Consider the following 144,179-nt stretch of genomic DNA (forward strand, 5'->3'; position numbering starts at 1 on the left):
CTTGTGGATTCGATTCCCTGTTCGCCATGATTATGTTTCTGGGTTTGTCAGCACCATAGCCGTGCTGGTGGGTTTCACCAAAGTGGTAAATATCTAAGATCTGCATCACTTCCGGCTTTCACCCCACACACCAAGACGACATGTGCTCTGATATATAGCTGAGCTTCTGTTGAAATCGGCGTTGTTACCAAACCCACTCATGTGATGTTTATCAAATTCGATTGAAATATTAATATAATTCAGGTAAAAAGATAAGTTATTTATATAGTTTTAAAAGTTAAGCTGCATGTAAGTGGATTTGTAGAGGATTTATCTTCTGTGTCGTCCCAGTTTTATGGGACTATTTCACCTAAACATGTGTTATTTCCGTACAATTGATTGGGGTGAACCCAAGTGTAACAATAATTCAGATACATTAATACACTGTAACTATATAGTTTGTTAAATGAACTGATTGTGATACTGTTGTTATTAATTGTATATCTGTATTACTCTGCTTACCTTTAATGTGTCGGTACACGGCGATACTGTTTGTGTTATACATTAGACATCTAAGCCGGCAATAACAGCAGAATACACATTGTCCAGAAACCAATAGCGGATAAAATTAATCAATTGTTAGTTAGTTAATGAAGCAACAACGAATTGGTTATTTACGTGACGAATGGTCGCTTTCTGTTATGAAACTTCTAGAAATCATGGTGATATGAGACTACAGTAGGATAACATTAGTCAACACCTCAAATGAAAGGATGACCTCATTTCTTTGTGAGGCTATTGGAGCCCATATATTGTGACGTCACGCTATTGTTGATCGTGTACATCAAATGTATATATATATATGTTGGCATCTAAGCCGGTATATATATAAATAAATTGCAAGTGATTCCTTGGGATTTGATTGGCCAAATTTGTATTGCGTTAGGCCACGCCCACTAACGGACTGATGATAGCATCGACGGGGCTATTGTCTACAGATAGTGTGTGTTCATGATTAAATGAGCACGGAGGGAAGTTATTACTGTTGACTTTAATATGAGTTTGCGTTTATGTAGTTACAAACGTAAAAAACGGATAGAGCTAGGATACATTTTCATAGAATTATCATTCGACTGTTTATATGTCAGTATATTGGATGTGCTGCAAATTTGAAAAGGCTTCACACAAGTAGTTTCTTTTTGTGGATATAGCAAAATAAAATCGTCAACACTTTGTTGCAAACTCCATTTAGTTTAGACTGAATCTTTATCCTTCCACTCACTTCATATTTAAACAGACAGGCAATGATACAAACATATGAAATGATGGAAGTCTGCACTATTTTAGAGTTCAAGATGTGACATACTAGTATTTGAAAAGTAAACAACTTACAATACCCTGGTTGGGTTTACACTGCATCCAACAGAAATAGCAAAGTATAGTTGAAGATGAGCATGGTCCTTCTTTATGTTCCTAAAAGAAACTCATTTCATAGTGTACCTGTTTACGGAACCTATACAGATTGGAGGGCAGATTACACCCCTGTTGTTGCTGCTACAAGTACACTAGAAACAGTTGTGTGTGACTATCGTCATCAGCAGAGGCATTTTAACACAATAAACTAATCATGTACCGAGAAAGTTCTGTATTATCCACAACGACCCTTGGCAATTTTGTACACAAAATTTAAATCATGAAAGTTCATAATGATCTAAAATACATCATGAACACAGGGGTAGAAGCATAGTCTCTCTGTGATCATCACTTCAGTTCAGATCAGCCTTGTGTGATGGATGCTGTATGTGATGATACCTTCAGTTCAGATCAGCCTTGTGTGATGGATGCTGTATGTGATGATCACGCCAGTTCACAGATCAGCCTTGTGTGTTTGATGCATTCTATGTGATGATCACGTCAGTTCACAGATCAGCCTTGTCTGTATGATGCTGTATGTGATGATCACGCCAGTTCACAGATCAGCCTTGTGTGTTTGATGCATTTTATGTGATGATCACGCCAGTTCACAGATCAGCCTTGTGTGTTTGATGCTGTATGTGATGATCACGCCAGTTCACAAATCAGCCTTGCGCGTTTGATGCTGTATGTGATGATCACGCCAGTTCACAGATCAGCCTTGTGTGTTTGATGCTGTATGTGATGATCACGCCAGTTCACAGATCAGCCTTGTGTGTTTGATGCATTTAATGTGATGATCACGCCAGTTCACAGATCAGCCTTGTGTGTTTGATGCTGTATGTGATGATCACGCCAGTTCACAAATCAGCCTTGCGTGTTTGATGCATTTTATATGATGATCACGCCAGTTCACAGATCAGCCTTGTGTGATTGATGCTGTATGTGATGATCACGCCAGTTCACATATCAGCCTTGTGTGTTTGATGCATTTAATGTGATGATCACGCCAGTTCACAGATCAGCCTTGTGTGTTTGATGCTGTATGTGATGATCACGCCAGTTCACAAATCAGCCTTGCGTGTTTGATGCATTTTATATGATGATCACGCCAGTTCACAGATCAGCCTTGTGTGATTGATGCTGTATGTGATGATCACGCCAGTTCACAGATCAGCCTTGTGTGACTGATGCTGTGTGTGATGATCACACCAGTTCACAGATCAGCCTTGTGTGTTGGATGCTGTATATGTGATGATCACGTCAGTTCACAGATCAGCCTTGTGTGATTGATGCATTTTATGTGATGATCACACCAGTTCACGGATCAGCCTTGTGTGATTGATGCATTTTATGTGATGATCACGCCAGTTCACAGATAAGCCTGGTGTGTTTGATGCTGTATATGTGATCATCACGTCAGTTCACAGATCAGCCTTGTGTGTTTGATGCATTCTATGTGATGATCACGCCAGTTCACAGATCAGCCTTGTGTGTTTGATGCATTTTATGTGATGATCACGCCAGTTCACAGATCAGCCTTGTGTGATTGATGCTGTATATCATGATCACGCCAGTTCACAGATCAGCCTTGTGTGGCTGATGCTGTATATGATGATCACGCCAGTTCACAGATCAGCCTTGTGTGTTGGATGCAGTATATGTGATGATCACATCAGTTCACAGATCAGCCTTGTGTGTTTGATGCTGTATATGTGCTGATCAGGTCAGTTCACAGATCAGCCTTGTGTGATTGATGCATTCTATGTGCTGATCACGTCAGTTCACAGATCAGCCTTGTGTGATTGATGCTGTATATGTGATGATCACGCCAGTTCACAGATCAGCCTTGTGTGATTGATGCAGTATATGTGATGATCACGTCAGTTCACAGATCAGCCTTGTGTGATTGATGCATTCTATGTGATGATCACGCCAGTTCACGGATCAGCCTTGTGTGATTGATGCTGTATATGTTATGATCACGTCAGTTCACAGATCAGCCTTGTGTGTTTGATGCATTCTATGTGATGATCACGCCAGTTCACAGATCAGCCTTGTTTGATTGATGCTGTATGTGATGATCACGCCAGTTCACAGATCAGCCTTTTGTGATTGATGCTGTATGTGATGATCACGCCAGTTCACAGATCAGCCTTGTGTGATTGATGCTGTATATGTGATGATCACGCCAGTTCACAGATCAGCCGTGTGTGTTTCATGCATTCAATGTGATGATCACGTCAGTTCACAGATCAGCCGTGTGTGTTTGATGCATTTTATGTGATGATCACGCCAGTTCACAGATCAGCCTTGTGTGTTTGATGCATTTTATGTGATGATCACGCCAGTTCACAGATCAGCCCAGTGTGATTGATGCTGTATGTGATGATCACGCCAGTTCACAGATCAGCCTTGTGTGTTTCATGCATTCTATGTGATGATCACGCAAGTTCACAGATCAGCCTTGTGTGATTGATGCTGTATATGTGATGATCACGTCAGTTCACAGATAAGCATTGTGTGATTGATCCTGTAAATGTGATGATCACGTCAGTTCACAGATCAGCCTTGTGTGACTGATGTTGTATGTGATGATCACGTCAGTTCACAGATCAGCCTTGTGTGTTTGATGCTGTATATGTGATGATCACGTCAGTTCACAGATCAGCCTGGTGTGATTAATGCATTCTATGTGCTGATCACGCCAGTTCACGGATCAGCCTTGTGTGATTGATGCTGTATATCTGATGATCACGTCAGTTCACAGATTAGCCTTGTGTGTTTGATGCTGTATATGTGATGAACACGCCAGTTCACAGATCAGCCTTGTGTGATTGATGCTGTATATGTGATGATCACGTCAGTTCACAGATCACCCTTGTGTGATTGATGCTATGTATATGATGATCAAGCCAGTTCACAGATCAGCATTGTGTGATTGATGCTGTATATGTGATGATCACGTCAGTTCACAGATCAGCCTTGTGTGTTTGATGCATTCTATGTGATGATCACACCAGTTCACAGATCAGAAGTGTGTGATTGATGCTGTATATGTGATGATCACGCCAGGTCACAGATCAGCCTTGTGTGATTGATGCTGTATATGTGATGATCACGTCAGTTCACAGATCAGCCTTGTGTTTTTGATGCATTCTATGTGATGATCACGTCAGTTCACAGATCAGCCTTGTTTGATTGATGATGTATGTGATGATCACGTCAGTTCACAGATCAGCCTTTTGTGATTGATGCTGTATGTGATGATCACGCCAGTTCACAGATCAGCCTTGTGAGATTCATGCTGTATATGTGATGATCACGCCAGTTCACAGATCAGCCTTGTGTGATTGATGCTGTATATGTGATGATCACGTCAGTTCACAGATCAGCCTTGTGTGATTGATGCATTCTATAAGATGATCACGCCAGTTCACAGATCAGCCTTGTGTGATTGATTCTGTATATGTGATGATCACGCCAGTTCACAGATCAGCCTTGTGTGATTGATGCATTCTTTGTGATGATCACGCCAGTTCACAGATCAGCCTTGTTTGATTGATGCTGTATGTGATGATCACGTCAGTTCACAGATCAGCCTTGTGTGATTGATTCTGTATATGTGATGATCACGCCAGTTCACAGATCAGCCTTGTGTGATTGATGCTGTATGTGATGATCACGTCAGTTCACAGATCAGCCTTGTGTAATTGATGCATTCTCTGTGATGATCACGTCAGTTCACAGATCAGCATTGTGTGATTGATGTTCTATGTGATGATCACGTCAGTTCACAGATCAGCCTTGTGTGTTTGATGCTGTATATGTGATGATCACGTCAGTTCACAGATCAGCCTGGTGTGATTAATGCATTCTATGTGCTGATCACGCCAGTTCACAGATCAGCCTTGTGTGATTGATGCATTTTATGTGATGATCACGCCAGTTCACAGATCAGCCTTGTGTGATTAATGCATTCTATGTGATGATCACGTCAGTTCACAGATCAGCCTTGTGTGTTTGATGCATTCTATGTGATGATCACGTCAGTTCACAGATCAGCCTTGTGCGATTGATGCTGTATATGTGATGATCACGCCAGTTCACAGATCAGCCCAGTGTGATTGATGCTGTATATGTGATGATCACGCCAGTTGACAGATCAGCATTGTGTGATTGATGCTGTGTATGTGATGATCACGTCAGTTCGCAGATCAGCCTTGTGTGATTGATGCATTCTATGTGATGATCACGCCAGTTCACAGATCAGCCTTGTGTGATTGATGCTGTATGTGATGATCATGTCAGTTTGCAGATCAGCCTTGTGTGATTGATGCATTCTATGTGATGATCACGTCAGTTCGCAGATCAGCCTTGTGTGATTGATGCTGTATATGTGATGATCACGCCAGTTCACAGATCAGCCTTGTGTGGTTGATGCATTCTATGTGATGATCAAGCCAGTTCACAGATCAGCCTTGTGTGATTGATGCTGTATATGTTATGATCACGTCAGTTCGCAGATCAGCCTTGTGTGATTGATGCATTCTATGTGATGATCACGCCAGTCCACAGATCAGCCTTGTGTGATTGATGCTGTATGTGATGATCACGTCAGTTCGCAGATCAGCCTTGTGTGATTGATGCTGTATATGTGATGATCACGTCAGTTCGCAGATCAGCCTTGTGTGATTGATGCATTCTATGTGATGATCACGTCAGTTCATAGATCAGCCTTGTGTGATTGATGCTGTATGTGATGATCACGTCAGTTCACAGATCAGCCTTGTGTGATTGATGCTGTTTATGTGATGATCACACCAGTTCACAGATCAGCCTTGTGTGTTTGATGCATTCTATGTGATGATCACACCAGTTCACAGATAAGCCTTGTGTGTTTGATGCATTCTATGTGATGATCACGCCAGTTCACAGATAAGCCTTGTGTGATTGATGCTGTATGTGATGACCACGCCAGTTCACAGATCAGCCTTGTGTGATTCATGCAGTTTAGTGATGATCACGTCAGTTCACAGATCAGCCTTGTGTGATTGATGCTGTATGTGATGATCTTGTCAGTTCGCAGATCAGCCCTGTGTGATTGTTGCAGTATATGTGATGATCACATGAATATGTCTCATTACTTCTGCAGGTATATTGCACTATTGCACTGTTGGAAACTGGAATAATGTTGCCCCTTCAATTAAATTATAAGATTCTACTTGGAGGTATTCAATGTTTGAAGAACCAAGTGATTAATATCAATTTACCCTAAAGAAACAAAAGGTTGTTTCAGTTGTTCTGCACCAACTAAAAGCATATCTGTTGTAAGTGTGATTGTTATATATTTGAAAAGGAAAACACTTTCAATTTATTTCAAACAATGATTTAATATCAAACAGGCTCCATTTGAAGAAGTCCTGCTTTGATCAATTTGTTGATCTTGACTTTCATGTCTGAACCGCCGTGGTGAACAAATCTGAAAGAAAATAGAGTTTCTTAGAAAGATCCAGGTATTTCAGTCTTGGCATGGCAGAAAAGACAGGGGCACTGAAGCTCACTAAGCTCTAAACTGAATAGTTAGGTTGTTTTGGAGAGATTAGAATGTTGAACGTAAGTTGAACCCTGTTGTATCAAACTTGAAAGTGTTGAAATGCTGGTTGTGTTGGACTCAAAGCAGTCCCGTCAAACTCTTACTATATTTACCACTATTTTAACTTTAAAATGTCAAACTGGATGATTCGTATTCCCAATTGTCTCCAAGTCAGTTTATAGTCCCAAGAGTTGAACAAAAGTTAAAATTACCCTGATAAATTGAATGAATTATTGAGTATGGTTTTACACTGCTTTTTGCAACATTCCAGCAATATCACTGCAGGGAATACCAGAATATGACTTCACACATTCTACACTTTTGGGGAATTGAACCTTTGGCTTTGGCATGATGAGCAAATGCTTTAACCACTAGGCTACCCCACCGCTCCCTGATAAATTGACCTGGAAGTTTTGAAAAGCACAAGTCATAATTTGTACAATTAAGAATTGATGCCAATTTTGTGTTTATAGGTGTATGGATGCAAAGTGTATAGATGCAGCTTCGTGCAAAGTGTGCACAATGGCTTTTACACAGGTTTCACAAAGAGTGTTCACATATTAAACTTAAGTGTGGTGTCTCGTGTGTAAAAACATGGCAGAGAGAGCGTGTTTCTGTATTTCAGTGAAACAATTAGTACACTATAATCTTTGCTCACCTTTGCGCTTGTTGTGGATCTGTTTTCAGGCATGTGAGAAGTGTTTGAATGTCGGTGTCCATGAGGATCTCTCGTACTTCGGCATCCGCCAGGATCTGCTGCATTCGCTGCATGTCCTCATCACAGGGCTGGGGCTGGGGAGACTGAGATGGTGCATCATGTTGCGATCCATCTCCACCAAACTCTGAGAGATGATTACCTGCAGATGACAATTAATATACTCATAAATTACATTACTATATGTATGTTGAAATGGGTCAGAAAATTCTCTCGCCAAAAAACTGTTATTTGCAGTCAACTTTATACCTCTGCTACAGACCAGACAACTTGTCACACCTTACAGAGTCCGTTCAACAACAAACATATCATGACACATTTCTCATCCATTTCCTTTCTGAAATGCCTACAGATTCATATAAATGTGTCAAGAAATGGTTCATTTCATTGGGAAATGACAAATCATTTGTGTATTTAGGCTTCCGATGAATTGGAGACGGAACGAAGGCGTGAGCTCTGATTTCCGCAGATTGATCATCCATCCCAATTGGAGGAGGAGATGTTGCATGAAGTCTGTGGCTGTGTCCTGGTGGTTCAGGAGGAGTCGTCTATGTACGCCTCAAACTGGACATTCCTCATTGAAATGGCTTGGTGATGTGTGTAAATAGCCACGAGGCCGAGGCAATTCCAAATGGGAGCACCACCCATATGTAGATTCACATGAAGATGAAACGGAGGAATTTCCTGTCGTGGGGATGGATGGGTTCATGTAGGTATGCATCCTGGATGTCCAGGCTGATAAGAGAGTCGTGAGCCTGTATCCTGGACAGGAGGAGCCTGTGTGTGGTCATCAGGAAGGACGGTGGACGAGCCAGGTAGCACTTGTTGAAGGTGGCCGGATTGTGGCTCATTCGGTCTCGGCAGGGCTGGTAGGATCCGGAGGTCTTCCCTTTTCCTCGGTTCTTGTCACAAAAGGAGGAGGAGTCCCAGACATGTGACTGAAGTGAGTTCCGCCTGGGCTGATAATTGCCCGAACTCAATGGCTTGAGAGAGGTTGAGAGTGAGACGTGAACCAGAGCCTAGGCTGAAACCCAAGCGTGGTGAGGCAGGCTCAGAAACAGAAGACATTTTTGTACATAATTTACTGGCCTGCTGGGAATTTCGTTTCCTAGAAGCATGTAGGTCCCTTACATTTAGAAGTCTGGGAGCAAAGGGACGTGCAATTTAGGTACAAGGGATGGGGATACCACCGAGACTAATTACGGCGACACCTTGTACAAGATGGCATATTATCTGCAATGAAGCAGAGTGTAATCACAATGCATCCCGCCCGATTATGTATGCCATGTGGGTTTATGAAGAACAAGTTTACGCAAACAATGCAAAACACCATCGCTTTAATAAACGATATCATTGCAAGAATACGTCAGTGATGAAGAACCAGGCAATACAAAGAATAGAGAATGCATGCCACGAAAAAGTGTGACAATGAACAATGTTCAAGATGGCTACTTTAAACAACACCTGAGATTACCGTGGTGAACACCACCACCAGGTGTAAAATCATTACGCTATGGCGTAAATCATATGTGAGAGTTCAACACTTGGGTCTTCCTTCTGTGGGTTGACAGCAGCAATGAGCTGATCCATGACATCATCACTTCCGTGGTCATGTTGGAGCTGCGTGATAGGGTTGGCCTCTTAGCTAGTTGAAACAACTTCTACTTCAGCAAGACCTCACACAGCCCTTTCCCTTTCAAGAACAAGCAGTAGATGCATTAAGGAGTAAGGCAGGATAAGTTAAAAAATATGCTTATATACAAACAAGAGGCATATCTGGTCAAATTAGCTTGTGACATGCTATATTGCTATGTGAATCCACTGGTCAGGCCACCTGAGCTGACAAATACCACACCACTGTAGCTCACCTGCTCCACACACCAGTTGCAACTTTGAAATCCATCTGTTATACTGCTGTGTGATGTTAGAGGGAGGTAAGCACGGCAACCACATGCTATATCCAAGTAACACAAACCAATGTGAAACAAATATCTATAGGGATGAACATTACCTGATTGACCAATCAGAATCAAGAAATTTTGAAAGATACCGAATTACATGTCTCAGTTACAAGTGTAAGCAGCTGTTACCTCATCAGATCTGAGTTCCATGCAGCATGTGTTCTGCCCTGACATATGCCTAGGTTCATAGCAACTCACCCATCAATTCACAGAATTCTTTGAAGACAAGCTGGATTTCCTGGTTATGTTGGTATTTGATGAGAGCTGCCTGGGGATTTGTCTGAAATTCTGTGATAGCTTGGGAGAACATGGGATCAGCGAGGTGCTTAGATAGGATTTTATTTCTTGAAACTTTCTCCAATAATGAATCTGTAACAAAATCTAAAAAGAAAGTATTCATATTAGCATATCAGCAAGTATGTAGGGTCAATAAAAAAAGCACAATTCTTTCAGGTTGTCGCTCAAGTGATTGAACATGATAAAGCCGGTTAAGCCACCGTCATTTAACAGACCACCTTGACTTTGGTTAATAATATTGACTTAAATCAAGGCCATAAATATTCAGGCAGGTATTGTCCAGCAAATAGTCCCTGTTCACTGCTAGTGGCTATAATTATTGTAATTACCCAGTACCTTTTAGTTGCTGAACCTAAAGATGTTTTTGGTGGTACTCCATTTGGTGCAAAATCCAAGGCATGCATGAATATATATGCCAAACACAGCCGAAGTGTATTAGTTCTCCCACACAGTTACAGCCAAGCCCTACCTATCTACCCTTCTTTCACATAATTTGCACCATGACATTATTTTGCAAGATCTTGCAATGATTAGGCTTTGTTGAAATCTAGATGAGGTATGAACGCTTATGATATTTGACAGCCATTGTGCCAAGGTGGACAGTAAACCACTCCAATCTGAACTGCTCCCGGTCGTGCGGAGAAACCCATTTCCACATCACATAACAAACATAGTACTTATATATATTATACACACGAGGGGTGTTCACTAAAGATTTCCCCTAAACCACTTAGGGTTATCATATTTGGTTGAAATTTCACATGTGTAATGATACATGTATCTATGGGTTATGTCTGAATTTGCAGCACCGAACTATTAATCTTACCACTTTTACAGGTGTTATGATCGAGTAGGGTGTGACAATGGAGCCAGTAGAATACCGAGCAGTGATTAGGTTTTATATTTGAAAGGTCGCACACCAAAAGAAACTTTCGATGAAATGAAAGCAACTTATGGGGAAGATGCCCCATCATATGACGTTGTTAAACACTGGCATCGCCAGTTCAAGTGTGGTCAGACATCTGTGGAAACAGCTGCCATTAATTGTCGCCCCCATTCAGCCATTGATGAGGACACTATCCATCAAGTGGAGACCGCCATTTTGGCAGACCGACGTATAACTGTTCGCCAGTTGGCACAAGATGTCAGTGTAGGATCTGTGGAAAAAATCATCCATGACAATTTGAACATGCATAAGGTGTCTGCACGATGGATTCCCAGGTTGCTCACACCTTTCCAAAAGCAGGAATGAGTCAATTGCTCAAAGGATCTTTTGGACATGTGCCAAAAAAAACAGGCAAACTTTTTTGACAGACTTATCACAGAGGATGAAACATGGGTCCATCACTATGATCCTGAGACTAAAGTTCATTCGATGCAATGGAAGCATGTGGAGTCACCACCCCCAAAGAAGGCACGTGTCCAACCCTCTGCAGGGAAGGTCATGCTCACGGTGTTTTGGGACCAGCATGGAGTAGTGATGATGGATTTCTTGGCAAAGGGTACCACAATTACAGGAGCTTATTAGTCTTCACTGCTGTGGAAATTGCGGGACGCTATCAAGCTTAAGAGGCGTGGCATGCTGACCAAGGGTGTCCGTCTCCTGCAAGACAATGCTCCAGTACACAACTCTCATGTTGCCCAGACAGAAGCGTGATCCTGTGGCTATGAAATCCTTCCACATCCTCCCTACTCTCCTGACCTTGCACCATCTGACTTCCACCTCTTTCCAACCATGAAGTCATTTTTGAAGGGAAAACGTTTCACAGATGATGAAACACTGATTTCTGAAGTCAAGTCCTGGTTTCAGACGCAAAATGAGGGCTTTTACAAGCGAGGTCTCCATAGTTGCATAAAACGATGGGAGAAGTGTGTAACTCTTGGTGGTTCCTATGTGGAGAAAGACTAATACCTATGCCAAGTTTCATTCCACTAGGTCCATCGGAAGTGGGTCAGGGGAAATCTTTAATGAACACCCCTCGTAGATGTTCCCAAAAAAGAAAATCATACCAAAACATTACTTTCATTCATTTGGCACAAGACTCTCAAATTTTCATTACAGAATATGCTTTCATGATCACTACAGGAGATCTCATGCATTTACGAAAAAGAGAATATTCTAACTGTATGATATTTAACCTCTTGATGTCTTATTACATATAAGTAAAGTGAAAGGTTTATGATCACATCAGTCTTAGTGTTGGCCATTCTTTGGATGTCAAACAAGACATCATGCGGTATCGGGCAATGTGAAACACATGGTCAGTGATGTAAACCATTTGTAGTATTTTCATTTAACCCTGCAGATGTCTGGAGTAACATTTGCAGTATTTTCATTTAACCCTGCAGATGTCTGGAGTAACATTTGTAGTATTTTCATTTAACCCTGCAGATGTCTGGAGTAACATTTGTAGTATTTTCATTTAACCCTGCAGATGTCTGGAGTAACATTTGTAGTATTTTCATTTAACCCTGCAGATGTCTGGAGTAACATTTGTAGTATTTTCATTTAACCCTGCAGATGTCTGGAGTAACAATTCTTGTACTGAAGAAAGTTATCTGCGTATAAATACATCATGACTGGTACTTCAGCTTTTGTCATTATTGTCCACACATCTCTGTTCAGATCATTAGCAAGGAACATATGGAAAAATTTGACCAGTCACTGTCAAGGCTTCCGCAATTATGACCATGTAAACATTATGTTGACATATCAAAATACAACAAATATGACTCTTAACGAGACAAAGTATGGGATTTATGATACATGTATAGACTATCTGACCATGGTTATGATGGTTGCTGTAAATAACAGTGGTGCATCTACCAATCACTTCACACATGATTTTGCCAATATCAATGTGAACAATATTGAATGACATTTTGATAAAATTTAGTAATATCTAAATATTTGAATACTTATCCTGCATTACTCCTTAATGCATTCACTGCTTACCTTACGGTGATAGGAGGGACAGCATAACGGTGATGGTCCTGGGTGAAGAAATTAAAAACTGTTGTTTGTAGTCTCACTTTTGCCCACCACTGCTGCTGTCCTGTGACCTTGATGACCTGAGGTCACCCTCACATCACTGCCTGTCGCCCAAGCTCTTACAATAACATACTTTTGAGGTTTCTGAAGCCAAAGTGGGGAGGCAAGTTTGCGACAGGTGGGCCTTAAACGTAGTAATGCAGGATAAGTATACAAATGTAAAAAATATTTTACTAAATTTTTAACTTATCCTGCATTACTCCTTAATGCATCTGTATCGGACAGTTTGGAGGTGGGAAACCCTCAGAATACAGAAACCTCAATAATTCACACTCTGAAAATACGACACCAGTTGGTCATTAAACCGTGAAGTGGAAAAGTTCAGAAAAACACCATTATGGTCAGGTTGTTTCAATGTGAAAACAATTGAACATAGGAAAGAGTAGCTCCCTATACACCTTAGTAATAAAGACAAAACTAGCTCACCAGTAAATTCTTTCTCATAGAGCCCTTGTAGACAACCAATTGTCTAATATTCTTCCACTGGTAAAATCTGAGCAAATGCACAGGAAAATAGAATGGCTCTGTATAGGGCAAGTTCATTATTTGCGTTGGGGGTTGGAAACCTGTTGGGCTGCAACCAACGGCCCAAAGCCGAGCCACCTTTCACGTCCTTGAGGCACATAGTGAAGATAATAACTGGCAAAAACTGTGTCGGACCACCAAAAACATCCTTCTATGATTGTTTTAATTGAACAATTGCTGTTAAAGCCATGGTAGAGGCTAACGCCCAGATCTTGTGAGGATCCAGATTGGCAATCAAATAAACCTGAAGGATAACTGTGTGTAACCATAGAGATATGGTGTTGCGACCAACTTTGGTCATGGGCGTAGGAGAAACGGGTGTAAATAACCACTTCCTTGAACCAAGCCTAGTCTTGGAACGGCTGAAGAAAATTTGCAGTGCCCGCACCTGGCATAGAAGTTCACCCTCATCTTTGGTTCCCACAATAGTCGATATTGGTGAGATGGTGAAGGAACGATCGGGTTGTCCTGCAATAAAATACAAGCACAACCCGAGATGTACCGCTCCGGGTGATGCCTAAAGCGAACCAGGGTGATGTCGATCGCATGTAGTTCACTCATCCGTGCCACCGAGGCTAATGCCAAGAGAAACACTGTTTTCTTGGTGAGATCATAAAATGAGGATGCATAGAGGGGCTCGAAGGGGGCCCTCGCAAACCTCGAAGTACCATGTTCAAGTCCCAAGCAGGTGGGCGGAACTTGGCCTTCTGATCCTCAAAGCCTGAATGAGCGTAGAAGGGCCTGTAGTTCCAGGACCTTAGTCATCTTGCGATTTTCCAGAACGGCCAACACTGAGGTAAGTGCAACCAAGTACGTAGTAATGGTGCTATCTTTCAAGTGTCTTTGGGTACACAGATGTAGGAGATATTCAGCTAGGAATTGTGGTGACTTAGTTGTATGGTCTTGACTTTTTGTCTTGCAAAAAGTTTCAAATGATACCCACTTGTCATCGTAAAGACCTCTTCTGCAGTGACAGTAACATCCGTCATATTACCCGCCGAAGATAATGGTTGCACGGTAATGACCGAACCATATCATTGTGAGTGACCTGCCTATAAGTTGTAAAACTCGTTGGAGAGAGATTTACGCAAAAGACACATTTAGAGTTTGGTGCACAAATTTGTGTGCATGCCAGACAATGAGGATGAGGATCTTTGGAAGATTTTTACCACGACAATTAGTACAATGCGCAAGCATAAGTTATGCAATTAAAATTTTTTTGATGAAGCGGGACTGGAAGAAATAATCTATTGGCAAAAATATTGTAACAAGTTGAAAGTGTATTTAATAATTTGTATACGCATAAATATGTTATACATACATAGCTGAGAATTGTAAACAATTTGACTACCTTGGCAGGCAAACAATTGTAACACAATTCAAAATGGCAGAAAACAAACGTGGCAGGATAAAAGAGTCTTTTTACGCCTAAATAAATCACATAAAACTACACAACATGGTGCGAGTAATATGAAAAGAATGCATCACCCAACGCAGATCAATTTTAGGATTGTAGACGAAAACTGAAGGTCTAAATTAGTCCCAAACGAGAGCTCCGCTGGTACACAACCATGCTGTAGCGTGACAGGCAGTGATGTGAAGAAGGTGACCTCAGGTCATCAAGGTCACAGGACAGCGGCAGTGGTCGGCAAAAGTGGGACTACGAACAACAGTTTTTAATTTCTTCACCCAGGACCATCGCTGTTACGCTGTTCTTTCTATTGTCGTAAGGTAAGCAGTAAATGCATTAAGGAGTAATGCAGGATAAGTAAAAAATTAATAAAATAGATTACAAACATAAGTTCAAATATATACAATGAACACTTTTTATAACCAGACTATAATCACATGATTAAATTGTGTACTTCAGTATGGATCCAGGCTCCACTCATCATGGCGTGTTTTATGTGCACCCCAATCTATACAGCCGTTGGTTTCTTAAAAGGAAGTATGCACTATACTCAAGCAAATATGGTAATAATAAATAGAGTGCTCCAAAATATTGCTGAAAATGATCAGCCTCCTCACCAGGGACTTAACATGGGTTGCTGGCCCTACACTAAAACAGAATCTCACTCACTGAACCAGTTTGGGGTTTGCAGCTCTGGAAAGGGGCCTGAACTATCAGGGTATACAACAGAGGGTTAGGGAGCTCCAGGATTAGACTTCATTAGATTTGCTTTGCGGTTGGATTGTTTTGAGACGTCAGTGTCACAGAAACATTAACTGATTCTATTATGGAAGATGAATCACATGTAGTTTGGTCCCATGATGAACACAAAGAGGGTTATAATAAGGCCTTATTCCCATGATGAAGACTAGAGAGGGTTATAATAAGGCCTTATTCCCATCAGTAACAATAGAGAGGGTTATGATAAGGCCTTATTCCCATCAGTAACAAAAGAGAGGGTTATGATAAGGCCTTATTCCCATTAGGAACAATAGAGAGGGTTATGATAAGGCCTTATTCCCATTAGGAACAATAGAGAAGGTTATGTTAAGGCCTTATTCCCATTAGGAACAATAGAGAGGGTTATGATAAGGCCTTACATTGTTTGGCTTGGTTTACAGATAGGCTGATCTTAAAGGGGCACTGATCTAACGCAATTCCCCGGGACTGGTTGTTGCCTTTGTTATTGTTTTTTCCCAGTGAGTACCCGGATGTATAGCAGAAATCTAGACTAGTTCGCGACCTCTGCTGCGCCATTTGTAAGAGCATCAGTCACTTTTATGGGTATTAATAAGGGCCTATGGTCACATTGATCAACAAAATGAAATACAGTTTTCGAGATAGTAAGGAAATGTAGGTATCTTTGTGGGTAGCATCGGTAATGTTGACGAAGTTTTGATAAGTCACTTGCTTGGTAATTTTGCGATTTTCGTTTACACTATTTTGACTTGCAACACAAAGTAAATATTTCACCTGAGCATTGCTTTTTTTATAGTGTGTATAATTTTTTACTGTCAAAATGTGTAACATTTTCAAATTAATTTAAAGTCTAAATATTGAGTTATTTTACAAAGTGACTGAAAAACAATTCCATCTGTATTATTATGATAACGAATTCCAAACATTTTGATGTTTAATGTCATCAACAAGAGACTGAAAATGTTACGTTGAAAAGTACATGTCTATGTTGTTTGGCTTCTAATCCTACATAATAATCTGTTGTGATGTTTGTAGGCCTTTTGATCATCTTAATCAATCTGGACAGATTTTTTAGTCAAAATGACTGAAATATTTACACATTTTATAAATTGCCTGAGAGAATCACATTTTACAAATTGACGGTAATATATACACGCTTACAAAGGAAAAGACCTGTGAAAACAACATCTATCGCACATTAAAGAATTTCCCAACCAAGACGTAGAGAAACAAGACCGAATCGGTTCAAATGAAGGAAAACAAAATGCAAATACCATAATTGCAACCTACCAAATTTATGTGTATAAATTTTAGGAGCTTCCTTGTTCGAGGAATGTATCCGTGAATATCCACACAAAGGAACAATGTGCCACTCGTCTGCAGCTGTTCAAAGAAACTAATTTGATGTCACGTGTCTCTGTAACAATCAAATATTTTAAAAGATATATATCATTTCGGGATATTATAACCCGTGTTCGTTTCTCAACTGATCACTTGGATTGTTTCAGGTGTTTCACATAGGTGTCAAGTCTCAAGGGTCGGCTGAGAAAGCCCACGTGACAACTATTTTCATAACGTCCATGGTTCCTAAAAATTCCATTGAGTGATAGATAACAATGAGCAATCAATCAACGTATTATCAGTTAACCCTTTGAACAAAGTATGTTGTTTTTACATCGGCACTTCACGCCATGATATGAGTGTATTCCCTTTGTTTTAGTAAACCTAGACATGTAAACACTCACTTTTGACATATCCACTGTGCAAGATAACAGTGATTAATCAATCAACGTATTTTCTGTTAATCCTTTGATGACTAGGAACGATCTGTTTATTTACAAAAAAAAGTAAATCAACTGATCATTCACCTCTTGCTGGTCTGCCACGTGCATATTACATAACACACATTTCACCTCACTTCAAACCTGGATTTAGATTGAATAATTACCCCAGACACAATAAATGCCAAATGGGAACCTTTGTCCGGTAATCTAAGTGGCGCTACCACTAATTGTACCTGTAATAAATTCATTAACTGAGCATCAAGTGAATGACGACAAATACACGAGTGTAGGGTTATACGAGAAAACGTGGATGACAACAAGGGAGTAGTAATCGTATTATCGACGCAATCCGAAATCCGTAAATGCTTTCACTGCATAGATACTTTTTTTAGTATTAAACTATAACCATCTGGGATATTTCCAAATGAGGACATCCGATGAGCTCCGCTGTTCTTTTTTGTCTTTTTGTTTAGGCTGAAGAAATTAATTAACATGCGCCCTTTGTCGAAATCTTTATAGATCACAGTTAACCAATCAGTGTTTATGCAAAAATTCGTAAAACAAATATTGCCTCCAGCTTCCAAAGTTTATTTAACTGTCCTTGCAGACGGTAGCCCAGTCTCTGGTCACGCTCAGTTGCGTTGCGTATCATCCGGGTACTCACGGGGAAAAACCAATAACAAACGCAACAACCAGTCCCGGGAATTGCGTTAGATTAGTGCCCCTTTAAAAGCTGAAAACTATGAAGAAAAAAATCAGAATGACAAGGTTTTTCATACCGCCGACGGTCAGATTTTAGATTTGTAATATTTATAAAGACCAACACCAGGCCAAGATAATCTACCAATCCAAATCAAAGTTTAAGATGCTAAAAAGATCCTGAAAATCCAATTTTATCACATTCAAAATCTGTAAACAAAACCAAAATCATCTGGTCAAACCATCACTATATGATCATACAGTTTTAACTCCCCTTTAACCTATTCTGTCCCCACGACAGAAAGTGTTTGCATAAACATCAGTTGCAAATATCATGTCTAGTAAAATCCTAGATATTTTTCATATTTGTATACCCGGTACTTATCCTGCATTACTCCTTAATGCATATTACTGCTTGTTCTTGACAGAGAAAAGAGCTGTGTGAAGGCTTGGAGAAGTTGTTCCAACTAGCTGAGAGGCTAACCCTATCACACAGCTCCCACGTGTCCAAAGGAAGTGACGTCACAGATCTTCACATTACTCTGTAGTCCGGACATCGGAAGGCATCTTGAGGAGGTACATCTGCGATAGGTGGGTCCCTTTAGACGCAGTAATGCAAGATAAGTATACAAATATAAAAAATATCTAGGATTTTACTAGATTTTTTACTTATTCTGCATTACTCCTTAATGCATCTTTATCAGACGGAACCGGCGGTGGGCATACCTTCAGATGTGGACTTTCATCTTTTATTTCCAGACACTGTTCCCTAGCCAATCCTTGGCTGTGTGGTCGGCTTCGGGTGACCACTCCATGTGTATGGGAACCTCCAATTCCCTAAGCCCGTCCTTGGCTGTGTGGTCGGCATCAGGTGACCACTCCATGTATAGGAAACTCTGTTTCCCTCGGCCCGTCTTTGGCTGTATGGTCGACCTGGATGACCATTACATGGAAGGGAAGAGTCAGGTATGCGTTTTGGTACTGCGCAGCCTGACAATAACTCTCGGTTACGCCAGGGGAGGTCGAAAGGACGGTTCTGGACTTGGAGGCAAGGTCAGAGATGTGTAGTAGAGGAGCCTGTTGGGCACCACTAACGGACCAAGATGTGCATGCCTAGCACATCCTCCAATGTGACATCTCGCATATGGTGACTGGCGACGAATGTGTTTGATCGCCAGAACACCTCTCCATGATGGCAAGTAGAGCTCAGTTGCTGTGTAGCGCCATGGTAGAGGCGATCACCTTGGTCTCATGTGGGTTGTTGGGAGCCTTGGGGTCAAATCCCGCGGCCTTGTAGACCTGGAGAATGAAGGCTCGCAACCAGAGGCCGATCGTGTTGCGGCTACCTTCCGCTTGCGAGGTCGCAGCTGTATACCGGAATGAAGAGACGTCGTCGTTGTCTATGGCGTTCCTTGGATTGTCTGATATAGCAGCGGAGCGCTCTAACCGGATATAGACGGAGCTCTAGTTCATCTTCCGCGTTCACAATCGAAGCTAGGGATGGGGAACGATCTATCTGGCTGTCATGGGAATTGATTCTTGGCTAAGCAGTCCCAACACAGTCCAAGATGCACAGCTCCGTGTGCTCCATACTCAAAGCAGACAAGCGTCACGTCCAAGGTGTGTAGCTCACTGACATGGGCTGCTGTGGCGAGCGCCAGTAGGAAGACCATTTTTTCATCAGATTGTAGGATGACGTCGCTTCGAGTGGCTTGAAGGGCGCGTCCCTCAGCGAGGTGTGAATGACATTTAAGCCCCAAGCTGGTGTACGAGATTTCGCCTTTAGGTCTTCCAGCCTGAATGAGCGGAGCAGAGCCTGTAGTTCTGGAATTTACGTCATGCGCCGATCATCCAGAACTGCCAGGATGGAGTTGAGCACCACAAGGTAGGTCATGATGGTACTGCCCTTGAGCTTACGCTTGTGATGCTGATGGAGCATGAACTCGGCCAGGAATTAATGCGATGCAGATGCAGAGTCTTGTTGCTTGCCCCTTCAAAAGCTCTCGAAGGATTGCCACTAGTCATCATAGAGGCTCCTGGTGGTTGGGCGATGTGCCATCGTGATGGCCCAAGCTGCTCCATCCGAGTAGCCTTTGGCGTTCAGTGCTCCCTGTAAATGGATCAGATGTGAAGACATAGCTTGTCTGGTCCTGGGTATGGCTGTCTGCTGTGAGCGTGGATCAGCAGATTTGGCCAATCTGGAAGTGGCAGTGGGTTGGCGTCGGACAGCTTTCTGCGGTCGACGAACCAAGCCCTTGCTGGCCACCAAGGCGTGACCAAAGTCAGATCAAGGTTCTGTGTCGATCTGCTCTTCTGGACGACTTTTGGAAGGGGTACAGGTGGTGGAAAAGCGTATGCTTTTAGTCCTTCCCCTGGGAAGCTGAAAGCGTCGACTGCCCAAGCCAGTGGATCCGGGACCGGAGATATGTAGGTCAGGATCTGGTAGTTCTGGCTGGTGGCGAATAGGTCTATGTTGGGGAGACCGTGGTCTCGACAAACAAGAGCGAAGGCGTCTTGGTAAAGCTTCCACTCTGTGGGAGCGACTTTGCCAGGCCGAGATATAGCATACACTAGGATGTTTCGGCAGCCCGGAATGTGTTGACCCTGGAACTGAATCCCCAGATGATCCACCAAGTGAAACAGTCTGTTGAAGGAGCAAGGTCGAATGAGTTGTTCCTTGGTTCCGTAGGCACCATACGACGGTTATGTTGTCCATCGAGATGGAGAGCCCAGCGAGTCTGAGGGCCTGCTTCCAGTGAGCGATGGCTGCTTGAGATGATCCGGGAGGACGATGGAACATCTGAACTGGGCGCAGTCTGTAGGTCAAGTCCTGCGCTGAGGTTAGGAGGTCCAGGCCGACTTGCCATTGGCGCAAAGTGCGTGGTAGGTGGAGAGCTGGAGTCAGGTGCGCCTGCATGCGCTCCCACCGGTCTCTGGATACAGAGAAGAGATCAAGGTCCTAATGATTCAGGAGACAGTCGTCTATGTATGCCTCGAACTGAATGTCCCAGAGATGGAGGTATGAGGCTATCGGCCTGGTAAGCCGTGTGAGTAGCCACAGTGCCAACGAAAATCCAAATGGGGGAACCGCCCATTGGTAATGGACCCGGTCGTCGGGATGTATAGGGACATGTCGATAGGCGTCCTCCATATCCAGGCTGATGAATACATCCTGTGCCTGGATCCGGGATCGCAGCAGCCTGACTTGGTCATCCTGAAATAAGGTGGACTCACCAGGTAGCGCTTGTTAAAAGAGGCGAGGTTGTGGATCATCCTGTGTTTGAGTCCTTCTTGGGGACAAGGGAGACAGGTCAAAAGAAGCCCGGTGTTATGGCTGGGGCGTGTATAACCTCTATCGCTTTCTTGTCCAGCAGCGCCGAGATGTACTGGCTTAGTACTAGCTTGGTAGCTGCTGTTGAGTAGGGGGGTAGGTAGCGGCGGGTCGTCTATAAGCGCCAGCTTGTACCCATGTCGGATGATGTTGGTGACATATGGGTCCCCCGGGATCCCACAATTCTGCAAGAAACGACCCAGTCTCCCACGTAATGGAGTGTCGACAACTTGGACGGCTGGGGGTGGAAGTCCCAGTCGTGCCTGTCTGGCTATTCACTTGAAGTCCCTGCGGTCGACATTACCTCCCTTGGAGTGGCCGCGGTGGGACTGTTACGCGCCCGATGCCTTGCCTTTTTCTCTGCCCCTACCCCGAGAGGTTGAGGTGGTGCCGCGCCACTGGGTCTGGAGGGTGTTGCGTCGCGGCTGCTATGAGCCAGACTGGGACGCCTCAGCGAAGGCTGGCTGTGACACCCTAGCCTAGGTCTTGAGAGCTGTCTCGTCTCGGGCGAAGGCTGAGACTCGGGATTGAGTCATTGGTGTACAACGACAGGCGTCTGGTCGAGTGGTTGCAGTGTTACACATAAGCGATCATGCAAGCCAGTCTGTACAAATACACTGCACGGATCCCATGAGGTCAGTTGACCTGATTACGGTCGACGATGTTTACAGTCGTAGTTCTTGACACGGGACATGTATGTCGTCCTGCGCAGAAAACTGTAACCCTGTATGCTGAGTGGACTAGTTCAAGCTCCACACACGGCCAATCCCCTGTGAACCCTGTGGTTGACAGACCAGTGGTGTGTTCGAGTTCTGAGTAGGAACTGTGACGTTGCCGGTGTAGAGGCAAATTGATCCCCATAATAAAGAGTGACGACTGGTCCGGTGTTGTGAACGATGACCCAGTTGGGTACCCGTAAGCATATGACGATTCTGTTGAATACCGAATCGGTCATGGGGTTGTGATCATCAACTGTGGTGCAGATAATATCTACTAGACGCCGTAGGTAGGGAAATCTTGGAGAGTGTGTTCGCTTTCTCCGAGGAAACGTTCAACCAACGTTGATAGACGAGGAGAATTTCCACAAACCATCACCACGAGGTTAGGCGGTTCCAGGATCTTGGGAAATGTTGGAGCGCTGTTGTAAGGACGCCAATCAAGTGTCCGTGTTGGAGCGCCATTGTATGGACGCCAATCAAGTGTCCACAAGGATATCGTGGAATGGCTAATCGTAGGGCTGCACGGTTGTCCCGGGTGTGCGTCTGTAGAGGCATTTAGGAGAGGCACAAGGATAGGCGCAACCAGAGACGCTAGGATAGACACCGTTATGGACGCTGTAGACGGTGCTTTTGTAAAGGCGTCTGTATAGGCGTCCGACGAGGCACTGGCGTCTGTATCGGTGCTGTTCGTGGTCGTCAGGAAGCTCTGGGTAGAGACCATGGGGCCCGACATCATGGTAGTAATGGAGGTCGGTGAGTTGTCGTCCGAGATAGCCGATCTGGTTGTGGGCGAATACTCGGATAAGTCAGACATCTGGCGCCGGTGTGTTTTCCTGGCCTGTTGTGTTCTCCGTTTCCTGGACATACGGAGGTACCATCTGAAAGCTGTGGGGGAAAGCGGAGAGACAGTCTCTATATCTATGACCCTGGGGACATTTAGATGTACAATTAAGGCACAGGGGGTGGGGATTCCACGCCAACATATTACGCCGGCACTTTGAGCATAAGGGCATGATATCTGCAATGAAGCAGTGTCAAATCACAATGCGTCCCCTCCCGATTATGTATGCTATAATTTGTTTATCCCACTGCGTGGGTTTATAAAACAATTATTACGACAAACGTAAGACAACATACAAAACGAAGACAAAATACTTGCGAGGGAGAGCCAATGGTGGGGTACAAAGCAAGAAGAATATAGAACGCAAGCCAGTTAATAACTGGCCACGTAAAATATTCAAGATGGCTACTTGAAACAACAGGCACTTGGGTTTACCATTTATTATTTTCTTTCTTAAGAAAACGCCAGCAGGTGTACAAAAGTTATGCACATGTTAAAACATACAATGTTTCACAAGATACAAACCGTGTGCACAACACAAGCACAATGAACATTAACTCAAGAAGCAAAACACATAAGGGTTTGAACAAGTTTATGCTACAGATCAAAAACAGGTCTTCTCTCAGCAAGTGACAAGAGTAATGTGAGGATCTGTGACATCACTTCCTTTGGTCACGTGGGAGCTGCGTGATAGGGTTGGCCTCTCAGCTAGTTGGAACAACTTCTTCAAGCAAAGACCTTCACACAGCTCTTTTCTCTGTCAAGAACAAGCAGTAATATGCATTAAGGAGTAATGCAGGATAAGTAAAAAATCTACCTTTGTTATCAAATGATGAGTGTGTTTGTTTCATTGCTTGCTCCACCTCAGGAAGGTGTAAGGAGTTTGTTTGTGAGTTCTTTTGAAGAAATGGCATCTGATCTTCCTCTGACACTGTCCTGTGTGCTTTAGTGTGTGTTGAAGAGGGAGGGCTGGCAGACAGGAAGCCTTTCTTGAGCCCACCGAAACACCCACTGCTGGCTGAAGACACCTTTTTGCTGGTAGAGACTCTTGCTTTTGTTCTTGATTTCTCATCAGTCCTTGAAGGCTAGGGAGAAGATATTTATCAAATTTACTTCTTGTTTTCTAAATCTGACATGTGAATTAAGAGACCTGTCATTTATTGTAGGAATCAGCTGTTTGGGAATTGGGAAAGGAAAACCTAACTAATACTCATCTACATACTCAATATATAACTGAGATTTAAAGACCAACCAGAACTGTGTCCACAAGTTTATCATCATGTGAAGAGGGAGGTGGTGATGTGAGACGGCTGCCTGGGTGAAGCTGCTGCTGCTGCAACACATGGCTCATGTCCTCCAGGGGAGGAGGAGGTCCTGTGGAGGGACGCCAAGTAAAGGTCATTATTTCTCTCTCATCTAATGCAAAATAATGTTCACCAAAATCTGTCAATTTGGGGTCATATTTTAAAAATATTGAAGCAAACATTGTCAGTTCCTGAAAACAAATGTAACATACAACTAAAGCCTTGCCAAAACAGCATGCTTATGTAGAAACAACATTGAATCAATCATTTGAAGCACATTTAGAATTCGGCACCACGACTTCTTGTGAAGAAAATCTCTGCAGTAGGTCACATGTCAATAAGACGACCTTGTTGCTAGGCTGATATCACAGGGCATTGTTTCACTAAAATTCACTGCAGCAAAATTTCACAAATTATGTCATCTCATATTTTGATGTGTTTCTAAACTTTGTGGTGCTGAATACTAAAGGTAAATTATGATATCGAATAAAAAAATAATTTTCAAACGTACCCTGAAAACTTTCAATTTCAATATCTCCCAATGGAGCCTTTATCCTACATGATTATTTTGGGCAGACAGACAGACAGACCGACCAATGGACCGGAAGATTTCCCCTCTTCCCGTTAATGGCAGGAATAAAGTACCATACTGTGTGTCCTGGACATAGCACATGTACATGGTGATGTTGTAAACAGCCATGTCCTGGACATAGCACATGTACATGGTGATGTTATAAACTGCCATGTCCTGGACATAGCACATGTACATGGTGATGTTATAAACAGCCATGTCCTGGACATAGCACATGTACATGGTGATGTTATAAACAGCCATGTCCTGGACATAGCACATGTACATGGTGATGTTATAAACAGCCATGTCCTGGACATAGCACATGTACATGGTGATGTTATAAACAGCCATGTCCTGGACATAGCACATGTACATGGTGATGTTATAAACTGCCATGTCCTGGACATAGCACATGTACTTAAGAATTGACCTTCACTTTTTGTGAGTTCATTGGAGTATGAACCTTCATAGAGTGAGGGCCAAACTGTATGAACGTCGGAGCTTGCGACGACGTTCATACAATGTTTGGCCCTCACTCTATGAAGGTTCATACTCCAATGAACTCACACAAAGTGAAGGTCAATTCTTATAATTTTTTATCACAATTTCTTACCTCAAAGGATGTAGGCCAAGATCTAAACACAATTTTATTTAGTACGTGTGACCTCATGTTTACACTGACAGCCATACAACAACCAGCTAAATCGCGGAGTAAAATAGTTCCTCAAAAAGAGAGGTGACATGGGTGTATGGATGCACAACTTGCTCTTCAGAAACATCTTACGCAACACATGTGTTCAAATAATATCCTCATCAGATGAGAAAGGTCTGGAAAGAACTACCTCAGTAAGTCAGTCACAATGACAGCGCGTCGTAATACATTTACATCAAGTACAAGACGTCAAAATGGCCGACACGATAAACGTGACGGGAGAGATTTCTGAAGTTGTTAATGAACCTGTGGCGGTTACATGTGTTAGTCATCATTGATCAAATGGCCGATCATTGAAAGGTGAATAAAGATGCGTCAAACAGACACAAAGGTAAATTCATAGATTGATGGAGACGGACAATGTCAGCCTAGGCACGGATCGAGTCGATACTACGATAGTTTAGATGTGCATTTCTTCGTTTGTTCATTAGGATGGGCCGTAGCGAGGATATTCGTGAACAATCGTGCAGTCACGCTCTCTGACATTTCTCAATGTATACTGAAAGGCTGAGACCAAGAATAAAGGTTCTAAATGATCAGAAAGAACGCTTATGCATGTTTCGTGTTAGGGAATTCCCAGGGGTTTCCCCAGGAATGTGGAAGTAGTCCGTCAGTGTTTACGTCATTTCAAGAACACGGTCTCGTGAAAAACGTATGAACGTCAAATTGTGTCGTTCATACACTTATGAACGTCAATTTCGCGGTCATGTGACCGACCTCTCGTCCAATGGAAAAGCCGTATATCGTGTAAACTTCAAGTTAAAAAATTATATGGTGATATCATAAACTGCCATGTCCTGGACATAGCACATGTACATGATGATGTTATAAACAGCCATGTCCTGGACATAGCACATGTACATGGTGATGTCATAAACTGCCATGTCCTGGACATAGCACATGTACATGGTGATGTTATAAACTGCCATGTCCTGGACATAGCACATGTACATGGTGATGTTATAAACAGCCATGTCCTGGACATAGCACATGTACATGGTGATGTCATAAACAGCCATGTCCTGGACATAGCACATGTACATGGTGATGTTATAAACAGCCATGTCCTGGACATAGCACATGTACATGGTGATGTTATAAACTGCCATGTCCTGGACATAGCACATGTACATGGTGATGTTATAAACAGCCATGTCCTGGACATAGCACATGTACATGGTGATGTTATAAACAGCCATGTCCTGGACATAGCACATGTACATGGTGATGTTATAAACAGCCATGTCCTGGACATAGCACATGTACATGGTGATGTTATAAACTGCCATGTCCTGGACATAGCACATGTACATGGTGATGTTATAAACAGCCATGTCCTGGACATAGCACATGTACATGGTGATGTTATAAACAGCCATGTCCTGGACATAGCACATGTACATGATGATGTTATAAACAGCCATGTCCTGGACATAGCACATGTACATGGTGATGTTATAAACAGCCATGTCCTGGACATAGCACATGTACATGGTGATGTTATAAACAGCCATGTCCTGGACATAGCACATGTACATGGTGATGTTATAAACAGCCATGTCCTGGACATAGCACATGTACATGGTGATGTTACAAACTGCTGTCCTGGACATAGCACATGTACATGGTGATGTTATAAACAGCCATGTCCTGGACATAGCACATGTACATGGTGATGTTACAAACTGCTATGTCCTGGACATAGCACATGTACATGATGATGTTATAAACTGCCATGTCCTGGACATAGCACATGTACATGGTGATGTTACAAACAGCCATGTCCTGGACATAGCACATGTACATGGTGATGTTATAAACAGCCATGTCCTGGACATAGCACATGTACATGGTGATGTTATAAACAGCCATGTCCTGGACATAGCACATGTACATGGTGATGTTATAAACAGCCATGTCCTGGACATAGCACATGTACATGGTGATGTTATAAACAGCCATGTCCTGGACATAGCACATGTACATGGTGATGTTATAAACAGCCATGTCCTGGACATAGCACATGTACATGGTGATGTTATAAACAGCCATGTCCTGGACATAGCACATGTACATGGTGATGTTATAAACAGCCATGTCCTGGACATAGCACATGTACATGGTGATGTTACAAACTGCTGTCCTGGACATAGCACATGTACATGGTGATGTTATAAACTGCCATGTCCTGGACATAGCACATGTACATGGTGATGTTATAAACAGCCATGTCCTGGACATAGCACATGTACATGGTGATGTTATAAACTGCCATGTCCTGGACATAGCACATGTACATGGTGATGTTATAAACAGCCATGTCCTGGACATAGCACATGTACATGGTGATGTCATAAACTGCCATGTCCTGGACATAGCACATGTACATGGTGATGTTATAAACAGCCATGTCCTGGACATAGCACATGTACATGGTGATGTTATAAACAGCCATGTCCTGGACATAGCACATGTACATGGTGATGTTATAAACAGCCATGTCCTGGACATAGCACATGTACATGGTGATGTTATAAACAGCCATGTCCTGGACATAGCACATGTACATGGTGATGTTATAAACTGCCATGTCCTGGACATAGCACATGTACATGGTGATGTTATAAACAGCCATGTCCTGGACATAGCACATGTACATGGTGATGTTATAAACAGCCATGTCCTGGACATAGCACATGTACATGGTGATGTTACAAACTGCTTCACTCAGACATCTGTAGCATCACACAGACATTTTAAATACTCAGAAGATGACTTGTTTTTAAAGAGAAAGTTGTCTTTTATAAGTGAACGGGGTGTTTTACAGTTGTCCATGTGATTAGAGAGAAATCTACGGACGTTTCTTAAGCGTCCAAAAACCCACAACACGAGGATTTTAGTAAATGAACCAGCAGGTCACGACACTGAAATGGAATGATGGAAGTATTCTGCCATCTACGGCTGGGGATTGTATAAATAACGCGCCAATATATCATACGGAATAAGGGACCTACTAGGAGAAAAAGCTAGGACTACCGCATTAAATATTTATCATTCTCGATTACGCTTAATCCTAAAGCTAGAGTCTTATTGAAGTATCAGCAGACTAACCTGTGTCAATCTCAGACGCCATTTTCAAACAAAAATAGCGTAGTTACAAAACTGGGTCTGTCTGTTAATCAGAAAAGAACAGCGCTAAACATGGAAAATACTAGTCGTTGCAAACTCCAATCCAGCGCGTTACAATTTCACATTGGTCGCGTACTGATGGGCAGAGGTATCAATGTCCCTGCAAGGAGCTGATGAACAGCCCAGCGAGTGGAGTGTTTTATCGCCCTCGCAAATCAAAACATACCTGTCAAAACGGACTGTAGCCAAAATGGACCAGCCAATTTGGCCAAAGTAGAGCACATTTTTTCAGACCAGTGGCAGTTTCATTTAACAAAACGATTTAACAAAACCTAACTTCTAGATCAATTAAGAGCTTGATGTTTACCAAATTACTGTTTCATCTGAAAACATCTCAACATAATAGGACGCCTTTATACATGATCAATTACCAAACACATGTGTTGCGCTTGGAAAGACCTATAGGAGGGATGAAACAATCCCGTTTCTGCTTCTGACAGATGCATAAACCAAAACGTTCAGTTAGTGTTTTAACTCAAACAGAATAGAAAATTAAGGATTTTTCTTACATTTGAATAAAAACTGAAATCTCCAGCCCTCCTAATAAATGAATATATACTTTCAGTATCAGCTGACTACGCTGCATGTGTCAATATAGACCCTAATTAGGTCTTTCCAAGCACATAGATATACAATTCACACATAAACTAAACTGTGATGAATGACGAAATTGTTTCAGCGATGAAAGCAGAACTTGCTTCAATGCAAACTCAATACAAGTGTAAATGCAAGCTGGACAGTCCCATAAGACACCCTGTCACTGAGTATAAGCTAGGGGCTTGGGCCAATAGAGGGAGGGGGGTTGCTTCCTTAATTTGGAGAACAAATTTTGAATTTTGAAATATGCCATGCAACAGGTGGAGATGTATGCATGTAGTTGGTCTGACACATCTCAAAATATACGCATTGGTGTCTATTGCAATAAATATATGTAGTTGGTCTGACATGTGTCAATATATACACATTAGCGTCTATTGCAATAAATACAAAATGTCGTTATAACACGTGTCAGTTACACATTGGCGTCTATTGCAAGAAATACATATAGTTGGTGTGACAGGTGTCAGTACATACATATTGGTGTCTATTGCAAGAAATACATACAGCTGGACTGACACGTTTCAGTATATGAGCATCCTCATAACAAGTGTCAGTATATACACATTGGTGTCTATTGCAAGAAAGACACAATGTCGTTATAACGGGTGTCAGTATATACACATTGGTGTCTATTGCAAGAAATACACAATGTCGTTATAACAGGTGTCAGTATATACACATTGGTGTCTATTGCAAGAAATACACAATGTCGTTATAACAGGTGTCAGTATATACACATTGGTGTCTATTGCAAGAAATACACAATGTCGTTATAACAGGTGTCAGTATATTCACATTGGTGTCTATTGCAAGAAATACACAATGTCGTTATAACAGGTGTCAGTATATACACATTGGTGTCTATTGCAAGAAATACACAATGTCGTTATAACAGGTGTCAGTATATACACATTGGTGTCTATTGCAAGAAATACACAATGTCGTTATACCAGGTGTCAGTATGTACACATTGGTGTCTATTGCAAGAAATACACAATGTCGTTATAACAGGTGTCAGTATATACACATTGATGTCTATTGCAAGAAATACACAATGTCGTTATAACAGGTGTCAGTATATACACATTGGTGTCTATTGCAAGAAATACACAATGTCGTTATAACAGGTGTCAGTATATTCACATTGGTATCTATAGCAAGAAATACACAATGTCGTTATAACAGGTGTCAGTATATACACATTGGTGTCTATTGCAAGAAATACACAATGTCGTTATAACAGGTGTCAGTATATACACATTGGTGTCTATTGCAAGAAATACACAATGTCGTTATAACAGGTGTCAGTTTGTACACATTGGTGTCTATTGCAAGAAATACACAATGTCGTTACAACAGGTGTCAGTATATACACATTGATGTCTATTGCAAGAAATACACAATGTCGTTATAACAGGTGTCAGTATATTCACATTGGTGTCTATTGCAAGAAATACACAATGTCGTTATAACAGGTGTCAGTATATTCACATTGGTGTCTATTGCAAGAAATACACAATGTCGTTATAACAGGTGTCAGTATATACACATTGGTGTCTATTGCAAGAAATACACAATGTCGTTATAACAGGTGTCAGTATATACACATTGGTGTCTATTGCAAGAAATACACAATGTCGTTATAACAGGTGTCAGTATATTCACATTGGTGTCTATTGCAAGAAATACACAATGTCGTTATAACAGGTGTCAGTATATTCACATTGGTGTCTATTGCAAGAAATACACAATGTCGTTATAACAGGTGTCAGTATATACACATTGGTGTCTATTGCAAGAAATACACAATGTCGTTATAACAGGTGTCAGTATATACACATTGGTGTCTATTGTAATAAAGACACATTGTCGGTATGAAACGTGTCAGCACACACTTTGTCGGTAAAACACGTGTCAGTATATACTCTGGGTGTCTTCTACACTGACGGCCATATGGACTCTACTCATACTCCGGGTAACTGCTAAAGAAAAACAAAAAAAATTGCATGTTCAAGACATATATATAAACTAGGCGAAAAAAACCCCGCAAAAGTAGTATAATCTTAAGTATCTGATAGACTGTTGCTGATACCCATGCAAATCTAATACTAAAAATGAATTCATCATTTCTGCATGGATTGGCATTGATTTGTGTGGTAAAAATGAGGTACTGCAGAAATTTGGTGAAAAGATGGAAAAATAGCAAAAATGCAACCACGTGATAGCCTGGCGCCGAAACATACTAACATGACATGCATGCACGTGCAACATCACTTGTTGGGCTATAAAAACGTTGGGTTTTCATTTGCATGCCATCACATTCCTACAGCAAGTGAACAGCGAAAACATGCTATGACTGACGGAAACCCAACGCATCAACGCCATCGGCTGACTGCAAACAGGCGATTCCTCTTCGGCCGTAGCCATTTTTTTTCACGTAGCACCAAGCACTATCACAGGAATGTCGAACCGTCATCAGACACACGGAACAACACGGGACCTTCTCAGATCCGGTCGACCACGTATATCTTCTAGAGCTCAGGCTTGGACACTCGCCCCGTGCAGACGTGTCCTTCCTAGCTCGCAACCCACGCTCTACCATGAGAGATATCGCTCTATCGCTACCTAGGGAGCTAGTTGCCATCCTGGAGCCCTTGCTGGCTTACAGGGTTGGGGACTACTCCCTCCGGACTTCGTACAAGTCCAACTCATCCACCCTCTCCATCTCCTTTGACCTAGGCCAAAGGAAAAGGCCTCTGGTCAAGGCTCCGGCCAAGACCAAGCCTAAGGAGAAGAAGACCCCGGCCCCTACCCCTGCTGCACCACGCCCGGTACAGAAGGCCAGGCCGCCTACAGTGAAGAAGGCTCCACCAATCACCCCCATGGAGATCCAGGAGAGCCTTCCCACCACCCCTCCGCCCCCGACAGCTGCACTGGAACTCGCTCCTCTCGAATCCAGAGGGGAGGAGCCCTTTCGCACGCCGGTAGGGACTGGCCACGGGAGGAAAATGAGAAAGAGGAAAAGTATCTTCTCCCCTGACTCTCTCTGAGCACGAGATCCACAGCTACCAGGATCTCTCGGAGTTCCTGGTCGACTGTGATCTCCCAGTCAGCCCGCTCTTCATCACCAACGCCGCCGCCCGCCTCACCACCGCACTGTTCCGATCTCTTCCTCCAGGACAGCTCGACCTACCCAGCAAAACCCACCCCCCTAGATTAAATTTTTAGGTTTACTTAATTTACATTTTTTGGGTCGCACTTCTTATTTAATCATTACGCTTTTTTTCCAGTTTAGTATAAGTGCTTCCCCGTGTGCGAGATACGCTAAATGTAATTTATTACATGCGGAAAGCGCACGTTAAATCCCCGAACGAACGAACGAACGAACAGATTCACACAGCTACATCACTTACGTGAAAAAACCACCGCAGCAACCTCTTCAACTACGGCAATAGTAAGAATCAGTAGAATATCAGTCCAGACGGTGAGGAACCGTATACGCGCTGAAGGTATTCGCGCTAGACGAACAGTTAGAGGGGTCATTTTGACGGACTTGCATTGTCGGCTGAGACGTCAATGGTGTCAAGGTCACAGAGTATGGCCACAACTGCGATGGAGACAAGTTTGGTTTAGTCATGATCAAGTCACGTTTTATGCTTCGCCGTGCGGATAGACGTCGTGTTTACAGGCGTCGTGGGGAACGTTATGCCCGAAACTGCATACAGGAAGTAGACTTATTTGGTGGTGGTAGTGTGATGATGTGGGCAGCCATCTCCTACACTGGTAGAACAGGCTTGGTGCAAATGCAAGTGAATTTAACTCCACGTTACACGGATGGGATTCTTCGGTCACACGTCCTTCCTATTATGCAACAAGCGCACATTATTTTCCAACAAGACAACGCCCGACCACACACGGCAAGACCGACAACAGCCTTTTTAAGGAATCACAACTTCCAGGTCCTGCCATGGCCCTTGAGGTCTCAAGATTTAAACCCAATCGAACATGTGTGGGATGCACGTCAACAACAAGCACAGAACCGTTCTGCGTTTCTCTTTTGTGTGCTGAGTATATATTAATGAGAGTTGTGTTTTCACACCTTGTGAAAAAGAATACACTTAAAAAAAGCAGAAACTGTTCGAATAACAGTGACCCATAGACACACATGGGGGTCAAAATGTGATGATCCACAATGTTACTGTCAAAACATCTGTCCAACAACAGTATAAAAAATATCTGCAAAGTCAGTATAGACACTGGATTAAAAACGAGCATGTCTACCCCGTGCATCAACACCATGACACCATCCCCTCCATACACTTCATCTTCCTGGACACAGATCGGCGCTAGGCGTTTACCTTGACATCTGTATATACATTTCGACGAAAGTCAGCTCTAAACAAAATATAACTCGTCTCCTGTCCCGCACTTGTCAACGGCGTACCCTGCTGGCCCAACTCAATCTGTCACGTCGGTGCTGTCACTCCACGAAAGGGTCTACGTGCTCGGATACCGTCAATAAACTGGAGATTTCGGTGGAAGACTCGGTGGCTGAGTGGATTAGATCGCTGACTTTGTGTGCAGGTGATTATAGGTGCCTCACTCGGAGAATATTAGAGCACAGGACCATGTAACTAATTATAACAATAAAAATATAAAAAAAAGTCGCGAAATACTAGAATTTGTACTTTACTTTAGTTTGTTTGTTTGTTGTTTAACGCCGCACTCAGCAATATTCCAGCTATATGCCGGCGGTCTGTAAATAATCGAGTCTGGGCCAGACAATCCAGTGATTGACACCACGAGCATCGATCCACGCATTGGCTCCACCCATAAGAGTAATGAATGGTACTATTCCTATAACAATCTAATAAACAAACAAACAACAACAACGTAGATGGAACCGCTCACCCGAAGGACACGTACAAAAGAGGCGAGGCCAGCCAGACCGATCTATAGATCTATGTACTATTATGTGAATGATCTTCTGCATATCCATTGTCCACTCTGACGGAAATGTTTGAACTATTACAAGTCCATGTTTAAGTATATGAGAGTTGCAATAGTCGTAGCGCTTCAACTGTTTTGTTCAAGTCGGCCTGCACATTTTAGCCGTTTTGACAACAACTTCCAAGCCCATTTTGGTGCTGGTCCGTTTTGATTGCTACACACAAATGTAAGCCAGCTATTTACAACACGTGTTCGAAGATGGCACAGTCTGATGATGGCCCCACATTTAAAGACAAGCAAAAGCTGAGACAAATTCAAACATTGATTAAGGGAGGTCGTCTTGATGTAAAAGGTAATCTTTGTCTCGATGTTGATACAAATTATTGACTACAAGGTAACGTACGTCCTAACCCGAGCAGCGAGATGAACTGCATGAAGTGATGTAAACACTAAACAGTGGGGGGAGACTCACGTAGAAACCAATACGCCAAGATCAGTGAGCATATACGCCCCACCTACAGTAAACTATCTCTCCTGTTATAAGCGAAAGTGTATGTGTTAGAATTGCATTTAATTATTATTATTATTATTATTATTATTATTATTATTATTATGAGTTTCAATTAGGTTGGTTGAAAACTACTTCTGCTCATCCTGATGCCGTGATGGTACAATCTACATTGGCTTCCGGCTATCCCAGTTGTATTAGTTAGATATATAACGGCTGACAAATATGAATGGATTTATCGGCCAAACAAAATCACCATAATTAAATTAATTTTCAGTTTATTGTATAAAAATTTATATAAATAAATGAAATGTAATTTTCTTTTAGTATAGCAACAGTGAGTGTAATGACCCACTGTGGTATTATAATTAAACTTCTGTACAACAGGGATCACACACAAGTGCAAACTCATATTGACAAATGCAACCTATTATTTATCTCTCTATGCACCCAGTGCATGTCAACATTTAAAAAAAATTGTGTCTGACTTATTAAGAACGTTTTCTACACAACCTTGACAACATCAGTCTTTGAACTCAGTACACATTATTTACAATACTACATCACTATACCCAGCGTTATGTGTAATTTGACTTTGTCCTTTGGGCTTAATGTCATCAAATGAATCTTATGATAATGACAAGAAAGCGCGAGAATTTATGGTATGTATAAGTGATTCCATTCAAATCGATCTTTTTTATTTAAATCTTTATTCACATTTCAAATAAAATACAATGTGTAACATTTCAACAATTATAGATTATTCAAAATCCACTCCCTTTACATCAAACATTCAAATATATTGCAAATATAGACAATCAAATAATATGATATCATACTATCATTCTTTGCTAGGATTGAAAAGTCTGTGGAAGGAAGACCAGAACTGAAAGAAAGCTGTATAATTGCAATTTGAGAATGCAATTAATTTGGTCATATTGTAGTATCTAATAACTACACATTTAATATATTTCAACTTTAACTGAAAACCCTTTCGTGATTGTTTAAACACAATAAATTTGATATGTAATAAAACTTCATTGAGACAGTTGTTATTCTTCCCCTTAAATCCAAATAAAATATTTATTTACAGAAATCAAGTCTACCTTCTACAGATGCAGTGAACCAGTTGAGAACAAGCTCTTACATCTGAGCAACATATTCACAACCATAAAATGCATGTACAATAGTTTCACTATATTTACTACAGAAGACGCAACTTGGTGAATCTTTTTAACCAGGACCACCTCCGTGGTCTAATGGTAGAGCGTCCGCCCGGAGAGCGGAAGGTCGGGGGTTCGATCCCCAGCCGCGTCATACCAAAAGACGTTAATAGATGGTACTTGTTGTTACCCTGTCTGGCGCTCGGCATAAGGGGCTAAAACAAGGACTGGTCGGATCGGAGTCAGTATACTGTGTCTGACTGGGGTATTCATGTTAAACTGCGGCATGATATCTCAGTGGGCTAGCACTTTAAATCGGCATCAGTCTGGACTAGTACAAGCAGCCACACACACACGTGCATGCACGTCGCTGTATACATGATATAAGTGCAATAATCTTGGACGCGATGTTAAACCCAATTTCACCTCACTTTTATAACCAATACTATGTAAGTAATTATTTAAAGGTGATATGTATTGGATAATTCTAAACCGAAACCATCTCAGATCTATACTCTGGGTACACCTTGTTGCCATCAAATTAAATCCCACCCACTGTTCATCGGTAAATACTTTCTGTAAAGTTTCTTCCCACTTCAGCATTCAAAGCGATCTTGTCAGTGAACTGAAACTATGAGAATATTAAAGACACAGATTATATACATCTATTGTTAATAGATTTTGTTACGTATGCACTATGCAACCTGGTTTAGTTTGGTGCAACAAGATTTTGATGTCAACATGCAGCAGGTGCAAGCTATATCTAGTGCCTGAATCAAGCCCTGGTACAAATATACCTTTATCATCTAAAACTGGCTTCCGCAGCCGATCCCAATATTTTTACCAGTCCGCTTTTCCCTAACCATGCTAACGACGACCAGTTATCTATTCTATTGCTATGTGATGTCATTAGCTTCACGTTGCTTGTTTGTGACGTCATCCTATGTTATGGTCTATGACGTTGCTATTTGTGACTCGGTGACCTCTAAGGTAAGCTTTTTTGTCTCTATAATTTGTATGAACATGGTTTCTTTCAAAAATATTGTCTTTGCACATCACAATTAATGATATTAAAACACAAAACAGTGTAGAATAACGAATTTCTGTACCAAAATAGTCATTTGAAATATGTGAGGTGAATGTTGGAAAATCCAAAATGCTTCTGACGGTATTACGTCAGTAACAACCATCTTGGATTTAATAGTTCTGCTCTCTGATTGGTCAATCTCACTTTGAGGCATAATAACATGCAATATCTACATTGTAGATATTGCTGAAGGCGACTAACAGGATCAGGTGGTCAGACTCGCTGACTTGGTTGATGCATGTCATCGATCCCAATTGCGTGGATCATGGATAATTGCAGTGGTTAAAAAATTCAACAAAGCTTTTAAATGATTACAGTACAGCTGAATAAAACACTTTGTCTTTAATCTTTAGGATTTCTTCAAAACATTTTGCTGTGCAAACTTACAAATGAAACTACTGTCAGCCTGCCTGTTCTAAATTGGCACCCGTCACAAAGCTTGTGGTGAAACTAGAATCTTTATAAATAGTCATGACCGTTTCAAATCATATATGATCAGAATTATCGGGAGGAATTTAAAAAATAATTGTATGAATGAGTAGCGCAAACATATAGAATAGCCTACTCGAAACTCATCGTGATGGATTATCTGTTCCTCATGAATGAAGTTTGTAAGTCCCTCGTCAAAGGCTCAGGATTGACACCATTCATTCACTTGCAACAGATCATCTGTAAATCCTCATATATCGTTGGTTGGGGTCAATATTTTAAAAGTCACATGACTTCTGCAACAATATAACCTACTGGTTGGTTACCAGTTATCACTGTCTTATTCCCTCTTGTCGCAGTACAGGAGCTACAGACTCAAACTGTTTGCATGCTACAAGATGAGTGCATTTGCTCTTGTTTCACAACAATCAAGTAAGTAGTGTACACTAGACTTTTATTTTAGAAATTTTAGAAATAACTCAAAAAACAGCGATGATAACTGGTGTCTGGCCATACCAGACAATTGCCCATCAAAAGTCGTTTCTGGTAAAGATGTCACTTTTTATATGCTGATATGGCAGGGTATTCATATTCCTTGTATTAGAGGTCCAGTGGCATGGTTATACTTGTAATGGTACAATTAAATAAGCTCCTGGTGCCAAAACATACAAAGGTGTGTGACAATGTTTGTTATTAAGTGAGTGCATATTACTTTGTATTAATGTATTTTCTAAACAGTAAAGACACCCATGGATCATGAATATTTACCATCAAAACTCATTATGGCATGTATAATACAAAGCTGTGTGTTTTTTCAAAAAAAGTGTGCACTATACTCAACATGCTCAAGAAAATACAGTAAACATGCTTTATGTACAGTAACATTTAAGAACTTGTAAGAGCATTGAAATTGTAAAAATCACATATGAACCCAAACACTGTGACATAAAAAGTACTACCGGTGGTACCTTTGTATTTTTATCCACATCCAAATGAAGTGAAACTAGGTGTACACATCAAGCATGTGCTGAATGTGTGTTTTCTGCTATTCAGGAATTCTACAAATTTGTATTTCTTGCATTTTCAAGGCAACTTCTTTGATCTAGCGTCAAATGTGTCGGTTGTTAATTTCCAGAGCAGAAACATGATAAACTTCAATATTTCTTTGTGATACTCTGTATACACATCACTGTCATGGTGGCTTTTCCATAATTGTGAATATTCATATTTTTTACTTATCCTGCATTACTGCTTACCTAAGTACAACAAAAAGACAGTGGACAGCGATGGTCTTGCGTGAAGAAACAAGGTTGTTTCAAAGTCCCACTCCTGCTTTCTGCATGGACCATCACCACTGTCATGTGACCTTGTTGATGACAAGTCACCTCACATCACTCCCTGTTGCGCCACAGCAAGGATGTGTCTCAGCTCAGCTCAGCTCAGCTCAGCTCAGCTCAGCTCTTCAAATTAGATAATTTTAGCCCTTCAGCTTCGGCTATAATTTTAAACTTTATCTGCGATGGCTGATGTATTCTTTTCATAACTTTCAACAAGTTGTGTAGTTTTATCATGTTTATGTGGGTTATTAAGGCGTCAAAAGATTTTTGTCTTTTTTCCTACCACATACTCATTATTTCCCGCCATTTTGGATTTGTGTTACAATTGTTTGCCTGCCATGGTAGTCAAATTGTTTACAATTCCCAGCTAGGTATGTATAACATATTCCTGTGTTTTTAAATATTAGTAGCTTTGGCGTTGCATTGAGTTTGTGTGTTTCAATACTATGTATACACTTTCAACTCATAAAAAATCTGCCGATAGAATACTGTTTAATTCTATGGCAAATCTCCGTTTCATCAACAATTCTTTATTTTGCGTAACTTATGTTGGCGTGTTGTACTAATTGTCGTGGAAAAAATGTTCCAAAGATACTCATCCAACCTTGTTTGGCATGTACGTAAATTTGCTCTCAAAACTCTCGATGTAGACCACCCAAGCGCCTACCCCCCAAGCGCCTCTACAATGATCCAGTCATCACCAATGAGCATTGCGTCTCATGGACCTGCGCTGAACGCAGCGCCTGCCTACCACCCAAGCGCCTCTACAATGACATCAGCCCCAGGGCTTACAGTCTTCCCTGTTATGCAGGTGATGCATGATCAGCTTAGCGCTGTTCCAATGACTTATCCAGCGCAGCAGATGTACGCTCAGGCGTCAGCACCGTTCCAGAACACTTATTGGATGCAAAACTTTATGCAGTCCATGTGGCAGCAGCCTATGGAACACCTGTATCCTGCCTACGCCAATGTACCAGATGCCTGCGTCAGCTTCAGCTATGGCACAAGTGTTAGTACCTACACCGGCCCTAATGTATACCAAGCGCCTGATGTGTGTTCTGGTACAGCGCATACATCGCTGGCCTGCGCCTGTACGCCAGCCTGTACGGGGACATCGGCGCATAACCCAGGCGGGTCATCAAAGCCTTCTGATAGAGGAGGCGGCAACCAACGGAGCAGAAGCTGATGATGAGTGCGCCAACAACCCTCTGACTCGTCGGACTTATCAAATGGAATATCCTCTGTGGAATGGAATATGCATCTCGGCTCAGTGCAAGTACCCAATTGGGTAGCAGAGGACACCATAGGGTCACATCCTACATCGATTCCGGTGGATCCGATGTTGACAGATGTCATTGGACGAGGACTTCTCCAAGCTTACACTTGCTCCGTCATTTAAGCCATCCAAGTTTAGGAAGGATGATCTTCCTATCGATGTGGTTGTGGTCACAGACCAAGCTCATTGTTTGGATAAGAAGATACAAAGGATGACAGGCTCATGAGGGCCAACTACTCTTATGGCACAAAATACCAGATTTGCATTCATAGAAATCAGGTGTGTACTGATACCTATGTCAGCACAAACATCGTCAATGCATGCGGCGGATCAGGATCTATCAGAGGATAACCCTATCCGATTAGATCATTTCCAAACTATGGTGAATTTCCAACAGCGTCCCATTGACCACATGAGAAACCATCTTAAGGCCACTCTGGTCATCTACTTTCCTGTTCAATGAACAGATCGCAGACATGCACGCCCAAATCCCAATGACACTTGGGATGAGACCGCGCTCAAGGGTCTAGAACATGTGTCTCATTGTCTTTCCAAGGGGGCTGACCTGTACCCATGAAGGACTGACAAGATGAGAATGATCCGCAATCTCTCCGTGTTCAACAAACGTTGTCTGAAGCATCCACCTTATTGCTGCCTCACCACTTTGAGACTGCTCAGAACCAGCATCAATGCTTTCGATCCTTGATCAGTCTCGACTTGCAGGATGCCTACCTGCATATAGCTATCCATCCCTCCGAACGTTTGCTCCTCAAGTTCCAGGTCAATGGAGTTCACTACCAATGGGCAGTTCTCCCATTTGACATTTCAGTGACTCCGTGGCTATTTACATGAAGAATGAAGCCAATAACTGTGTTTCTACACCTGAAGAACTTTTGGCATGAGTTGTACATAGACACATACTGACGCTAGTACGCCATCAGGAATTTACCAGACGCCTACTAAATCAACTGGGATGGATAATCAACAAGGCAAAGTCAGAGTTAACTCCATCCTATCGACTCCAGTTCATAGGAGGCCTGTTCCAGACAGACCAGGGTCTCCTATCAGTACCGAGGGACAGATGTCACAGATTTTATGCCTCTTGTCACCTGCACTACACCAACCATGCACTCTACACCAATGGCAAGCGTTGCTGGGGTTACTCACTTCGCCACAGGACTTAAACAGCAGAGGCCGATTACAACTGGGCCCAATTCTACAGTTCCTGAACCCTTACATCAGGCGTCAGGATCCACTCAAGGCGATCACTCTACCGGCCCAGCTTAGGCCTTACCTCATTGGTGGACAGTAGAGTTGAATGTCTGAGGATGAGTCTTTTTATCTCGGGTTATCCCCAATACTACACCTGTTCCTAGACACCTCCGTTCGAGGGTGAGGTGCTCACCTGCAAGGCCAGACAGCCTTAGGGCTATGGCCTGGTGCTCATCGAAATTGGCACATAAACAACTTGGAGTTGGAATTGTTAATTCTGGCCATATCACATTGGTAGAATGAACTACAGTCAGCCCAACTGGCAATATCCATAGACAACAGCACTGTGGTGTGGTGCCTGCGCAATCAGGAAACAACGCATTCCCACTCCCTGCTTTAACAGACATTCAGATTTTTCCATCTAGTGGATCATCTGGTACTACAATTCATAGTTCAGCACATCCCCGGATATGGAAACACATTGGCCGATGCGTTATCACGTCCAGACATGGTGGCTCCCAATGAGTGGAAACTTCACACAGAAGCATTTTAGTTACTGATTCAGAAGTTCGGGCAATCAAACACCGACCTGTTTGCTATTTGCCCAAACTATCAACTCATGACGTTTGTCTCCCCATTTCCGGATCCGCAGACGAGGGCAGTGGATGCGTTCAGCATTCCTTGGGAAGGGCTAAAAGCGTATGCTTTTCCGCCACCTGTTCTACTTCCCAAGGTGACACAAGGGATCAAGGAGACAAGGAATCTTGCTCTGACTTCAGTCGCACCCTGATGGCCAGCGAGAGGGTGGTTCGTTGAGCTTAGAAATCTAGCAGAAGATGTTCCACTACTCCTCCCACAGTGGTCCAACCTAATCATCCGCCCTCATAGCAAATGGCCTCACCAAATGCCAGACAGATTTTGTCTGCATGCTTGGTTTGTCTTTCAAAGGCGTTCAGAGTGAAGGGCTATTCGGCACTCTTGAAAGATAGCACCATTACTATGTGTTTGGTTGCACTTACCTCAGTGTTGGCCGTTCTGGAAAATCGCAAGATGACTAAGGTCTCGGAACTACAGGCCATTTTATGACCTCACCAAGAAAACATTATATTTTTCTTGGCATCAGCCCATACGGCATGGATGAATGAGCTACATGCAATCAATATTACCTGGGTCTGTTTTGAGCATGGGACGCACGGAGCGGTACATCTCGGGTTGTGCTGGTATTTTATAGCAAAAAATCAACTACCAGGCCAACCCGATCATTCCTTCATCATCCCACCAATATCGACTGTTGTGGGAGTCGAAGATGAGGGTGAACTTCTGTGCCCGGTGTGAGTACTTAAAGTTTTCATCCACCGTTCCAAGACTAGGCATGGGTCCAGGAAGTGCTTATTTATACCTGTGTGTCCTTCGTCCACGACCGAAGTTAGTTGTAACACATATGGTTATGCGCAGTCATCCTTCAGGCTTAAGAGATCACCAAACTGGATCCTCCGAGAGCAAATAATGGTCACGAGATCAGGGCGCTAGCCTTGACCATGGCGTTACACAGCAAAGGAAGGAAGGAGTTTTTGGAGGTGCGACACAGTTTTCGCTAGTCATTATTATCGCGATGTGGCTCTCAAGGACATTGAAGGCGTGTGAAGTTTGGCCCTCTGGTAGTAGCCCAGCAGGTTACCAACCCCTGACACAAATAATGAACTCACCCTATACAGAGGCAGTTTTGGTGATTTATTGCTATTAATCTTTATTAAGAGTGTCTAAAAATTATATGATGTAACATTACTATAAAATGAAAAGTTATGTTGAAAAGTACCATAGAGTTTCCATGATTGGAAGGAAACATGAAAACAATAGATAGAATCATTTCATGTTGTCTCTTTATGAACATTTTAATCTGCCAGGGTTCCCCGTCACTGGGAGATAATAACACGGTGTGTTCAGCATGTTCAGTGTAGAGCTGGGGTATCTGTAGATTTAACCATACTAACTGGATTAGGAATCAAACATGGAGAGAATTACAATTTAACAGTGTTTTAGAATGTGGGTTAGCATTTTATGATTGATTTATGATGATGTAATCAATAATCAAACTTCAATATACAGTAACACTTCGTAAACCAATCTTATGATCTCCACTATGAAATAGTTTTTGTGGTTTGGACAGGTTTGTCTTCCATATATAGATGTGAAGGTCATCTTTCTGGCATATAAAAATTATACTTGTGAAAACTGTATTTGATGTGTTCTTGAAACTGTTATTTTACTAGAGTTGAAGACACTGAAGAAACTTGAATCCAAAATACAGAGAAGACTGACTGCTGAACTGACAGAGGAGAGTGAGACGGAGGATTCAGGTAGGAGAAGAGGAGAAATAGTCTTCATAAATATCTGGAAAACTGTTAAGCAAATATGAGGGAGTGAATTATGCTGAACTTATCTCCCTTTTCTTACTGTTGGCATGAAGTGTTTTGTGTTGTGATCTCCAGTACCATGTTGTGTTGTCCATCTCCAGTATCTTGTTGTGTCGTCCATCTCCAGTACCATGTTGTGTCGTCTCCTGTACCATGTTGTGTCGTCCATCTCCAGTACCATGTTGTGTCATCCATCTCCAGTACCATGTTGTGTCGTCCATCTCCAGTACCATGTTGTGTCGTCCATCTCCAGTACCATGTTGTGTCGTCCATCTCCAGTACCATGTTGTGTCGTCCATCTCCAGTACCATGTTGTGTCGTCCATCTCCAGTACCATGTTGTGTCGTCCATCTCCTGTACCATGTTGTGTCGTCCATCTCCAGTATCTTGTTGTGTCGTCCATCTCCAGTACCATGTTGTGTCGTCCATCTCCAGTACCATGTTGTGTCGTCCATCTCCAGTACCATGTTGTGTCGTCCATCTCCAGTACCATGTTGTGTCGTCCATCTCCAGTACCATGTTGTGTCGTCCATCTCCAGTACCATGTTGTGTCGTCCATCTCCTGTATCTTGTTGTGTCGTCCATCTCCAGTACCATGTTGTGTCGTCCATCTCCAGTATCTTGTTGTGTCGTCCATCTCCAGTACCATGTTGTGTCGTCCATCTCCAGTACCATGTTGTGTCGTCCATCTCCAGTACCATGTTGTGTCGTCCATCTCCAGTACCATGTTGTGTCGTCCATCTCCAGTACCATGTTGTGTCGTCCATCTCCAGTATCATGTTGTGTCGTCCATCTCCAGTACCATGTTGTGTCGTCCATCTCCAGTACCATGTTGTGTCGTCTCCTGTACCATGTTGTGTCGTCCATCTCCAGTACCATGTTGTGTCGTCTCCTGTACCATGTTGTGTCGTCCATCTCCTGTACCATGTTGTGTCGTCCATCTCCAGTACCATGTTGTGTCGTCCATCTCCAGTACCATGTTGTGTATTCCATCTCCAGTACCATGTTGTGTCGTCCATCTCCAGTACCATGTTGTGTCGTCCATCTCCAGTATCATGTTGTGTCGTCCATCTCCAGTACCATGTTGTGTCGTCCATCTCCTGTACCATGTTGTGTCGTCCATCTCCAGTATCATGTTGTGTCGTCCATCTCCAGTACCATGTTGTGTCGTCCATCTCCAGTACAATGTTGTGTCGTCCATCTCCAGTACCATGTTGTGTCGTCCATCTCCAGTACCATGTTGTGTCATCCATCTCCAGTACCATGTTGTGTCGTCCATCTCCAGTACCATGTTGTGTCGTCCATCTCCAGTACCATGTTGTGTCATCCATCTCCAGTACCATGTTGTGTCATCCATCTCCAGTACCATGTTGTGTCATCCATCTCCTGTACCATGTTGTGTCATCCATCCCCAAATTTATTTCAATTATTGTTATTATTAGTATTATTAACTCAGTTATGCACTCAGTTATGAAGTCTCAGTTATTTGATGATGCTTATTAGTTTATTTTCTCGAGCAAAAACACTACAAGAGTTATCAGCCTTTGATCATGACATCATAGGTGTCAACATAATGCAATATTTGGACTCACTTGTTTATTTTGTTGTATAACGCCGCACTCGGCAGTATTCTAGCTATGTGACGGCGACCTGTAAATAATTGTCTGGGTAAGACAATCCAGTTATTGACATCATGAGCATCGAGCTACACAATTTGGATACTATCATTTGATATGACTTGAAGAATTTCAACATGGACTTCTCACATTGACCATGTGATGCGGTCTGTAGAATGTGAACATGGAGTGAACCAGTCTACTGACATTTGCCATGTGATACAGTCTGTAGAATGTGAACATGGAGTGAACCAGTCTACTGACATTTGCCATGTGATACAGTCTGTAGAATGTGAACATGGAGTGAACCAGTCTACTGACATTTGCCATGTGATACAGTCTGTAGAATGTCAACATGGAGTGGACCAGTAAACTAACATTGACCATGTGATACAGTCTGTAGAATGTTAACATGGAGTGAACCAGTCTACTGACATTTGCCATGTGATCAGTCTGGTTCACTTCATGTTGACATTCTACAGTCTACTGACACTGCCCATGGCATGACAGCTTATGATGTTTTCAGAAAGATGTCTGCATCGTGAAGATAATTTTTGAATTTCTTTTGGGACATAGACATGATGGATTATTTATATAATTGTAATATACGAACAGCTCATAAGTATTAAGTAGCAGAACATATTTTGGGTATTCTGCATTTATTTTGCATTTATATAATAAATATGGTCAGTGATAAAGTGTACCGCAAATAGCTTTCTCCACACACATATATTTGCTTTTACAATGTGATTGATAAAACTGCTGAATATCCGAATTTTATCATAGCCAATATTTAGATGAAGCTGAACTTCATATTCAGGTAGAGAGGGGTCGAGAAAAGTTGGTGGTACCAGCAGAAAGCGAAAGCCATCGATGTCACTAGAGAACAAGGGAGCAGGTGAGTGGATCTTTGGAACACATTTACGTGTGTCATCTTCCTGAGGCAAGAGAGTTAATTGACTACAAAAGTCCAGTTTCCACCCTTGCCGAACTAGTCTGGTATTATGGATTTACATTTTGGCTTGACTGACGAGTCTATGCATAGTCCAATCACAATCGCACAACAAAATCGAAATCTGGTTTGTAAACTGTGATGTTGATTTCGGTCGATTGAAAGATTCGCAAAGCATGTGCACCGCCAACTCGTTATCAGCAGATATTTTCCAAATATTTTCATGTTTTTAATCAAGGTGCTCACGTGATTTGATGCACTTCGCGATGTTAGACCTGTTTTATCACAACTGTTATGACAGTGGAATCTGATTGGGCCATAGGAGAAGCATAGAAGGGACATAACTCGTAATAGCCACTCTGGTGCCTAGTTCGGCAAGGTTGGAAACTGGACTTTTAAAGTCAGTTAACTCTCTTGCCTCAGGAAGATGACTTGTGTTTACTTGGCAAATATTTGAAGAAAAAAAATTGAGTGACCAAGTGAGCTTAAAGGGAGACAACACTCCAAGTTTGAAGGTCTTGACATATCCATGGGAATATTCCTCGCGGATTCAAAATATGCTTATTAAGTACTAAAACTCTGACTGGTTCGATTTGTGTTCGGCGCTATTCTTGCTGCGCAAAGCGGCACCTATTGGAGGATTGAGGAATGAGAAGCTGTATATCATCACAAATGATCAGATGAATAGTATCTGAAACTATTATTTTATCAGATATAAAATATTCCAACATTCAGTTTTTTTAGTTTCATCTTTTACTATATATGTTTAAAATAATAATAACCATAAGCATAGCACTTTGGAACAACTGATTGCTATTGCCAGATATGTTTTAACATATGGAACAATTTGATCAGTCACTGTTGAGTCCTCCCACATTCTTGCTACAGCAAATGAATGAAAACAAAATGCAAATATCATAATTACAACCGACAAACGTTACATGTATAAAATCAGGCAGTTACCTTCTTTGAGAAATGTTGATATCCACATAAAGGAACAATATCACATACATCTGAAGCTGTACAAAGAAACATGTCCGTTGTCACGTGTCTGTGTAACAATCTAATATATTAAAATACATATAGTGTTTCGGGATATCATGACCCCACTGACCACAGAAGTTTGTTTAGGTGTTTCACATAGGTTTCAAATGTGAACTATGTTCATGATGTCCACAGTTCTTTTTGAAAGTCCATACAGTTAGAATACAATGAGCAATCAATCAATGTATTACAGGCTAATCCTTTGAACAAAGTATGTTGTTTTTTCATCAGCACTTCATGCCTAGATATGTGTGTATTCTGTCTACTTTAGTAAACCTACATATATTAACACTTACATTTTTTACTCATCCTCATTTACTTCTGTGTGAGAGGTCTTTGCTTGAAGAAGTTGTTCCAACCAGCTGAGAGGCCAACACTATCACGCAGCTCCCACGTGACCAAAGGAAGTGACATCACGGATCAAAACATTACTCTTGTCACTTGTTGAGTGAAGACCTGTTTTTGCTGTAGCATTAACTTATTCAAACCCTCCAGTGTTGGCTCTTTGAGTTAATGTTTTTTGTCTTTGTGTTGTGCCTACGGTTTGTATTTTGTACATTCTAAACATTGATAAACATGTGCATAACGTTATTAGATACTTACTGGCGTTTTCTCAAAAGAAAACATAATGCCAGGTGTCTTGTTGTTCCAAGTAGGCAACTTGAATATTTTACGTGGCCAGCAGTTAATGAACTGGTTTGCGTTCTATATTCTTTTTGCTTGGTACCCCACGATTGGCGTATCCTCGCAAGCATTGTTTGTTTTTGTTGTATGTTGTCTTATGTTTGTCGTAATACTTGTTTCATAAACCCACACAGTGAGATAAACAAATTATAGCATACATAATCGGGTGGGGATGCAATGTGATTTTACACTGCCACATTGCAGATATCATGCCCTCCTGCTCAAAGTGCCGGCGTAATATGTCGGCATGGGATCCCCACCCCCTGTGCCTTAATTGTACATCTCAATGCCTCCAGGGTCACCGATGTAAAGACTGTATACTGCTTTCACCCACAGCTTTCTGTCAGTATCTCCGTGTTTCTAAGAAACGCAGAACACAGCAGGCCAGGAAACACTGGCGCAGGATGTCAGATCTCTCTGAGAATTCCCCCGCAAGATCGGCCATCTTGAATGAGTACCCCCCGACCTCAACTACTACCTTGATGTCGTACCCCACGGTCGCAGTCTCCACTGACCACTACAGCGTCTATCTTTACGGCGGCGGGCCTCCTTGACGCCCGGCATGGCGCTAGCTTACTAGAAGGCGCCTATACTATCCTCTGGACAGACGCTTGGTCTCCCACAGGGGCCCCCGCCTACGGCACAGACAACCATGATAAACGCCTCGCCCCTTCAGTACATTCAATACTTACAGACCAGGCAGCCTTCAACGCTAGCGCCTTTACAGACGCCTCTCCTAGTGCCTCTTCAAGCGCCCTTTCAGACGATGCCTATATATTCTATAGTGCCTCCGCCTCGGCGGTCGACCACACAGATGTCGTCTACCTCTTGTCACTGCATGGACTCGGCTTCCACAAGTATGTCTTCACGTCCGAGTGACAGCAGATCTTAACACAGACGTCGTCTACCTCTTGTCACAAGAAAGTCCTCAGGCGCATACCAGTCCCGCCATGGCCACCCCAAGGGAGGTAATGCAGACCGCAGGCACCTCAAATGAATCGCCAGACAGGCACGACTGGGACCTCCCACCCCCAGCTGTCCAAGTTGTCGACACCCAAGTAGGTGGGAGACTGAGTCGCTTCTGGCAGAATTGGGAGATCCTGGTGACCCATATGTCACCAAGATAATCCGACACGGGTACAAGCTGACGCTTATAAATGCCACGCCACTCACGTCGTCCCCCATAGTGGACACATACCCACCTACTCAACAGCAGCTACTGACAAGAAAGCCATAGAGGTCGTTCACGCCCCAGCCATAACACGAGGCTTCTATTCACCTGTATTCCTGGTCCCCAAAAGGGACTCGAACAAACACAGGATGATCCACAACCTCGCTGCTTTCAACAAACACTACCTGGCGTGTCCACCTTATTTCAGCATGACCACGCTCAGGCTACTGCGATCCCGGATCCAGCGCAGGATGTGCTCATCAGCCTGGATATCGAAAACGACTATCTACATTTTCCCATACATCCCCACCACTGGAAATTCCTCCGCTTCATCTTCATGGGAATCCATGTCCCTCAGACACCCCTGGCTCTCCATCTCGACGGACAACATAACCGTCGTATGGTGTTTAGGGAACCAGGGATTGACTCAATTGATCTCGCTCCTGCAGCAGACGTTCCGATTTTTTCCTAGCGGATGCTCTATCTCAGCCAGGCAAAGTCACCCCCACAGAGTGGAAGCTTCACACAGATGTCTTCACTCTAGTTTGTCGAGACCATGGTCTCCCCAACATAGACCTATTCGCCACCAACCAGAACTACCAGATTCTGACCTACATATCACCCGTCCTGGATCCCCTGGCTTGGGCAGTCGACGCTTTCAGCGTCCCCTGGGAAGGACTAAAAGTGTATGCTTTTCCGCCACCTGTACTCCTCCCCAAAGTCATCCAGAAGATCAGTTGACGCAGAACCTCGATCGGACTTTGGTCGTGTCCTGGTGGCCAGCGAGGGCTTGGTTGGCCGACCTCAGAGAGCTGTCCGACGCCAACCCACTGCCACTACCAGATTGGCCAAATCTGCTGATCCACCCTCACAGCAGGCAGCCACACCCAGGACCAGACAAGCAGTGTGTCTTCACATCTGGTCCATTTATAGAGATCACTGAACGCCAAGGGCTACTCGGCGCATCGATGGCGCATCGCCCAATCACCAGTAGCCTCTATGATGACAAGTGGCAATCCTTCGACTTTTGCAAGCTTTTACAAGGGCAAACAACAGGACCCCACATCTGTATCGCCTCAATTCTTGGCTGAGTTCATGCTCCATCTGCGCCATAAGCGTAAGCTCGGGCAGTACCATCATGACCTACCTTGTGGCGCGCAACTCCGTACTGGCAGTTCTGTTGCTAAATCAGACGATCCAAGGAACGCTGTAGACAACGGCGACGCCTCTTTGTACTGGTATCTGCGACCTTGCGAGGCGGAAGTCAGCCGCAACACGATCGCCCTCTGGCTACGAGCCATCATTCTTCAGGCCTACGAGGCCGCGAGGACCCTCAGCGCACCAACAACCCACATGAGATCCGGGCGGTCACCTCTACCATGGTGCAACACAGCAACTGTTCTCTACACATGGAGGGGTGTTTCTGTCGATCCAACACAGTATTCGCCAGTCACTACCTGCGAGACGTCACATTGGAGGATGTGCAAGGCACACATAGCTTTGGTCCGTTAGTAGTGGCCAAGCAGGTCACCACTACTACACGTCACTGACCTCGCCTCCAAGTCCAGAGCCGGCCTTTCGACCTCCCCTGGCGTAAGCCCTGGACTAGAAGGTTCATGCCCCACTTGCATACGGCTTGGTACTCCAGTCTCAACCTAACTGAGAGTTACTGTCAGGCTGCGTAGTACCAGGACACAACGCATACCTGACTCTTCCCATCCATGTAATGGTCATCCAGGCCGACCATACAGCCGAAGATGGACTGAGGGAGTTGAAGGTTCCTGTACATGGAATGGTCACCCGATGCCAACCACACAGCCAAGGCAGGCTAGGGAGTCTGGAAATAAAAGATTAAAGTCCACATCTGAAGGTATGCCCTCCTCCGTTTCCGTCCGATAAAGATGCATTAAGGAGTAATGCAGGATAAGTAAACAAATCTAGTAAAATCTAGTAAATTTTTATATTTGTATACTTATCCTGCATTACTGTGTCTGAAGGGACCCACCCATCGCAGATCTACCTCCCCACCATGACTTCAGATGTTTTGACTTCAGAGTAATGTGAGGATTCGTGACGTCACTTCCTTTGGTCACGTGGGAGCTGTGTGATAGGGTTGGCCTCTCAGCTGGTTGGAACAACTTCTTCAAGCAAAGACCTTCACACAGCTCTTTTCTCTGTCAAGAACAAGCAAGTAATATGCATTAAGGAGTAATGCAGGATAAGTATACAAATATAACAAAATATCTGGGATTTTACTAGTTTTGAGAAATCCACTGCTCTAGATAACAGTGATTAATCAATCAACTGATTAACAGTTAATCCTTTGATCAATGTGTTTAGCAACTCTACTGATTATCCCTCTCTTGCTGCGCTGCCACCTGCATATTACATAACATGTAGGACATTCACCACATCAGATCTGGATGTATAACCCAATCATAGATTAAATAATTCCCCCAGACACAATGTAAACCACTGAGTGCTTTATTACCTTGACACCCTTATAGGCAGTGGTGAACATTAGTGGGATATTTTGCAGTCTTTGTCAGGTAATCTGAGTAGTTCTACCACTAATTATACCTGTAATACAATCATTAACTGAACATCAAGTGAATGACGATAAGTACACAGGTAGAGAAACATGAAACATGGATGACAAGAAGGGAGTAGTAACTGTTGTATTAAATGGAATTTGTCTGAAAAATAAGAGTGGTTACTGTTGAGTATATGAACTGAATTTCATTGTTACAAAAATAATACGTACACATCTTTTCTGTATACCATACTACATAATGTACACATGCAGATGAATTTGCAAGGTTAAGGTAACCATCATCTACTCAAATGTGAGGATTCAAGGGGATACCAGTAAACCCTCGCTGTCAACAAGGTTTTCCAGGTGGCCCCTCACTGGTCAGAAGCCCAGTTTGTTAGTCGCTGGCGCGGGACAATAAAAATAGCACCAGCTGGACGATTGAAAGTTGGAGTGTGAAAATAAAATCATGATAAAAATAGGAATAAAACTGGTAAAGGGACTTACAAAGAAAACGATGGTAAATTGCCAGCTATATAGCCATCAATCTGTTGGTACTTCTGTAAAAGAGATCCACATGAATCTGTTCTGTCACATTTTTGCAATTTAGTTGCTTGGATCACATTTGACCCTGTCATCTTTTGTCATCAATTTGATTGTTGAGCACAACATTTATTTCTCTGTTTTGTTTTAATATTGAGTTACTAGATGAAATTTTCTTGAAAATGCAGTCTGCATCATCTGTTGGATTTAGAATTTGGTACTTTTTTTTATCCTGATGCTTGATATTTAACAGACACTTGAACTTGTTGTGTAATTAGGCAGGTGGGCTACAATGTGTTTTGACTTAGTGTAAATGACCACATACAAGATTTCTTTTTCTCAGAAGCAGCCAAGAAGATTTGTTCAACTGCTGATGTCAGCGCTGATCGCGGCAATACAGATACTGATGATGACGCGTCAAGCGAGTCTGGAGAAGATGAGGGAGGGAACTCTGTTCAGACAATGGAAATATCACAGTGTAAGAATCAAGAGACTTCCCATATTGATATACATGTAGTCCAATTATTGCTTGAAAACCAGTAGAGCTTATTCCCTGTCTTTGAGACTGCCTTTGTGGTCTAATAGTAGTGCGTCTACACACACACAGACACGACGCGCTCGTGCACGCACGCACGCACGCACGCACGCACGCACGCACAGACTATGCTTGTTGTAAGTGGCGACTAATGGGATTGGGTGGTCAGCCTCACTGACTTGCTTGATGCAGGCCTTCGTATCCCATTTGCGTTGATCGATGCTTATAATGTGGCCATTGAAATAGAAACATCTGTTTTCTTTTTAGAGATTAGTAAAATGTTTTCAAATGTTCATGTGTCTTTCCTATAAGTCAGCCTATAAACTCCAGGAAATTTTTCAGAGTTTTTCCCTGCCATTAGTTTAACACACAAATGTGGCCACACTTTATTTGTCAGCCAATTTTGAAAAAATAGTTTTACGTTATTTGCAATAATATGTTTTTCTTACTTATACTAATAATTTCACAGTCCACATAAATCCAGCTGACCTACAGAATGTAATGAATCATCATCAATTGCCTGCCCTGACTTTGTCTAGGAGTTGATGTGAGACTGATGTGATGTGGTTGTGCCATATTTCAGTGCCAGGAAGCAGTGTTGGAGCAGGCATTGTGACAGACTTGTCGTTTGCAAGTCTGAAGGGCAAAGTTGCAGACAACTCCTTGAAAGGAATAGAAGATATGGGCTTTACCTACATGACTGAGATTCAAGCAAAGTCCATTCCTCACTTACTGGAAGGCCGGTAAGTTGGAAGTTGACTTCACTGATATGTTACCGTAAGATATGTAACTGAAGTTTTGTCAAAGAGAATAGTTTATTGTGATATTTCAACATTTCTTAGGGATAATTGTAAAAGAAATAGTTGCCTGTCTAAAATTGGCAGTTTTCATGTTGCAAAATCATTTTAATTTCACAAAATTTCAGATTAATTCAGTAGAAATCTAAGCATTATCCAATCACTTATGATTCACTACTATGAAACACCACCTAAGTTTGCAAAAGTAATGTTCACTTCAAGGTTACTGTGCAGGGTAATTTAAATATCATGTGTCAATAACTCTGACTGTAACCATCCCGACCTTACTGGAAATAGGTCAACTGACCTATGCTAGCCATGCTGTGTATTTGTACAGATTGGTTTGCATGCTTACTTGTATGTAATGCTGCAACCACTCGATCAAATGCCTGTCACTGCACATCAATGTGGCAAAGTCACTGACTTCAGTAGACATCCCACATGCGCAGAAACGAGGCTCCCCTTTTCATCGTTTCTTTCGATATACGACACCCAGGGGATGGAAATGATCACCTTCGTACGGTACAATCTTTTCAGACCAAAGAATTTGATATATTCAGCCGTAGCTACTGTAATGGTCTTATTGACTTCTGGAACTTCTGTTAAGGAGATTCAACTTTCTAGTGAGTCAAATCACATGTCTGGTTTATAGTCATGTTAATCAACTAAAGGGGAATAACTCCCAATGATCTACAGTACAGTGCTGGTACAACAGCTAGCTATAATAACTGTGTACATAGCACTCTGGTGGAACATGCTATAATGTAAACATATTAGATATATTGACTTACTGCTACATCTCCCCCCTAAAGTTAATAAAGCTTTTCTTTAAAACTAAATGCAACACAACAGAATATATAAACTATATTGCTCAAACTCAATGCTTTAGAGTCCATGATATGAGTTTGCTTTAACTCCTAGCATGATAAATGAGTATTTTAACTTTATGTTAAACTTGTGGAAATGACTAGAACACATACATTCCTTGAACTTTAAAAAGTTATCTGAACAGTCCTTTGAAAGTTTTTGAACACTTTTGTAAACACATGTCAGTCATTTTCATTCAGTCTTTCTTAATATCAGTGTTGTTAACTTGCTGTTGTTGCATCGGAGCTGTTGTAGACTGTTGTGGCTGCTTGTTGACTATCTGCTTGGGGAGTAGCAGATCTCTGCGATGTCTTCTGATGATTCCACCAGAATCTGTTTTCAGCAAGTATGACCTTGGTGCTACTTCCTGGATTACTTCTCCCTTGGTTTTCCAGTTGTTTGTGGTCTCATTGTGTACTCTGACATTGTTACCTGGTTGGAGTTGAGGTAGAGGAGCTATTTCAGCATTCTTGTCAAAGTAGTGTTTCTGTTTTTCTCGGGCTTCATACTTATGTGCTGCTACTGCTTGTTGGTCTGGAGTGTTCATTTGTAATATTGATGATTTCAAAGGGAGGTTTGATCTTAGTCGACGATTCATCAGTAACTGTGATGGTGAGAATCCGCATTCCAGTGGTGTACTGTGATATGCAAGGATGCGGAGATGAGGGTCTTCTCCGCTCTCTATGCATTACTTTATGATGTTTTTAACAGTCTGTACTGTTCTCTCAGCCAACCCATTTGACTGAGGGTACCTTGGGCTTGATGTGATGTGTTTGAATTGCCAAATATTTGCAAACTTAGCAAATTCTGCACTGGCAAAACATGGTCCATTATGTCTGTAAAGCTCATCAGGTATACCATGCCTCCCGAATGTTGATTTTAGAGCTTTGGTGACGGCTTGACTTGTTTGACTTGACAACGCAATCACTTCAGGGTAGTTGGAATATGAGTCGACGATGACTATGTAGTCTTTTGACGATAACTCGAATAAGTCTGTCGATACTTGTTCCCATGGCCTTGTTGCTACTGGATGGGAAATCATAGGTTCGGCTCTCTGCCGATGTCGATGTGTCAGGCATGTGTCACAGCTGCTTACCATAATGTCTATCTCATGGTTCATTCTTGGCCAGAATAGCACCTCTCTAGCACGTTGCTTGCACTTTTCTTGACCAAGGTGACCTGTATGTATCTTCTGAAGCATTGTTTGATGAAGATGGATTGGATCGATGACTCTGTTACCTTTAAAGATAACACCATTGATGATAGAGAGTTCATCTCTATAATTCCAATAGTCAGTGAGAATCTGCAGACAATCAGCACGCTCATTGGGCCAATCTGTGAGAATGACATTGCTGAGTGTTGTTATTTCAGTTTCGTTCTTGATCTCATCTCTGATTTGTGAGAGTCGATCAGTTGATTTTTGTAGATTTGACATCACACTGTCTACATACATCTGCACTTCTGCTTCAGTTGCACTTGTAATTTCACCCTTTTAGGGAAAGTTGCGAGATAACGCATCTGCTGTGTACATTTCTTTGCCTGGTGTATATGTGACATCCCTGTCATACTTCTGTAGACGAAGTCTAAATCGTTGAATTCTTGGTGGACAGTCATTCAGTGCCTTTCTGAAGATCGGTTCTAGCTGTGTATGGTCGGTTTCAGCTATAAAAGTTCTGCCATAAACATACTGATGAAAACGTTCTACTCCAAAACATATTCCAAGAGCTTCCTTCTCGATTTGAGCATATCGAGTTTTGGCTAAGGTCATAGCTCGTGAACCACAGGCTACTGGACACCAGGTGTCGCTATGCTGTTGAAGTAGTACACCCAGACTGGTTTGTGATGCGTCTGTTGAAACTTTGATGGGCTTTATTGAGTCGTAGAATCTGAGAACTGGTTGTTGAGATATCAAGGTTCGGAGTTCAGTCCACGCCTTGTCTTGAGGATGTGACCATGACCACTGAACATTCTTTTCCAACAACTGTCTCAATGGAGCTGACTTTGCCAATAGATCACGTATGTGTCTTCCGAGGTAGTTCACCATACCCATGAACTGTTGAAGCTCCCTCTTGTCAGTGGGTTTCTTCAGATCCATGATGGCTTTGACTTTCAGGCCATCAGTTGTAAGACGATCTCCCAAGAAGGTTAGTTCAGATACTCCTATCTCGCATTTATCTCTGTTCAATTTCAGCCCAACATTTCTACACTTCTCAAGGACCATTCTCAGTCTCTTATCATGTTATGACTTGTCATTACCCCATATGATCATATCATCCATACTTGTGTCAGTCCCCTGTATGTGTTCAGAGAGCTGGGGGACTTCTTGAGATTTCTCGGGTCAAGGCAAATCCTGAGCTTGCCCTGTTTCTTGTGCACGATCACTATTGAACTGAGCCATTCAGTGGGCTCGGTCACCTCTGTGATGACTGCAAGAAATATCATCATGTCAAGCTCTTCTTTTAGCTGTTCATGTAGTGTGAAAGGAACTTTTCGACATGCTTCTATTACTGGTTTGACGTTATTGTCAACTGTAATGGTATGTTCACCTGGTAGACAGCCTTGTCCGATGAAAACATCTTCATATTCTGATAGAATATCTGATGAACTGAATGAAGATTCACTTTTGATGACTTGATCTATGTTGATTTCGTAGACACGGCGGATGAGGTTCAATCGTTCACAGTTTTGGACTCCCAGGATTGATCTATGGTTGTCTGGCGTAACTGCAAATACTGTCTTGTATGGCTTGTCTTTGTAAGTGATTGTCACTTCTGCCTGTCCCTTTACAGGTACGTTAGTTCCGCCATACGCTTTAAGGTTCACCTTTGCAGGCTCAAGGGGTGGCTGCTGGTACTGCAGTTTGCTCCACTGTGAATAACCCATGATGTTCATATCTGCTCCACTATCTAGCTTGAGGGTTACTTGTGTTCCATTAATGTCAAGATTCATTACCCATGCTTTTGTTTGTGAATCTTGAATCCGCTCAGAATCCAACACATCTACGAAGAAATCTGATTCTATTGGTGGTTGCTTGTTGGTGGCGCCAATTTCGTGAATATTTCTCGACTTTGGGCGACTGGACCGACTTGACATTGTTTTACATTGAGCTGCAAAATGTCCCATATGACCACATTTCAAACATGTTTAACAAGATGCAGGGCATTTATCAACTTGCTTGTGTGTGTAATTACCACATCTACCACAATGTTCATTTTTTTCAGGTTTTCTATAGTTCTGTTTTGTTTTGTTGTGTTTTGGCTTGGATTTGACATAATGAACAGATGCATCTTCACTTACTTCTTAAGCTTGCCATTTCTGCTGCTCTAATTGAATCAATAGCTTTTGTAAAAGTTAACTTATCATCTCTGAGCAATCTCTCACGATATGTACTATTGTAGACACCACAAACAATTCTGTCTCTAATTAAACTGTGCCAAATTCACAAATTTTTTACTTATCCTGCATTACTCCTTAATGCATTCACTGCTTACCTTGCGACAAAAAAAACCCAGAGACAGCATACCGGCGATGGTCCTTGGGTGAAGGCTCTGTGCCACAATCCCACTTTTACACCACGCCGTCGCTGTCCCCGTGACCTCACGTGACCAAAGGTCAATTCTTCACATCACTGCCTGTCGCAACACAGCTAGGACGCTTCCTGCGGAGCTCTCGGTTTTGGATTTATTTAGACCTTCCAATTCATCTACCATTCTAAATTCATCTGCGATGGGTGATGTATTCTTTTCATATTACTTTCAACATGTTGTGAAGTTGTATTTGATGTATTGATGTATTTTTCCCCCCACGTGCTATCTGTTCCCCGCCATTTTGAATTGTGTTACAATTGTTTGCTTGACAGGTAGTCAATTGTTTACAATTATCGGCGATGTATGTATAACATAGTTCATATGTTGTTTTCAATACTACTAGGTGTGGCGTTTCATTGAGTTGCGTATATTCAATCATTTTTACACTTTCAAGTCGTTCCAAAATTTTGCCGATAAGTTATTATTTACGGCAGTAAATTCCAGTCCCTTTTTCTTCTAGTATATTATTGCGTAACTTATGTTTGCGCGTTGTACTAATTGTCGTGGAAAAAATCTATTAAAGGTCCTCATCCACATTGTTTGGCGTGTACGCAAATTTGTGCACCAAATTCTAAATGTGTTTTTTGTGTAAACCTCTCTCCAACGAGTTTCGCGAGGTATAGGCAGGTTACTCACAAATGTATTTTGCAGCAATCACGTTGTGAGAAAAAGAAAATGTCTATCACAAATGAGTGAGGGACAGGATTCGATCATTACGACGCAACCTTTATCTTTGAGGGATAATAGGTCGTCCGTAACTGTCACCGAGGAGGTGCACATGCCGCCGGAATCCTCTCTCCCAGAGAATGTTGGGCGTATTATAATGGGACCTAATTTGCAGTCCTTTGAGAATTCTACGTCTGTTACGTCTGCAGACAAGATGGTAGGGGTAGCGCCAAGCCAAGCTAGACTCAGGTCTACTCCATTGAGCATTGCGCCTCATATGCCTGCGCCAAGCGCAGCCAATGCCTACTACCCAAGCGCATCTACAATGACATCAGCCCCAGGGCTATCAGCTTACAATATTACGCAAGCAGAGCACAATAAGCTTAGCGCTGTACCAACGTATCCAGGGCAGCAGATGCAAGCGCAGGCGCCTATGCCAATTCCAAACACTAATTGGATGCAATATTTTTACAATCAATGTGGCAGCAGTCTATAACACAATTGTATCCTGCGCCTACCCCTAAGCCTACGCCTATGCCTATGTATCTGACACCTGCATCAACTACATCTACAGCACATATTTTACCACCTACTCCAGTGACTAATGTATATAATACTCCTTTTGTGAGTCATAATACAGTACATTCTTCGTTGAGTAGTACCAGTACACCTGCTCTTACTTGGACATTCTTGTTACCAGGCAGTTCATCTAAGCCCTCGGTCAAAGGTAAAACTTCACTTCGGAGTAGAAGTCATTCACCATCTAGACGTACACATCAACATCCTTTGATTCATCAGATTTTTCTAATGTTGAGGAGGGAGATTCCTCGACTGAATGGAATACTCACCTTAGCCTGGCTCAAGTACCTGATTGGGTAGCTGACCATCTCATTTCAGTACCTTCCCCGGGTAGTGGGGTGGATACAAAAGATTCTATTTGGACACATCCCACGTCGATTCCGATTGACCCTATGATGTCAGATATGATTAGATCTTTGGATGAGGACTTCGCCAAGCTAACACTTACGCCGTCATTCAAGCCTCCCAGGTTTAGGAAAGATGAATTTCCTATTCATGGCTTTGAGGCAGCAAACCAGGCAAATAGTTTGGATGAGGATATACAGAGAATGACAGGCTTGTCAAGGCCTACCACTCTTAAGGTTCAGGATACCAGAGTTGCGTTTATTGAAACAGAAATTCGAAGGGTATTAAAACCTTTATCAGCATTAGCATCGTCTACACGTGCGGTAGAGCAGGATCTGTCAGAGGATAATCCTAACCGAATAGATCAACTATAGTTGATTTTCAACAGCGTCAGATTGACCATATGAGGAATCATCTTAAAGTCGCGTTGGCGAAAATAACTGTCACTCGTAGACTTGGTTGTTTAGCCTTATCTACTTGGGACTCAGGCAAGTCAGGCAATTACAGGCCTAGACGTTTAAGGAAAGACAGGTGCAAGATTCTTTTCGTGGTAAAGGATGTGGCAGAGGCAAACCTCAAGGTTCTTATCAATCCCGACGTGGTAAATACCACAGTAAGGGAGGCGATAGGAGGGGCAAACATTGAAATGTTGGACAGTCACGACTGGGATCTCCTATCCGCAGTCATCCAAATTGTCGATATCCCCGTAGGTGGGAGACTGAGTCAATTTTGGAAGAACTTGAGCATCCTCAGGGACGATTACGTTCTCAACATTCTACGCCACGGTTACCAACTAGACATAGAGGTTTTCCTCCGTTGACCACGGCTCCCCTCCCTTGGAATTATCCAAGGAAGCAACATATCCTTTTAAGGATTCTCACATCTTCCTGGTACCCAAGAAGGGCTCAGACAAGATGAGAATGATACACAATCTCTCTGTCTTCAACAAGCGTTATCTGAAGCGTCCACCCTGTTGCCACCCCATCACATTGAGACTAAGAACCAGCATAAAAGTGTTCCATTCCTTGATCAGTATAACTCTACAGGATGCATATCTGCACATACCGATCCATCCCAACGATCGCAGATTCCTCAGGTTCCAGTTCAATGAGGTCCACTACCAGTGGGCAGTACTCCCATTTGGCATTTCAGTGGACGTGATGGAGTGGCTGTTTACAGGAATAATGAAGCCCATAACTGCGTTTCTACACCTGAGGAATATTTGGTTTGAGTCGTACATAGACGACTGTCTCCTGTGTCATCGACACACACCGACGTTAGTATGCCAACGGGAATTCACCAGAGGCTACTATATCAACTTGGTTGGATAATCAACGAGGCGAAGTCGGAGTAAACTCCATCATTTCGACTCCAGTTCATAGGAGGACCATTTCAAACAGATCAGAACCTCCTGTCGGTCCCCAGGTACAGATGGCACAAGATTTTACGCCTCCTGTCACCTGCTCTTTGTCAACCACGCACACTTCACCAAGTGCAAGTGTTGCTAGGGTTACTCACCTCAGCCCAGGACCTAACCAACAGAGGCCGATTACAGTTACACCCAGTACAACGATTCCTGAACCCTTACATCAGGAGTCAGGATCCACTAAAGGCCATCATACTACCGACGCATCTGAGACCTTACCTCCTTTGGTGGACGATAGAGTCGAATGTCTTAGGAGGAGTCTCTTTATCAGGGTTGTCCCCAAATCTACACCTATTCATACTTTTTTCGTAGACTTACAAGACGAGACAGTCTCAGGGCTTATCGGAAGTGGCACATAAACAATTTGGAGTTGGAAGCCGTAATTTTAGCCATATCCCATTGGCAGAATCAACTACAATCAGCCCAACTCTCCATATCAACAGACAACAGCACTGTGGTGTGGTGCCTGCGCAATCAGGGAACAACACACTCCCACTCTCTTCTTCAACAGACATTCAGGTTTTTCCATCTAGTGGATCGTCTGCAACTATAGTTCATAGTTCAGCACATCCCCGGATGTCGAAACATTCTGGCCGATGCTTTATCATGCCCAGACAGGGTGGCACCCACCGAGTGGAAACTTCGCACAGAAGCATTCCAATTATTGCTTCGGAAGTTCGGGCAACCAAACATCGACCTGTTTGCAACTTGCCAAAACCACCAACTCTTGACGTATGTCTCCCCGTTACCAGATCCGAAGGCTTGGACGGTGGATGCGTTCAGCATTCCTTGGGAAGGACTAAAAGCTGCCTTTCGGCCACCAGTTCTACTTCCCAGGGTAATACAAAAGATCAAAGAGACAGGAATACTTGCCCTGACTTTGGTCGCGCCCTGGTGGCCAGCGAGAGGGTGGTTCGTCTAGCTCAGAAAGCTAGCAGAAAATGATCCACTACCCCTCCCACAGTGGTCCAACCTACTTATCCACCCTCACAGCAAATTGCCTCATCCAACACCAGACAGATTTTGTCTGCACGGTTGGTTCGTCTTAAGAAGGCATTAAGTGCAACACCATATCTTTATGGTTACGCGCAGTCATCCTTCAGGCCTATTCGATCGCCAATTTGGATCCGCCAAGAACGAATAATCCTCATGAGATCAGGGCATTAGCCTATACCATGGCCTTACACAGCAATTGTACTATTAAGACAATCATGGAAGGATGTTTTTGGAGGTCTGACACAGTTTTCTCTAGTCATAATCTTCGCGATGTGACTCTCGAGGACATTGAATGTGTACAGAGTTTTGGGCAAGTTACCAACCCTCAACGCTAATAATGTACTCACCCTATTCAGAGCCTTTCCCTTCCGGTGTAATCGATCAGATTTCGCCAGTGGAAGACAAGTTATTGTCATCAGGGCTTTAATTATATAGTAAGTAAAGATTTTGCTGATGAGCTCGTTGTCTTTATAACTAAAAATGTATAGGGAACTACTCTTTAATTCCCATGTACAATTGTTTGCCACATTGTAATACCCTACCGTATTAGAGTTTTCTCTCAACTTTTCCGCTAAACGGTTTACTGACCAATCTGTGTCGTATTTTCAGGACGTGAATTATTGAGGTTTATGTTTTGTGAGGATTTCCCACCTCCAAACCGTCCGATACAGATACATTAAGGAGTAATGCAGGATAAGTAAAAAAATTAGTAAAATCTAAATATTTTTTACATTTGTATATTTATCCTGCATTACTACGTTTAAGGCCCACCCGTCGCAGACTTGCCTCCCTACTTTGGCTTCAGAAACCTCAAAAGTATGTTTTTTAAGCTCGGGCGACAGGCAGTGATGTGAAGAGTTGACCTTTGGTCACGTGAGGTCACGGGGACAGCGACGGCGTGGTGTAAAAGTGGGATTGCGGAACAGAGCCTTCACCCAAGGACCATCGCCGGTATGCTGTCTTGGGGTTTTTTTGTCGCAAGGTAAGCAATGAATGCTTTAAGGAGTAATGCAGGATAAGATTTTACTAAGATTTTGCCATTTGCTGTAAGTCACAAACATACTGATCAATTTTCTGGTCGACTTCTGAGAACAAGTGAAAAACTTGTACCTTTCAAAAGTTATGTTTTTTCTATTAACACAATACTGCTCAAATTTTCATATTGTCTTCTTCTTCATCCCATTGAAAGGAATTATATACTTCTCTTGCATTATCCCCAATGGCATTTAGGAGTAGTGAAGACTTGTTTTGATGAGTCTTCTGTTTTCCATCTATAGTGACAGTGTAATAGCACTCCCATGCTTGCTTGAATCTACGCCAGTTTTCACTAAGATTACCAGTGAAATCTAGTGCTTTAGGACGCTCCAATCCTTGCATTTTGTCAGCTGAGTTCATTTACCAGCTTCTGACACCATGTAATGGTCTTATTGACTTCTGGAACTTCTGTTTAGGAGGTTCAACTTTCTTATGAGTCAAAAGCACATGTCTGGTTTATAGTCATGTTAAATCAACTAAAGGGGAATAACTCCCAATGATCTACAGTACAGTGCTGGTACAACAACTAGCTATAATAACTGTGTACATAGCACTCTGGTGGAACATGCTATAATGTAAACACATTAGATATATTGACTTACTCCTTCAGCTACTAGACACAGCACTGACTTTATAATTCTTCCCACGACCTATGTCAGCCAGTGATGACAACATGTGGAATAACGAAGCACATGCATTCATCGTCACCTCGATATAAGAATGCTGATATGACGCCCAGGGGATGGAAATGAAAACCTTTGCTTGGGGACACCTCAGGACACATCTCAGTTGGTGGATAATAGAGTTGAACGTCTTAGGAGGCGTCTCCTTAACAGAGCTCAGTTTCAGCAGTTTCAGGGCTGTGGTCTGGCGCACAGCACACATGGCACATCAACAATCTTGATTTTATGGTGCTCATTCTGGCAATTTCACCTTGGTAGGAGCGTCTCCGGAACACTCAACTCGCCATCTCCATCAACAGCAGCATGGAGGTTTGGTGCATGTGCAACCAAGAGGAAACGCACACTCACTCCCTGCTTCAACAGATGTTTTGGTTCTTTCATCTAATGCATCATCTGGTTCTACAATTCCTAGTTCAGCACATCCCCAGATATCGGGACATTCTGGCAGATGCATTTTCCAGGCCAGAGAGGGTGGTTCCCATGGAGTGGAAACTCCACCCAGAGGCATTTCAACTGGTGCAACAGGATTTTGGATCCGCAGTCTTGGGCGTTAGACGCATTCAGCATCTACCGCATACATATACATACATATGTTCGTATTCTGTTCGATGGTTACTATTTTGAAATATTTACACATGCGTATTTATTCAATTTATCATTATTTTACTTTGATCAAGGAAGCAATGGTGAGTAACTAGGGCCAAAATACAAGAATCCTAGTAAAATGAGCAGAGTCCAAATGGACTGATTCTTATTTTAATAAGTTCTCATTAAGAACGTTTGGGTCTACTTCAGATTTTGACCTCTGTGGCATGGATGCATTTTTTTTTTGTCATTCATCAAATGACCTATGATATGTGAAACTAAAACTTGTCAAATGAGGTACATGAACTGTACTTTTATCACCCGCCATGCAGTGGGGCGGGGTATATGGGATCGACGTTCGTCCGTCTCTTTTGTATAGTTTATATTCAATACTATGTGAACAAACAAAATTCTAATGTGCCCCAAGACAGGGGATAGTGATAGCTAAAAAAAAAAACCATACAGGTTTCAAACAATGAAACAATGTCTTTTTCATGTGGATGTAACTGTTATTGCAGAACAACAGATAATCATTCATCATAAAGTATTTTTATGATTGACATCTGTACCATGCAGGCACTTCATACATATTCACCGTCAATCAACCAGTCAGGAAGAAGTTTAGTTTTCATGTTTCAACTTTGTAATATGCACACTTAGGGGAGAATGAACCCCATGTTTCGTGGTCATAACTCTCCTCCAATGACGCCCTAATCTGTTTGCTTATACAGTGGTCCCTCGACTTAACGCTCCTTGATGTACCGCTACTTCGGATGCACCGCGGGGTAAACCATGGCTCCCAAAAATGCATGAAGAATTTTCCCCTAAAAGCGCGTTAAAGCGTGTTAAAGCAAATAAAGTTACAAATAAACTGATGAAATTTAATTCCAAGTCAATGTACACGTGTGTGTATTTGTAAAACAATTACGTTCATTGTATCCGGCTGAATGTGATCGAAACCATTCTGCCTTTTGTTCCGGTTGTGAAAAAACATATCGTACACAGATCTGGCATTAAACTCACATAAAATCAAATCACAGCAACAACAAACATAAGCTGCATTGTTTCATTTAATACTCATCTCAGCTTGTTGTGATTGGTAAGACAACATGTGAGATGTCTTCGAACTTCAAACCGGCCGCGTGTAATGCAATAACAACAAAACAATGGCTTCCGGTATTTAATCCGGACTTGAGTAACCGTGAGAGACCTATAAAAAACATTGGAACTTCATTGTTTAAATAGCGTAATTACGAAGGGTATAAAATAAATCTTAGTTCATTAGTCTTTACCATTTCAATCATGGCAACCACTGCGAGTAGATCTAAGCGACAGGCGTACACTATTAAAGACAAGTTGGAGATCGTGAGGCGGGTGAGAGAGGGTGAATCGCAAGCTAGCGTCAGCCGTTCAACTGGGATTCCAGCAGGGACCATACGTGGATGGCTAAAAGAAGAAAAAAAACTACAAGATCTTGCATTTGAGACCCAGGAGATCGGGGGATTGCAGAAGAAGCGAAATAAAGGGGCAACGGACTCTACACTGGATGCAGCGCTGTTTTCGTGGTTCACGCAAAGCAGACATGGTGGCATACCACTATCTGGCTCAGAAACTGTACCAAGATATTCATGGCCCTGACGACACATTCAAGGCCAGTGCAGGCTGGTTGTGGAGATTTCAGAAACGACATGGAATCAAGTCGTTTACAGTGACCGGGGAGCGGAGATCGGCCGACGACGACGCTGCTGAAGCATTTCCCGCCATACTAAGAGAGCTGATGGAGTCCGAGGGGTACGTTGAAGAGCAGATCTACAACTGTGACGAGACCGGCCTTTACTACAAGCTGTTGCCAGACAAGACCCTAGGCACCAAGGAAGACAAGCAGACTGGATTCAAGTCCGCCAAGCAACAGGTGACAGTTTTGCTCACGTGCAACAAGCCTGGGACGCACAAGTTGAAGCCTCTGGTGATCGGCAGTGCCCAGAATCCCAGGTGCTTTCATCACGTCAACAGAGAAGCACTGCCCACTCACTACAGCGCCTCTGCAAATGCGTGGATGACAGCAAAGATTTTTGAAGATTGGTTTTTCCACAAGTTCGTCCCAGCTGTCCGTGACCATCTCCGATCACGGAACTTGGAGGAGAAAGCCATTTGTTTTAACAAACTTCCAATACATTCCAATCCCATTGTCTCACAACACAAATGTGTCAAAACCATGGAGGTGTCGAACTCAGTCCTAGGAAAGTCTTTCTATATTTATCACTATTTTAACCTGGATGGTTCAAATTCAAGGTTGTCATAAACTCAGTTCATAGTAAAAAATAAGTCATATAATTACATCATCAGTCATATGATGTCTGGATATTATGAATAAAATACATATGTAGGCAGTAATGTGGATATTACAGATGGTTCCGTTTTTATTTCTTATTCTATAAATGTTCTATACCAAACATCACGATGTGGTATGTTTTATGAATACCTTGGTTGGACAGTAATAAAATCCAATTGGCTATGTTGAACATGTTGAACCCACAAGCTGGAGACAAGGGATGTGACTGTATATTTCTTGAGTATCACCAGTTCATACAATGATGAATTGTTTCACTTGCCAGGGATCTCATGGGAGCTGCGAAGACTGGAAGCGGCAAAACGCTGGCATTCCTTATTCCTGCTGTTGACTTGATGTACCAACTGAAGTTCATGCCTCGCAATGGAACTGGCTGCATCATTATTTCCCCCACTCGGGAGCTGTCCATGCAGACATTCGGGGTGCTGAAGGAGCTGCTCAAGTACCACTGCCACACCTATGGACTCGTCATGGGGGGTACGGATAGGAAACAAGAGGCCAAGAAGCTGGCCAAGGGAATCAATATACTGGTGGCTACGCCAGGCCGCCTTCTGGACCATCTGCAGGTGGGTACACAGCGGCCATAAGGGGGGAAGTTGGGGGTAATTCCATTCTGGGATGTTCATGTCCAACACAGCTGGAGCAAATAAGGGCTGTTGTGTCAACATCCATGGTTCTAATGAAACAAAGTGATCTATTTTGCTTCTCAACAATTATAAGTTTGTACAGCATTTTATGGGGGAAAGCCTGGATGAAATTTAATAGTTGACCTTTACTTGTTTTAGGAAAGAAACATAGATTTGGTGTTGACCTTCTTTTCTTGTTTGCTTATCACCATGTCTGTAATTTGTCTTAATCTTTTGTAATTTTTAACATCTTCTGGCGTAGACATCAGGCACTTTTCTTGGCAGAAGCTAGCTTCAGTTGGGTCCCATGGAATCGTTGGCTATAACATTTGAAGTGACATTCCTAAGTTATAATTATGCTTCAGAACACGCCAGACTTCATGTTCAAGAACCTCCAGTGCCTCATCATTGATGAAGCTGATCGAATACTGGATTTGGGATTTGAAGAAGAAATGCGACAGATTATCAAACTGTTGCCAAGTAAGTTTTAGAAATTTAAGGTATTGCATATGCTGATTAAACATAGTGTTATTTCATTCTTCTCTTCTATGAAAAAACACAGAATCCATAGTGTGGAAGGCCATGTGGGGGGCCAGTGCTCTCCACCAGGTCACGGATCAGAGTTACCTCCCCTGGTCACCATGGACAATCCCTAGTGGCATTGGGCCTTACCGGCCAAGATCACTCTGGTGCCCTGAACTGGTGCAGGGTTCCTGTTATGGAACTTCTTTCATGGGAAATAGTAGGGTCTAGAGCTCAAACAAAAAGTGTCACTCTCCATACATAAACAATTCCTTAAAATTATATGCCCGAATGTCGCTGGTGACCCGTTCTTGATATCCAAGGTAACCACATAATCACATGTCACAAGACCTAAATCAGTGCTTTTGGCCTCATATAGAAATGACATAATGTTGCAATATGCATTAAGTTTGTGCAGGTTTTCGATGAGTCCTAAGTTTCTTATTCTCCTTAGGGACTCCTCCAATAGCCGAGACTAAACCTGGGGCATCATCTAGGTTAGTTCGCTTCCTGAGAACACCTCATGAAATAATTCTTACATTCCTGATTTAATAAGGCACAAATCTGTTTCAGAAAAGGGTAAATGGCAAATGGGGTCGGTTATTGTGTAAATTTCTACCCCTTCATGTATCAAGGGTGGTATATATACTCTTCAGGAAAAAGAAACGCAAAGCCAGATTGTGTGAGGTAGGAAAATACTTTTATACAAGGAACTGTACAAAATGCCAAAATGTTGTGGAGAGAACACTTGGGGATTGTAGTCATCTGAGTTATCGGTACAAAGGAAAAGTCCAAGGTGGAGGTCAGCTACCATCAATAACGCATATGTCCCCCGTTGGAATCGATAGCTGCCTGCCGTCTCCTCCCCATGGAAGAGACGAGTATGCGAACCACATCCTGGGGAATGGCAGCCCACTCGGTCTGCAATGCAAAAGCCAAGAGCTGCCACGTATGGGGTTGTGGTTGACGTCGGTGTAGCCGTCTATCAAATTCATCCCACAGGTGCTCTATCGGTTTCAAATCCGGGGATCTGGAGGGCCAGGGAAAAACGTCAACGTTGTTGATGCGTAGACAGGCTCTTGTGATTCGTGCTGTATGCGGTCGAACGTTGTCCTGCTGGAATACACCGTTGCTGTTGACTGCAATTGGGAGGATGGGTGGTAGGAGAATTTCAGTAAGATTGCCCTGGATATGGACCAAACCTGTCCTGCCATGATGAGAAATAGCCTCCCAGATCATAACGCTACAACCACCAAACCAGTCCACTTCCTGTATGCAATTTCCAGCGTAGCGTTCTGAACCAGACATCCCTCCATCGCAGTTGAGGCCATACTTTGTGTTAACGACACCAATGCAGTCGTTGTTGACGATGTTGTCGAAGTAATGTGACGCATCACGCAGGACGTCTTGCCCGTAGACCTGCTGCTCTTGAATGGTTTCGTACTGTCTGGTCGGAGATTCTGCACAATCCGGGTATTTTGGATGCAGTTGAGTTGACAGGTTGTTCTTTCACGTAGGTGGCGCAGTCGGATGTAGCGATCTTGGTCAGGGGTGGTTACTTTTGATCATCCTTGCCTTGGCCAATCAAGTGTTGACCCATGCTGTTGAAAGCCTTGGATACAGCTGATCGCGCATTCCCCTGCCTGCAAGCGCCTATGACGTTTTTTTGCCCTTCGGTTAATCTTGGCATGTTGTTGAACTGTCACTGTTTGATTGACGCAGATGCCAGGCAATAAAAAACCCTGCACTTTTATACTGTTCATAGTGCTGCTGCACGTGCAGTGCATGCAGCTCCATGACCCTTTTGCTAATGCACTGGGTGCGTTTTTACGAATCGTTCATGTTTCCCGACCAATTGTTTGCATGTCCTTGTTGTGATCATTTTGATCCGGGAAATTTGTCACCGACACTATAACACATTAAACCTCTTCATTTTGCACCTTTTTGTCCGCTTATTTTGCTTTTCTGGCCAAAAATATCCGTATTGTGTTTTCTTTTTTTAAAAGAGTATATTTAGGTGGGCGAATACTGTGCCATGAATCAATATTATTTTTCAAAAGTAGGTCTGGTTTCGAGAGGCTCATTACCAGACCCCATGGTTCTGCAGCCATGTTCAGATTACTTCTTGTATCTGAATGTGATCCCTGAAGACGATGAACTGGGACTGTTCTGTTGAAATGTCTGTAGCCATAAAAATCTTCACCCTGAGAACATCGCAAAAACCCAAACCCTGTCCATGTGAACTTCCTGTATGATAGCTTTTTAAGTGAAACAGGTTCAAACTTTTTTGCATCAAGATGTCTCCAATATCAAATTTGTTCTTCGGCTGATGTTTGAGTCGAGATTGTTGGTATTAGCCCTGATCACTTTTTGTCTTGTTTTGATTGTTTTAGCCAACATGGACCAAATGTCCACACAAGCCTTCCTCACATTGATGGAGGGATGAACTTGAACACTGAGTAGTATTTCTTGGTCTAGTGGCATATATAGGATGGGTTTTCCTTAAATGTTAACAACAAGGCCCAGGAAGCTGAAACTTGGTGAAATGTGTAGAAACACAATAGGATCAGAATTAGCAATGGCTCCTAAAATCTGAAAAGTAATGAAAAATATTTCAGCCATCTCCGACCACACCCAAACCCACCCAAAATCTCTATAGGATGTTGTGATATCAATACATCAGTACATCTGTAACATTGCGTCGTCTGGATTTTGTTTCAAAATTACTAATATTCTTTGTCAGAGAGGCGGCAGACCATGCTTTTCTCAGCAACACCCACCAGAAAAACGGAAGATTTGGCTCGAGTATCCTTGAAGAAAGAACCATTGTACGTGGGTGTTGATGACCGGAAGGATGCTGCCACAGTCGAAGGCCTGGAGCAGGTGAGATGAGCTGGATGATGGTCAAACAGAGCTGCTGGGTGTGACACACAATACATTGCAATTGTTGTATGATGTATGAGACAAAGTCAGGATGTATGAGACAAAGTTAGGATGTATGATACAAAGTTAGGATGTATGAGACAAAGTAAGGATGTATGAGACAAAGTTAGGATGTATGAGACAAAGTTAGGATGTATGATACAAAGTCAGGATGTATAAGACAAAGTTAGGATGTATGATACAAAGTTAGGATGTATGAGACAAAGTTAGGATGTATGATACAAAGTCAGGATGTATAAGACAAAGTCAGGATGTATAAGACAAAGTTAGGATGTATGATACAAAGTCAGGATGTATGAGACAAAGTTAGGATGTATGATACAAAGTTAGGATGTATGAGACAAAGTAAGGATGTATGAGACAAAGTTAGGATGTATGATACAAAGTTAGGATGTATGAGACAAAGTTAGGATGTATGAGACAAAGTTAGGATGTATGAGACAAAGTTAGGATGTATGATACAAAGTCAGGATGTATAAGACAAAGTTAGGATGTATGATACAAAGTTAGGATGTATGATACAAAGTTAGGATGTATGAGACAAAGTTAGGATGTATGATAGAAAGTCAGGATGTATAAGACAAAGTCAGGATGTATAAGACAAAGTCAGGATGTATGATACAAAGTTAGGATGTATGATACAAAGTTAGGATGTATGAGACAAAGTTAGGATGTATGATAGAAAGTCAGGATGTATGATACAAAGTTAGGATGTATGAGACAAAGTTAGGATGTATGATACAAAGTTAGGATGTATAAGACAAAGTCAGGATGTATGAGACAAAGTTAGGATGTATGATACAAAGTTAGGATGTATGAGACAAAGGATGTATGAGACAAAGTTAGGATGTATGAGACAAAGTTAGAATGTATGAGACAAAGTTAGGATGTATGATACAAAGTCAGGATGTATAAGACAAAGTTAGGATGTATGATACAAAGTTAGGATGTATGATACAAAGTTAGGATGTATAAGACAAAGTCAGGATGTATAAGACAAAGTTAGGATATATGATACAAAGTTAGGATGTATGATACAAAGTTAGGATGTATAAGACAAAGTCAGGATGTATGAGACAAAGTTAGGATGTATGATACAAAGTTAGGATGTATGAGACAAAGGATGTATGAGACAAAGTTAGGATGTATGAGACAAAGTTAGGATGTATGAGACAAAGTTAGGATGTATGATACAAAGTCAGGATGTATAAGACAAAGTTAGGATGTATGATACAAAGTTAGGATGTATGATACAAAGTCAGGATGTATAAGACAAAGTCAGGATGTATAAGACAAAGTTAGGATATATGATACAAAGTTAGGATGTATGATACAAAGTTAGGATGTATGAGACAAAGTTAGGATGTATGATACAAAGTCAGGATGTATAAGACAAAGTCAGGATGTATGAGACAAAGTTAGGATGTATGAGACAAAGTTAGGATGTATGAGACAAAGTTAGGATGTATGATACAAAGTCAGGATGTATAAGACAAAGTCAGGATGTATAAGACAAAGTTAGGATGTATGAGACAAAGTTAGGATGTATGATACAAAGTCAGGATGTATAAGACAAAGTTAGGATGTATGAGACAAAGTTAGGATGTATGATACAAAGTTAGGATGTATAAGACAAAGTTAGGATGTATATGACAAAGTTAGGATGTATGAGACAAAGTTAGGATGTATGAGACCAAGTTAGGATGTATGAGACAAAGTTAGGATGTATGATACAAAGTCAGGATGTATGAGACAAAGTTAGGATGTATAAGACAAAGTAAGGATGTATGAGACAAAGTTAGGATGTATGATACAAAGTTAGGATGTATGAGACCAAGTTAGGATGTATGAGACCAAGTTAGGATGTATGATACAAAGTTAGGATGTATGAGACAAAGTTAGGATGTATAAGACAAAGTCAGGATGTATGAGACAAAGTTAGGATTCAGACTAAGTTGTATGTATGATTCAGGCTAAGTTGTATGTATGATTCAGGCAATTTTGTATGTATGATTCAGACTAAGTTGTATGTATGATTCGGACTAAGTTGTATGTATGATTCAGACTAAGTTGTATGTATGATTCAGGCTAAGTTGTATGACTAAGTTGTATGTATTATTCAGACTAAGTTGTATGTATGATTCAGGCTAAGTTGTATGTATGATTCAGACTAAGTTGTATGTATGATTCATGTTAAGTTGTATGTATGATTCAGACTAAGTTGTATGTATGATTCAGGGCTAAGTTGTATGTATGATTCAGACTAAGTTGGATGTATGATTCAGGCTAAGTTGTATGACTATGATTCAAACTAAGTTGTATGTATGATTCAGGATAAGTTGTATGTATGATTCAGACTAAGTTGTATGTATGATTCAGACTAAGTTGTATGTATGATTCAGACTAAGTTGTATGTATGATTCAGGGCTAAGTTGTATGTATGATTCAGACTAAGTTGTATGTATGATTCAAACTAAGTTGTATGTATGATTCAGGATAAGTTGTATGTATGATTCAGACTAAGTTGTATGTATGATTCAGACTAAGTTGTATATATGATTCAGGCTAAGTTGTATGTATGATTCAGGCTAAGCTGTTTGGATGATTCAAACTAAGTTGTATGTATGATTCAAACTAAGTTGTATGTATGATTCAGACTAAGTTGTATGTATGATTCAGACTAAGTTGTATGTATGATTCAGACTAAGTTGTAAGTATGATTCAGGGCTAAGTTGTAGGTATGATTCAGACTAAGTTGTATGTATGATTCAGACTAAGTTGTACAAGAAGGGAAAAGAAACGTCATGTGGATGTATCATATAAATATCTTTTTTTCATATAAATATATCTCATAAATATCTTTATATGTAAGAAAAGACATCTGAGAAAGTCAGTGTTTGAACCATATGAAATTAACAGTCTGGGGAATGTTTTTTGCGAATTGTGAAGGCACCAGAAGACATCACAGCTGGGGGGTTCAAAATCAGTACCTGGTGTGGCCACCACGGGCGTTGACTACAGCCACACGTCTCCTGTACATGGAGTGAACTAGCCTGTTGATGAAGGCCATTGGGATATGGGCCCATATCCTCAGGAACGCTACACGCAGTTCTGCTGCAGTTGTCGGCCTTGGGCGTACGTTGTTGAGTCTGCGTTGGATCTCATCCCACAAGTGTTCAATGGGATTCAAATCCAGACTGAGGGCAGGCCAAGGCATGATTTGGATGTTGTGCTGCTGGAGGAAGTGCCTGGTGACTCTGGCAGTGTGGGGACGGGCGTTGTCTTGCTGAATGGTGTGGTTTTGATGACGGATGAAAAAAAGGCACGACATGGGGTCTGAGGACTTGGTCAATATAGCGGCGAGCTGTGATGCCATTACCCCTGCCTGGACCAATATTCTGAAAGACCAGAGGTCCCACTCTCTGGTTCAGTCCGATTCCACCCCAAACCAAGATGCTTGGGCCGCCCCACGGATCTCGTTCCATAACACAAGCATCAGCATAACATTTGCCCCTCCTTCGCCAGACCCTGACTCTGCCATCCACATTTGAAACACAGTGGCGACTTTCATCAGTGAAGATGACTCTTCTCCATTGCTGTTGACGCCAATTTTGATGCTGTCGGTGACGATCTCTCAGGATGGGTACATGAGCAGGACGGTGGCATGAGATGTTGTTGGCAGTTAGGCGACGTCGGACTGTATGATCACTGATGGCACGCTGGTGGTTGCCAATGGTTTGCCGAACTGTTACAGTGGCCATTGGGAATCGGTTCTGCAGATGTTGGAGTATCATGAACCGATCTTGTCTGGGAGTAATGACTCTAGGACGACCACTACGAGGTCGGTCGTCGGTGTTGGTGGTGTTGTGGCGATGTTGCAAACGATATATCGTTCTGACATTGACATTGAATGCATTTGCAACGACCTGTGTACTCTGGCCTGCTTGCAGTCTTCCGATCGCTTGTTGTCTCTCATTTCCTGATAATCTTGGCATGGCTGATGACTCGAAAAAACAAAAGCCAGCTGAACAGTTTTGGGTGTCTTTTATACCCATACCATCCACGATATGCACGTGCACTATGTTTTTTACATGACTTTTCCCAAACTGAGTCCCATTGCAATTTTGGAGGCTGCGTTTGGGCAAAGCACTCCATTTTAAACTCAATTGTTAAATGGACTTTAAGGCAACAAAAAGAAGCAGTAGAACATTAAATGAGTTTATTGACCACAGATCATGTAACTGCCAGTGTCAAGTTTTATCAGTTTTTTCAGAAGTGATGTTTCTTTTGCCTTTCAGTGTATATATGATTCAGACAAAGTTGTTTGTATGTTTCAAGGCGTATTTGCATGTTTGTTTCAGGGCTAAGTTGTATGCATATATCCAGAATAAGGTGTATGTTTCAGGGCTAAGGTGTATGTTTCAGGGCTAAGGTGTATGTTTCAGGGCTAGGCTGTATATTTCAGGGCTAAGTTGTATCTTTCAGGTCTAAGTTGTACGTTTCAGGGCTAAGTTGTATGTTTCAGGGCTAAGCTGTATGTTTCAGGGCTAACTGTATGTTTCAAGGCATATTTGCATGTTTTTTGCAGGGCTACGTTGTATGTTTCAGGCCTAAGGTGTATGTATCAGGGCATATTTGCATGTTTGTTGCAGGGCTAAGCTGTATGTTTCAGGGCTAAGCTATATGTTTCAGGGCTAACTGTATGTTTCAAGGCATATTTGCATGTTTGTTACAGGACTAAGTTGTATGTTTCAGGGCTAAGGTGTATGTTTCAAGGCATATTTGCATGTTTGTTTCAGGGCTAAGCTGTATGTTTCAGGGGTAAGGTGTATGTGTCAGGGCTAAGGTGTATGTGTCAGGGCTAAGCTGTATGTTTCAGGGCTAAGCTGTATGTTTCAGGGCTAAGATGTATGTTTCAGGGCTAAGCTGTATGTTTCAGGGCTAGGTTGTATGTTTCAGGGCTAGGTTGTATGTTTCAAGGCTAGGTTGTATGTTTCAAGCCAAATTTGCATGTTTGTTGCAGGCCTAAGTTGTATGTTTCAGGGCTAAGGTGTATGTTTCAAGGCATATTTGCATGTTTGTTTCAGGGCTAAGGTGTTTGTTTCAGGGCTAGATTGTATGTTTCAAGGCGTATTTGCATGTTTGTTTCAGGGCTAAGTTGTATGTTTCAGGGCTAAGTTGTATGTATATATCCAGAATAAGGTGTTTGTGTCAGGACTATGTTGTACGCTTCAGAGCTAATGTGTACGTGTCAGGGCTAAGTTGTATGTTTCAGGGCTATGGTGTATGTTTCAATGCCATTTTGTATGTTTCAGGGCTATGTTGTATCCCCATCAGACAGACGATTTCTTCTCTTGTTCACTTTCCTGAAGAAGAATCGCAAAAAGAAGATAATGGTTTTCTTCAGTTCGTGTATGGCTGTGAAGTTCCACAGCGAGCTTCTGAACTACATTGACCTGCCAGTCATGTGTATCCATGTATGTACATACTCCCACATCAGAGACTCAGTCACAGCAGGGAAACTTGTTGTATTATAGTCTCGTATTAAGTTTGTCACTGTATTTTGTTTTGTAAACCATGAGTGAAGATGTTTTGAGTGGCTAAGCTTGCTCAGTTATTGCTGTTGCTTTCAAATCAAAATCAACCTGAAGACATGTCCTTTGTAAACACATACAGTCAAGTCTCATTAATCTGACACTCATTAATCCGACAATCGGATTTATCAGACACTAATTATGGGAACCAATTAAATCAGTGCTATTTCGACCCGTTAATCTGACAGTCTTGCACTCCGACTCGGACACACCTAATTTGCAACAGTTTACTGAAATCACTCATTAATCAGTCTAGTTAATCCGACATGGTGATCAGCGTACTCCGTGGTCATCTGCCCGCAAGAGTTCCCAGCCCCATGTTTTGATGCGAGTCGAGCTGGCTGGTAGCTGCTTATTACAACGGCTGTAGAGATAAACTTGCTTAACAATAAACAATTTAGCTATTAATAAACAAAACAATATTAATCACATGCTTAGATTACCTCAATCTCATTAAAATCAGATACCAGATCTCACAAGATATCCCATTACAGGTCATGTCAGAATGACCTTTCGCGAACTTTGACTGACCAATGAAATGGCTAACAGGAAGTCGACATTAGCCAATCAGAAAGCAGCTTTCTTGAGCTTTGCAGCAAACTGGCGTCTTTCATTCCAGACTATGCTTTTTACAGTATTTTGAATCAGTCACACAGCCCATAACCATAGTTGTGTTAAGCTTAATTTCGTTTATCCAACCTGTAGTGTATTCTCCTATTATAGTTGTTTACATCTTGTGTGATACAGTTTCCCGCAATATCCAAGTACACATTATCTCGTTACGTCATATGATGACGTCATGTATGGATGCGATGTCTGAGTAAACTATGATGGCTTCCTTCCATGTTCTGTTGTGTTTGGCGTGCATACTCCTAATACATAACACAACCTACTCGTTTATCCGACATTATAATGTGCAACCAACCATGTCGGATTAATGGGACTTGACTGTGCTAAGGTTTGACAACTGGCAAATCTTACAGTTATATAATAATATTAGTTAGGTCAACAATATGATAATGTCATATTTAGAAGACTTACTGAGATAATTTTGTGTAATGTCTGTGGAAATGATCCCTGCCTGTAGACATGGAAGATAACAGCATAAACTTGCACCTCATAGTGTTTTGTTGCCATCATGTATTTAGCACTTACTTTAAAAGCCATACTTTATTATTTCAGGGTAAACAAAAGCAAAGTAAACGAACACAGACATTTTTCCAGTTTTGCAATTCCAAAGAAGCCATATTATTGTGTACTGATGTTGCTGCTCGTGGGCTTGATATCCCACTGGTTGATTGGATCATACAATACGACCCACCTGATGACCCAAAGGTGAGATAGCTCTTTAACAACATAGCTGCCTCACCCATACCATGGCTGCTGTTTTAACTTTTTGGTTTAGTGCACCTGTCAAAGTGCCCATTTGTCAGTGCCTGCTTGCCTGTCCAAGAGGTTCAAAAACTATTTTCAATGTTACATTTGACCCACACTCTCCTGTCTTGCTGCTTTCTAAGGACTGAGTGTTATATTTGACCCACACTCTCCTGTGTTGCTGCTTTCTAAGGACTGAGTGTTACATTTGACCCACACTCTCCTGTCTTGCTGCTTTCTAAGGACTGACTGTTACATTTGACCCACACTCTCCTGTCTTGCTGCTTTCTAAGGACTGACTGTTACATTTGACCCACACTCTCCTGTCTTGCTGCTTTCTAAGGACTGACTGTTACATTTGACCCACACTCTCCTGTGTTGCTGCTTTCTAAGGACTGACTGTTACATTTGACCCACACTCTCCTGTCTTGCTGCTTTCTAAGGACTGAGTGTTATATTTGACCCACACTCTCCTGTCTTGCTGCTTTCTAAGGACTGAGTGTTACATTTGACCCACACTCTCCTGTCTTGCTGCTTTCTAAGGACTGAGTGTTATATTTGACCCACACTCTTCTGTCTTGCTGCTTTCATGGAACTGACTGTTATATTTGACTGAACTTCCTTTCAGAAAGCATTTAACCAAGAGAAAGGTCCCTAGATAATAACTGCACACTATTTGGTTGTATTTTCTCTTACATTATTTATGTTGTTATCACTAAACTTGGTATGATTTTGTACTGGAATAGGATAACTTCCTATTTGAAAAGATAGGCAATGATTAGACTGGTCCCACATCTGCATATTGTGTAACATTTTCCGTCTAGAATTGTTTCAGATATGGCAGAATTTTGCTGAATTTATATAAAGAATTTTTATGAATTCCCCTTTTCTTACATTCTCAATATTAACATGATGAACAGAAATTATTTGAATATCTGTGCTTACAGCAAATTTTGTTCTCAGAGCAGTGTAAACCTCAAATACATTGCATTGAATTGAACATGATGAATTAGCCTTCCATGATTCAGATGCCATGTGTGGTTTGTGAAACCAATATTCAGGATTTGTGCTAATATGTCTCTTACAGGGTATTACTTTGAATTGTTCCTATTATATTAATATGGCAAGGAATATTGCAGGAATACATTCACAGAGTCGGCCGAACTGCTCGTGGGGATGGTGGCTGTGGACATGCACTGCTCATTCTTCGCCCTGAAGAGTTGGGCTTCCTTCGATATCTGAAGCAGGCCAAAATTCCACTTCATGAGTTTGAATTTGCCTGGAGTAAAATCTCCAACATCCAGCCTCAGGTAAGTCACATGTTCTCTTCATTGTACAGGTCATTCACTGTACAGGTCGTTCATAGTACAGGTCGGTCATTGTAAAGGTCATTCATTGTACAGGTCATTCATTGTACAGGTAGAGTGAAGGGAGTAGAGCTTGATTACTTCACACTCAGGTCATTCATTGTACATGTCATTCATTGTACATGTCATTCATTGTACAGGTAGAGTGAGGGTAGTAGAACTTGATTACTTTACACTCAGGTCATTCATTGTACAGGTCATTCATTGTACAGTTAGAGTGAGTGTAGTTGAACTTGATTACTTCACACTCAGGTCATTCATTGTACAGGTCATTCATTGTACAGGTCATTGTACAGGTAGAGTGAAGGGAGTAGAACTTGATTACCTCACATTCAGGTCATTCATTGTACAGGTCATTGTACAGGTAGAGTGAAGGGAGTAGAACTTGATTATTTCACACTCAGGTCTTTCATTGTACAGGTAGAGTGAAGGGTAGTAGAACTTGATTATTTCACACTCAGGTCTTTCATTGTACAGGTAGAGTGAAGGGTAGTAGAACTTGATTACTTCACACTCAGGTCTTTCATTGTACAGGTAGAGTGAGGGTAGTTGAACTTTATTACCTCACATTCAGGTCATTCATTGTACAGGTCATTCATTGTACAGGTCATTAATTGTACAGGTAGAGTGAGGGTAGTTGAACTTCATTACTTCACACTCAGGTCTTTCATTGTACAGGTAATTATTGTGCAAGGGGAGCATTTTTCATGGCGGCTTCTCAGTAGTTGTGGTCTGTCATTTTCTGTCACCATCTATTTGAAGGTGCTGCACCTGAAACTTGGCATTCATTTTCATCCCATCATTTATGTCACAAGTTTGTTTATTGTATGTTCTGTTGAGATTGTAAAACAAACCAGATTTAAATCGGTAAGTTTAAGGAACATATTTTCAGAAGCCATAGGGCCCTGAAAGCTGAATATTTTGTGTTGGTTATAATGGGAGTGAGTTTGTACAAAATTTTATTATTGGCATTATCTCTTAACTGTTGTGGGTTACAGTGTTATCATCTTTTCTAGTACCAACTCTGCTTTTTCAGATACTCAATTACCAATTGCAGTAGAATAAGTATAAAGGATTCCTCAGCTGTGGTACAGCAGGAATATCTCTGACTGTCGTGTAACCACATTCACTTCAATTGGATCAACTTGAAGGCCTCAAAGCTCAACTTGAACAACAATCCTGATAGAAAAAAGAATTGTTATATTTATCTGACGTTTCAGCTGGAGAAACTGATGTCACAGAACTACTTCCTACACAAGTCAGCAGACATGGCATACAAGTCTTACGTCCGGGCATATGCTAGTCATAGCCTCAAACAGATATTTGATGTCAGTACCTTGGACCTTAAGAAAGTGGCTCTCTCCTTTGGCCTGATGGTTCCCCCACAGACCAACATGGGTATCCTTTTGACTCGGTGAAGAATACATCTACAGGCCACATCCACACACTTGTTACAGGGTTATATTGGACAAGTTGCTGGTCCACATCTCACATCCACACACTTGTTACAGGGTTATATTGGACAAGTTGTTGGTCCACATCTCACATCCACACACTTGTTACAGGGTTATATTGGACAAGTTGCTGGTCCACATCTCACATCCACACACTTGTTACAGGGTTATATTGGACAAGTTGCTGGTCCACATCTCACATCCACACACTTGTTACAGGGTTATATTGGACAAGTTGCTGGTCCACATCTCACATCCACACACTTGTTACAGGGTTATATTGGACAAGTTGCTGGTCCACATCTCACATCCACACACTTGTGTATCCCTACTTGTATGACAAATAAGGCGACAAAAGTATTATTTTTATCTTATCTTATCCTCATTACTCCTCAATGCATTTACTGTGTGTTCTTGACAGAGAGAAGAGTAGTATGAGTTTCCAACTGGTTGTGTGGCTAATCTCATCACACAGCTCCCACGTGACCACGGTAGTGATGGCATCACATATCAACACATGACTACTGCCACTCAGAGAGAACAGTCACCTGTTTTGAGCTCTCATCTGTATCCATTACAATACTTTGCCTGTTATTACAACACTATTATTTTATGTGAATTATATCCTACCTATATGGTTTGTGACTTCATATGTTACAAAGGAGTTTTGCCATTGCATTTAAATTCAACACTTGATGGTGGCTTTGTATCATGGTAAATACCAGGCATATTGTTGCTCCAATTAGCCATTTTGAATTGTGGTCACGTTTTTTAGTGTCATGCGTTTTGTATTCTTTGTCTTGTTACTCTTGGTATTCTTGGTACTTCTTCAACATTGTTGTGGGGCAGTCGGATAGCCTTGTGGTTAAAGCGTTCACTCGTCACACCGAAGACCCGGGTTCGATTCCCGACATGGGTACAATGTGTGAAGCCCATTTCTGGTGTCCCCCGCTGTGATTTTGCTGGAATATTGCTAGAAGCTAAAACCTCACTCACTCACTCACTCTACATTGTTGTACCTGTGCTTCCCTATAGTTATTGAAGTGTTTATTCACCTTCCTTTGCTAAATGTTATCCTTAACATCCATGTTCTAGGATTTAGAATGTTACATACTCACACAACCATGGTGGGTACGCATTGTTATTACACTTTCTGCTTCATTGCAGATTTATGTCCTGTTGTACTCAGTGCCACGGTAACAAGTCTGGCTGGGACCCCAATCTTCTGTGTCTGGACTGCTCCGATATATGTTCAACAGCTACAAATGTAGCTTTGGATACCCCTCTCCCAGAGCCTTCTCAAAGTACCTTAGGGTCTCTCAGAAGCACTGTTCACAGCAAGTTTGTAGACAAGCTAAAAAGATGTGTTACTCCTCTGAGACTGCCACATCTCCACTAACCACGGCTACTCCATCTTCTTCAGGCTGGAAGACCCTACCAGCATCTACCCCTCTAGGATTGTCCACCCCTCTCTATGTTGACGGGAAACATGTCACCTGTACCGTGCCGTTGTCTACTCCAGACTCCGATGACCACACTGACGACTACACCTATCTACACGTCTAAGACTACCCCACTGGTGCCAAGGGTGGCGCGCCAACGACCCAGAAATAGGCCTTCCCACATCAGCGCCAAATTCAGTGCTCTTGATCAGCTACACGACGTCACCGGCCTTCACGGTGCCTCTTGGATTTGGACCCCGCCCTTCCTGATCAGGGCGTGGATAAAAAAGACACTATTGGTCCGAGCCTACTCCTATTCCTCTGTACTCTATGCTGAAGGATCTGGTCTCAGTATTGGATGCAGAATTTGCGATATTATATCAATCGTCGGCATTCAAGGTTCCTCGGTTGAGAAAGGAAGATTTCCCATCCATGCTTTTGAGATGGCGGACATAGCACACACCTCACAGATAGAAGTTAGTCGTAACATGATTTCCTTGTAGCTTCATGCTCTCATTCTACAGTGTCCTGACACCGCCGGATTGGATCCCCCCAGGGCCAACAACTCTCATGAGTTCAGATCAGTCGCTGGACACGTGATTGGCTTTGGCGCCTAGGTCATCCCAACATTGTCCTCGTTGCCGCTTGCCAGAACTACCTTTATCATCAATTGTGGGAACAGAAGATAACATTAACTTCTATTGCACTGTGAGTTTACATCTGTCGCTTCAGGCCTATGAGATCACCAACCTGTATCCACCGAGAGCTAACAATCCTCATGTGATCTGGGCGGTTGCACCTACCATGGCTCTACACAGTAATTACTATAGTACAGCCATCATGGAAGGATGCTTGGAAGGAGGTCTGACATTGTCTTCTCAAGCTACAACATGGGGATCTTGGTCTTGGAAAATAGTTTTGGCCCTCTGGTCATAGCCCAACAGGTCACCAATCCTCGCCACCATTAAGAATGCTCCTGCTGTTCAGAGCCAGCCTTACCCGACACAGGAAGTGTTTGCACGCCCGACAGAGGGTTTATTCTGCCAACCATTTGTTTGGCTTGGTATATCAGTTTCTAGCTAATTTCTCTTACTGCTTTTTTCCCAGACGTCCTCATACTCTCGCTCAAGGTCTGCTGTGAACTACTGGAGAGTTTGTCACTGGGGACTGCATCTGAAGTATGCCTTCCGCCATCTGATAAAGATGCATTTAGGAGTAATGCAGAATAAGATAAAAAATCTAGTAAAATCTAGATATTTTTTATAGCTGTATACTTACTGCATTACCTCGTCTAAAGTGACCAAGCCATCACGTAGCTGCCTCCCCACGATGTCTTCAAATGTTACAATCTAGCAGTAATATGATGATATGTGATATGATTACTTCCGTGGTCACATGGGAGCTGTTTGATGTGATTAGCCTCACGACCAGTTGGAACAACTTCTCCTTCAGCATAACCTCACACAGCTCTTCTTTCTATCAAGAACAAGCAGTAAATGCATTTAAGAGTAATGCAGGATAAGTGTACAAATATAAAAAAATATCTTGATTTTACTATTGTTATTATTTGATTATTGTAACTGTTGTATTTCAGTACTGCCCAATTAGTATCTGAAGACAGATGGTCCTTCAGGCTAGAACTTGTAGACTACAACTTATCTACTGTATGTGAACATGTTTTTTACCTTAATCCATTGCTCCAGAATTAAAGGGTAGGACATCCCAACGGCGAGGACGTGAAGAATCCTACGGTTATCGCAAGGACAAGTTTGGAAAGAAAGCAAAGATGTTCAAACAAGTTGGTGGTAGACAGAAGAGATAGGGTGAGCTTAGCAAGGACTGATTTGCAGCCACGATGTGTCCATCTGGCTGTCTACACAGCGATGTGTCCGACTGGCTGTCTACACAGCGATGCATTCAAAAGGCTGTCTACACAGTGATGTGTCCAACTGGCTGTCTACACAGTGATGCGTTAAACTAGCTGTCTACACTGTGATGTGTCCAACTGGCTGTCTACACAGTGATGTGTCCAACTAGCTGTCTACACAGTGATGTGTCCAACTGGCTGTTTAGACGGCAACACAACTTTCATTATCATTATATATTTGCTGCTGTTGGACTCATTTTGTCAATAAAGAATCTTATCTTCTATATGTGTTTAGTTGGTAATGTATCTTAGAAGAAGAAAATAGCTCTGCTTCATCAGCTGGTTCTGGCACACTGTACATACAAGTGGCATGTTACGTTGACTATAGCTCTGCTTCATCAGCTGGTTCTGGCACACTGTACATACAAGTGGCATGTTACGTTGACTATAGCTCTGCTTCATCAGCTGGTTCTGGCACACTGTACATACAAGTGGCATGTTACGTTGACTATAGCTCTGCTTCATCAGCTGGTTCTAACACACTACATACAAGTGGCATGTTACGTTGACTATAGCTCTGCTTCATCAGCTGGTTCTGGCACACTGTACATACAAGTGGCATGTTACGTTGACTATAGCTCTGCTTCATCAGCTGGTTCTGGCACACTGTACATACAAGTGGCATGTTATGTTGACTATAGCTCTGCTTCATCAGCTGGTTCTGGCACACTGTACATACAAGTGGCACGTTATGTTGACTATATCTCTGCTTCATTTTGCCTCAAAGGGCAAGTAATGCTGTCAGATTTGTCAATACACCATTTATCATTTTAGGTTTACATTTAATTAAACGGTAAGTAAACTCAATGTAGCAACTTTGCAGATTTTAATACTTTAGGGCATATTTAATGCAATGCTTCACCAAAATTGATTTAAAGAAACGGAAATAGTATCAGATGATAAGAAAAATCATTCCCAAAACTAAACTTTCTGTCTCTACAGGGATTTCCCCAAACGAAGATCTGAGGACCTCCCATTACGGGTCACGTCAGAACAACCTTTCGCGGACTTTGACCAACCACTGAAATGACTTACAAGAAGTCGACATCAGCCAATTAGAAAGCAGTTTTCTCGAGGTTAAGGCGCTCGTTTCAACCTGGCGACTTCCATTTCAGACTGCGCTTGAAAAATATGTTGACACAGTTCTCGATTAAAATTTTGAAAACTGAACAGACGAACGTTCCGTAATTTCTAATTTACGGTTGAATTGTAATACTTGTATGGCAGTGCTTCCCACGTACTTTGCAACGCCTCCTCCGTTCAAATGTTTATCCCACGGAAGCCATCTTCCCGAGGCAAGGAGTTAACTGACTTTAAAAGTCCAGTTTCCACCCCTGCCAAACTAAGCTTGAGGTCCTGGGCTCGATCGTAGGGCCATCAATGGTTATTACGAGTTATGTCACTTTTAAACCTCTCCCATCACTTGCATTTGTTTCAAACAAAACGGCGGCGCCCAGTCAAGACGATCTAATCGATAATCAAGATCTATATTGTGCTAAAACGGGTCTTACATCGCGAAGTGCATCAAATCAAGTGAGCACCTTGATAAGAATCATGAAAAGACTTGGAAAATATCTGTTGACAACGAGTTGGCGATGCACATGTTTTGCAAATCCTGAAATCGACCGACAGTTTACTAACCAGATTTCGATTTCTGTGCGCGATTTTGATTGGACTATGCATAGACGCGTAAGTCCAGCCAAAATCTGACTCCATAATTCCTGCCAAGTTTGGCAAGGGTGGAAACTGGACTTTTATAGTCGGTTAACTCCCTTGCCACGGAAAGATGACGGAAGCGAGAGATAGACGATAATTTGACAGAATCAGTCGTGCGGGCCATAACTGTCGTTCGGAATACCCCGTGTTAACGTTTTCGAGGTTGCATAATTATAAAACACATTCCGACTATCACTTTCATGATCTGGTAAGCGAAGCTGTGGTTCGTGGGATGAAAGGTCGTGCTGACGTGACCCGTAATGGGATGTCCTCAGATCTTTGTTTAGCGATAGCGAGAACTGAGATCTGATTTTAATGAGATTGTTGATTCCCATTACTGGCCTTAAAACGAGGATCAATTTCAACAATCGTGACGATCGGCCGATGCTAAGTGTGCCTGCTTCTGCCACGGATTTTGTAATACATTAATCTTTTTTCAGTCTGCTCATCCTTTTGATTACCGTGTCCACAACTTATGTCACCTTAGTAACAACACTGAAGATGCCTTCAGTTGTATACTCAGAGGATTGATTCCTGACATGCTTTTATTGTGTGGAATAGGGCCGAGGGCAGCTGGGTTGTTTTTTACCCAAACAGGATGTTAGTAATACAATGCGAGTTACAGATTTTTAATTCTTTTTTTTTAATTATTCACAATGTCAAGGTGAAAGGTCATTTCACACATTCAACAATGAAAGCAATGTTGTTATTTTTGTAGGATGAAAAGAAACAGCAATGACAAGTCTTTGACAGGCATTTAGTAGTGATACACATAAGGCGAATTTATGGATGTCAACTTCTTTATTGTGAGGAACGCAACGTTTTGGAGTTTATACTTCAGGTGAAATAAGTGACACTGCTGGGAATCACAAGATAGTGAAACATATCAGCCAATGAAAACAGTTGTCACCCCTGCGCCGGTAGCTTTCGGCCATGCCCCCAAATAGGTTTGTTTTGGAAGCTGATGACGAAGCGTGGGATTTCAGCACTTTCATTTGGACATTTAAATACGTTCTACGATTCGTAATAAGTGTTTTCTTTCGGAATTGACTAAATGTATGTAGGAAAATATATATTTGCAACAAGATTGCAGTACTATTGTTTTCACTTTACTTGCTCTTAAGGCCAAGTGAAGGAGGGCGGGGACCAGGGATCAACGGTTCAGAACGTCTCCTTACCTACAGTCTGTCATTCATCATTTTGGTGGTGCTTGTACATGGATTCATACTTTTGTGATCTGCCCATCTAGTAGCGGGTGGATGATAAATGAAAATACAGGGCTAGTCTGTGGGAGACTGGCAGTCCTAACAAGTTATTGAAAAAAACATGTTTTAAACTGCTGACTCAAATTATGTATCGGTCTTTAGCAGTTAATGAACTGTTAACACAACGAGACGAGTTTCTGAACCTTGACTTGAAAAGGGCAACATATGGTGGAGCTGGTGTACGCTGCAAGTTTGATAGTTGTAAGTTTATCTCAATCTCATTAAAATCATATCTAAGTTCTCGCTGCCGCTAAACAAAGATCTGAGGACATCCCATTACGGGTCACGTCAGAACGACCTTTCGCGAACTTTGACCAACCACTGAAATGACAAACGTCGGCCAATTAGAAAGCAGCTTTCTCGAGCTTTACGACTTCCATTTCAGAATACGCTTGAAAAATATGTTGGCACAATTCTCGATTAAAATTTTGAAAACTGAACAAACGAACATTCCGGAATGTCTTACATATGGTTGAAATTGTATGACAGTACTTCCCATGTACAGAACGCCTCCACCGTTCAAATGTTTGACCCACGGAAGCGAGAGATAAACGATATTTTTGACGGAATCAGTCATACGTGCAGTAACTGTCGTTCGGAATACCCCGTGTTAACGTTTTCGAGGTTTCATGATGAGAAAACACATTCAAACTGTCACTTTCATTATCTGGTAAGCGACGCTTTGATTGGTTGGATGAAAGGTCATTCTGACGTGACCCGTAATGGGATGTCCTCAGATCTTTGTTTAGCGATAGCGAGAACTAAGATCTGATTTTAATGAGATTGAAGTTTATCTATACCACGATGTGTTTGGTTATAAGCCTACAACATTGTGATGTATAATAATTCATCTCAAAAGCTCGTGAAGTATAATGTCAACGTATCTGGATCAGAAATGAAATGCCAGCAGCCATATTGGTAGTCTAATACAGCCCACGCAAGTCTACAATTGTGGGCAAGTATAGATTACTGCAGTTTCCGGAAATAAAGAGAGTCTGGGCCCTATTGTATTAGTCTTTGAAAGGTATTAAGAAGTGATACACATAAGAGAATTTATGGATGTCAACTTCTTAATAATGAGAAACACAACGTTTGGGAGCATATACTTACTTATAATTCCCGCCTTGCGCAAGCACTGTTGCATTGACACTGAGGATAGGGTTTACCTCAAAACTAATTTGAGATGTTGACAGTGAAAAAGACCTGTTGAAAATATACACCTCATCAAAAGAGTCGCACCACCAAACTTTTTGATTATCAGAAAAGAGATGGGTAAGGAAAAACAGGAAATCGAAACAAAAGAAAAATCAAAAGTGTTACTTATGTCAAATAAGATGTTAATTGTATGAATAATAGGTAAAATGTGCATTTGGAAAGAATAAAAGGAATTTGGTTCGCCAGCTGCTACAAGGATAAATAGAAGCATTATGAATGTCAGGAATGAGATGGACAGATCAACAGGTACTTAGTCTTAGAAACGTTGTACTCATGTCACAGTTAAATGATCAACAGTGTTAGTCAGTACAGTAGGATGACTTAAGGGTCCCAGGCACTAGACCCGTGAAGAGCCGGGGTAGAATAGGTCTTCACCAAACCATGCTTGCCGTAAGAGGCCACTGACGGGATCGGGTGGTCAGGCTCGCTGTCAGTGGCTGAGCCGCCACCACATGCCACTGTTTCCTGGATGTTGCGCTGATGATAAGATGTTCCTCTTTACCTCCAGACACGAGTCCTACCTTCTGTGTGGTGCAGTATAAATCGCCTTTTTTTTAGACCAGTGAAGCTTCGTTCATGACCACAGGTTCCAGTGTGCTCGAGCCTGACACCAGGCTTCCCGGTCCGGCATTCTTTGGGTGAGAGGAGTCCCTCACCTGTCCTGTCATTCAAATGAGTCGACTGTATGATTATAGTTAAACACGGGGGCAATAACACGACATGGCATACCAGTTTGGTGAATGCCATTGATTTGCTATCTTTGATTTTTCTGTGATAGTACGCTTTGGCATTTCAGTTACAATCGTTGCATAGACAGACATCAAAATGGTAGAACTTTAATTCAAAATTAATAGTAGTAAAGACACATCAAACATGAATTTCTCTATAAAAACAACGTAGGTGTGCATAAACGCACCCACAAGGTGAGGCAGTTAAGGCAGGTGATGTGTCAACGCACAGTGTACCATTTGAAAATATCTACACTTCAAATTTGTCGGCACGAGTTGAAATTTGAAATAGTAATAGAGCGGCAGCCCAGAGCACTTTGGTCAAACGAACAAGGTACCAATATCCGAACACAGGAACATTTACTGTGTAACCCAACATATTCATATATGGATGTCTGCCGGGGAGCCCCTGCTGCGTGTGGCCCCTGGCCCCCCAAAAAGAAGGGGCCATTCAAGGGCTGGATCAAACATTGGAGGTACCACATGAAAGTAAGTGTAAATGAACTGGTACATCTCACAGAGTACAGAATGGGCCACGCCAGACAAATCTTCCTCTGCAAAAGGCCTGCCAGACACCACCAAAGAGGGTCCCAAAATTTGGGCTGGGTTTAACATTGGAGGTACCACATGAAATCAACATAAAATGAACTATTTCACTCTACTAAGAATAAAAACCCCATTGCCAGACAAATCGTCTGCTGCATAAGGCCCGCCAGACACCCCCAAATGTTGACCCTTAATGCACTCCGTGAACACTCTGGTAAAATTTGACTAGAGTATACATTCAAAGTACCAGATGAAAGTAAGTTTAGATGAACAGGTACATGTTACTGAGTATAACACGGCCCATACCTGACAAATTGTCCTCTGCATAAGGTCCGCCAGACCCCCCAGAGAGGTACCACATGAAACCAACATAAAATGAACAATTGCACTCTACTTATTTCACAATACCCATTGCCAGACAAATCATCTTCTGCATAAGGCCCGCCAGACACCCACAAAAAGTTGACCCTTCAGGTATACACGGGTAAAATTGGTCTGGAATATATATCGATTGTACCACATTAAGGTACGTTTGAATGAACAGGTTCATATCACAGAGTACAGAATGGGCCACACCAGACAAATCTTCCTCTGCATAAGGCTTAAACATTGGAGGTATCACATGGAAACCAACATAAAATGAACTATTACACTCTACTTATTACAAAATACCCGTTGCCAGACAAATCCTCTTGCGCATAAGGCCTGCTAGACAGACCCTCACCCCACCCCACACAGGTGACCCTCTGTAATCCCAGTGTGCATAAAGAAACATTGGACATCAGCTCTGAGAGTCAACAGATGGTTAAATTTATGTTTTGTTCTTAAAGATGGAAGGGTTTTATTGAGATTAAAATCACGTATTTATAAAATCAGGTCCCTGAATACTAGTATTGATATCATAGATTAGGCCTATCGTTGAAATGTAATGTTAATGGCATGAATCTGAATCTTGTGAATATATATCTGATCAGCTATGAAGTCCTCAAAGCCTGCTACAGCCTGATAGGACCAGGCGTCGCACAAAGTTCTGTGGGATACCTGTCCATATCTGCTGGAGCATGTTTCGAAGTTCCTGGAGTGTCTGTGGAACACGTGGTTGACGTCGAAGGCGCCGATCCATCTCATCCCACATGTGCTCGATTGCTGATAGATCAGGGGAGCGAGCCGGCTAGGGGATGACATTCACGTTGTTTTTGTTGAAGAGATCCTGAACAAGTCGAGCAATATGAGTTCGGGCGTTGTCATGTTGAAAGGTAATGCCTGGGCCATGACGACTCAAAAACGGTAGAACAACAGGTCCGATGATCTCGTCGTGTATACCTGAAGGGTCAACTTTTTGTGGGTGTCTGGCGGGCCTTATGCAGAAGATGATTTGTCTGGCAATGGGTATTGTGAAATAAGTAGAGTGCAATTGTTCATTTTATGTTGGTTTCATGTGGTACCTCTCTGGGGGGTCTGGCGGACCTTATGCAGAGGACAATTTGTCAGGTATGGGCCGTGTTATACTCAGTAACATGTACCTGTTCATCTAAACTTACTTTCATCTGGTACTTTGAATGTATACTCTAGTCAAATTTTACCAGAGTGTTCACGGAGTGCATTAAGGGTCAACATTTGGGGGTGTCTGGCGGGCCTTATGCAGCAGACGATTTGTCTGGCAATGGGGTTTTTATTCTTAGTAGAGTGAAATAGTTCATTTTATGTTGATTTCATGTGGTACCTCCAATGTTTAAGCCTTATGCAGAGGAAGATTTGTCTGGTGTGGCCCATTCTGTACTCTGTGATATGACCCTGTTCATTCAAACGTACCTTACAATACAGTGGTACAGTCGATATATATTCCAGACCAATTTTACCCGTGTATACCTGAAGGGTCAACTTTTTGTGGGTGTCTGGCGGGCCTTATGCAGAAGATGATTTGTCTGGCAATGGGTATTGTGCAATAAGTAGAGTGCAATTGTTCATTTTATGTAGGTTTCATGTGGTACCTCCAATGTTTAACCCAGCCCAAATTTTGGGACCCTCTTTGGTGGTGTCTGGCAGGCCTTTTGCAGAGGAAGATTTGTCTGGCGTGGCCCATTCTGTACTCTGTGAGATGTACCAGTTCATTTACACTTACTTTCATGTGGTACCTCCAATGTTTGATCCAGCCCTTGAATGGCCCCTTCTTTTTGGGGGGGCCAGGGGCCACACGCAGCAGGGGCTCCCCGGCAGACATCCACATATGAATATGTTGGGTTACACAGTAAATGTTCCTGTGTTCGGATATTGGTACCTTGTTCGTTTGACCAAAGTGCTCTGGGCTGCTGGTCTATAATGGTATGCATTGCAACAATATGAAAATAGTTCTGTCATCCTTTGTGATTCAAAAACATTGTGGAATTTTAGTACTTTCATATTTTACTTACAGACCGCGTTCATATAGCCGGAATATTGCTGAGTGCGCCGTTAAACCACAAACAAACAAACAAACAAACAAACAAACAGCAACTTGTCCTCAATATTTGTGCAGGTGACTGCATGACTAGGACTTATAAAAATCAGAACAAGAGAACAGAAATGAGGTTATTAATTCTGAGACCTGGTGTTAGGAAAGTTAATTGTTTTTGAATGTCAAGAAAAGAAAAGAAATGGTCATAGATTTTAGAAGGGACAAGTCCTGTTTAATCCAGTTATTATTGATAATGAATAAATAGAGGTTGTCGATCAATATAAATATCTGGGCACCACCTTTCATTCTCCTTCACCTTTTAATCTCACATGGGATGCATGTATAGATGGAAGTTTAGCAGAGGCTGTACTTGAAGTCGTTAAGGCATTATAACATTGTCGCTACTATCATGTCCATGTTTTACACAACATTTGTTAAAGTATATTCAACAGCAAAAGTTCCTGTGACAATATTTTAGTGTATTTTTCCACCAAGTAAAGTTTGGTCTTCAATATTGTAGTACATGTATGGAATCAAGTCACAATAACGTAACTGCTACAGAAAAGCATGCATTCCATGCAAAAGTTGACTTTTATGCAAGCCCCTTGCATTTCACTACCCAAGAATAGGTATAAAAACATGTGCGTTAACGGGATTCCTTATGCATTCTTTAGCATCGTGCTGACAACAACCACTCAGAATAACAACAAAATTACGTAATAATTCAACATTACGAAATGCCACGCCTGTCCGAAAATGAGCGTCTGCGAGCCATTGGTATGCTTGAAGCAGGATCGAGTCAACGTGATGTTGCAAGACAATTTAACGTCCACAGAAACACCATTTGGTGTTCATGGCAACGTTGGCAACAGATAAATGCAGTCAGAGACCATCCTCGGAGTGGCAGGCCACGCGTAACCAATAATCGACAAGACAACTGGATTCGAATAGCACAACTACGAAATCGATTCCAGCCAGCAACAGTGACTGCAAGAAGCATTCCTGGCCTTCGACGAATATCATCACAAACCGTACGTCGTCGCCTCAGATGTGCAGGGATTGTCGCCAGAAGGACCCGCCAGACGTTCCATTTTGATAGGAAACCACCGTCAAGCACGTCTACAGTGGTGCAGACAGCGTCTACGCTGGACGGCCATGCAGTGGGGACAAGTTCTATTCACTGACGAGTCTCGTTTTCACCTCAGCCACAGCGATGGACGGATTCGAGTGTACCGACGTCGAGGTGAACGTTACGTCAATCATTGTGTCATGGAAGAAGATCGGTTCGGGGTCGGAAGCGTTATGGTATGGGGTGGGATTACAGCAAGACAGAGGACCCGTTTGATATTGGTAGAGGGAAATCTCAATGGACAGCGCTACCGCGAAGAGACCATCGGCCCTGTTGCTCTACCGTCTTTGCGTCGTCATGGCCCGGGCATTACCTTTCAACATGACAACGCCCGGCTTCATATTGCTCGACTTGTTCAGGATTCTCTTCAACAAAACAACGTGAATGTCATCCCCTGGCCGGCTCGCTCCCCTGATCGCTCACCAATTGAGCACATGTGGGATGAGATGGATCGGCGCCTTCGACGTCAACCACGTGTTTCACAGACACTCCAGGAACTTCGAAACATGCTCCAGCAGATATGGACAGATATCCTACAGGACTTAGTGCGAGGCCTGATCCATTCCATGAGACGATGATGTGTTGCTTGCATCGCAACCAGAGGTGGACACACACGCCATTGATTTGTAAATTGACATTTTGGCATGTTCATGGGTTTTTTTATTATGAAATCACGCATTTTCTGAAGTCAGTATGGCAAATTCAACCGTTTGAACACTTACATGAGTCTGTTTCCTGTTCCAAACCGAAATTGTTTCAGATTTGGTAAAAACATAACTTTGCATTAAATCTTATTCAATGTCACAGGAACTTTTGTTGTTCAGTATATTTTGACCTGAACTTCACTTTTTGGTACGGAAATCTGTCTGTTTGCAACAAAAACGAAGTCGTCAAAATCTGTAACAGCAAATAAAATCAGTTTCATCTCTCAACAGAACATCGGCAGTATTTATGAGCAGTCAATTAAGAAATTAATTAAAATATAAAGCGATAGCTCGCATCTTTTATATTTAGAATATCAGTTTCCTCCCTCTGGCTACCGACTGCGAACGCCCATGTTGAGAACAAACAGGACCCGTAATTCATTCATAGTACCAGGTTTTATAATCAGTTTCATGGCAAATAATTTTCTAATTTTTAATTCGCAAGTGCTGCATCTTATGTTATTTACGTTTGTTATGTTCTTATTAATTTCTACATGTGTTTATCAAGAAGCTGAGTCCTTGTTCTCTTGTAACCCAAATTTCCTTGGATAATGAAGTGTTATCTTATCCAACATATATCCCACACGAAGACGTGTCAACGCCTGGCATGCATACCCGCACTGGATGATGTATAGATAGGTGTGGAATATTTATAATCATTACGGTTAGTTATTGTTATTAGAATCCAGAATTATGTGAAGTCGTTTCGGACATTTTCAACTTTGGTTGTCAGGGGAAGTGGCATTGTGCGTTGGAACCAAGATTTACTCTTCTTAGCTTTAGGATTTCTCTAGCATTTTTCTCTGTCAGTAGTGTACTTTGATCGGACGGCTATTTTAAGTCTTGGCACTAGAATGTAGTCGAGGATGGGTGTAGTATGTGATGGCTGTAACCCTTCTTGGTATTGTTCAGCTACCTTTCCCTTATATAACTGAAGAGTGTATATATATTTCATCTGAACTGGTATATTCCGCTTATTTGTTTGTTGTCAGAGAGACACCTTCTTTGGTTATATCGGTACTTGTAAAAATGTTATTTTACCTATCTCCTAACGTGACAGTACTCTTTGCGAACCTCCTTACAGATGGAAGTGGGACCAAAAAAAACCGCCGAGTCTTCATCCTTCAATGAACATTTGTTTAATCCTCCCAGCAACTTTGTCGTTTTTATCGAAGAAATGATCCCCAAGAAATGTTCATTCTAGGTTGAAAGCCTTCAGAGAACGATTGGTCCAATTCTTTGCCAAGATGACACCAGATTTCAGTAGAACGTCGGCATCCTCTTCCAAACCAGGGACACTGGAAGCAACCAATGCTCGACTCTTCCTCTGGGATATCGACGACATGTCTGACATCATGGGATTGACATGCCCTCGAGTGCGGGAACAGTGGACACATAACACCATGTCACATTCGTGAGACTGGCACTTTGCTGGCAAATGTTTCTAGTCTCACTCGCAGATGTGACTCTGTGTGGATATGGGGCTAGTTGCTTGTGACATATTGGTTCTGTTTGTCACCTTACGGATGTCAAGGGAATGTTAGGACATCGGAAGTTACTGAAATGAAATATTTGTATGAAAATGTTATAGATATTTTCTTACATGTCCTAAGAAAATCAACTTGTGGGCAGTATCTGAAAGGTCTTTCCTAAAACTTTTTTCCGACAAACTATAGCCATTCAATAATCTATTGTTGTTATAAGTCCAAAAGAAGCAAGTGTTGAAATGAGTTAAAGTCTAGTTCGCATTCATATGAACACAGCTAATAATTTTCATTACGGTCTGTAACTGTTTTGTTAATTTCTTACATTATTTAGACCCAGTGGGTGAAAGAAGAGTCCTCACAGTACATTGGCCTTTGTGATATCAACATCAGAGAAATTAATCATTTCATGATCGATCATACTGGCACAACATAATATTCTACTATTAGGGTAAATATACACCAATTAACAATAATGTGCCACACATTTTGTTTACAGAAATTATTATCGTGCTATAAATATAACATAGTTAACCATTATGTTTATCACAAATATTGGACAAGAGTCCTCGGCTGTTCATGTGTGCTACATAAGACAGCATATAACAGTATCTTCCAATGCATGGTTAGGTGTTGCTAAACTATAACAAAAATAGAAATATCATAAAATTCCATAAAACCTCTAGATGGTAAGATTGGAATATACTTTCACTAGAAATATCTCAACCAATAAATGCCGATCTAATTGTTGATGCAAAATTGACAAATTGGAGGCAACAAATTATGATTTAAGCATATTGAAGACAAATTGTATCAGGGTCGGTTTCGCATGTGGTACCTCATACCCATATTCTGCCCATAATACACAAAAATAATGACCTATACCTATACCTATACTTTAGTATTTCACATGACAGTAATCACTTAATATGTGCGAGCCTCGCTACAGTCGAATGCACCATGGTGGCAATAAACTTTTCTAGTCTTATCTGGAGTCTTTAGGCATCACATTATGGATCGTAAAATTTAAAAGTTCATGCGAATCCATTTCAACAGTAAATTCCCAATACCGAGGTAAATTCATAGATACTCCACCATTTGATACACGAGTTATATTACAGCTGCAAAACTGGTTAAAACCATGAGCCTAAATATTTAAAAAAAATCATATTGCAACAACAAAAATTATACCTTCATAATATTTTTGGAAAGACGATGTGCAGATTTTCTTTAAGTCCACATCCGTGATTGTGATAAAAGAGTTCGCAAAAACGTGAGACAAAGATTGAGGAGAAGAGTGTTTTAATAAAATCTAAATCCGAGGGATTTGCGGAATGCAGCGCAATCGTTTGAGTTTAAAAGGTAAGGAACTGAAAAGAAATATTGCCAATATCCATTTTCGTACATATATTCAGTCAATTTCAGAGATGGACATTCTTAATATGCGTAGAAAGTATTTAAATATCCAAGAGAAAGTGCTGAAATCACACGCCAAAACAAACCAGCCTACAGCTACCAGCGCAGCAGTGACAACTGTTTTCATTGGCTGATGTTAGGACAAGTTTGCTGCTTTTATCGATCTTTTGACTCTTAGCCTTCTTACATATCAGCCTACACTCTGAGCCGGCCATTCCCCATTTTCTTCATTTTCCCGTGCTTTCATGGCCTCGCTTTGAGAATGGCAAATGTGATGTCTCAAACTGGCCGATTTGAGAGATAAGCACTGTCGTCAATGAAATATAGCTCAACTGCCCCAGGAAGGCAGAGAATATCACACAAACATGGTATCCTGCTATGTTTGCCTAATTATTTACATGTTAGTTCATTCGTCAAAGAATAACCCAAAAAAGAATATGCTTCAATATCTTTTAAATGTAATTATCACATATAGAATGAAATGTTATGTTAGGGATTATCACATTTAGAATGAAATGTTATGTTAGGGATAACAGATTGTCAGGAAAATCATAATGATGTTACATTTTTTAAATATACTTGAAAATACACAACGATACCATGTGTGAACAACAATATGATACAACTTTTACAAACTGTAAATATCACAGATATTGTTTTCATGCATTTACTACAGATTTACACAGTCCCATTAATTTCAACAGACATGTTTCAGTTATTTACAGTGGATCATTATCATGTTGAAGCGTTTGTCATTTCATGATAAAAAGATCAGGATATTGTTGAGCCCCATATTCGATTTAAGACAGAAAAATGTCATTGATATATGCATTTGTCAAAAGAATACATGTTATATCTTTTGTTGTATCAACAAGATATTCCACACATGCACGAACCTCCACCAGAGTAAAACCACCATTTGTGTTTTCAAAGTTCCTCTTCACTATCACTAAACAACAGTTAGAACATCGTTCTTAATCCAATTATGAAAATAATAAAGTATCTTCCTGCAATATAAGTCCAAAAATGTACAGCAATTTAAAGCAGACGACCGTTTTCCATTTCCAACCAATCAGGTGTGTCGGTTTGGTCACGTAACCTAAACTCCATTTTGAGGGCAGAATTAATGTTTTTCTTCATTTCGACAGGATACAAGTGTCAGTACAATTTAATTGGTTATCTAATATCCCACAAGGGTATAGCAATTACAGTTTTGTTTATAACACTTGTGAGATAAAAAGATCCTGGATTCAAAGTATGTGACCCTATAGTCACATCATTTACGCCTAATGAAGAACTGTCCATTTGAATTGAGGACACTAACAGAATTCCAGAACCAGCTTTTTCAAAATGAAATGGTTCAGAAAGGGTGATGCTCTTTAACCATCCACATTGCTACACTTTACTAGAGCTCCACCTTTTTCTGTGATTGACTCTTTTCCAAATACACCAACAACCAATACAAAATGTAGGATAATGCCTTTTATCATATAATGGGTAGGTTTCTCGGCAGGATAAAGCCAACGGATAAAAACGATATCCGTTGGGGTCATATGCGGATAGAGATATCAAAGGTCAAGTAGGGACTACTTTCAGTGTTTATAAACAAACATGGCGTCGCACTTGTCATTCGGCGATCGAGTCAGAATTAACCATCGTGAATCCGGATAAACTACAGGTATAATTGATACAATTATTAAAAAAACAGTCTTATATACTGAAAGTCACTGTCGAACTGCGACGTAACTAAGGCATTTTATAAGTTTTGGCAACTTTGGAGATATAAATTTCGAAACAATTTTGCGAGGGCACTAGGCCTAGCCAAACGGGATCAGTAGCCATATCTGTGCTTGTAGACCTCTGCGGCTTGAAACCTTTTCCACAAATAAAAATAGTTGGGTTTAGGCGAAATATGTATGAATTGTTACCTTGTTTCGTTTTGGCGCTGTGTATACTTCTTAACGTTATGACAGACCAGGCCGACTGTGAACAATCACTGGCCGTGATGTCTCATAGACTAGGGTTAGAGTAGCTTCCCTTTGACAAAGGGCAGTTACTCTAGCGGACAGACCGATGGATTGTCGCGAAAGGCAAGTAAAAACAATTGTTGTTTTGCGTATATGTTGCTTCGCCACTGTATAAGAAACAGATTTCAGTTTGAACTATATTGGCTACTGTCACTGTCCGACTGACACATCACCTACCCTGTGACGTAATAAATATTAATGCGCGCATTCCAGGAAAACTCGCAATGTTTAGGTAATGTTTGTGAGTGAGGGGAAGCGATTTTCAAGCACAGAATTGAAGAATGACATTATATGATAAAGAGGTTATCACGCTTGTGTGTTTAGGGATGGTAAATATCCTGTATTAGGAATAAACACTATGTATTTAGCTCGCCAAGGCTCGCTAAATACAATGTTTATTCCTAATGCAGGATATTTACCATCCCCAAACACACTCGCGTGATAACCTCTATATATCTTGAGATAGAAAGATCCTGGTATGGAACATAAAATACAGAGCCAAACTTCACAACCGGAAGTGTATACTTATTACTTTTGGACCGTTTACTGGAGCCAGACCGTATCATTATGTCTTGATGATTACTTGTAATTGGAGGTGAATCTATGCTGAATTCATATGTTAAATAGTCGGTGCTCTATTTATTTTAACTTTTAAGCAATTGAGATATTTCTAATGACAACACTTTCTTGTTGATCAGCGGAATTGCATCCAGGCGTCAAATTACATTCTCCATAGACGCTGTAGAACGAGGCGGGATTCCCCTGCTATAAGCAGGCATGCCCACTGAAAGTGTTAGCTGTATACTGTTTCTATTATTTCTGTAATTACCCCCCCCCCCCCCCCCCCCCCCCCCAAAGTTTATTTGCCGTTTAATTAAATAAAACCTAAAATGTTAAATGGTCTCTTGACAAATCTGACAGATTTATATGTGATATCACTATAAATCATGATCATGTCCCAAACGAAAAAATACACAGAATCTGGAGAGAAAAAAAACGTCACGGTCGGGTTTAAGAATCAGAAATCAAATGCTTCACTTCAAATTCAACAAGGACGCGACGTTAAACCCAATTTCACCTCACCTCACCTCAAATTCAACAAAATACATGCTATTTCTGTGGCGCAAAATTTCCCCACGAAGGGCAGTGTCCAGCCAAGGGACATAAATGTGATCACTGTGGGACCACACACAGAGAAATCAGAGTTCATCACGTTCGAAATAAAATAATCAGGAATCTGAGGGTGAACACTTTGTATATCAAGTTTGCACGAAAGAAGAAAGCAATGAGAACTATCAGAGTCGCAGGATGTGAAATTAGAGATGTTGATAGACTCTGGAGATACAGCTTGAAAGCACAAATGAAGACACCTCTGAGAATATGCAAAAAAGAGCGATATATTTCTAGACATTTTGTTTTGACATAAAAACAGTGACAATTTCATTGGGATCTATTTTCGAATTAAACACAAGGGCAATTCTCAATGAATAAATACTGTTCACGTAACTCATATGTCCATCGTTAGGATATGTACATTCCAGTCATATGAGTTATTAGACATCTAAATTTAAAACAATTGCGATAACTTGACTTTACTTTGCACATTTGGGTGCTTACAAATTACGAGAAATTAGAAAAAAATATCTTCAAACTTAGAATACCAGCACTGTCACCGATGATCTGCCATTGCATGTCCATTTTGGATTTGCTGCATAATGCCCTGCAAATACACATACTACTTCACATGTTTGTACATCACTTGCTTGAAAAGGGTGTTAATATCTACACCAAAAGGTCGCATTCATTGAATAGCAGTGTCAAAATTACTATATATATGCGTTCAAGTTTTTATCAAATTCAAATATATTCTACAACTTTATATTGAACATTCCCGAGCCAGTAAACTCTACACAGTGTTTAGAACTTGTATAATAATGCGTAGCGCTTCAAGATGAAAGCTGTCGCAACCGGTCAAACGAACTGGTAGGCACTTATCAGTGTAACATTCTGGACCCAGCTGACCAGCCAACAACAACTGACAAAGCAAACCAGCCCATCGATACCTGTATAATATAACCAGCATGTGTTAAGGTTTTGTTAAAACTCAATATCGGGCAGACGGGTATCGACTTGCTTTCAAACCTAGACAGGAGGTCTCGGGTATAAATGCAAGAGTTATTCCTGCTTTGTCTGATATCCTCCATGTCTGCAATACATCCTAGAAAAGGCACTGCACCTGGTATTGACTTAACCAGTGACCAGATAGTTACAAACCTACCCGATCAAACCCCCAAGAACTTACTCACTGAGTTGTACAACGAGATATGTTCCAAAGGAGAAGTCCCAAAAGCATGGAAACATGCTGCAGTTGTCACGCTTCTAAAGCAAGAGAAAAACGAAACCCTACCAAACACTTATCGACCGATCCCACTCACCTCAAACATGTGCAAACAACGGCTCATGCACCACCTTGAAACTGGCAACCACATCAAACCTGACCAAAGCGGCACTCTGATGTCTAGGGACACTCTGATGTCTAGATCATATTCTAAGCCTGGCAAATGAAATAAAAAAGCTCCATTATACAGACAATACCTAGCCGCAGTATTTGTTGTACTCCAGAAAGCCTTCGATATGATATGGCATGGCATGACATGACAAAACTAGCACAAAATGGAGTAGAAGAGTACATGACAAACTTCAAAGACAGCTTCCTTCGAGACAGGTCGCATTTAGTTAAGATAGGAAACTATCAATCTGATCCTATGTCACTGGACAATGGTAAGCCACAAGGCGATCAATGATCTATGTGGTAATGTCAACTCTCCTACCCAAACTTCTAAATTCGCTGATGATACAGCAATATTGCCAAAGCAGAGAGATATATCACAAATCCGAAAAATTCCTCCAGTCAGCCCTGGACGGAGTAGATCAATGGTGCAATACATGGGGGTTCACCCTTTCAAGTGAAAAAAGTGTGGGAGTTCTATTCAAACACAGGGAAAAGATGCTATGATATCCCATCTCTCCATGAAAAGCAAACCAGTCAAAATCGAAAAATCTGCAAAATTTTGGCACATCTTGGGGGTACTTCTATGGACACTCAGCTGGACCTATACAAATCAAAAATACTGGTTGTAAGGCCTCTCACTCAGCATCAAATACTGTCTTTAGCCGCCTTGACAGAATACAATAGAAAGCTCTAATGCAAACCCCATGTGCAGCAATGGGTACTTTACTTGAAGCACTTCAAGTAGAAACTCCCATTGAAACTAAGAAGAGAGCAGGCAATATTATCGTTCTGGGGACGATCATCAAACCCTTTGTTTAAAAAGATATGACTAAACAAAAACACCCGAGATGAAGCCCTAGCTCGGACAAATCTATCACTAAAGCCATCTGAGACATAAGTACGTGAACTCATCCGAAGTCACAATTGTGATGACATTCAGCCACCAGAAAGTTACTGCAAAGGGTTACACCCTCCTTGGAATCCCAACTCCCAAAGTTGACACTGCTTTGACATCAGAAGTCTCTAAAAAGAAAACCCAACACTACTATGATGAGTAGCTATCACTAAAATTCAAACAACCTGGGACAACTGGAGCCATATATACACTGATGGATCCAAGAATCATTTCAACAACAGTGCTGTTGGTTATGGGATCCATATCCACAGCTCCAGATCCCAAGCACAATCAGTTCGCCTGCCTGATGGTCGGTCAGTATTCACTGCTGAATTGGAGGCAATTCATCATGCACTCAAACTCATACCGGACTTCCGGAAGCAAAGGCAGTTTTCCTATCAGACTCACTAAGTGCACTTCAAGCCATCAGAAGCAGAAATTCATACTCCAGGCCAAACACAGTCAATAACATTCTATACGAATATTCAAAACCTATCGGACCAAAGGCAACAGGTGGAGCTGTGTTGGATCCCCTCTCACATAGATATTCATGGAAATGAAAACGCAGACACACTGGCGAAGCTAGCTCTAGACACACATAATCAAAATCAAAGCCTCCATAGCCCAAACATGGCAACCTAAGATCCACCAATAGCCAAACTCATACTCAAATGAAAGGAAAGTTGAAGTCGCCATCTCACGCCTCAGACTCGGTCCCTATGACAAGGTTCGTCCATCTTGCAATCAACCTGAATCCATTGCTCACTTGTAACTGAAATACCAAGACCACGCCCCAGCCCGGACTCACTTAAAACACGAATTACAGTTAGATCCGCTATCTGTCGTATATCTAAAGGCAAGAGATCCAATAGCAACGACCTTACTGACTTAATTTCTGTGAGAAAGACAACTACTCAAACGTATATACACAGAGCAGCCGAGAGTAAAGAATGAAATCACACCAATATACGAAAATAGAAATTTCATCAATACCAAAACAAGTGTTGTCAATACAAAAACTCAAAACTCACCCACTCACCCCGAAGAGTGACAGGTCAGCCGAAATTGCTCAGGCAGCATGCGACCTCTTTAACACTAAGCAAAAACTACTGAGTTATTATGTTTTTTAAGTAAGTAACTTTTACTTGTTTTTTTTTGACATTTTGTTAAACTTGCTGAAAATCATTCTAACTTTGCTACTATGCTTGAACAATGAACGTATGTTACATTTGATCAATAACGACACTGTATAATAGAGTCCCGGATAAAATACTAGTGTTTCATAGACAAGCATTAGTATTCCAGTCGTTTTATATCAATTTAAAATATAACGCCAATTTAGCTATGGGAATCGTTGAAGCTCATTAAACATGGTGTCCGACGTGTATAACGCTTACTGTATCAAGTGACTTGGAATTCAGCGTGTTTCTATTATCTGCATTTATATTTTGTCATTTTATTTGCCTTATTGTTTGTATTTTGACTGGGAATACATTATGTATCAATATAATGAGTAGCTTGGCGTCGGCAGCTAAATGTATGTATTATAAGATAACCAGTTATTATCTGCATTTATATTTTGTCATTTTATTTGCCTTATTGTTTGTATTTTGACTGGGAATACATTATGTATCAATATAATGAGTAGCTTGGCGTCGGCAGCTAAATGTATGTATTTAAAGATAACCAGTCTGTGACTATAGCTAAATGTGCACAATCTTGGCAAAATCTTTTAAATCTTGAAGCGCCGGTCGTTTTTTATTTTATGTTGTAGAGTAGCTGACAAAGATACATGCATTTCAGTAGCAGTTTCATATATAAGAATGACAGTATTTCAAATAACCAGCATTTCTGATTTAAACACTTTCTCATGTTATATGTAGCTCTCTTGAAATGTGTAAATGATTTGTGTTAACATGTTTAATCATCATTACAGAAGTATTGAAGTATACTCACACGCAATAGAAACGCAAGTCGAGTATGCTTGTTATTTATTTTCAACAGTAAAGACAAGAAATACTTATAGGGCATGATTGACAAAAGTTTTACTGAAGACAGTTTAATGGATTAAAAGGCAGATGACATAATTATTTTTTTCAAATGTTAAGGGCTTACAGTTTCGAGTCAATACCCAAAAAGTCAGTCAATACCTGGTGTGACCACCATTAGCATTGATCACTGCCACACATCTGTACATTGAGTTGATCAGGCGATTTGTGAAGGCCCTAGGGATCCTCCTGCACACATCCAGAGTAGCTGTGCATCGGCAGTTGTAGGGACTGTGCGTACATTGTGCAGCGCCTTTGAACCTCATTCCTCAAGTGTTCGATGGGGTTCAGATCAGGGCTGAGGGCTGGCCACGGTAGAACACAAATGTTCTGTTGTTGCAGAAAGGCCATGGTAGCTCTGGCAACATGGGGACGAGCGTTGTCCTGCTGGAAAATGTGTTGTTGATGTTGTGCAAAAAATAGAACAACATGGGGTCTGATCACTTGGTCGATGTACCGCTGAGCAGTGACGCCGTGTCCCCAACCTTGACCAACATTCAGGAAGCACATGAGTACAAGTATCGCATTAAGTCCGATCCCTGCCCATATCATGACGCTAGGTCCACCCCATGGATCCCTTTCCACAAAGTTTCTGTCAGCGAAACGATCACCTCGACGCAGCCAAATTCTGACTCTTCCGTCTGCATAGGAGACACAAAAGCGACTTTCATCAGAGAAGAGTACACGCCTCCGCTCAGGATGACGCAAATTGTGATGACGCTGTGCCCACTGAAGTCGTGCTTGTCGATGCCGTGGTTGGAGAACAGGACGACGTGCTGGTCGGCGACATCTGAGGTTGTTGGAACGGAGACGTCGGATCACAGTGTCCCGGCTAATGTGTCGATTATGTGCCCCTATGGTCTGTCGAGCACTTTCACTTGCAGAACGGATGTCGCTGGTGTTGACGGGTAATCTGCCGATCTTGTCGAGGTGTGGTGACCCTAGGACGACCGCTCCGAGGAAGGTCATCTGTGGTCTGTGTAGCATTGTATCGATGCAGGAGACGGTAAATTGTGGTTATGTTAACGTTGAGATGACGGGCAACATCTTGGACAGACTCTCCAGCTTCCAAACGTCCGATAGCCTGGTTTCTCTGAATTTGAGTTAGGCGTGGCATTATTGACCAAGGAGTGGTGGGTCCAAGAATCGGCCACTATACCCACTACAGTCCGTGACAGTTCGTGCATTTTCGATTTCGCGAGAAATGGGTGCATGATACCTACATAGTCATTGAAATGGTGCATTTGGCGATTCGATTCTATGTTGCGTTTTTACTCGGGGCTTCCAAAATGCAACCAAAAATATTGATAAAACCATCAGGCTTCACTACATGCTTAAACTCGTATCAATTTATGGTTCCGTGTTTTTTACCTATTTGCTTAAAACTATTTGCGTTTCTTTTGCGTGTGAGTATATTTGAATCAGTTGGTTGGACAGGTGTAAACGAGCTCCGCTGAAATGTCTTGTAAATTACGATAAAAAGATAAAAAGACTATATATATACAAGAGATGTTAGGTAAACCTTACATAACTATTTAAGCATAATGTCGTCAAATCTATTTCTATCATTGTTGTGAAAACGCCATGTGAATTCTGAAAACACTTGTAATCAACAGTAGAAGGTCAAAGGTCAGCACGTGAATTGCGAGAACTGTGTGACATTCTCACCTGTGTTCGGTGAACGCCCAAAGGTTCTTACGTGGTGTGTTCTCATGTAATTTACGAAATCACAAACGAACTCTCAGAGATTCGGACCATATTAGCCGAGATGCCCAAGTCATCTGAATTAAAGGAATTGATCTCATCAGCTGTAGATAACACCGTCAAATCTCTCCGTGTTACCACTGAACACAAAATAAAAGAAGAGATTCTCTCTGAACTAGAAGTTGATCGTCTGAAAATTGACATTCTTGTGCCACAAAATGAAAACACTAAATTATGGCGCGACTTAAAGATAAAGCAATTCTGATTTCGGATACGTCTACAGAATATGACCAACTCTCTGCTCAGTCAAGTTTGGCCCTGAGAAAATCAGAATGTTAACAATCTTGCGACTTGCCTCATCATATTTCAGCTTCAGCATGATTGGTTGGGTGCTAGATTGATCAGTGTATTCAATTCTATGAATGGGGACTATATCCTCCCTATCCACGATAACACCCTATATCTTTCATGACATAAGAGAAGATTTGAAAGAGGTTTTCATCATTGGTTTCCGGGAAATCACATGCTTTAATGTTATTTTTTCCAGACAACTGATCAACGTGAATTAGATGTATTGGACCTATGAGGTTACAATGCAACAGAGCTGTGTTTGCTAATACGTACGGTATGTCTGAGTTGTATGGTATCACATGTTTAATCATAGCAGCACCTTCTCGGAGTCTCAAACATTTTCTCGGTGTAATTGAGTCTTCAAATGAGTTTCAAGAATTTCACAACATTCTCAGCCAAAGTTTCCACTGTGTCACCTCGAAGTTCCCGGCAGATGGAAGGTTTCGGTGTCCTTTGTTGAAGCTCCGTGATCTCAATCAACATTTCATGAAGCATCATGTACTTGGTCACTGGTCTCACACATAGTATGGTGTATCACACAGGAAGCTATGATGGTGCAAGCAAACTCAACGTTAAACCCAAGCGCTTTGGTAAACATCGCCAACGACCTTTCAACCTTCCACATGCATGTTTAATCGTTAGTCTCTTCACATCTTCACGTTGGTTGTCCCTGTGGTTGAAATATTTCGTAGTGACTCGGTGGCATCAGCTAGTCGTACAGGTCGTACAGGTTGTAGTATATCTGTCTATGTCTGGACATCATCTTTAAATGAGTAGGTGTTATACTGTTTTGAGATATCTTTATTTGACATCACAAATGAATGAGATCTGGAACACAGAACAGGAAACATAACTTAATGTAACACATGATTCTACAATGTAAATGTACATAATCCTCTATCCCTACCCAAGTCATTGGTAGATCTTGCAAAAGGTATGACAAGGACTAAATAAGGTAGTCAAGTCTTGACTGAGTTTTAAATGAACTGAAAATGTCTTCAAGTGTGTTGATGTCAGATATTTTGAATGTTCCATATCTATGGAAGGGAAGGATGACAGGAATGTCATGTAACACATGCATGTCTGATAATCTTTTTCAGATTTACAGCCGTACAGTCCAGGGGTTATTCCACCCAAATAGCATGAATATAGTCACTAAGCCACGAGGGTGCAATCTTTCTCCGAGTTGAACGTCTGGGTTCAACCTCCACTGGAGCAGGACATGGGGGAGGTAGCGTTCTTGTATTTGGTGTTGTTGTCAACGACGGTGCGGCAGGTTGTTGAGGAGCAACAGCCTGGTGTTGAAAGCTTGGCAGTTCCGATGACACGTCTGATGGACTCATAGTAGTCGTTGCTGGCACAGCTGAGGATGATGGTTCCATCAAGTTTAATTCCTTCTGCGACGGGGCAACAGGCTGATTACTGTTGGCATTGTTGGGCCTGGATGAGGCGTTCTGCAAGAAAGGATGGTATTGTGTACCACTGAAACGAGCTGGTGATGTTGAATGGATATGGCCTGGCAAATGATCAGCAACTGTGACTGTAGGTGTGGGTGGATATACAGGAGTGTATTTGCGGAGGAATTTCCTGTTGCGTAGAGACACTCTTCCTGAGCCGTCCACACGTACAACATACTGGTCGAATTGGCGAACTTTGATCACACATCCAGTTTTGTCCAATTTTAGTGGGTGAGGGCCTGTTTGATTTTGGATTCCGACGAGATTCCCAACAACAAGGGGTTGTAGCTGTTTAGTGTGCTCAGTAAGCCGTCCTCATATGTCGGTTTCTCAAAGCATCCTCTCTCATGGAAAGGGTATCGCGCCATGTGTCATGTGGTTTATAGCGACCAGGTAGTATGGGTATAAAGTCCTTTATGGGTCTACTGAAGACACACATCGCAGGGGATAACTTGGTGTCTCTGTCTGGAGTGTTCCTGTATTGTAGCATTGCACGTTGGAAGGCCTCAGTGTCAAGTTCCCCATTAGGTCCAGTGTTGTTCGTTATCAATCTTTTGACAGTCTTGACACCGACCTCTGCTCGACAGTTGCTGTGTGGGAAGGCAACAGATGACAGGCGATGATGCACACCTCATGTTCGAAGGTGGATCAGAGGATAGATCATCCGGAATGCCAAAGGTGACAAATGTTCGGCGTAGATAATCAATCAGGCCAGGTGCACCATTGGAAGTTCTTTCAACTATAGGCCAGTTGGAGTATCTGTCGATGACCACTAAGTAGTTGATCCTTTTGTAATGGAAAAAGTCAGCACACACACATTGAAATGGGTAGACTGGGTAGACAGGTGGCGTGGGTGGGCCACAAGGTTGGGAGGGGGCCATACGGTTGCAGGGATTGCAATCGTTTCTGAGAGCTGTGATAGCTGGAGTGATTCCAGGCCAGAAGGCAGATGCTTCAGCTCTTGCCATCATCGATGACACGCCTTGGTGAGCGGAGTGGAGTGCAGTCAGGACATCCTGTCATAGTAATGGGGGAATCACGATTCGATCCTTGTATATGACAACCCCATCGACCGTATGAAGATGTTCACGCGATTGATGGTATTCACGAAGTGATGCTGGTAATTCATGGCGGAATTCTGGCATCCCTGATTCAATCATCTCCACCAGCTTCACCATATCCTTGTCACTACTTGTTGCTACCCGAACCTTGTCCCAGGTGATGGACTGGAGGGAGCTGATCGACGACGCGTCTGAGTGTATAACTGAGTCCTCAATGCTGTCATCAGGCTTCTCGCTGCATCTTATTGAGGCTAGGATCATGTGACTGACATTTGAGAAAGCTGGGAGGTCAAGCAAGTAGTCATCATGGCAGATGGCTGCGACATCATCTAATAACACCATTTTCTCAGGGTGGCCAGTTGGATGGCGGGACACAGCATCAGCAGCGCTGTGTTTTGCACCTGGTATATGAACCATCTGGAATTTGTAGCACAATGTTTTTTCCTTTAGGTTTCGGAGTCGAGCATTGGAGATATGTTCGAGGGATCGGTCGCCCAACAGCTTGAGGAGTGGTTTGTGGTCGACCGCAACAGTGAGATCGTTACAGCTGAGAACGAAGTACCTGGCTTTGTCTAGTGCATCAACAACTGCCAATGCCTCTCCTTCCACAGGGGCGTAGCGGGATTCAGCTGCATGTGTGAATCGACTGCCAACCAGAGTGATTTTCCAACCATTGTAACAACAGAAAGGCACTGTCTTGGGACATTTGCAATGTTTTTGGAATAGCCAAAATCCAATTCCACATTTTGACCAGTCAGTAGCAAGGCATGTCGGCTTGCGTTTGTCAAATATTCGTACAGCCTCCTCAATCTCAATGACAATGACTGCCTTTGATTCCTGAAACAACATGTCTAAGTGGTCATCCCATCGAAAAGGTGTCCCAGGCTTCAATAGCTGACGGTATAGTTGCATCCTTTCTGCCATGCTGAAGGCATAAGATACCTGGTTGATTAGGCCAAACCATGACCGCATGTCTGTAATATTTCTCGGTGTAGGAAAGTCTAAGATGGCTTGGAGGTACTTTTTACAGGGGCGAACACAGTCATGTGTTATCTCAAAGCCTGCAAATTCAACCTTATCCTGAGCAAAGACAAACTTCTCAGGGTTCAGTGTGATGCTGTTTCTGCCACAGATGTCAAGCCATAAACAAGCTTGGAAGAAGCACCCTGCAATGTCATCAGCCCAGAGGAGTGCATCATCTACGCACTTGGTTTTGTTAGGTACATCAGCAACAATCTCATCGAAACAACGGGTGTAACCTGATGCAATGTATCCTTGGGGCGCAGTGAGATATCTGTATCGTCCCCAGGGTGTGATGAATGTCGCCAGATGTTTGTCTTCATCCCGAATGGGTACGCTATGGTAACCATTCCAAGCATCAAATACAGTCTTCTTTTTGCCATGTGGTACAGATTTGGCTTGGTGGAATGGGGACTGTGTGTGGTGTGTTTCTCTGAGTGCATGTGCGTTAAGAGCTTGAAAGTCAACAGTGCGTCTTGGTTTACCATTCTTCCTGGGACAAACAACGATTCTATGGCACCATGTGACAGGTTCACCTATTGGTACTGGCTCGATCACACCTTGTCGGACGTCTTGATCCAAGCCAGCTTTGACATCATCTTGCCAGTGGAGAGGAACTGGTACAGGTGTGTGGTAAGCAACTAGTGTAGCATCGTGTTCAACCATAAGCTTCATTAGAGGGCCCTCCATGAGGGGGAGTGGTTGGTGCTCACAAGTTTCTGGTAATCATGCCGACTGCAATGCAAGCCTCTCTGCTTAGGAAGAATTTGTCAGAGTTGTCTGTAATGTATACGAACTGGCGGGTCTCAACTGAAGTACCGTCCGGGTCTCTGCCTGATAGTCGTTAGATGATAGAATAGTGATGCCCTTGTTGTTCCCAGCATGCATCTTCATTGTCACAGGAATGAGATCATGCTTCCTGAGCCCAAGTTGATACATATAACCTTGATACCAGCAAGACAGCTCTGACAGCCAGTATCAGCCATGACGGCAAGGGAAACTGATTTTGGTTTAAATGTGAAGATGTGTCCAAAGTCCAGTTTTTCATAGTCTTCCCCAAGAACTTTTGCAGTGAGATGAGTAAGAGGCTGGGGTCGAGAGTCTTGTCTTATCCATGTGTCAGACAGTTGGTCATACAGATGGTGGGCAAGGGTGAAGGCTATTTTACCACGATGCCAGCCAAGGTTTGTGACTGCACATAGTGTGTCAAATATTGCACCTTCATATTCCTCTGTTGTTTTCTGGTTTTCTCCAGTTTTTGCTTGTTTCTGCTGCGGCACACAGAATCAAAGAGATTGGATCGACTGCACAGCGTGCAAGTATGGCCATAGGCTGGGCATTCTTTCTTTCTGATTTTGGGGGCTTCAGACTTTCCGTGCCCCTTCCTGCCACAATAGTGGCATACCTCAGATTTATCAAACTTTTTAGTTTCGCTGTGAGCTGCATTCCTGCTGCGTCTGTAAGTGCTGTCGACTGCTTCAGCACCTTGAGTGTCAAGAAGTCGTGATGCGGAACGCTTACCAGCTTCTTTGGCTTCTACAAACTGGAAGGCCTGCTCAAGAGTCATGTCTTGGTTTTTGTCACCAAGGAGGTCTAACTGGATTTCAGGGTCATTCAGGCCACGTGTAAGCACATCCCGCAAAATAGCGGGTAGTTGACCTCATCGTGACAGACTGGGCATGGAATGACAAACTTGCACACTCCAGCTTGACCCCGAAGCCTAGTACCAAAGGAACGAACAGTCTCATCACGGTCCTGGGTCATACTGTGAAGAGAAACACGCGCCACCATGGTGTTCTCCTCTCTTACGGCAAGGACTCGAATGTCTTCCAATACTGCTGCTTCAGGTTTGTTTGTCAGGGACCCACATGTAGAACGTGTTAGATCTCTGCGTAATGTCTCATCACAGCATTCCAGTAGCTGCACAAAGAGATCCTTCCCTGTGACCTTGGTAGCCTCCACATAGTCTTTCCACCTGGAGATGAAGTATGACCAGTCTTTCCTTGAGCCGGCGGAGGATATAGTTGGTCGCTTTACTTTCTCGACTTTGGCTGAGCTACTAGCATGTGTGGTCATAGTGTGGACCGTTGCATGTGCATTCAGGAGTGCGGCAATCACCACAGAGTCAAGGTCTTCTGTGACGAAGTCACATGATTGGACCGGACACTGTACTGTTGGCATCTTGTTGAGTTAATTGATCTCCATCATAAATGAGTAGGTGTTATACTGTTTTGAGATATCTTTATTCGACATCACAAATGATGGAGATCTGGAACACAGAACAGGAAACATAACTTAATGCAACACATGATTCTATAATGTAAATGTACATAATCCTCTAATCTCAACTACTCTGGGCAACACAGAATTAGGTTCACCCTTGTGGATATATCAGTTGGTAAAAGCTCTGGATCGTGGACGCGGCCAGGACATCCCACAGTTAGGTCTACGACATGCAACAGTGTACAATCTTATTATTTAGAGTATTTAGATTGTTGTTCATAATTAGTGCTATTCAAATGCTGTTTCAGTTCACACGGGCATTGTCACAATCACTTGGCAGGCATCTTCTTTATAATGCTCACTTCGTATTAGAGAGTTATGTCCCTTCTACTACTGCTTCCACCGAACGTCAACGGCAGGGGTGACGAGATGTGGTAAAGACTTCATCATGTATTTTGGACACCACCGACATTACTTTGAGGTTTCCTGGCCCTTTAAGTCTACAGGCCTTAATATAACTGAAATCCTTTTCAATCGGGCGTTAAACCAAACCCACTCACTATTATTTGGATAGGAATAGAATAATCACATCACGAATATCAGTAGAATAGTTTGTGAATAATCGTATCAGTGAAGTCAAGTTTGACGTGATTTTAATAATATCTTAAAATGCGCACAAAACACTTATAAATATAAAATGTATATAAATATTTCAGTTCAAACGTCTCTTCGACATAGGCAAACTTTGAGGTATGGAGACGAAATGTGGGGTGTCAGAAATGTGGATGCATTTGAAAAGATTTATCTATATGTTTGTAGTATAGACGTCCAGGGGTAAAACATTTCATGTTGATGAAACAGCACGTTGGCACAGTTGCGCTCTTATTATTACGGTTCACTTTCTCACAAATGTCATGCATTTCAGGGTTAAAGGAGAACTAAAACTAAACAACTAACTACATATCGGAAATTGTAAGATAAAGAAGAACACATGTTACATGGTATAAACAAACAAAAATAAAAATGCATGAACTTTCTATTCAATTACCCATAAATCCTACAGACTTTACAGAAGAGTATAACACAGAAAAAGGAGACATTTCAGATCACGCACTCGTTCACCCGGTCAGTACAGTACAGAGATCACGCACTAGTTCACCCGGTCTGTACATTACACAGATCACGCACTAGTTCACCCGGTCAATACAGTACACAGATCACGCACTCTGTCACCCGGTCAATACAGTACACAGATCACGCACTCGTTCACCCAGTCAGTAAAATACACAGATCACGCACTCGTTCACCCGGTCGATACAATATACAGATCATGCACTTGTTCACCCGGTCAATACAATACACAGATCACGCACTTGTTCACCCGGTCAATACAGTACACAGATCATGCACTCGTTCACCCAGTCAGTATAATACACAGATCTCTCACTCGTTCACCCGGTCTGTACAATACACAGATCACGCATTCGATCACCCGGTCTGTACAATACACAAATCACGCACTCGTTCAACCGATCGATACATTACACAGATCACACACTCGTTCACCCAGTCAGTACAATACACAGATCGCGCACTCATTCACCCTGTCAGAATCACGCACTTGTGGACATCTGGACACATAATCTAAGCTGATGTTTTCTTAACGTATAAATTGCTTTAGTCACGATATGGCTGAAATATTGCCGATGTGACTATAATTATTCACTCACTCACTCACTCATCTGGACACAACAATACGTATATCACACACGTTCATCTGGACACAACAATACGTATATCATACACGTTCATCTGGACATAACACTACGTATATCACACACGTTCATATGGACACAAAAATACGTATATCACGCACGTTCATCTGGACAAAACACTACTTATATCAAACATGTTCACCTGAATACAACAATACGCATATCACACACGTTCATTTGGACACAACAATCCGTATATCATCCACGTTTATCTTGACACAACACTACTTATATCACACATGTTCATCTCGACACAACAATAATTATATCACACAAGTTCATCTGGACACAACAAAACGTATATCACACACTTTCATCTGAAAACAACAAAACACATATCATGCACATTCATCTGGACACAACAATACACATATCGGGCACTTTCATCCGGACACAACAATACGTATATCACACACGTTCATCTGGATACAACAATACGTATATGATACACGTTCATCTGGACACAACAATACTTATATCACACACGTTCATCTGGACACACCAATACACATACCATGCACGTTCACCTGGACACAACAATACGTATATCACACACATTCCCCTGGACACAACCATACGTATACCACACACGTGTGTGTAGCACGTGTCTTGACACACCGACACTCAATGAACTTTTAGTTGTTTTGTAAAGCTGCATGTTATTTGATAATGTATATTATTCCACTAACGTAAAAAAGCATCTGAGCCACCTCTACATTGTACAGTTCATCTGTCATCTAACAAATGAATTGCTGAGTCTACATTTACATCGCTAAATCAACTTTGTATCATTGGCCTGAAGATTAACGATTTAAACACATTCTCTCCGAACCGGTGTCAACACAGTTCTGATGACGTATAGAAACACAGATGATGGTGTAATGGGTACATCATACTGCTGATACAATACGGTAACCATCGGGTGGAGAAACTGGACGCAGTGTTTCACAGCCCGTCACCTGAAAGATAACTCAAGACTTGTACTGTTCAATCCGCTTTTATTATCTCCAACACAAGCATTTTACAGATACTGATTTGATGATCTAATTAATGAAGATGTTTGAAACGATGTGCTTATAGCACTAATCTATGAAAACCAGTAAATGAGGTTACACTGAGTGATCTCAAGGTTTATCAGCAAGGATCAGCAATTAAGACCTGGTGCTGTAACTCTATAGGCTACCAATGGGTCCGTCTTCCTGACAGATGAGACAGACGAACCCAGCTGTACCTGATTGGTATATCATACCCCTCATATACTAGAACACCAGGTACACCATAATGCTGATATACACCACTCACAGGTACACCATAATGCTGATATACACCACTCACAGGTACATCATACTGCTGATATACACCACTCACAGGTACACCATAATGCTGATATACACCACTCACAGGTACATCATACTGCTGATATACACCACTCACATGTACACCATAATGCTGATATACACCACTCACATGTACACCATAATGCTGATATACACCACTCACATGTACACCATAATGCTGATATACACCACTCACAAGTACATCATACTGCTGATATACACCACTCACATGTACACCATAATGCTGATATACACCACTCACAGGTACATCATACTGCTGATATACACCACTCACAGGTACATCATACTGCTGATATACACCAGTCATAGGTACATCATACTGCTGATATACACCAGTCATATGTACACCATAATGCTGATATACACCAGTCACAGGTACACCATAATGCTGATATACACCAGTCATAGGTACACCAAACTGCTGTTAGATACCAGTCACAGGTACACCATACTGCTGTTAGATACCAGTCACAGGTACACCATACTGATGATAGACACCGGTCATAGGTACATCATACTGCTGTTAGATACCAGTCACAGGTACACCATATTGCTGTTAGATACCAGTCACGGGTACATCATACTGATGATAGACACCGGTCATAGGTACATCATACTGCTGATATAGACCAGTCACAGGTACACCATACTGCTGTTAAATACCAGTCACGGGTACATCATACTGATGATAGACACCGGTCATAGGTACATCATAATGCTGATATAGACCAGTCACAGGTACACCATACTGCTGTTAGATACCAGTCACAGGTACATCATACTGATGATAGACACCGGTCATAGGTACATCATACTGCTGTTAGATACCAGTCATAGGTACACCATACTGCTGTTAGATACCAGTCACGGGTACATCATACTGATGATAGACACCGGTCATAGGTACATCATACTGCTGTTAGATACCAGTCATAGGTACATCATACTGCTGTTAGATACCAGTCACAGGTACACCATACTGCTGTTAGATACCAGTCAAGGGTACACCATACTGCTGTTAGATACCAGTCATAGGTACACCATACTGCTGTTAGATACCAGTCAAGGGTACACCATATTGCTGTTAGATACCAGTCACGGGTACATCATAATGATGATAGACACCGGTCATAGGTACATCATGCTGCTGATATAGACCAGTCACAGGTACACCATACTGCTGTTAGATACCAGTCACGGGTACACCATACTGCTGTTAGATACCAGTCACGGGTACATCATAATGATGATAGACACCGGTCATAGGTACATCATGCTGCTGATATAGACCAGTCACAGGTACACCATACTGCTGTTAGATACCAGTCACGGGTACACCATACTGCTGTTAGATACCAGTCATAGGTACACCATACTGCTGTTAGATACCAGTCACGGGTACATCATACTGATGATAGACACCGGTCATAGGTACATCATACTGCTGTTAGATACCAGTCACAGGTACACCATACTGCTGTTAGATACCAGTCAAGGGTACACCATACTGCTGTTAGATACCAGTCACGGGTACATCATACTGATGATAGACACCGGTCATAGGTACATCATACTGCTGATATAGACCAGTCACAGGTACACCATACTGCTGTTAGATACCAGTCACGGGTACACCATACTGCTGTTAGATACCAGTCACGGGTACATCATACTGATGATAGACACCGGTCATAGGTACATCATACTGCTGTTAGATACCAGTCATAGGTACATCATACTGCTGTTAGATACCAGTCACAGGTACACCATACTGCTGTTAGATACCAGTCAAGGGTACACCATACTGCTGTTAGATACCAGTCACGGGTACATCATACTGATGATAGGCACCGGTCATAGGTACATCATTCTGCTGATATAGACCAGTCACAGGTACACCATACTGCTGTTAGATACCAGTCAAGGGTACACCATACTGCTGTTAGATACCAGTCACGGGTACATCAGAATGATGATAGACACCGGTCATAGGTACATCATACTGCTGATATAGACCAGTCACAGGTACACCATACTGCTGTTAGATACCAGTCATAGGTACATCATACTGCTGTTAGATACCAGTCACAGGTACACCATACTGCTGTTAGATACCAGTCAAGGGTACACCATACTGCTGTTAGATACCAGTCACGGGTACATCATACTGATGATAGACACCGGTCATAGGTACATCATACTGCTGATATAGACCAGTCACAGGTACACCATACTGCTGTTAGATACCAGTCAAGGGTACACCATACTGCTGTTAGATACCAGTCACGGGTACATCATACTGATGATAGACACCGGTCATAGGTACATCATAATGCTGATATAGACCAGTCACAGGTACACCATACTGCTGTTAGATACCAGTCACTGGTACACCATGCTGCTGTTAGATACCAGTCACGGGTACATCATACTGATGATAGACACCGGTCATAGGTACATCATAATGCTGATATAGACCAGTCACAGGTACACCATACTGCTGTTAGATACCAGTCACTGGTACACCATACTGTTGTTAGATACCAGTCACGGGTACATCATACTGATGATAGACACCGGTCATAGATACTTCATCCTACTCATACACAACTCACAGGTACATCATACTACTGATATACACCTGTCATAGGTACACCATACTAATCATTTTCGGCATTCATTGGCGCGTCATACTGCTCAAGTGATAAGTACATCACACAACTCATATACAACAGTCAGTCCTAGGTACATCATACTGGTCATATACTTTATTCATAGGTATACCATGCTGCTCATAAACGCTATTCATAGGTACATGATACTTCTCATATACGCCAGTCATAGGTACCTCATACTGCTGATATACACGTCATAGGCACATCACATCACTCATAAACACCAGTCATAGGTGCATCATACTACTTTTATCCGCCAGTCCTAGGTACATCATACTGCTGATATACACCAGTCATAGGTACATCGTACTACTCATATCCACCAGTAATCGGTACATCATACTTCTCATATACACCAGTCATAGGTACATCATACTGCTCATATACTCTATTCATGGGTATACCATGCTGCTTATATGGACCATTTTACTGCTGATATACAGCTGTCATAGGTATATCATCCTTTACAATACCCGTGTGTTGGTTTAGGTTGCTGTTATCAATTTAACCTGAAATTGCTCCTACAAGATATATGATTCGGAACCATGATCAGTTGATCCTGGCACAACTAAAGGACTTTACTCTTGTCTCTTGATTTTGACTCCCCGTCTTTAGAAAAGCAAGGAATGAACCGTTTATAAAATGTATTATTAATATAACATTAACAAGCATTTTGTTGATCATATGTTTAGAGTTTCTGAAAAGTAAACAATTGTATCGCTCTGAAAATGACCAAAGCTCAGCCTGAAACGTAGTAGTTGTCAATGTGTTTCACGAGGTTAAATGCTCTCTAAACTGACCTCAACACTGCCATAAAACATGTTGAAAGTTTCACAGAGGCCCGAATGTTTTAATCTTGATCAAACAACTTCTGAGTAAGAGTCGTATGATGCTCTTGAATTCTTGGTTGAAAGAGCATGCTCGATTGTGAAATGTAGACACCAAAGGCTGGATCTACATAGGATTATTTTGGAAAGTTGAAGTCACATCTCTTGTTATACAGTCTCTGTGCATAGATCTTAATATGAAACAAGTGGGGCGGTCTTCACTGTTCTCCTTATTTCTAGTTCAGGTGACTAAATCAGTGGAAGGGAATTGGCTATTTGATGGTTATTTAACGATATCCCTGAAGCTGAAGTTAAACTTTAACGTAAACCTTCATATGCAGTATCTTTTCGATACTGAAATTTGTTATATCCTTCTCTGCAGAGTTGATTATATGGTTGATTTGAATGATATGCCCGATTGCGTCCTCATTCGTCATTATTTCTCTCCGATAAACCAGTTAAATATATCGAGGAGTGGGTTGTAACCAGTTCAATTTGGAGTTCCAAATTATGTTTTTAATTGTTATGCTGTCAGAATAATTTGAGTTCAAAAAGTGTAAAATTATCACGTGCCACAGAATGTAAAACGGTTCACAAAAATATGGCCGAAGTCAAGCACACGACAGTTGAACATGTCTTGAGTTAATCAGTTGGTGACAACTCTCGCGGTCCCAGTTAAGAGAATCTTGTTTTACAGTCAGCAACATTCCTGCTACGGCAGCCTCCACACAATACTGTAATCGGGAATTAAAGCTAATCACATAAACAGGCTGTCGCAAAACATTCCAAATGCAGTTAAGGCTGTTCTTAGTCACTCGCAATAATTTCATGGCGCAAAACTTTCAGTACTTGTCCACGTAGGCCGGTGGTTGGTACCTTGAGCAACAACCCGTCGGAGCACGAGGACACATAGTTAGCTGAGGCTGTAACCTCTCCATCTTGGGATTTGATTTCTCTTTTATACACAAAATGTGTTCGTTTGACATTATAGATGTCCTGAAATATATGTGTTGTGAAACAATTTCGGCTCTACCTTTTAGAGGAAATAATTATATGTCTTTAACAAAGGGTAATTAACATACAACTGAACAGTAGAAATCTTTGAGCTATAAAATATGGCGAATACAAGTGAACAGTAGAAAGATTTGAGAGTCTATACGTGCTATAAAATATGTAGTATACAAGTGAACAGGAGAAAGATTTGAGAGTCTACACGTGCTATAAAATATGTAGTATACAAGTGAACAGGAGAAAGCTTTGAGAGTCTATACGTGCTATAAAATATGTAGTATACAAGTGAACAGGAGAAAGATTTGAGAGTCTACACGTGCGATAAAATATGTAGTATACAAGTGAACAGTAGAAAGCTTTGAGAGTCTACACGTGCTATAAAATATGTAGTATACAAGTGAACAGGAGAAAGATTTGAGAGTCTATACGTGCTATAAAATATGTAGTATACAAGTGAACAGGAGAAAGATTTGAGAGTCTACAACGTGCTATAAAATATGTAGAATACAAGTGAACAGGAGAAAGATTTGAGAGTCTACAACGTGCTATAAAATATGTAGTATACAAGTGAACAGGAGAAAGCTTTGAGAGTCTATACGTGCTATAAAATATGTAGAATACAAGTGAACAGGAGAAAGATTTGAGAGTCTACAGCGTGCTATAAAATATGTAGTATACAAGTGAACAGGAGAAAGCTTTGAGAGTCTATACGTGCTATAAAATATGTAGTATACAAGTGAACAGGAGAAAGCTTTGAGAGTCTATACGTGCTATAAAATATGTAGTATACAAGTGAACAGGAGAAAGCTTTGAGAGTCTATACGTGCTATAAAATATGTAGTATACAAGTGAACAGGAGAAAGCTTTGAGAGTCTATACGTGCTATAAAATATGTAGAATACAAGTGAACAGGAGAAAGCTTTGAGAGTCTACAACGTGCTATAGAATATATAGTATACAACAGTTACAAACTTCGTGAATATCAAATATGAAGTAACTTTTGAACAGTAGCAAAAGATTATAGGCGCCTGAGAATGTTATTATTGCTGCCGTTTATTTCTTAGTTATTCCGGTGAACTCTACCATGCATGAAACATATTTCCTGCAATAAGCGTAAAACAACAACGGTGATCATTTGGAAAATCCCTTTGAATAACGCTGCTTCCCTGCTGACGACGTTGACTCCACACTATGAAGACAGCCCTCATACAAAACAAACATCAACTGTTATGTGAAGACAGCCATATACAATATAAACATGAACTGTTATGTGTAAACAGTCCACATACAATATAAACATCAACTGTTATTTGTAGACAGCCTACATACAATATAAAACATCAACTGTTACGTGAAGACAGCCCTCATACAATTTAAAACATCAACTGTTATGTGAAGACAGCCTACATACAATATAAAACATCAACTGTTATATGAAGGCAGCCCTCATACAATATTAACATTAACTGTTATGTGAAGACAGCCCATACACAATATGAAACATCAACTGTTATGTGAAGACAGCCTACATACAATATTAACATTAACTGTTATGTGAAGACAACCCATATACCATATAAAATATCAACTGTTATGTGAAGACAGTCCATTCACAATATGAAACATCAACTGTTATGTGAAGACAGCCCACATACAATATCAACATTAACTGTTATGTGAAGACAACCCATACACAATATGAAACATCAACTTCTACGTGAAGACAGCCCACATACAATATTAACATTAACTGTTATGTGAAGACAATCCATACACAATATGAAAGATCAACTGTTATGTGAAGACAGCCCATACACAATATAAAACATCAACTGTTACGTGAAGACAGCCCTCATACAATATTAACATTAACTGTTATGTGAGGACAGCCCACATACAATATAAAACATCAACTGTTATGTTAGGACAGCCTACATACAATATAAAACATCAACTGTTATGTGAAGACAGCCTACATACAATATAAAACATCAACTGTTTTGTTACGACAGCCTACATACAATATAAAACATCAACTGTTATGTGAAGACAGCCTACATACAATATGAAACATCACTTGTTATGTGAGGACAGCCTACATACAATATAAAACATCAACTGTTATGTGAAGACAGCCCATACACAATATGAAAACATCAACTGTTATGTAAGGACAGCCCACATACAATATAAAACATCAACTGTTATGTTAGGACAGCCTACATACAATATAAAACATCAACTGTTATGTTAGGACAGCCTACATACAATATAAAACATCAACTGTTTTGTTACGACAGCCTACATACAATATAAAGCATCAACTGTTATGTGAAGACAGCCTACATACAATATGAAACATCACTTGTTATGTGAGGACAGCCTACATACAATATAAAACATCAACTGTTATGTGAAGACAGCCCATACACAATATGAAAACATCAACTGTTATGTGAGGACAGCCCACATACAATATAAAACATCAACTGTTATGTTAGGACAGCCTACATACAATATAAAACATCAACTGTTATGTGAAGACAGCCTACATACAATATAAAACATCAACTGTTATGTTAGGACAGCCTACATACAATATAAAACATCAACTGTTATGTTAGGACAGCCTACATACAATATAAAACATCAACTGTTATGTGAAGACAACATAAACCTCCTATTAATGAAATGGTAGACATTAAAGATGTATGCAATTTGATAAATGAACCTAGACGGATGCTTACTAGATCCGATAATTGTAAGTGAGGATGTTCCTGTTGATGACTCTGGAGTGATTGATTTTCAGAATGGGACAAGGGATCACAGTGGCACGTACATATCAGGGAAAACACATTTATCAACCAAATCTTTATTTACTCGAGCTATATGGAAGAGTGAGTGAGTGAGTGAGTTGGGTTTAACGCCGCTTTTAACAGTATTCCAGTTATATCACGGCGTGTCAGCTTAATGTGGGAGGAAAGCCCGAAGTGTCTCAGACGTTTACCACTTCGGTGAAACCCACGAGCACGCGTATGGTGCTGACAAACCTAGAAACATAATTAGGGTGAACCGGGATTCGAACCCATAATCATAGGTTTTTGGCGTGCCCAAGGGACGCAACTCTGCACAGCGAATCGCGGCGCCTGAGACGACTGGGCCACCCGTGCCCCCCTATATGGAAGAGGTGAATATGAAAACTAAATAACTTCATTCATTCAACTGATTGAATTGACCTTTTTAACAAATGTAAAGATGTTGATAAAATCAATAAATGTTTTTACTCAAAATGTAATAACTATATAAAAATGTGTGTACCGTCTAAACAATTTAGAATTTTCGCAAATGATGAACCCCGCTTTGATTCTGAAAGCAATAAGAAAAAGAAGTAAGTTACTTTAGATTGCAAGAACCCCAGATAAAGACAAGGACAGAACATTGTTCAGAAAACAAACAAAACCTAAGTAATTTGAAATATTATTCAAAAGAAACGTTTTACTCGAATCTAGACAATTTTGTTTTTGAATTCTACTCAGTAAAGCAATTTTTTATTGGAAATTGTTTTGACATTAAGTAAAAAACGCAGGTAACACATCATCTACTCCCTCTCTGCGCAGGTATGATACATGCGAAAGCCCAGACACATACTCAGATTTAGATCAAGCTAATCAGTTAAACATGTATGTTTCACCCATAGCAGATGGTGATCGTACGGCGAAATTGCCAAATGTAAAAAAGCACTTGCATAATTATTTTCATGAGAATTCGCTGTTGTATAAATACCAATCAGGATTCCAAGCCGGTCAATCGACCGGTCATCAACTAGTGGAATTATAAAATCAAGTGTGGAAGACAGTCGATAACAAAGAGTTCGATTGTGTGATATTCTGTGATATTTCAGAAGCGTTGGATAGAGTATGACATAGTAGGCTTATTCATAATTTGAAATATTATGGAATAAACGATTAATTACTAGAGTGGCTGGCTGATTACGTAACGGTGAGTGAACAGCGGTGCAATACTTAACTGAAGACTCAAACCAGTAAACAAGGAACTTTGAACTTTATTTTCTTACGAAACAAACATGGCATTATTCCAAATTCAACCACCTGAGCAGTTTGACTTTCGTAACCCAGAAAAGTGGGAACAGTGGAGAAAACGCTTTGAAAGATTCAGAATTTCTTCAAAACTAAGCGCAGATGATGAAAAACTCCAAATTAATACCCTTGTGTATACGATGGGATCTGAAGCAGAGAAAATACTTACATCATTTCGTTTGTCAAATGATGATGCAAAAAAGTATGATGCAGTTTTGGGCAAGTTTGATCGATTCTTCATTGTGAAACGGAACGTTATATTTGAAAGAGCCAAATTTAACAGTCGCAAACAAGACGAGGGGGAATCAGTTGATTCTTTTATCACTGCACTTTATGGACTTGCTGAACATTGCAATTACCAGAATTTGAAAGAAGAGATGATCAGAGAAAGGATAGTTGTTGGACTACGTGATACTAAACTTTCAACCAAGTTGCAGTTAGATTCCACATTAACCCTGGATTTAGCGATCACACAGGCTCGCCAGTCAGAAACTGTATACAAACAACAGGAGGCCATGAGAAACAACTTTCAAAATCCTAACGCAGAAGGGAAAGTTAATTCAGTTATCCGAAAGGGCAAGTTCTCCAACCAGAGACCAACCCATTCATCACGTTTCCAGAAAGGAAACCAAAGACCTAACTATGGTAGCGGGGGAAAACCACACAACCAGCACACACCTAAACAGACCTCAGAAAATTGTCCACGCTGTGGGGGCAACATGCACTTCAGGTCAAGATGCCCTGCTAGAGATTCAAATTGCAACTTATGCAAAAAGAAAGGACATTGGACAAAAGTGTGTAGGTCTTCAAGCAGAAACGTGCATGAGGTAATTAGTGATAATGAACCTGAAGAGGAAACATTCTTAGGTTCAGTCATCGTGGATCCAGTTACTAAGGCAACGTTAGAATCAGTCCGTGATGAGACCAGCAAACCATGGATGATCAAGGTGAAGGTTGAAAATCATTATGTGAAGTTCAAGATTGACACAGGCGCTGATGTGACTTTGATTCCAGAGAAAAACTTTGCAGAAATTGCAAGTAATTCTGACATTGAGTATGAATCGCCTGATAGAAAACTCTCAGGAGTTGGCGAGTACAAACTCAAGGTTTGTGGACAGTTTATGACCACATTAAAATGGCAGGACAAACAGGTCACACAAAACGTTTACGTAGTCAAGGACACGGAACTACATGTACCCCTGCTGGGAAGACCTGCAATAGAAGCCATGGACATCATCACTAAGGATGCTAGACTTCATGCAGTCTCCTTGAAGAAACAGAATGTTTACAAGGAACAGTATCCAAAACTTTTCAGTGGATTGGGAAATACTCAGCGTACGTATAAGATCCAGTTGAAACCCGATGCAAAACCATTTGCTTTGTCTACTCCAAGGAAAATTGCACTGCCTCTCAGGAAGCAGATCCAAGAGGAGCTGGCCAGAATGGAACGTCTTGGTGTTATATCACCAGTTACAGAGCCTACAGAGTGGTGCGCAGGAATGGTTGTCATACCTAAGCCTGGAAATAAGGTTAGGATTTGTGTAGACCTTACAAAATTGAACGAGAATGTTCGCCGAGAGAATCACCCCTTGCCGTCAATTGAGCAGACACTGGGATAACTTGCAGAAGCAAAGTACTTTACAAAGCTTGATGCAAACTCAGGATTCTACCAGATGCCTCTCGCTAAGGAATCTTCTCACCTAACCACCTTCATAACACCCTTCGGGCGCTATTGTTTCAACAGGCTTCCATTTGGAATATCATCGGCTCCAGAGGTATTACAAAGACAAATGACCCAAATCCTAGATGGAATTCAAGGTGTGCCATGTCAGATGGAAGACATATTAGTTGCTGGCAAAACAATTGAGGAGCATGATGCTCGACTCAAAGAAGTACTGGAAAAGGTACAGGAAGCAGGAGTGACATTAAACTTTGACAAATGTGTATTTGCACAAACATGCATCAAGTTCCTAGGTTTCATCATTGATGAATCAGGAATCAAAGCCGACCCAGAAAAGGTCCAAGCCATACAGAACATGCCAGAACCTACCTCTATCTCGGAAGTCCGACGCTTCTTCGGAACGGTCAATTTCCTTAGCAAATTCTCACCAAATTTAGCAGAGAAATCCAAGCCAATCAGAGATCTTCTCAGAGTAGACTCGGCATGGTGTTGGGATAAACCCCAACAGGACGCATTCAGAGATATGAAAAAGAGATAAGCTCTACGCAGGTGCTATCCAAAGCTACTACAGTTTCAGCGGATGCATCTTCTTACGGGCTGGGGGCGGTACTCCTCAAACTACATGGAAAAGACTGGAGACCAGTTGCTTATGCATCTAGATTACTGACTACAACGGAACAGAGGTATGCACAGGTCGAGAAGGAAGCCTTAGCGACGACATGGGCATGTGAGAAATTCTCAACATATCTGATTGGACTACAGTTCACCATAGAGACTGACCATAAGCCATTAGTGTCTTTGCTTGGATCCAAAGAACTTGACTTGCTCCCTCCCAGAGTTCAGAGATTTCGCATGAGATTAATGAGATACCACTACTCCGTCAACTATGTTCCAGGAAAGAATCTTGTAGTCGCAGACACTCTCTCCCGTGCACCTATCACGTCTGAAGTCTTGCAGTCAGAACAAGAACTGGGACAAGAGACAGATATGTATGTCAACAGTGTCATACAAAATATGCCAGCGTCAGAAAAACGTATGGATGATCTTCGCACTGAAATCGAACATGACGAAGTATGCAGAGAACTGAAAAGACTTTGCCAAGAAGGATGGCCTGACAGACCAAGACTGAATGGAGCCATAAAGCCATACTACGCTTTCAGGGATGAACTAAGCGAAGAGAATGGACTTTTGCTCAGAGGGAATAGACTAGTTATTCCCATGTCAATGCGACTGGAGATGCTTGACAGACTGCATAAAGGACATCAGGGTATTGTGTGCCGTGAACGAGCTAAACAATCCGTTTTGGTGGCCAGGATTGTCAAAACAGTTGAGTACACTTGTAGAGAACTGTACAGAGTACATAATGGAAAGAGTGAATCTTGCTGATCCTCTTATTCCTTCCATTCTACCTGACCGTCCATGGCAAAAAGTAGGAATGGATCTGTTCATGTTACAGAGTACCAACTATCTGCTAGTCATAGACTACTTTTCCAGATACATTGAAATAGCGAAGCTATCACAAACCACAAGCGTGGATGTCGTCAACCACTTAAAGTCCATCTTCTCCAGACACGGTATCCCTGAGACAGTGATGTCAGACAATGGACCACAATTCTCCAGCTTCACATTCCAAGACTTTTCAAGAGAGTTTGGTTTCGACCATGTCACAAGTAGCCCTATATTTCCTCAAAGCAACGGGGAATCTGAGAGAGCAGTTAAAACAGTCAAATTATTGCTCAAGAAGGAGAAAGATCCTTACCTGGCTCTCTTATCGTATCGTACTACACCACTGCAGAATGGGTACAGCCCAGCTGAACTTCTGATGGGACGCCGCCTTAGAACAACAGTTCCAGTGCTACCAGAATTGCTGAATCCTAAACTACCCGACCCTTGTCTACTCAGGGACAAAGAACAGCAAAGCAAATCAGCTCAGAAGAGAAATTACGATCATAAACATAAGGCTAGAGACCTATGTAAACTTGAACCAGGACAGACAGTCTGGTCTAAGTCCTTAGGTCAAGCTGTTGTTGCAAGACAAACAGACTTTCCAAGGTCTTACATTGTTGAGACTCCTTCAGGCAGTTACCGTAGAAACCGGCAACAACTGGCACCAATGCCAGTATCAGCACGTCCAGATTCGCCAGCGGCACTTCTTCCAGTAGATATACCTGTTTCACTATCATCAACAACTACAACATCATCTACTGGTGTGACTTCTACCACAAGATCTGGAAGACGTGTGGTGCCTCCAAATAGACTTGATTTGTGACATTAATGTGTTAACATTTCCTGTTAACATTTACTGTTGAGTACAAGTTCAAAGGAGACTTTAAAGTTTGAATGTTTCAAGTCCCAAAATTCATGGGAAAGTTTTCAGTGAAAGTCAAGTGTGTCACGGTTAAATGGTTAATGTTTAATTCTAATTCGCGTTGTGCCAAATTGACTTAAAAGGTGACTCTGAACTTTAATTAATGAAAGTTCTCAAAGGAAAGGGGGATGTAGTGTTATTGCTGTTCAGGGTAAAATACCCAGTCTAGGTTAGTTAGAGTTAACTCCCCTATGTTTGTGTATTACGTCATGAGGTGACGTCATGAGTTCTGGGTGGGGACTCGAGTGGACGCCATGCTGGCTGTCGCATGTAACTCCGGTCAATAAATCGCACTCAAACGAACCCTAGTCTTAGTGTCAACGCAACACAACAATGGGCCACTAATGATATAAACCATCAACTGTTAGGTGAAGATGGGCCACTTATGATGTAAACCATCAACTGTTGTGTGAAGATGGTCCACTTATGATATAAACCATCAACTGTTGTGTGAAGATGGTCCATTTATGATATAAACCATCAACTGTTGTGTGAAGATGGGCAACTTATGATATAAACCATCAACCGTTGTGCGAAGATGGGCCACTTTTGATATAAACCATCAACTGTTGTGTGAAGATGGGCCACTTATGATATAAACCATCAACTGTTGTGTGAAGATGGGCCACTTATGATATAAACCATCAACTGTTGTGTGAAGATGGTCCACTTATGATATAAACCATCAACTGTTGTGCGAAGATGGACCACTTATGATATAAACCATCAACTGTTGTGTGAAGATGGGCCACTTATGATATAAACCATCAACTGTTGTGTGAAGATGGTCCACTTATGATATAAACCATCAACTGTTGTGCGGAGAAGGGCCACTTATAATAAAAACCATCAACTGTTGTGCGAAGATGGTCCATTTATGACGTAAACCATCAACTGTTGTGTGAAGATGGACCACTTATGAAATAAACCATCAACTGTTGTGCGAAGATGGGCCACTTATGATGCAAACGTGTATGAAAGGACACTAACACCAATATGAAAGGACACTGACATGTGAAGGAAAGGACATTAACATATATATGAAAGGACACTAACACATATATGAAAGGACGCCAACATATGTAAATAAACCATCAACTGTTGTGTGAAGATGGGCCACTTATGATATAAACCATCAACTGTTGTGTGAAGATGGGCCACTTATGATATAAACCGTCAACTGTTGTGTGAAGATGGGCCACTTATGATATAAACCATCAACTGTTGTGCGAAGATGGGCCACTTATGATGTAAACCATCAACTGTTGTGCGAAGATGGGCCACTTATGATATAAACCAGCAACTGTTGTGTGAAAATGGGCCACTTATGATGTAAACCATCATCTGTTGTGCGAAGATGGGCCACTTCTGATGCAAACGTGTATGAAAGGACACTAACACCAATATGAAAGGACACTAACATATATATGAAAGGACGCCAGTATGTGAAGGAAAGGACACTTACATATACATGAAAGGACACTAACATATATATGAAAGGACGCCAACATATGTATGAAAAGACACTAACACATATATGAAAGGACACTTAAACCTATATGAAAGGACATTTAAACCTATATAAAAGGACACCGACATGTGTATGAAAGGACACCAACACATATATGAAAGGACACTGACATGTGTAAGAAAGGACACTGACATGTGTAAGAAAGGACACTAACTTGTGTAAGAAAGGACACTGACATGTGTAAGAAAGGACACTGACATGTGTAAGAAAGGACACTAACATGTGTAAGAAAGGACACTAACATGTGTAAGAAAGGACACTGACATGTGTAAGAAAGGACACTGACATGTGTAAGAAAGGACACTGACATGTGTATGAAAGGACACTCACATGTGTATGAAAAGACAGTAACATGTGTATGAAAGGACACTAACATGTGTATGAAAGGACACTAACATGTGTAAGAAAGGACGCTAACATGTGTATGAAAGGACACTCACATGTGTATGAAAAGACAGTAACATGTGTATGAAAGGACACCAACGTATCTGTGGAAGAACACCAACATATCTGTGAAAGGGAACCAAAATATCTGTGAAAGAACACCAACGTATCTGTGAAAGGGAAACAAGATATCTCTGAAAGAACACCAACATATCTCTGAAAGGGAACACAATATTTGTGAAAGAACACCAACGTATCTGTGAAAGGACACCAACGTATCTGTGAAAGGACACCAACGTATCTGTGAAAGGACACCAACGTATCTGTGAAAGAACACCAACGTATCTGTGAAAGGACACCAAAGTATCTGTGAAAGAACATCAACATATCTGTGAAGGAACACCAACATAACTGTGAAAGGACACCAACATATCTGGAAAGGGAACCAACGAATCTGTGAAAGGACACCAACATATCTGTAAAAAAACCACTAACATATCTGTGAGAGGGAACCAACAATCTGTGAAGGAACACCAACATATCTGGAAAGAGAAGCAACATATCTATGAAAGGACACCAACGTATCTGTGAAAGGACACCAACGTATCTGTGAAAGGACACCAACGTATCTGTGAAAGAACACCAACATATCTGTGAAAGAACACCAACATATCTGGAAAGGACACCAACGTATCTGTGAAAGGACACCAACGTATCTGTGAAAGGACACCAACGTATCTGTGATAGGGAACCAACGTATCTGTGAAAGGACACCAACGTATCTGTGAAAGAACACCAACGTATCTGTGAAAGGACACCAACGTATCTTTGAAAGGACACCAGCGTATCTTTGAAAGAACACCAACATATCTGTGAAAGAACATCAACATATCTGTGAAAGGACACCAACATGTCTGTGAAAGGACACCAACATGTCTGTGAAAGGACAACAACATATCTGTGAAAGGACACCAACGTATCTGTGAAAGAACACCAACGTATCTGTGAAAGGGAACAAACGTATCTGTGAAAGAACACCAACGTATCTGTGAAAGGGAACAAACGTATCTGTGAAAGGACATCAACGTATCTGTGAAAGGGAACAAACGTATCTGTGAAAGGACACCAACGTATCTGTGAAAGGGAACAAACGTATCTGTGAAAGGACACCAACGTATCTGTGAAAGGGAACAAACGTATCTGTGAAAGGACATCAACGTATCTGTGAAAGGGAACAAACGTATCTATGAAAGGACACCAACGTATCTGTGGAAGGGAACAAACGTATCTGTGAAAGGACACTGACATGTCTACAAAAGAAACGAACACATCCATAAAAGGAAACCAAGATATATGTGACAGAACACCAGCATATCTACGACAGGACGAGGTTGGAAAAAAGCCATTTTGCCTAACAAAAAATGCAAACCTTTAAACTTTCAGAAAACTTAAAAATATTGCCATGTAATTTATTAAACATATTTAAATAGCTTACAACTAGCATTCTTTTCTTGCTTACACTTGAAAGATTCGGTTTTCTTGATTAAATTCATAAGAATGGCCCAAATAGTGAAAAATCTGAGCAAGTGCATGCCCCAAAATGATTTTATAAATTTTATATTTAAACTTTCCTTCTCTACATCTCCTTAGAAAATCATCTTGGGCATGAAAAAGGCTTTCTGGAATTCTTAAAATTCAGCCCCTTATATATTTTACCATTACCAATGCATTTAGTGGTGTACTAAATCCAAAAGAAGTACATATTTGAAATTAACAAAGTTCAATTCTCTTTCATATGAAAACACAAGATAACTTGTGCAAAACGTTTGAAAAAGAGGGTAACACTAAAAGACATAAATGACAGCACATGATTCGGAAAACAAATTGAATTTGTTAGCCAAAAGATAGTAAATCAATATTTATTATTGTTGAAAAGATGTTACCAAATGATTGTACAAAATATTTGTTTATAACATGATGTCAGGCTTTAAAATGCGCGTAAGTGATTGTGTCCTTTAACCCCACAAGTTTATCTTGATGCGTGTTGATATTCGGTATAGTCTGTTTTACGGTTATTGATGGATTAATTGCTCCTTGCCATAAGCTGGAAAGGATTGTTTCTCATTTACAAGACGCATTGCTTTTAACCATGGCTGCCTAAATTAGAAGCATTTTGAGAGCGAGCCGCCAGCGTGTAGTAGGGGGTGGTGCACAGCATCGGTCCCCGGGCAGCCATCAATAGTGTGTATTGTACTACACATCACTCCCCTGTTGCTCAGCTAGTGTTCTCAGCACCTGTATTGTTAAATCAATGTTGAGGGGGAAATTAACATGGATAATGGTTATTGAATCGGTGCTGCTTATGAGGCGTTCGTGACTGAGCCCGGTAAGTCAGAACCCGACTGTATGAACAGGCTGTCATATGTATTGACACCCGACATTGTCACAACAGTGTCATGTCTAATTTAATGTAACCCTCTTTATTGAGTGTGCTTCCTCGGAGAACAAGGCGACAAAGGCTAAATGACGATGACTGATGTGTTGGCATGATGTCAGTGACATGTTTCCCTGCCCGACACCAACCCCTGATTGCCGCCTGCCACCAAATCTTCTACTTGCAATTTATATAAAAAACAATACAAACGCTAACGATTTTTAGATCGTGTATCCAAATACTTAGCGTCCTTAATACCCAGTTAGGCAACATATCCAGACTCATTATAGATTTCTTTTTATCCGGACAAAATTAGCAGCAACATTTCTGAGAAAACAAATACATGGCCAGTGCAAGGAAATGTGAAGTACTACAGAGACTACAACTCCACTAGCGTATTTCCAGCAGACGCACACCGTTGTTCACGTCCATTGACTTATATGAAGTATCCGTGAATATTCTTGTGACTGTAGCTTATAACTAAGAATCACCAGAATCTCCTGTCGATACCGTACACTTATGTACGGATGCGCTACTAAAGTAAATCCTGCCGTCCGTACAAACATATCCTGTCCTTGTTATATGTTCAAACCAAGAATCACCAAGGGACACATGAGAAGTCTTGGTCGATAGCTGGGATGCATGGAACACTCAACAAAGTGAACCACCATCGGTTTATAATCATCACAAGTGGAGTCTTTGATGTCTAGTCAAGAGTTGAATCAACTCATTCTGTGTCACCACCACAAGTGAAATCCTTGATGCCTAGTGAAGAGGTAAATCAAGTCTTTCTGTGTCACTGGGAATCTATACATGCATAAGAAGATACAACAGTTTGATCAGGGTCGTGACTATTCACTATCACCCTGATTGAGAGCAAGTAAACATGCGTTTTGTATTATTATCGATGGGTCTGTCAATGTACAATAAGGCACATGGTCTCTCCTTGGTTCGCTGGGAGTCTTCAGTGGTACGCTTGTTACTCATGACGTCAATTTAGACAAAATTACTTTTTGCGGTGATCTGCCATTGGTTATGAAGCCAACTATTGCCCCTGTAACCAGTGTTAGGGGATCAGGGGTAACTGTTTGCAATTGCTGCCTTGTTTGAAGATGATTCACACGTTTAACTTGAAGTCGTAACATGTAGACTAAGGTAGTGCACGTTGTTGAAATGAGCACGACGTGGCCTCCAAATTAGCTTGAAGCAAACACTGGTCTCCATTTACTTTCATTTATTTAAAATTATGTGGACGTTTACGCAATGGAAATATCCCGGGTGGTGGTAATTGTCCGAAGCACCTCGTTCTATTACATCCGCTTAATCTGAATGATGTACATGTACGCTTTCAACCAATGACTTCTCAGTCCCAGCCACCAGCCAAGCCAACAGCCATTACATGGTCAGCTGATGTTCTAGCTTTCTGTCACCGCAGTTCACGCGTGCACCACAGGTGTTACACCCAAGTTACACACGAGTTCCACATAAGTTACACCCAAGTTACACACAAGTTACACACGAGTTACAAACAAGTTATACACGAGTGACAAACAAGTTACACACGAGCTACCCCCAAGTTACACACGAGTTACGCCCAAGTTACACACGAGTTACACACAAGTTAACACCAAGTTACACACACGTTATACACGAGTTACACCGAAGTTACAGACGAGTTACACCCACGTTACACACAAGTTACACACACGTTACACACCAGTTACACACAAGTTACACACGAGTTACACACAAGTTACACCAAAACTACACCCAAGTTACACACAAGTTACACCAAGATTACACCCAAGTTAAACCCACGTTAAAACAAAGTTATACCCAAGTTACACCCAAGTTACACCCAAGTTACACACAAGTTACACACAAGTTAAACACAAGTTACACCCAAGTTACAACCACGTTACACCCAAGTTAAACAGTGCTTAATGAACACAGATGATATTGCCTCTTCTGTATGTCAATAGCCAGTGTGGGGGAAGTCTATCATCACTAAGCTCCATTACAATCCGGCTCTGATCGCCTCCTCATCTCACGTTGTCCAATTCCATTCGATTCACTTAACTAAATTAGATCAATTAGAAAAACAGCAGTAGTTTGGAAGTCGTGCCTAGACTATTGTATCTGCTTCTGACGTCTAAGCTGCGCCATCAATCCGACATCAATCCCCCTCGACCTTCATCTGGACAGACCCTCTCAAACCCCAAACCTCAAATTAACTCTCCTAAATCCTTCTCCAAGCATCCAACCCGAACCCCACCCTTCACACCACATCGACCCCTTTAAGCACCCCATTTCAGGGAGTTGGCTGCCCCTTCATGAGATCACAGACGTGGAGAAGAAGAAACAGTGGATCGAAAGGTGTAAAAAAACCTTGTTCATCAAAATACAGTTTATGTAACATTATTTCACCACAAATGGGCATTGTAACAGTCATGAAGTACACGCCGATGCGACACGTGCCCCAAGTGCACCTCCATTGTTACAGCGTGGAAACTATATTCAATACGACCATGTTGTTGTTTCCTAGGATTCATGATAGGTAATTGCCACATTTTGTTCAAAAGACAAGTGATAGCTTTTGTGTTGTGTGTACACACATTAAGTGTCGCTCGCTGCTAGTATTCGGAATCAAGTGTAGTCTTGAGTGGCAGCGAGCGGAGGTCTGCCAAATCGATGCGTTTCACGCCATGTGGACGCTGATCAAACCCTACTGTAATTGTGTTTTCCCACCCTAACATTTGATCTTCAAGTGCGATGAATGAATAATAGTGGCGATGAACACGTAGAATGGCGATGGTGGAGTTGTTGGCATAGCGGCAGCTTCTAGAAAATTAAGATATAACATTGAGTGACAACGTGCATCCCTGTACATGCCCGTGACTTGTCACCGTGTCAGTCTGAAGATGTCACGTTACTGGTGTCTAAACCACACTGTGCTGGCGTACAGCCTCCGACTGTGGGCCGAGGTACACAGAATGTACATGCTGGGGCATTTCACCAAGGTTTGTTTTTATACGACATATTGGAGCACCAATGTGACGAGCCGGTGTAGCTGAACAACAAAGGACTAATTAGGAGACTAATAACACCTTTTTGTGACAGACATCCCAATCTTTATACAATTCAGTCTTCGTTAATCAAGAGGAGACTGTCCAAAGCTATTTACGAGGGATATCTAAACTCTGCTCAAATATGGATATCACCGTCAGCTAAATAAGGCTTCCTTTGAAGTTGGAATAATTAATGTGAGCCGCCTTTTCTTTTTATGATTTATCATAACTGATATGTGTGGTCCAGTTTTTGTATATTTTCCCCGAGAGAATTATTGATCAACAAACGTTGCTGTGAACCTGCGTCGTCATATGCTTGGATGCTGCTGAGAACAGCGCACCGTCCGCACGTCCTGTACTCCGCCGAGGCTGGAGCTAGAAATGGGTATCGCAAATGATTCGATTGGATTTGTCTGAAATCCAAACCCGGGCTAATGCCTTGTCTCCACATGCAGCCTGTAATGCCTAAATATAACAATAATATCAGGGATAGCGATAAACAAGGCTTTATTCTAGCATATCCAAATTTCACCGTAGTTTATAACGAGGGTTGACATACACATAGGGGCCTGAACTACACACAAAAGACAGGTGTGCACAGCACGTGCTCTCACTGACAACACCGTACTGGTTGAAGCACATACCCTCAGTGACAACACCGTACTGATGGAAGCACATACCCTCAGTGACAACACCGTACTGGTTGAAGCACATACCCTCAGTGACAACACCGTACTGGTTGAAGCACATACCCTCAGTGACAACACCGTACTGGTTGAAGCACATACCCTCAGTGACAACACCGTACTGGTGGAAGCACATACCCTCAGTGACAACACCGTACTGGTTGAAGCACATACCCTCAGTGACAACACCGTACTGATGGAAGCACATACCCTCAGTGACAACACCGTACTGGTTGAAGCACATACCCTCAGTGACAACACCGTACTGGTTGAAGTACATACCCTCAGTGACAACACCGTACTGGTTGAAGCACATACCCTCAGTGACAACACCGTACTGGTTGAAGCACATACCCTCAGTGACAACACCGTACTGGTTGAAGCACATACCCTCAGTGACAACACCGTACTGGTGGAAGCACATACCCTCAGTGACAACACCGTACTGGTTGAAGCACATACCCTCAGTGACAACACCGTACTGGTTGAAGCACATACCCTCAGTGACAACACCGTACTGGTTGAAGCACATACCCTCAGTGACAACACCATACTGGTGGAAGCACATACCCTCAGTGACAACACCGTACTGGTTGAAGCACATACCCTCAGTGACAACACCGTACTGGTTGAAGCACATACCCTCAGTGACAACACCGTACTGGTTGAAGCACATACCCTCAGTGACAACACCGTACTGATGGATGCACATACCCTCAGTGACAACCCCCCCTCCCCCCCCCCTCCCCCCCCCTCCCCCAGGACAATAGAACGTCATTTTCACAACATATCAAACTGTTACACCATTTTGTATTTTTATTTACTACAGATCGTTGTCTCCCGACTCGCCGAGTCAACGAAACAACCGCGGCAGTCGTTCTCTGGTTTGTAATTCAATTCTTACATTGCCATCAAATGTCAAATCCCCGCGACAGATCACGGAATCGGTGGATGGTAATTATGTTACTAGAATGGACTGACAACAAGGTTAAAAAGTGAAGGATGAAACTATAAAGTCTCAAGGAACTGAAATCCCTAAATGTCGAACATTGTTGGCTGCAGACTGCAATCTGCACGTTGGTAGCGTAGTTGGCGCGGGGTAACATACATGGTTGTTTACATTGTGCACATGGGTATACAACTAGAATCAACAATTGTAAAGAGACATATGTGCAATAGCTACAAAATCATAACCACAAATTTACTATCCAATATGAATTGTTTTTCTTAGTAACTAAACATTCTACTCTTTCATATACCCGCATATACAGAGTAGCCTGTTCTAAACATGACGACACGGTAGCCTGTTATATGTATGACGACACGGTAGCCTGCTATGTACATGACGACACGGTAGCCTGCTATATACATGACGACACGGTAGCCTGTTACATACATGACGATACGGTAGCTTGTTATATACGTGACGACACGGTAGCCTGTTATATACATGACGCTACGGTAGCCTCTTATATACATGACGCTACGGTAGCCTGTTATATACATGACGCTACGGTAGCCTGGTATATACATGACGACACGGTAGCCTGGTATATACATGACGACACGGTAGCCTGTTATATACATGACGCTACGGTAGCCTGTTATATGCATGACGACACGGTAGCCTGGTATATACATGACGACACGGTAGCCTGTTATATACATGACGCTACGGTAGCCTCTTATATACATGACGCTACGGTAGCCTGTTATATACATGACGAAACGGTAGCCTGGTATATACATGACGACACGGTAGCCTGTTATATACATTACGCTACGGTAGCCTGCTATACACATGATGACACGGTAGCCTGTTATATACATGACGACACGGTAGCCTGCTATATACATGATGATACGGTAGCCTGTTATATACATGAAGACACGGTAGCCTGTTATATACATGACGCTACGGTAGCCTGTTATATACATGACGCTACGGAAGCCTGTTATATACATGACGACACGGTTACCTGTTAAATACATGACGCTACGGTAGCCCGTTGTATACATGACGCTACGGTAGCCTGTTATATTATGTGATGGCACGGTAGTAACTCGGGGGTGAAGTTTTAGACGACAGCAGCCAGGTTTATTGATGCAGGTTGAAGGTCTAAATGGTACAAGTAATAGTAATCATGCGGCAGAACGCACACTGGGACAATGTGGCCTATGTTCCCGGTGGGAAGACCCGCTCTGTTCACTAACACATAAGCAGGAAGTCGGACGGCGATTCTTCATTGTCGTCGTTCTCGTTGGTGAGGCGGCAGCCTTGCTCGACTCCACGACTAGCCGTACAAACCGTCCACTTCTGTCGCTGATCTGGGCCCGTCTCACTTACTGACCATGTCAGTCAGGTTTCACACCGGCAATGTTGTGCAAGGACATTAATTGATAGCGCTGAGTGGGGGCTTTTGATTAGAGGGGATGCGCCGAATGTTTGCTATATACATGAAACGGACAAGGGAGATTGAATTTCGGCGCACTTTGGAAACACATTTAAATAATTAAGTATTTTAGATAAAAGTTTAACGGAAAAGTATTGAAATGGTTTGCACAATACACCATCTATACACGGTAGTCTGTTATATACATCTGTACACGGTAGTCTGCTATATACATTTATACACGGTAGTCTGTTATATACATCTATACACGGTAGTCTGCTATATACATCTTTACACGGTAGTCTGCTATATACATCTATACACGGTAGTCTGCCATATACATCTATACACGGTAGTCTGCTATATACATCTATACACGATAGTCTGCTATATACAGCTATACACGGTAGTCTGCTATATACATCTATACACGATAGTCTGCTATATACATCTATACACGGTAGTCTGCTATATACATCTATACACGGTAGTCTGCTATATACATCTATACACGGTCGTCTGCTATATACATCTATACACGGTCGTCTGCTATATACATCTATACACGGTAGTCTGCTATATACATCTATACACGGTAGTCTGCTATATACATCTATCCACAATCAAGATTGGTAATGTTGTATTGGTGTGTAACTTCAGCACACGTTGGGAGCAAAAGCCAACATGTGTGTTTTATTGGTAGATAGATGTCAGTGTTTATCACTAACACTCTATACACAGGTAACGTGTATTGAAAGGATAACTATACACTTAAAGTAAGTGAAAAGATAGGATGCATAGCACTTGATATTTCAACATGATATGCAATGACAAAGTAGAAACAATTTATGAAATAACCAATTAAATACAACACTCCCCAAGTCTGTTTAGAGTGAAACTAACAGAAGCTCTCCAACAAGACTATTCCTACAACAGCAGTAGTCAAGATAATTTCGGAAAGTGGTGCCAAGTAGGGATGGCTTCCCCTAACTTAAATGTGTCATAATCTTGTAAAGGTTTCGTTGCGCGTGGTTTCGTTTCGTCGTTTGATTCATTCCAATGTTTCCAGTTGAGCCTAATGAGGAACAACACAGGATAATAGATTTTGATGGTTGGAGTTTGGGTTCTTACAAAACATGTAGTAATGGTTTCCTGGATTTATTTAAGTATCTGAATGTTCACCATACCTCGAACAAATGGTGTAGCCTCTGTCTGACCGCCGGAACACAAGGCAGGGTCAACATACTAAAACAACTGAACCCACACACTGGACAGACTGACTATATCCATAAACAGAACCCACACACTGGACAGACTGACTATACCCATAGACAGAACACACACACTGGACAGACTGACTATACCCATAAACAGAACCCACACACTGGACCGACTGACTATACCCATACACAGGACCCACAGACAAGACCGACTGCCTAGACCCACAGACAGGACCGACTGCCTAGACCCACAGACAGGATCGACTGACTAGACCCGCAGAATGGATCGACTGACTGGACCCACAGACAAGACCGACTGCCTAGACCCACAGACAAGACCGACTGACTGGACCCACAGACAAGGCCGACTGCCTAGATCCACAGAATGGATCGACTGACTGGACCCACAGACAAGACCGACTGCCTAGACCCACAGACAAGACCGACTGCCTAGACCCACAGACAGGATCGACTGACTAGACCCACAGAATGGATCGACTGACTGGACCCACAGACAAGACCGACTGCCTAGACCCACAGACAAGACCGACTGACTGGACCCACAGACAAGGCCGACTGCCTAGATCCACAGAATGGATCAACTGACTGGACCCACAGACAAGACCGACTGCCTAGACCCACAGACAAGACCGACTGCCTAGACCCACAGACAAGACCGACTGTATAGACCCACAGACAAGACCGACTGCATAGACCCACAGACAAGACCGACTGCATAGGCCCACAGACAGGACCGACTGCCTAGACCCACAGACAAGACCGACTGCCTAGACCCGCAGACAAGACCGACTGCCTAGATCCACAGACAAGGCCAACTGCCTAGATCCACAGACAAGACCGACTGCCTAGATCCACAGACAAGACCGACTGACTGGACCCACAGACAAGACCGACTGACTCGACCCACAGACAAGACCGACTGCATAGACCCACAGACAAGACCGACTGCCTAGATCCACAGACAAGGCCGACTACATAGATCCACAGACAAGGCCGACTGCCTAGATCCACAGACAAGGCCGACTGCATATATCCACAGACAAGGCCGACTGCCTAGATCCACAGACAAGACCGACTGCCTAGATCCACAGACAAGACCGACTGCATAGACCCACAGACAAGGCCGACTGCATAGATCCACAGACAAGGCCAACTGCCTAGATCCACAGACAAGGCCGACTGCCTAGATCCACAGACAAGGCCGACTGCATAGATCCACAGACAAGACCGACTGCATAGACCCACAGACAAGGCCGACTGCATAGATCCACAGACAGTACCAACTGCCTAGATCCACAGAATTGATCGACTGACTCGACCCACAGACAAGATCGACTGACTGGACCAACAGAATTGATCGACTGACTGGACCCACAGACAGGACCGACTGACTAGACCCACAGACAAGACCGACTGACTGGACCCACAGACAGGACCGACTGACTAGATCCCCAGAATTGATCGACTGACTAGACCCACAGACAAGACCGACTGCTTAGATCCACAGACAGGATCGACTGACTGGACCCACAGACAGGATCGACTGACTGGACCCACAGACAAGACCGACTGACTCGACCCACAGACAGGACCGACTGCCTAGATCCCCAGAATGGATCGACTGACTAGACCCACAGACATGATCGACTGACTGGACCCACAGACAGGATCGACTGACTAGACCCACAGACAGCTCCAACTGACTAGACCCTCAGATAAGACCGACTGACTAGACCCACAGACAAGACCGACTGACTAGACCCACAGACAGGACCGACTGACTAGACCCTCAGATAAGACCGACTGACTGGACCCTCAGACAAGACCGACTGCCTAGATCCACAGACAGGATCGACTGACTGGACCCACAGAATGGATCGACTGACTGGACCCAGAGAATGGATCGACTGACTGGACCCACAGACAAGACTGACTGACTGGACCCACAGACAGGATCGACTGACTGGACCCACAGACAGGATCGACTGACTGGACCCACAGACATGATCGACTGACTGGACCCACAGACAGGACCGACTGACTAGACCCTCATATAAGACCGACTGACTAAACCCACAGACAAGACCGACTGACTGGATCCACAGACAAGACCGACTGCCTAGACCCATAGATAAGACTGACTGACTAGACCCACAGAAAAGACCGACTGACTGGACCCACAGACAGGATCGACTGACTGGACCCACAGACAGGACCGACGAACTAGACCCTCAGATAAGACCGACTGCATAGACCCACAGAAAAGACTGGCTGCCTAGACCCACAGATAGGACCGACTGCCTAGACCAACAGACAGGATCGACTGACTCGACCCACAGACAGGATTGACTGACTGGACCCACAGACATGATCGACTGACTGGACCCACAGACAGAACTGGCTGACTGGACCCTCAGATAAGACCGACTGACTCGGCCCACAGATAAGACCGACTGCCTAGACCCACAGATAAGACTGACTTAGTAAGACCCACAGATAAGACGGACTGACTGGACCCACAGACAGGACCGACTGACTGGACCCACAGACAGGACCGACTGACTAGACCCTCAGATAAGACCGACTGAGTAGACCCACAGACAGGATCGACTGACTGGATCCACAGACAGGATTGACAGACTGGACCCACAGATAAGACCGACTACCTCGACCCGCAGACAGGATCGACTGACTGGACCCACAGACTGGATCGACTGACTAGACCCACACATGGTACCGACTGACTGACTTGACCAAATAATTGACTCACAAAAGTGATTAACTAACTGACCGGACTCCATCTAGATCAACTGACTTGACCAACTGACCGGGCCTACTGACCAGATTTACAGATTGGACCTTCCGACTGAACCCACTGACTGGACAATCTGACTATACCCACAAACTGGACCTACATATACGACCGATTGACTAGACCCATGGACTGGATCCACAGACATGACCGCCTGAATGACTTGAACAAATGACCTAACTCGCAGATGTGACCAACTAACTGGACCCACAAAGTGGATCAACTGCCTGGACCCAGGGACCGGACATATTAACCAGAATTAAAGACTGGACCCACAGAATGGACCGACTGACTGACTTGACCAAATAAACTGCCTCACAAACTAGATCAACTGACTGGACCAACTGACCGGACATACTGACTAGAATTGCAGCCTGCGCCTACATGCTATACCCACAGCCTGGACCCACAGACAGGACCGACTGACTGGACCCACAGACAGGACCGACTCTCTTGACCCACAAACGTATTTCAGGCATTTAAACGAAAAATACATTATAGGATCCAATACCTTAGTGATCAACAAAGACTACAACGAATCTATGCTCTCTCTTGGGGAGCTTTTTCTGTCTTTGTTTCTAGATCTGGTGCCAAGAGAGGGCCCCTGCATGGGAGAATGACTTCAGCTTGTTGAACTGATATGCCAATTTCACGGCAAGTGCAAACAATCAGTAAAGGATATGTTAAGCACTGTCGGCTGAGAGGGGTGCCGAGCCCATCATTGCGTGGATCCACACTCATCCTTACTCTCTCTCTGACGACAGCATGTCTTGTCCTACATCGGACATAAAAACTGCGTTTCTTGTCCTACCTCAGTCACGAAGAGAGCATGAAATGTCCTCAGATAAGAGTTGTACATAGTATATATATTGTAGGGTCAACATTCTCAAACAGTTGTACAGACATGGTGTAGGGTCAGTACTCCCACAAAGTTGTACAGATACAGTATAGGGTCAGTACTCTCACACTGTTGTACAGATACAGTGTAGGGTCATCACTCTCACACAGTTGTACAGACATGGGTTAGGGTCAGCACTCTCACACAGATGTACAGATACAGTGTAGGGTGAGCACTCTCACACCGTTGTACAGACATGGTGTAGGGCCAGCACTTCCACACCGTTGTACAGACATGGTGTAGGGTCAGCACTCCCACACTGTTGTACAGACATGGTGTAGGGTCAGCACTCTCACACTGTTGTACAGACATGGTGTAGGGTCAACCCTCTCACAGAGTTGTACAGACATGGTGTAGGGTCAGCACTCTCACACAGATGTACAGACATGGTGTAGGGTCAGCACTCTCACACAGATGTACAGACATGGTGTAGGGTCAGCACTCTCACAGAGTTGTACAGACATGGTGTAGGGTCAGCACTCTCACAGAGTTGTACAGATACAGTGTAGGGTCAGCACTCCCACACTGTTGTACAGACATGGTGTAGGGTCAGCACTCTCACAAAGTTGTACAGACATGGTGTAGGGTCAGCACTCTCACAAAGTTGTACAGATACAGTGTAGGGTCAGCACTCTCACAAAGTTGTACAGACATGGTGTAGGGTCAGCACTCTCACAAAGTTGTACAGACATGGGGTAGGGTCAGTACTCTCACAGAGTTGTACAGATACAGTGTAGGGTCAGCACTCTCACACAGATGTACAGACATGGTGTAGGGACAGCACTTCCACACCGTTGTACAGACATGGTGTAGGGTCATCACTCTCACACAGTTGTACAGACATGGGTAGGGTCAGCACTCTCACACAGTTTTAGGCATGGCGTAGGGAAAGTGCTGACACACAGTTGTACAGACATGGCGTAGGGAAAGTGCTGACACACAGTTG

General features: G+C 42.0%; 2 protein-coding genes and 1 pseudogene across 2 annotated transcripts; 2 read left to right on the top strand and 1 right to left on the bottom strand.

Moving 5' to 3' along the window:
* Positions 1-6,789: 6,789 nt before the first annotated feature.
* Positions 6,790-28,908, bottom strand: LOC139474148 (uncharacterized). Its single transcript, XM_071257033.1, has 6 exons — positions 28,763-28,908; positions 24,314-24,435; positions 23,879-24,146; positions 9,863-10,045; positions 7,647-7,845; positions 6,790-6,874 (listed from the first exon to the last, which is right to left on the bottom strand). The coding sequence occupies exons 1-6, from the start codon at positions 28,782-28,784 to the stop codon at positions 6,790-6,792; spliced, it is 879 nt and encodes a 292-aa protein (XP_071113134.1). The 5' UTR covers positions 28,785-28,908.
* A 5,712-nt stretch (positions 28,909-34,620) lies between these two features.
* On the top strand, positions 34,621-84,263 carry LOC139474912 (uncharacterized). The gene is made up of 13 exons (XM_071258104.1): positions 34,621-34,742; positions 43,673-43,759; positions 46,253-46,330; positions 52,703-52,837; positions 53,478-53,637; positions 67,076-67,376; positions 67,802-67,916; positions 70,702-70,841; positions 76,217-76,378; positions 77,678-77,830; positions 79,009-79,179; positions 80,457-80,634; positions 83,836-84,263. The coding sequence occupies exons 1-13, from the start codon at positions 34,649-34,651 to the stop codon at positions 83,952-83,954; spliced, it is 1,893 nt and encodes a 630-aa protein (XP_071114205.1). The 5' UTR covers positions 34,621-34,648; the 3' UTR covers positions 83,955-84,263.
* LOC139473991 (tigger transposable element derived 5-like) lies at positions 65,662-66,762 on the top strand (annotated as a pseudogene).
* Positions 84,264-144,179: the final 59,916 nt, after the last annotated feature.

This window comes from Haliotis cracherodii, unplaced genomic scaffold (genome assembly GCF_022045235.1).
Source record: "Haliotis cracherodii isolate W230 unplaced genomic scaffold, xgHalCrac1.p SCAF_3, whole genome shotgun sequence".
Lineage (NCBI taxonomy): Eukaryota > Metazoa > Mollusca > Gastropoda > Lepetellida > Haliotidae > Haliotis > Haliotis cracherodii.

Excerpts from the sequence above, each read along its gene's own strand:
- LOC139474148 (XM_071257033.1), bottom strand. The coding sequence starts at position 28,784 with ATGGCGTCTGAGATTGACACAG. Across the intron at positions 24,436-28,762 it reads GGCGTCTGAGATTGACACAG|GACCTCCTCCTCCCCTGGAG; the intron begins GTTAGTCTGCTG and ends GTCCCTCCACAG. Across the intron at positions 7,846-9,862 it reads AGAATTCTGTGAATTGATGG|GTAATCATCTCTCAGAGTTT; the intron begins GTGAGTTGCTAT and ends TGTCATCTGCAG.
- LOC139474912 (XM_071258104.1), top strand. The coding sequence starts at position 34,649 with ATGGCACAGTCTGATGATGGCCCCACATTTAAAGACAAGCAAAAGCTG. Across the intron at positions 43,760-46,252 it reads GAGTGAGACGGAGGATTCAG|GTAGAGAGGGGTCGAGAAAA; the intron begins GTAGGAGAAGAG and ends CTTCATATTCAG. Across the intron at positions 79,180-80,456 it reads TCTCCAACATCCAGCCTCAG|CTGGAGAAACTGATGTCACA; the intron begins GTAAGTCACATG and ends CTGACGTTTCAG.